This window comes from Cricetulus griseus, assembly GCF_003668045.3.
Source record: "Cricetulus griseus strain 17A/GY chromosome 1 unlocalized genomic scaffold, alternate assembly CriGri-PICRH-1.0 chr1_0, whole genome shotgun sequence".
NCBI lineage: Eukaryota > Metazoa > Chordata > Mammalia > Rodentia > Cricetidae > Cricetulus > Cricetulus griseus.
Genome location: NW_023276806.1, coordinates 63,969,469 through 64,083,468, shown reverse-complemented (window position 1 = coordinate 64,083,468; position 114,000 = coordinate 63,969,469). Strand labels below are relative to the sequence as shown.

Here is a 114,000-nt window from a genome sequence, read left to right as displayed (position 1 = left end):
GAGCGGAGGGCGCCTCGCAGCAGGTGGGAGCGAGCGCAGCACCCGAAGGGAGTCGGGGGAGAGCGAGCGAGCGAGCAGGAGGGCGAGCGGGGCGAGCGGGGCGAGCGGGAGCGCCAGCGAGGAAAGGGGAGTGTGCGCTCGCTCGCGCTTGCCCCAGGAGTGTGCCAGAAGGGGCGTCCGGCTGGCTCAAGTCTCCGGCCGTTCCGGAGGCGGGCGCGGTGGGGTGGGGGGGACGACACACGGGACCATAAGGTCCCGAGCCAGGCAGCGAATCCTCCCCTCCCAGATTCGGTGACAAGAAAGCACAGGGAGCCAATCCCGGCTCTCAACTCCTTCCTCCCAGCCTAGCCTACTGCTGGCCCCCACCCCGGAGTGCGCGCGGTGATTGCTGACCCTTCTTCCCGCCGCGTCGCCGCTATGCGAGGTTTCCCTCCCCTGGTAGCACCGGCGGGCGGGGCGCACAGGCCGCGGAGAGAGCAAGGCTGAGGAGGGGGGGTGTAAGGAAGCTGCTCCCCGCCCCTGGCGTCCCTCCTGGGCTCTCCTCTCCTACCTGACTCCTTCTGGGGAAGAGGGAAGCAGAGGCTTGTTTGGATCTTGGCCGGAAAAGGTGTGTGTGGCTTGTGGGAGTTTGGGAGGGTTTCTGGAAAAGGCAATCAAGTGGAGGCGAGCCAGAGTCCGGGTTGCCCAGTCCATCAATGAGTACCTCCCCTTTCTTCTTCGCTGCCTCCCAGATCGCGCAGATTAACAGGGCAAGATGACCAGGTGGGAGGGTGGAGTTAACTCTTTAGTTCCCAAGTAATGATGGAAAGTGGAGGCAGGAGGAAGTGAGTGGTTAGAGACGGGACCTCATGTGAGTTGTTTTGTGCGGAAGATTATTAAAATGGGATTTGTGCAGTTGTAGTTGGAAATGAACATGGGGATAATAAAGGAAGGATCGAGGAGTCTAGGGACACCAAACTGCTGGGCCGTTGGGCCGAAGCACCGTGGGATTAGTCTGCCCTCTAATGGCCATACGGATTCATTAACCGTATTGCGCCATCAACTTCGCCCCCTTCAGCCTAAGCAGGATCTAAGGTCGGCAAACATTTCCAGAGGACCGGCTGTGTCAAGTCCCAGTTAAATGCACAACAATTATATAGATGCTTTTGAGGGCAAATAACTATAACACAATATACTTTGAGCACCGCAAAGGAGGCAGGGATATGCTCAGAGACCGAGTTGAGGGCTATTAATTCTACCTGGACAGGAGCCAGGAAAACCTCCAAAGAGAAAAAGCTCAACAAGGACAAAGGATGAAAAAGGGTATTTGGGGTTGGAAATATGGCTTAACCATATCTCGATATGGTTAAGATCGTGTATTGCCTTTCCAGAGGACCCGAGTTCAAGTCCCAGCACCCACATTAAGTGGCCCACAAACAATTGTAATTCCAGCTCCCACTGGATCTTACACCTCTGGCCTACACACACATACACACACACAGACACACACATGCCATACAAACACATACACTTGATATTTAAAATAAATCTAGCCGGGCATTGGTGGCGCACGCCTTTAATCCCAGCACTCAGGAAGCAGAGGCAAGCAGATCTCTGTGGGTTTGAGGCCAGCCTGGTCTCCAGAGCAAGTGCCAGGATAGGCTCCAAAGCTACACAGAGAAACTCTGTCTCGAAAAAACCAAAAAAGTAAAAAAATAAAAAAAAAATCTAATTAAGAAAGAAAAGAAAAGGGTATATTATGTGGAGAGAGCAAAATGTTGAAGTTTATTTTCTATACAGGAAGTGTTAGGAGAATTTTTGTTTATTCCTTTTCGAGACAGGGTTTCTCTGTGCGCGCGTGTGTGTGTGTGTGTGTGTGTGTGTGTGTGTGTGTGCAAAAGCCCTGATGACCTGATGAGAGCTTTTGATCTCCTGGAGCTAGAGTTACAAGCAGTTGTGAGCCACCCCACACAGGTTCTGGGAACCTGACCTGGACCTGGATCCTCTGTAACAGCAGTAAGCACTCTTAACCACTGAGCCATTTCTCCAGCCCCCTACTTTTGAAATATTGGAAAAGCTAGTAATATAGATCCTGCAGCTCTTTATGCACAACCACTGAGAACATATTTCTACATACCTTATTTCACTCTAGTACATTTCCTGGCTGTCATAGGAGTTTGTGTTTTCACTTCTGATCTGGGAAGTGAGAATGACTGAGCAGGAAATAAGGCAGAGGAAATGAGACCGGGAAGGCTTTCCTGTGACAGGTATGAGGTGTTTGTCGTGTAGTGGGAAGGAGAGTCCACAAGTAGGGTATATGGGAGATGGAATCTGGTTTTTTAAGTAGGATCAGCTGGGCTCTGAAAAGAGAAGGATCTAAGGGACATTGACCTCTTTAGTTGAGAAACTAAAACAAGAGGTTTGGGTGGATGGCAACTAGTTTATTGAGTCTGCGGTGCCTGTAGATACCCAAGTAGCGGTTCCATGTGCTTCCAGTGAAATGAGCTCAGAGAAGATGACTGAAACAAACATTGTTAGGTCGTCTTGTCAGTGTGGTAAAATCTGGAGCTGCAAAACAACCAAAAATGTTGGTTTTTGTTTTTCTTTGTCTTTTCAAGATATGGTTTGTCTGTGTAGCCCTGGCTGTCCTGGAACTCACTCTATAGATCATGCTGACCTCTAACTCACAGAGATGCTCCTGCCTCTGCTTCCCAAGTGCTGGGACTAAAGGCATGTGCCACCACTGCCCAGTGGATGAATTATTTTTTAAGATGAATGAAGATAATCTAACCAGGAAGCTTTTAATAGCTGTCAGCTAAGGTTGAAGGTCAAGTTCCAGGAATAAGGCCTGCATTGCAGAGAAAGTAATGGATAGTTAGTATCCCCTTCATTCTTCCTCTCTTTCCCCTTAACAGCATTCACACTGACCTCCCTGTAATGTCTCTTTAAGGCTGAAGTGTCCTTATGGGCCTCAAAAGTCCCTCCTTCCTCCATCCCCTCATCCCCATGTCAGTGAACAAAGGTGTGTGTGCCTTGCACCTAGACTTGTGGTCTAGGCGATCCCAGGCCTCAGCAATGGCAGTGGTGGTGTTCATCTTGCACACAGCTCACTGTAGCTGGTTCGGTCTCTATCAGATAACACTGGGAGAGGTGTATGCCAGCTTTGAGGCCTTCCAAGTATGAGAACACAAACTCTAAGCTGTACATGGTCATAATGGTGGCAACAGTAGCATTGACCTCTGTAGGAACCACGTCACCATGGTACACCAGGCATCAAAGCCATGTGTTCACTGTGGTGAGGTCACATTTTACCATCTGGTTGACTAGCTACAAATAAGCACTGGTGACCTCTGCTAAAGATCCTTGCTCCTGATAAGCTTTCTGTCAGCAGAGAAGACAGGGGCTTATGCAGCTGCCGGGAACTGGAACTGGAAAGCTGTCGAAAGAGAGGGAAGACACAATCTGGCTAAGAAGGCCATAAGGTTGATATAGGTTGGGCGCCAATATCGAGGTTTCTAGGACATCTCATAGATGATCTCATTGTCTACCATGGAGACACAAAGAGTTGTGCAGGAATATGTAGCGACAGTGGAGTTGTAGGGTTCAAAGAGCTCCAGCTGTAATCAGCAGAGTCTCGTTCCATCAGCAGCAGCTTCCTATCAAAGGTATGGAAAAACACCAGCTAGTTAGCTCATAAATTGCATCCAAGTCAAGGTTACTGCTCTCATTGTCCATGGGCATAGTTACTGGCAGCATGTTCCTTGCCTGGGATGAACTGCTCAGAATGGGAAACCTGGAGGTGTACCAGTACAAACTTCACCAATGACTGTGGGCTCCAACTTTAATAACTGCCATCAGCACACACACCCGTCACATCCGTTTCTCTAAATGAGATGCTGAAGAAGTTATCTCCTCCTGAAGTGGTCTAGTCACTTGGCATCTGGCCCTCAGACTGGACAGAGATGCACTCTTGCAAGATGCTACAGATTAGGAGGCAAAGTGAACAGGGAGAGACGACACCAGGTCCTGGTCACTTTCCCACACAAGCTAAAAATCAGGTAAATAATGCACTGAGCAAAACAACAGATTTCTGGTGAAATAAGAAAAGCAAAGAATGCTGGGAATGGCCGGGCGTTGGTGGCGCACACCTTTAATCCCAGCACTTGGGAAGCAGAGGCAGGTGGATCTCTATGAGTTCTAGGCCAGCCTGGTCTACAGAGTAAGTTTCGGGACAGCCACGGTAACACAGAGAAAACTTATTTTGAAAAAACAAAAGAACCCCCCCAAAAACTGGCTTGAGAGATGGCTCATACATGAAGGCAAAACAGCAATGCACTTAAACAAAACAAAACAAAAACAACCAAAGGCAAACTGGGCGTTTGGTGGTGCACGCCTTTAATCCCAGCACTTGGGAGGCAGAGGCAGGCAGATCTCTGTGAGTTCGAGGCCAGCCTGGTCTCCAGAGCGAGTGCCAGGATAGGCTCCAAAGCTACACAGAGAAACCCTGTCTCGAAAAACAAAAAAACAAAACAAAAAACAAAAAAAAAAAAAAAAAGGAAAAAAAAAAAGGTATGAGCCACTACACCCGGCCTGAAGGTTTATTTTATTTTAAATTATGTGTATGTGTGTATATATGCTTGTGTGTGCAGTGCCCCAGAGGCCAAAAGAGATCTGTTGCTCTCTAGTCGTCGCTGCCAGAGCAGTGCATGCTCTTAACTGCTAAGCCATTTCTGAGATAGCTTTCCAGCCCTAATGAACAAAAAGAAGTCTAAATCCATGATAGCAGAAATCCAGAATGGTTACCTTTCTGAGGTCACAAACTTTTGTTTTTTTGAGACAGTATCTCACTATCTGGCATAGACCGGTTATGTAGACCAGGCTGACCTTGAACTCACAGAGATCCTCTTGCGGCTGCCTTCCAGGTGCTGGAATTAAAAGCGTGTTCCACCATGCTCCGCCAAAATATTTGTTTTGAAAAAATTTTCTGTTAAATTTATTTATGTTGTGTTTATGGGTGTCACCACAGCCACAGCACACATAGTGAGGTCAGAAGACAATATGTAGAAGTCGCTGCTCTCCTTCGCGTGGGTCTCAGCAGCTTACACCTGCTGAGCCACCTTGCGGACCCGATAAAATATTGTTTATTTTAATCTTGGTGGGGTTAGGTTACTTGGAAGAAATACACGCCTACAAAAGTACACAACACATCAGTACTTGTCAGAATCACACAACACAGGGAAGTGGGGAGGACGGGGTGGAATTCGGGGAGGGGAAAGACATGATCAAAATATATTGCATGAAAAGTATTTTCAATAAAAAGAACTGTATAACAGTAATAACATCGAGGGAATAATTGTGGTAAATAAGACTCAATTATCCCTGATATTTTCGTAGGGTAAAATTATGTTTTCAGGTGAGGTGGCACACCACTGACATGCAGGCACTTGCAAGGCTTGAGGACGTAGAGATTGCTGTGAGAGTGAGGTCAGCTCGCGTTCCATTAACGAGAACTTTGTAAGCCGGGGTGACCAAGCGAGATGCTGTCTGGAAAAAGCAAAACCAAAAACAGCTGGAGAAGAAAAGACAAGTTTGTTTTATCAAAGCGAAGGCAGGAGGCCGTAGGAAAAAAACAAAGTCTCCGATAGCAGAGGATGGTTTCGATCCATCGACCTCTGGGTTATGGGCCCAGCACGCTTCCGCTGCGCCACTCTGCTATCCACTGCTCAAACCCCTTACTGGGCCCATAGAAGACCTTTACTAGGTCACAGTCCGGATTCTGAGCGCCCCCTAACGTTAGTGTAGAAAATTGCCTTCATCCCCGCTATTGTCTTCCTATTGGTTGGCTCCTTATAGGGCATTTTTTTCATTGGTTGCTGAATTGACCAATAATCACAAGGGACGGAACGAGGCGGGAGCCTATCGCGCCGGCGTTTGTTGGGACGCCCTGGCAGACGCTTCTCTGCGGACCTGATTCTTCTAGGGAAAGGGCGGTTTAGTGTCCTCCATTGTTCAGGATTAAGCGAGCCATGAGGTAAGTGGACAGAGGTTCCTGAAGGCTCCTCCAGAAACCTCGGGAGGGCGGCCTGAAACGGAGGCGGAGGACCAAGGGCCTGATTGTGGGCGCCTGGCGGCGAACAGGCCGGCGAGAGTGGAGTTGGAGGAGGCGGGTGGGGGCGGGGAATCGGGCCTGGAGGGGGCTGGGCCCAGCCTGGGAGCTGGTTTAGCACCTAGGGCTCGGGATGGTGTGGAGAGCCCTCACGGACCAAAAAGAGCATCCTCGGTCTGCAGGGAGAAGGCTGGAGCGCTGCGCATTTTCTAGCGCCTAGTGTTTGACCAGTAGGACGTGCCTGGTAACTGTTAACGCTGTGCTGAAAAGAGAAGGCACTTTACTCTGTTAGGATTGGCGAGTCTCACGGTCGTGGGTCGCTTGGTAGGGGTATGTGTGTCAGTCAGGGTCTTCACCTCATATTTTCCTGATGTGAGCTTTGATAGAATCCAGAATTAGAAGTCGGGTGTAGTGTCGCGCGCCGCAATCACAGCACTTGGGAGGTAAGGCAACAGGAGTACATAGGACCCTGTCTCAAAAACAAAAGGGGAAAAAAAAATCCAGAATTAAGACGTCGTGGGGGTGGCGTTGGGCACCATTTGGAATTAGGGAAAAGTGACTTCAGTAGTTAGAAGCGGTTGAGGTAAGTCAAATTGAATTAATGTGGCTGGTATGATGGAGACGTTTTTCAGCTAGGTGAAAGTAAAATGTATGTATTTTTTAGGGGTGACAGAGGACGTGGTCGTGGTGGGCGCTTTGGTTCCAGAGGAGGCCCTGGAGGAGGGTGAGTGTGGCTGTTTGCATCTTTGCCCCGGTTTGTTCCAGTCATCTAAATAAAGGTTTGGAGTGGACTGCTGAACTTGATTTTTGTGAAGGTCATGTGAAGCATTTCTTTTCCTGATATTCTGCTAAGTAACTTTAGCCTTTTGCTAAGAATGATATGGCTCAAAAACTCTGGAATTCGCCGGGCATTGGTGGCGCACGCCTTTAATCTCAGCACTCCGGAGGCAGAGGCAGGCGGATCTCTGTGAGTTCGAGACCAGCCTGGTCTCCAGAGTGAGTGCCAGGATAGGCTCCAAAGCTACACAGAGAAACCCTGTCTCTGAAAACAACAACAACAAAAAACAAAACAAAAAAACCCCAACTCTTAAAAGACAAAGTTGGTGAATTGTGTACTCACTTGCTTTCTGTTTAAATAATTTTGGATTGTTTTTGTGTTTCAGGTTCAGGCCATTTGTGCCCCACATCCCTTTTGATTTCTATTTGGTGAGTACTTGGCTTTGTGGAGGACTTTTCTGCCCACTGTGCAAAAAAGGGAGCACAGAATCTCCTTGTTAATGAAGTCAAGTATTGTTTGGAGTAGATTTGTGAATGAATATGGTATTGTTCATATTATGGTACAGAAATATGGTTCATAATATGATACAGAGAAAGAGAGTCTTTCTCTGTATGCCTGGCTGGCCTGGAACTCAGTGTAGACCAAGCTGACTGCAAATTCACCATCCTCCTGCCTCAATCTCCTGAGTGCTGGGACTATAGGCATGCACTGTCACATGTGGCTTAAGTTTTTATTTATTTAGTTTGAGTGCTAGGGATTTGAACCTAGGTCCTTAGCATGCTAAACCTACAACTCCAACTCCTAGTTTTATTTTATTATTGCTATATTTATTCATTACATATCACTATATAGGTATATAATATGGCTGTATCAGTAGACACAGGTTTGGTTCCCAGCACTAATATCATAGTGTACATCTGTCTGTAATTCTAGTTCCAGAGGATCTTATGTTTCTGTTGACTTCCACAGGCTCCCAAACACAGGTGCACATACATACTCTGAAGTGTTCACACATATACAATAAATAAATAAATATTCAAAAACAAAGCAATTGGTCAGCCAGTTTTCAAAGTGGCTGTAATACTTTTGTAATCCCAGGAATGGATGCCTATGACAGGAGGACCATGTTCAAGGTTTAAGATCAGCCTGGGATACAATAGTAAACTGTCTCAACAAAAACAAAACCGAGAAAACAGTGTAAACTTGGTAGGGAAGATAATTTCTTTAGTTTGATATTTAATATTTCTTCTATTATATTTGGTTATAATATAAAATAATTTTAGGATTTAATTTTTTTGTTGTTTGTTTTTTTTTTTTTTCGAGACAGGATTTCTCTGTGTAGCTTTGGAGGCTGTCCTGGAACTAGCTCTTGTAGACCAGGCTGGTCTTGAACTCACAGAGATCCTCCTACCTCTGCCTCCCAAGTGTTGGGACTAAAGGTGTATTTAATTATCTTTGAGACAGTGCCTGTATATATAATTTTGTCTGGTTTGGAACTAATAGGGATCTGCCTGCTTCTGGTTCCTGAGTTGCTAAGGGTGTGCACTATCACACACACACACACACACACACACACACACACACACACACACACACACGGTGGATCATACCCCCCCCCCCCAGGATTGTTCTGTGTAGCCTTGGCTGTCCTAGAACTCACTATGTAGACCAGGCTGGCCTTGAAACTTACATAGATCTGCCTGTCTCTGCCTTGTCCTTCCCCACCATGCTGAGATTAAAGTTATGCACCAACATGGCCCAGCTACAGTGGATTCTTTTTATTTCATGTGTATGTATACCCCCTTGTATGCCTGGTCCACTTGGAGGCTAGGAGAGGTTGTCACATGTTGTGAGTTGTCATGTGTGTGCTAGGAACCAACCCAGGCCTCTTCAAGAGCACCTAGTATTCTTATCTGCTGAGTCATCTCTTCTGCCTCTGGGTTATGTCTTTTAATATAAGGGTAATGAGAATGTGGCCTGGTGGTGTAGCTCAGTTGGTAGAGTGCTTTCCTAGTATGTACAGATCCCTGACGACATATTAGGTATGGTGGTATATACCTGTAATCCAAGCACAACTGGAGACCCAGGCAGGAAGATAAGTTTAATGTTAGCATCAGCTACATAGCAAGTTCAGGCCAGCCTATGATACAATAGACCCAGTATCAAAAAAATAACACAACAGAACAACAAGGTAATGAGAACTTGAATTAGGTTCTTCCTATTTATATTTGGACTTGAACATCTGAAGGAGTTAAAAGCCAGTGTTGCAAGCTGGGTGTTAACGTCTGTGAAATGGAGTAGATGGAAAAACAGAATCAAATGCACAATTTTGGGTGGGGGATGAGGGATGCGTGAGTATATTTATGTGTGTACACCATGCACAGGTGTAGTACTGGTTCCAGTGGAGGCTGAAGAGGGAGTCGGATTCCTTGGAACTGAATTCATAGGTGGTTGTGACCCCTATGTGGGTATTCCAAATTGAACCTGGGCCCTCTATAAGTCCAACAAGTGCTTTTAACTGCTGAGCCATCTCTCAAGGCCCCCCTCCTTTTTGGGGGCGCCAAGGTTTCTCTATAGCCTGGGTTGTTCTGCCTGGAACTCTCTGGAGATCAGGCTGACCTTGAACTCATGGAGATCTGTGTCCTCTGGAGTGCTGGGATTAAAGGCGTGGACCACCACCACACCTGATTTCCAGTCCCTATTATTATTTTTTAAGTGATTTTATTTATGTGCATAGTGTTTTGCCTGCATTTGTGTCTGTGTGAGGGTTTCAGATCCTCTGGAACTGGAGTTACAGACTATTGTGAGCTGCCATGTAGATGCCGGAAATTGGACCTAGGTACTCTGGAAGAGCAGTCAGTGCTCTTAACCACTGAGCCATCTCCTCAGCCCTATTTTTTTTTTTTTAAATATTTTATTATGTATACGACATTCTGCTTCCATGTATATCTGCACATTAGAAGAGGGCACCAGATCTCATTACAGATGGTTGTGAGCCACCATGTGGTTGCTGGGAATTGAACTCAGCATCTCTGGAAGAGCCGTCAGTGCTCTTAACCTCTGAGCCATCTCTCCAGCCCATCTCAGCCCTATTTTTATTTATTTAGTTTTTTTTTTTTTTTTTTTTTTTTTTGGTTTTGTGAGACAGGGTTTCTCTGTGTAACAGCTCTGGCTGTCCTGGAACTAGCTTTGTAGACCAGGCTGGCCTTAAACTCACAAAGATCAGTCTGCCTCTGCCTCTGCCTCCCAAATGCCTGCATTAAAGATGTATGCCACTATCACTTGGCCTAATTTTAGCCGGGAGATGGCAGCACATGCCTTTAATTCCAGCACTCGGGAGGCAGAGGCAGGCGGATCTCTGAGTTCAAGGCCAACCTGGTCTACAGAGTGAGTGCCAAGACAATCAGGACTACACAGAGGAAAAATGGTGTCTCAAAAAAACAAGTAGTAGTAGTAAGTGTTTTTATTACATTTGTCATCACATGTACACCACAACAAATGTGTGGAGATCAGAGGACAACTTGCAGGATTTGGTTCTCTGTGTGGGTCCCAGAAACTGATAACCCAGGGCCTTTATTGTCAAACCATCTCACTGGGTCTTGTTTATATATTTTTGAGACCAGGTCTCAGGTAGCCCAGGCTGGTGCTGAACTGTTGATTCTCCTGCCTCTGTCTTCAACGTGCTGAGATTATAAGTATATAACAATTTTTTTTTTCTTTTGAGAATCAGAAAAAATCTGTATATTATTTTTGGTAAATAACAAGTTTAATTTCTGGTTTAGTGTGAAATGGCTTTTCCTCGGGTCAAGCCCGCACCTGATGAAACGTCCTTCAGTGAAGCCTTGCTGAAGAGGAATCAGGACCTTGCCCCCAATTCTGCAGAGCAGGTATGTTCTTTCCTGAGTCTGTGCTAAGGCCTAAAGCATTAAGAGCTGGGCTGGAGAGATGGCTTAGAGATTAAGAGCACTTGCTACTCTTCCAGAGGACCTGGGTTCAGTTGCCAGCACCCACACGACAGCTCACAGCTGTCTTGTAAGTCCAGTTCCAGAAGATCTGATATCATCACATAAACATACATGCAGGCAAAACACCAATGTGCCTGTGAAATACAATTACAAAAAAAAAAAAAAAAAGAGCTAATAAAATGTTGTGTTGCTAGGATTGTAAGCCAGTGGTAGACCGCTTACCTAGCACTCTTGAGGGCTAGGGTTTCATTCCTATCAAGAGTGTTTTCAGAGCTCAAATTCCTCCTGTGTTTAATTATTCATTCCCCCTTCTTACTGTAGGTGGAGAGTCTAGTGATGATACAGATTAAAAATGTTGTTTTGTGTACTTTTTGGCCTTAGGGTATTTTTGCTTTGTGATGTTTTCAGGCTTCTATCCTTTCTTTGGTGACAAAAATAAACAATGTGATTGACAACTTGATTGTGGCTCCAGGGACATTTGAAGTGGTGAGTTTTTGATGAATTAATCCTAAGTAAGGGCACCCTTGGTGGTATGGAAATTTTCTTGTCCTTTGCCTGTCAAATTTCCAGTTGTCTGTTATCCAAATCAAAGCCCCAAATGGAAAAGTACAGGGACATTCTGGAACTCTTCATCCTGAGGATGAGATTTGTATCACTGGTCTAGTCATATGTGGTTGTTTGGGGGATGGGATTTTGTCGTGGCTGCTTCTAAATCTGGGTAGTAAGAAGCTGCTGAAATAGTTCTACCTTTGTTTCTCTAAATGTCCCTAAAATCCCCTTTTCAACAGCAAATTGAAGAAGTCCGACAGGTTGGATCATATAAAAAGGGGACGATGACGACAGGACACAATGTAGCTGACTTGGTGGTGATACTAAAGATCCTGCCAACATGTGAGTGTGTGTGTGTGTGTGCGCGCGCGCGCGCGCGCATCTGGTCTTTCTCTGTCGGGGTGGATCGTGGTGTTGGGCATGTTAGCCTGTCATGGGACGCCTGAGAGCACAGGATCCCTCAGAAGGTTTGAGTTTTCTCTGAGTATCTATGCAGTGGCAAGAGCAGATGGGCTTATAAAAACAGTTAGGTCTGTGTAAGTCAGAATTTAGTAGAGTTCTCAGCCCACCCTTCTTGGTATAGATTTACTTTATCTTTTTTTTATAGATTTGTTATGTATATAGTACTCTGCCTTCATGTATGCCTGCAGGCCAGAAAAGGGCACCAGATCCCATTACAGATGGTTGTGAGCCACCATGTGGTTGCTGGGAATTGAACTCAGGACCTCTGGAAGAGCAGCCAGTGCTCCTAACCACTCAGCCATCTTTCCAGCCCTTTATTTTATTTCTATTAGTGTTATGCTTGTATGAGTGTTATACATTCCATGTACATGCCTGAAGAGGGCTTTGGATCCCTTGGAACTGGAATTATACATGGTATGACCCACCAAATGGCTGTTGGGAACTGAACCCAGGTCTTCTACAAGAGGAAAAAGTACTCTTAACCTCTAAGCCTCCAGCCTACTTTCCTAAACATTGAGGTTAGATTTGGGGCTAATAATAATTAAAGCTCAGATTTATTTATTTATTTGTTTATTTATTCACTCATTCATTCATGTGTGAGTGTGCATGTGTGGAAGGAAAATAGTAAATTTATTATTTATTTTACTTTATTTGAGATAGGGTTTCACTACATAACTCTGGCTATCCTGGAATTCACTATGTAGACTAGGCTGGCCTCCAACTCAGAGATCTGCTTGCCCCTGCCTCCAGAGTATTGGTATTAAAGGTGTTTACAATCACATCAGGCTCTTTGGTGTTTTCTTAATTTTTATTTATTTATATTTTCTTTTGGTTTTTCGAGACAGGCTTTCTCTGTGGCTTTGTAGGCTGTCCTGGAACTAGCTCTTGTAGACCAGACTGGTCTTGAACTCACAGAGATCCATCTGCCTCTGCCTCCCAAGTGCTGGGAATAAAGGCATGTGCCACCACCACCAGGCTTTTTTATTTTTTAATGCAATTGCAGTAATAAAGGACAAATTGCAGTGCATGTCTAGAAGTTATGGCCAGTACTGCAGTCCACATCCATCAGCTGGAATCAGTTTTGCTCCCTGTGAGACACTGGTTGTGTCTAGACACATCTTTGATTATCTCAGCCAGGGAGTGCTACTGGCATCAATAGGGAAAGAGACCAGGTGTGCTCATGAACAACTAGAACACCTAAGGCAGACCCTGTCCTCACTGAAGAGAATGACCCAGCCCACATGTTCTTTAAGTGCCACTGACCTGCAAATACTGCTGTAGAAAGAAGACATATAAGCTGAGTAGTGGTGGTGCACACCTTTAATCCCAGTACTTGGGAGGCAGAGGCAGGCAGATCTCTTGATTTTGGTCTACAAAGTAAGTTCCAGGACAGCCAAGGCTACACAAGGAAACCCTAAAGTAAAAATAAAGTAAAAAGATGTGTGTACCTGGGGATTGTTGCTTGAGACTTCTAAGCTTTCATTCTCCCTGGCAAGAGTCTTCATTCTAGTTGAATAATCTTCAGTCTGTGGGGTAGAAATGGAAATGCCAATTTGCTTATTGATAGAAGAAATTACACAAAATACATTACTGTAACAGTCACTCTGTTCTTTTTTTCCAATCTAGTGGAAGCTGTTGCTGCCCTGGGGAACAAAGTCGTGGAAAGCCTGAGAGCACAGGATCCCTCAGAAGGTTTGAGTTTTCTCTGAATATCTATGCTGTGGCAATAGCAGCTGGGCTTATAAACAGTCAGGTCCATGTAAGTCAGAGTTTAGCAGGAGTCTCAGGTATTTATTGTTTATTTTATTTTATTATGAAGGATGGGTTATGAGACAGAGACTTAACTCTATAGCCCAGGCTGGCCTCGAACTACATTCCTCCTGCCTCAGCCTCCCAAGTGCTAGGACCATAGATAGGTATGCAGAGATTTCTGTTTTAAAACTCCATAATTCAGAAATAACCCTTAGCTTGAATTTGAACACAGTGCCTCATACATGATAGGTGATCAGTCTTGTCTCTTCCCGTTGTTCTGTCCCTCCCCTACCTTTTGAGATGGGGTATTATGTCAGTTGGTCTTGACTCCTGATGATCTCCTTGCTGCCACCTTCCAGTTACTGGTATAGGCTCTTGATTGATTGATTGATTGATTGATTGATTTTTGGGTGCATGCTGTAATCCCAGTACTTGGGAGCACAAATAGAGTATTTGGAGTTTGCTATATATACATACATATACATCTTGTCCTCAAAAAAATTAAATAACCCACTGCCAGAAAACCCACCTGTTAAACCAGGTGTGGCACACCCTATAACCCCATATTTGAGAAGCTAGGGCAGGGGGATTGGTAATTTAAGGCAAGCCTGAACTATATACACACTAACATGTTTATAGTTGGTAGGGTACACATCTAACAAGTGTGAAGTTCTGAGATCAGTACTCAGCATTACATACACTATATTTGGTGGCACATGCTTATACATGCTTGTTAGACTAGTGAGGTAGAGGAAGGAGAATCATCAGTTGAAAGTCGTCCTTGGCTATACAGTAGTTGGAAGGCAGCCTGAGCCAAATGAGATCTTGTCTCAAAACCAAAACAGGTCAGGAAGATGGCATCAGGCAGAGCCTGATGACCTGAGTTCATTCCTGGGGCCTAATGGTGAAAGTAAAGAACTGATTGATTCCTAAAGGGTTATCCTTTGGCCTCTACAGGTGTGTGAATGTGCCCACTCACACATGCTCTAAATAAATATAATAAAAGCAAAACAGAACAAATATGTGTTACATATTTTGATTATTTTGTTCTTTTAGTTTTGACCATGCTGACTAATGAAACTGGCTTTGAAATTAGTTCTTCTGATGCTACGGTGAAAATTCTCATTACAACGGTGCCACCCAATCTCCGAAAACTGGATCCGGAACTGCATTGTAAGTCTTTTCTCTCCATTTGTGGCAGAGAGACAGCCAAAGCTTTGAAGATCTCTGGAAATTTTAGTATTTACTGTGAAAGAATTTTACTTTCTCCCTAATTTGTGAATAGTTTTACAGCTTCCTAGTGAGATTTTCAAAGCCTTAAAAAGGATTGCAGAGGAAAAATCTTGAAGAAAAAGATAAAAAGTAAAATCTTGTATAAATACTTGTGAAGAGAAATAGATTATTGGGAAAGATTTGGCTGGGGAGAAACAATAGTGTTTAGACAAGTGGCTTGCCACACTCGGACTGGTATTGGGATTGAATTTATTGCACACTTAGTAGGAAAGTTTCTTAGCCTTTTGTACTTGTCTTCAGTGGACATCAAAGTGTTGCAGAGTGCCTTAGCGGCCATCCGGCATGCGCGTTGGTTTGAAGAAAACGCTTCTCAGTCCACGTGAGTCTCCTTGGTTATTTGATTAAGATAACCCTTCCTGAGGAGTGTAGTGGTTCTGGCCTATGATCTAGCCATCAAGAATAACAGTACACACCCCTACTTCCTCTGACAGAAGTTTCAGAAGTGATGTCTGGGTTTTGATTTTCACCTAACAAGATTGAAGGAAGACGTACTGATTATTTTAGTGTATGTATGTGTGCATGTGCAAATGTGTGCATAGGCACATACATGGGTCATAGTCATGTGAGTCTCAGGGATTGAACTCAGGTTTGTCAGATTTAAGAACAAATGCCTTTCTCTGCTGAGCCAGCTGGTGGGCACTGTATATGTAGTTCCCTAAATAGCATAGTCATCTTTGACTAAGTGTGGAAATACCAGTATGGTGTTATTACCTCTAACCTATGGGTCTCTTACAGGGTTAAAGTTCTCATCAGATTGCTGAAGGACTTGAGGATTCGTTTTCCTGGCTTTGAGCCTCTCACACCCTGGATCCTTGACCTTCTTGTAAGTTAAAAAAAAAAAAAAATGCATCTGAGGATATAGCTGGGTAGAGTTGTTTAGTATGTGCAATTCCCAATTGCCAGTACTGCAAAAAAGGAACAAGGGTGCAATTGGAGTCACTCTTGGTCTATATATTTACTTAGTTTAATTTTCTTTTCCCTCTTTTTTTTTTTTTTTTTTGAGGCAGGGTTTCTGTGTAGCAGGGTTTCTTTGTGTAACAGTTCTGGCTGTCCTGTCCTGGAATTAGTTCTGTAGATCAGGCTGGTCTTGAACCCACAGAAATCGGCCTGCCTCTGCCTCCGGAGTGCTGGGATTAAAGGCATGCCCCACCACCGATCGTCTATTTATTTTTAAGACAGGGCTTGTTTGTGTAGCTCTGGCTGTCATGGAACTCACTCTGTAGACCAGGCTAGCTATGAACTCAGATCTGCCTGCCTCTGCCTCCAGAGTACTTGGATGAAAAGGATCCCAGCTTGATTTGCTCTTAAGCCTACCGATACCAGAAATCCAATGAGGCTTGACAGGCTGAGGTAGGAGCATTTGGAATTCGAGGCTAGTCTGTATGACGTAGAGAGATCTTTAAAAACACAACCAAAGTTTATTTAGGAACAGTCTAGGAAGATTGGAAGGGTTTTAGTACTCAGTGAAAGTGCTTTGTGTTTTCATTACTGCCGTCAGCTCGTCACTATAGCTAATTTTCCTTATTACCTTAAGTTTTAGTTTGTTTGAACACAGAATTGCCAGTTGATAGCATACCTACTAGACTTAATTCTTTTCCAGGGACACTATGCTGTGATGAATAACCCTACCAGACAGCCTTTGGCCCTGAATGTGGCATACAGGTAGGTATAGCATGCTTCTTTGGGTTTGGGTTGTAAGCTGTTTTGTGTGCTTTCTAAGTGTTCTTTGTGTTCTAGGCGTTGCTTACAGATTCTGGCTGCTGGACTGTTTCTGCCAGGGTCAGTGGGCATCACTGACCCCTGTGAGAGTGGCAACTTCAGGGTACACACAGTGATGACCCTAGAACAGCAGGTATTAAGACAACCATGAAATGAGTGGGATTCTGGCCAGAAGGCAAAGTGGGAATGGGGATTTCCAAAGATTGGATGACCTTGAGATTAAAAACTAATTTCATCTCTTTCACATGGTTCTAAGGCATGTATAGTACATTTTTATTTTGGCTAATTTTACCCTCCTTGTTCTTCAGGATATGGTCTGCTACACAGCTCAGACTCTGGTTCGAATTCTCTCTCATGGAGGCTTTAGGAAGATCCTTGGCCAGGAGGGAGATGCCAGCTGTGAGTTCTCCTATGATGTGGTCCTGTGGTGGTCCAGAGGTTTTGGTTTATAGAGAGGCTGTATCTTCAGGTGCCCTGATATTTCTGGATATATCTTTCTTTGTTTATTGGGGTATTTATATGAATTGGTTTTTATCTTTCTCTCCTAGATCTTGCTTCTGAAATATCTACCTGGGATGGAGTGATTGTGACTCCTTCAGAAAAGGCTTATGAGAAACCGCCTGAGAAGAAGGAAGGAGAAGAGGAGGAGGAGAATACAGAAGAGCCACCTCAAGGAGAAGAAGAAGAAAGTATGGAGACTCAGGAGTGAACTTCCTTTACTCTTTTCTGCCCAAGGAGAGATGAGCCTCAGCCAGCTGCCATGGGGCTTTATATGGTGGCATTTCTGTGGCATAGGGAGATGGAAGGAAGGAAAACAAACTGTAAAGAAAAGTGTGCCTGCCATTCCACTGTTGATAGCGGCTAAGCAGCTTAAAGTCTCCCATTTGTGACTGTATATGCCCTCCGTCCATGGAATGAACCAGAATGCCACACTTTCCCAATATTTAAACATAACCACTCCCAATCAGTACTCTCTGTTGAAATGTTGTAAACTGTCAAGTGTCTGGGAATTTTTTTTTTCTAAGAAAAATGATTAAAGTACTTCCTAGCAGGGCTTTTGGTTTTATTTTTCCAATATGTAGCAACCAGTTTTTCACTTTTTTTTAAATTTTCCAAGACAGAGTTTCTCAAGGCCTGTCCTGGAACTAGCTCTTGTAGACCAGGCTGGTCTCAAATTCACAGAGATCTGCCTGCCTCTGCCTCCCAAGTGCTAGGATTAAAAGCTTGTGCCACCACTGCCTTCTATACACTTCATTTAGAATTAAAGTTGAATCTTTTATTATAAACACTGACATTGCAATTTCAAACCATGTGAATTAAAAATAATGAACTCCTGGAAGGAACCTTTGTATGTTTGAGAGCAAACTGAAATACATTTAAGCATTGTGATGGTTAATTTTCATGTAAGCTTGGCCTAGGAGATTGATAAGACACACCTGGTTTTCTGCAGAGGATTAACTGAGCAACAAGACCACCCTAACCTACTAAGCTGGGTGCCTGGACAGAATAAAGGGATAAAAGAGAAAGCAGGCAGAATCCCAACAATCCTGTCTCTTGGCCAGCATGAGATGGAGAAGCTTGATTATCACATATTCATGTCAGAAAACAGCCCAGAAACATGGATGACTGTGACCATGACCTGAACCCTTTGAAACCATGAAGCAAGATAAATCTTTTGTTTGTTTAAATAAGCAATACAAGCATTTATTTAACAATGGTGAACAATACTATTAACATGTTCAAGCCAGGGTAGTCAAGATGATTATTACCTTGACTTTGCCTAAGTCCTCAATTGTAAACAAAGCAAGTAAAGTCACAGGTCAAGGAAACCTTGCTTGGATCCAAGTAAGAAGACAGTAATAGGAAGGTTAAAACTTGTTAACTAGGCCTGGAAAGGATGGAACTCAAAATATTTAGCTTATAATTTTTTATCTTATGCAAGCATGTTTTGTCTGCATCTTATGTGTGCACTGTGCCCAAAAAAGCCAGAAGAGGGCAGTGAATCCTCTGGAACTGGAGTTCTGGATGGCTCTGAATCACCATGTGGGTGCTGGGAACTAAGCTCCATCATCTGGAAGAGCAGCCAGTGCTCTTAAATTACTGAGCTGTCCCTCCAGCCCTTAAAATACACAGCTTAAAAAAAAAACAAACAAAGACAAGCCTGGTGGTGGTGGCACATGCCTTTAATCCCAGCACTCAAGAAGCAGAGGCAGGTGGATCTCTGTGAGAACCAGGCCAGCCTGGTTTACAAGAGCTAGTACCAGGACAGGCTCCAAAGCCACAACAGAGAAACCCTGTCTCGGAAAAACAAAAACAACCAAAAAAACCTCATGGACTCTCAGCTGTCAAGGCTCTGTGCCCTTGATCCTTGGATCCTCATGTCTTTTTGTTACGCTCTACTAGGGTAGTAATGATACTTGCTAAGAAAAGTTAACCCAAACATTAAAATATATAGGATATATGTAAAGATGGATCTGGAAAGGTCATAACCATGAATGGAACTGGTGAAGCACAGAGGGAGGAGTGGAAGTATACTTTCTGCACTAAATCTCTGGTGTGTTTTGAATTTTCTACACGATGTCAAACCTACTTAACCTCTGTGGGAAAATGTATAGAGTCTTGAGCCAGGAACCCTGGCACATACCTATAATCCCAGCATTCAGGAGGCCGAGGCAAGACAACCTGTTTGAGGCCAGCCTGGGCTACATATTGAGACCTTGTCTCAAGAAACAAAACCTATAAAGTAGAGGCTTATTGGAAGCACAAGCTGTAATGGAGATTCTATAGGCAATAGTCCTGCAGTATGAATGTTTCTTGAGGCTGCTATGTGAGTAAGTAAGTACACAGTTCAAACAAACCAAAGGTCTACAGAAACTGTTTCCTGGAATCTTCGCATGTCTACCAAAGCAAGGCAGCTGGAGAACAGTACTTGTACACTCAGGTCATGGGCCCAGCTTATTGTTTGCTTGGAGAACCAGGAGGGTAAACTCCTGAATCCAGCATTGCTCTCCTTCGAGCTGTTTCCTTGGCAACACTGTGGTTTAACCGCCTTAGCCGTTCCTACAAGACAGGAAGATAAGGAATCTAAGGACTGCTGTAAAAGGTTTTGAATCAAGTAGGCACTGAAAGATACCTTAGGGGTGGATTTTTTTTTGTTTGTTTAGAGACAGGGTTTCTCTGTAACAGCTCTGGCTGTCCTGGAACTAGCTCTGTAGACCAGGCTGGCCTTGAACTCACAGAGACCCACCTGCCTCTGCCTCCAGCAGGATAAAGAACTGTTAGAATTTTGTTTTGTTTTTTTGATCCCAGGTCTTGCTATGTAGCCCTAGCTGATCTGATAGTCCCTGTGTAGTCCAGGCCATGCTCCAAGACCCAGCCGTCCTTCTTGCCTTAGCCCACCAAATGCTGAAATTTCATTATGTGTCACCAAGCTCTGCTAGGAAATTTTATTTTATTTTTTATTACCTGGGCATTCTGTAAAATATTGTTGACCAAGACAACTCGTCGCCTGGCATTAAGCAGCTTCTTAACATAGGGGTCCAGATCCAGGGCCACCTTCTGATCCTCATTGATCCGGCAAAGTTCTAAGAAGAGGAAATGGGAAACCAACATCTAATGGCTCATTTTTTGTTCTTAGGGAATATAAAAGAGGAATGGGATGAAAAACACTCTGGCAGTCTTGTGTGACCACAGACACCTTCCCTTTCACTCTGTCCTAAGATACTCCCAGAAATTAGTGTGTGGGTAGTTCTGATATTGAGGAAACCTAACCTAAAGACGGAAACCAAAGCTCGTAAAAGTGAGTTCAAGGGTTCTAGGTATTCCGAGTGCTCACTCACCTGTAGCTAGGTTGTCAATTTGTTCCCGGAGCTCTACCTGGCTTTCTCTGCAAAGAGGTACAAAGGCCTGCACAGTCAGTGAATGGAACCCGGGAAACTAATTCTACTTATTCCTCCAGGACCGAGACAAGCCAACCTCAACTTAAAGGGCTCACCTACGCCCTTGCTCCTCTTTTACCCAGCCTCAACATCAGTTTCCCAGAAGAGTCTACGTCTCAAGAACTTCTCTGGTCTGGTCTCTTCCTTTCGTGGCCCCGCCCCTACAAAGCCAGTTCCAAAGGCCCCGCCCTCAGCCGTCCCGGTCCAGCACCTGACCGCGTGCACGTGAGAGTCGAGCTGCTGTACAGCGGGTCGTAGGAACTCCAGGAGCCCCTCGGCAAAGAGGTCGCGGCCTGTGGGCCCCGCCACTGGGGTCCCTGCCCCTGACACGGCAGCGGAACCGGCCGCGGCCATCACGAACTGCCCTGACGCCCGCAGCCCGCCGCGAGGGCCGCCGGGAACTACGGCGCGCCGCTGTGCGCCGCGAGGGGGCGCTTAGGTGTCCGCACGGCAGTGGATAGCTGGGAAATGGAGTCCTCGGAGAGCAGGGGGCGAGCATGGCCGGGTCTAGAGCCCCCTGGAAATTATAGTTCTTTCGTGGGCCTGAAGTGGGCGGGATCCAGACGTCAGGAGCTCGAAGGAACCATGTTTTTGGATCGGATATTTTTAAATTTTATTTTATTTTTAGAGACAGGGTCTCTCTACATTGCCCTGGCTGATTTGGTACTTATGTATACCAGGCTGGCCTCGAACTCACTGAGATTAACCTAGCCTTGAACTCAAGAGTTCTGCCTGCTTCTGCTTCCTGAGTGCTGGGATCAAAGACTTGCACCACCACCGTCTGGTGAATTTTGTATTTCTAAAAATTGTATTATTATGCCATGTAGCCCAGGCTAGCCTTGAGCTCACAATCTTTCTGTTTCTCTCTCTCTAGGGCTGGAGTTACAGGCTTGTGCCACCATAACAGGTTTTAAATTTTTTTAATGCTTTTTTTGGGGGGAGCAGGGCAGGATCCCTGGGTTTGAACCCAGGTCCTTGTGATTGCTAGACAAATGCTCTGCTGAGCTATATCCCCCTAATACCTTTCTCCCTACCTCTTCCTCCCCCCACTTTACTTTTGAGATGAGGTTTCACTAAAGAGTGGGCTTGAATTTGCTTGTAGTTCCATGCATGCCTTTAATATGTGATCCTCCTGGTTCAGGTACAGACTTGCACCAGTTCTGGATCCTAAGAAGTTTCCAATTTGTTTTTCAATTTTATTTCCTGTGTATTCATGTGTATGTATGTAGATACCTGTGCCATGGCATGTGTGTAGAGGTCAGAGGACAACTTGTGAGAGCTCAGTTCTCTCCTTCCAGCATGTGGGTTCCTGGCATTGAACTCGAAGCTTCAGATTTGGCACCTTAACTTTCGGAATCATTTTGTTGCCCTGCTTTGGGTGTGTTTATGTGTATACATGATTGCAATGAGATCAGAAGTGTTGGAGTTACAGGCAGTTGTAAGCTGTTTGACAAGGTCCATGGAAAAGCAGTATGTGCTTTTTTTTTTTTTTTTTTTTTTCCGAGACAGGGTTTCTCTGTGGCTTTGGAGCCTATCCTGGAACTAGCTCTTGTAGACCAGGCTGGTCTCGAACTCACAGAGATCTGCCTGCCTCTGCCTCCCGAGTGCTGGGATTAAAGGCATGTGCCACCAACGCCTGGCTGCATTATGTGCTCTTAACTACTGAGCCACCCCTTCAGCCCCTAAATGGTGTTTTTAAAATTATTACTTTAAAACTATGTGTATGTGTGTGTGCATGTGTGTCTGTGGGTGCACATGACTGCAGGTACACTTGGAGGTCAGAAGCATGCGATTCCCTGGAGCTAGAGGTGTTGGATCCCTTAGAGCTGGAGTTAACAGGTGGTTGTGAGTGTCCTGATGTGGGAACCCATCTGGGGACCTTATGAACTCTTAACCACTGAGCATCTCATCAACCTCCCCTATCAAGAATATTTTTAATGGCATCAAATATGCACATTTGCTGGTATGTGCCTTAAAAAGGAATGGATTTAAGAATCAAATCAAATCTGGATACAGGCTAGGTTTTTTTTTTTTTTTTTTGGAGACGGGTGTCTCTGTGTAGCTTTGGAGCCTGCACTGGAACTCACTTTGTAGACCAGGCTGGCCTCAGACTCACAGAGATTTGCCTGCCTCTGCCTCCTGAGTGCTGGGGTCAAAGGTGTGTGCCACCAACATCCAACTCCTTAGGAACACAAAATATTTGTGCTACACAAAATAACCTGGCCTCCAAAGGATAAATATCACATGGTTTCACTTATATGAGTGACCAAATTCATGGAGATAAAAATGTAGGATGGGGCTGAAGGTGTATCTCCGTGTGAAGGCACTCAGAGTATAGCATGCCAGAGGCTCCAGGTTAGATTGCCTGCATTGAGAATCAACAAAAGTACAACTGGATTGAGAGGAGTGAAGAATGGGATTGCTCGATGGGTAAAGTGTCCCATCTTGGGAAGATACATAGTTATGCACTGCTGCTACTGAACTGTGTATTTAAACATACTTAAAGTGGATCCAGTCATACACATTTCTTGTTTTGTTTTTGAGGCAGGTCTCACTGTGTAGCCTTGGTTGACCTGGAACTCATGGAGATCAAGCATACAGGGGAAAAGCAGATAAGCAGAGTAGCAGATAGAAGGTCCTGTGTCCCTGGTTTGAGGTATAGATATTGTTGAAGAGGGCATAGATCAAGCTCACTGTAATGCCATGTTGGTGGACTGTGCTGGATCCTGCCCTCTGGAGTTCCTGCTAGAGTGGTTTATGGGAGATGATCCTCTTAGCATGCTGCAGTAAAACACCTGGAGGACACTGGGTGTCATTGGCTCTTCTTCATTTCAGGACCTTGGATGTGGGAGAAGCCACCAAAGCCAGAAAGCAGCATTTCCTCCTGAATGTTTCGCCAGCCTTCTCTGCAGAGGGCAAAGGAAATGTTCAAGAGTCCTAGAACTATTTTTACTGAGTAGACAAAAAGAGTTAATACAGCATTGTGAGGGTATATTTTATTTGTTTGAGACAAGGTTTCACTGTGTACTCCTGGCTAGTCTGGAACTCCCTTTGTAGATCAGGTGGGCCTTGAACTCACATAGATCCACCTGCCTCTACCTTCCAAGTGCTGAGATGAAAGGCCTGCACCACCACACCTGAATTATTTAGTTTTCTTAGAGAGAACTGTATCAAAATGTTTACAAAGTATGAAAAGGGCAGAGGGTGCCTGAAGTCAGGAGAGAAGGAAGGAAGGAAAGGGCAGGATTAGTGGAGAGTTGTACAAGAAAATGCGGAGATCATGATCGTCTTACATCCTGATAACCCTGTGGTCTTCTGAAAACTCACTTTCCTGTGGGTCTTTGATTTAGTTTTCTCCATGGTGGTCCAGCACCGGGTATTTGTGGTTTATCAGCCTTTTTACTTCTGAAATCTTCGTGGTGGGTGTAGACTACAGGGTGCTGGCTGGTGGGGTGAGCTTGAGCAAGGTGTTCAACACCTGTGAAGCAGTAGTACCTGGTACAACAGTATGTGCTCAGACTGGATGTCAGTGATGATGGTCTACCATCAATGTGGCTGCTAAGCATTCACAAAACTTAGGCAGAGGGCTCTTAGGTACTGTCCATCAACTGTCACAATGCCAGCAGCTTCTTAAGAGTCCTAAGAGGTGGAGGAGCTAGATCCTGGGTGACTTTGACTTCTTAGCCTCCAACTTGGGCCTCAGTTCTTCAGTGTCACATTTCATTTTCTTCTTAACTTTTAACTCAAGAATCCCCTGTATCAGACCTACCTAAACAAGCCACCTTCAGCCTGGACAGATATCTCCCTACTCTTTCCAACATCTCCATCAGGAGGAATCACTTCCTTTTTGACTGCTAGGTAATCCCACTGCTCCCTAACAACCTCAACCCAGTGCCCCTCCCCAGTCACAGCAGGGATGCCTCCTGCAGTCAGGTCCAGAGGTATTGACCACCACCACAGGTCTTTGCCTCTTTGTATGTCATAGGTAAGCTGACACACAGAACCTCCTGTAAGCAGGCTGATACACAGTTTACCCTGCTGATCTAGCTGTGCTCTCATGGTCAACCCTCCCTTCTGCCTAGATTTCTAATCAGCTGGGTTGGTGCTGTTGGATTCCAGGGCTTCCAAGCTTTTGTGTACATCCTGGAGGCTCTGGCCCTGCATACTTTAAGCTCCTCTTCTTACTTCACTTCCTCACCCCTTCAACAGTGGCTAGGCTGATTAGCCTTCTGTCTTGGTTGCCTCAGTGTAGGTGTGTAAGGAAGCTTTGCAGAACACTTGTGTTGGCTCAGGTAACACAAAGTGTCCCTACCTGGAGGCCACCTACATCCTGTACTTTTCCTGGATGAGACATTGTGCATTTGTGGAAGGGGGAATGCTCAAGAATGATGCCTAACTTTACCTAAGGACTTCAGCATAAGACACCTTTGGTCTCTTGTCAAGTCCAAAGAACATGGAAGGGGATAGTCTGGGCTTGCCCTTCCAGGAGGCCAGAACTTTAAGGTGCCCTACATTTCAGTGGAGGAGCTGCAAGTGTTGTAGAATGTCTGCAGGAAAAGCTTAAGCATAACACCAGGCATTGGTGGTGCACGGCTTTAATCCCAGCACTCGGGAGGCAGAGGCAGGTGGATCTCTGTGAGTTCGAGACCAGCCTGGTCTATAAGGACAGTCTCCAAAGCCACAGAGAAACCCTGTCTCGGGGGGGGGGGGGCTTAAGCATAGCTAGTCAGGTAGCTTGTGGCTCTAGTTGCTTACTGAGTTATTCCTGGAGAGCTGCCATCTGCTTGGGTGAAATCTCAGGTGATGCCAGGATTCCTGCTAATCACACAGGATGAGAAATGAGGGTATGGTCCTGGCCTTGGTCTTCCCTCATCTGTTCTCAGCTTTTTTTTTTTTTTTTTTTTTTTCCCCATCCCTTTAGAGAATGTACTAGTGAATTTAAGACTGCAGGGCATTTTGGGAGAACCCTTCTCATTGCACTTCCAGGAAGCTTTTCCATTGTATCCCCTTCCCATGGATGTTGTTTTGAGCTGATGATAGGGTTAAAAAGGTAAACCCAAGTCAAAGCTAACAAGTGAATCTGTTTGCTGCCATCAGCACAGATCTCACAGTTGCCCTTGGCCTGCCTCCATTCCCTAGTGTCATTTTGGTCTGCTTTATGATATCCCTCTATCCTTACAATGCCCCTTAGCTATGTGGTCAGGCTGGATTGCCAGCATGCTTGATTCTAGCCAGACTGTGAAGGGGGTTGGAGTCTACCCAAGAAGTGGGGACTTCCATCCTTATCCCTTCCCACTCTGCTGTCTATAGTGAGCAGAAGGTACCAGGACCACTCCTCATTGGCATACCTAACTAAAGAACTGTAGAAACAAGACATGGTAGCACATGTCTGTAATCCCAACATTTAGGAGGGTAAGACAGGACCATGAGTTTGAGGTCAGTTTATGTTGTATCATTAAGAACTAATTTTATCACCAGATGGTGGTGGTGCCCCCCTTTAATCCTTTAATCCCAGGAGGTAGAGGCAGGCAGATTTCTGGGTTTGAGGCCAGTCTGGTCTACAGTGAGTTCCAGGACAGCCAGGGGTGCACAGTGAAACCTCGTTTTGAAAAACAAAACCATCAATCCCAAAACACAAAACAGGAAGCAGAACATCACACATCTAGATGTGGATTGCTAGTTAATAGAGTAGTGTTGGGTATGGGGAGGAGGTATGGGACCAGAGTTCTGAGAATAGTATTCTCATAATGACAATGTTTGCACACAAGGTTGAGGCAATGAAAATAAGGCTCAAGCACCCTTGGATAGTGGAAAAGCTGGGGCTTAAGTTGGGCAGAAGAGAGGAGACAAGAGCCCAGGTGTGGCCATCTCCAGGTCACAGGCATTTTAGAGCCCTTGCCTCCTTAGGCCTGCTTTATACTGAGCCAGTCTGAATGAGGCTTGGTTGCCAGGAAAACAGGCATTAGTGCTAAAAGTACCAAGACACTCAAGGGTAGGAGGTCCCTTAGGGTTCTTACCATAGCAACTGGGTAGCTAGGATTTTGTCCCTGTAGTCTCATCTCCCTCCAGGACTGTGAATATTTAAACGTGCGTGTGTGTGTGTAGTGCTTCAACAGTTAAATGTGGCTAACAACCACCTGTAACTCTACTGGGGGATTTGATGGCTTCCTTTTGATCTTCAGCAGGCATACATGGAACATACACATGCAGACAGAACACTTGTATACATGGAAATCTCACACATATGGCTCCAAGATACATAACATGTTTCTGTTTGCCGTAATGTATATATTGTCTTTTCTTCTAGATTTTTTTCTGACACTTAGCCCAGGCTAGCCTCAACTTATTTTTGTGGGGGGGGGCGATTTTCGAGGTAGGGTTTCTCTGTGGCTTTAGAGACTGTCCTGGAACTAGCTCTTATAGACCAGGCTGGTCTTGAACTTGGAGATCTGCCTGCCTCTGCCTCCCCAGTGCTGGGGCTAAAGGCATGCGCCACCAACATCTGACATTAGCTCAACTTGTATGTCTTCTTGCCTCAGTCTCCAGAGTGCTTGGATTACAAACAACCCTTTTGACCTTGTCTTGGCTCTTCCCACCTATCTTTAAACTTTCCTCAGCTTCAAATTTCAGTCAAGCCCCAGCAAGTCAAATCTCTTTAGGCACCTATGTACTTCTGTGACACAATGAGGCCTTGTTTGATTCTGGAAGGCAAGCCCTCAGTAGATGACAACTGAGTAGGTTTCAAAGGCTGATCAGGACTCGGGTTTGCTCTCAGGTTCACCTGGGGCATTACCATGAAAGGAGGACGGAAGTGGTGGAAACAGGTCATAGGAGAGACACTGAGAACTGTACACAGCAGGTGAGCTGAAGGGCCTAAGGCTGGTAGGGAATTGAACTTTTTCATGAGGTAGGTAGGTAGGAAGGAGTTGCAGGAGGTAGGAAGGGGATCTAGGGTCATTCTCCTTTGCTGAGATCTACCCGAGCACCAGTTTGTAACACCCCAAAGTTTATCTCTCCTGGGTCTTTCAGACTCTCCACCTCAAGCAAGTAAGGATTTCTGTTCAGATGATTGTGTTCAATTATTTCCTTCTTGACTCTTAATGCACACCAGTTAGCAGGCTGTGATCTTTTCTCTTAAACAGAAAAAAGAAACAATACCATGGGCCAATACACCAGTACCTTCTAGGTGGGTAATTCTTCCTAAGAGCTTAATCAAAAGTACAAGAGTTTTTTACTTTCTACAAAGCCATATACCCCTCCCCCCATTGTTTGTTTTTGAGACAGTGTTTGTATAGCCCTGGCTGTCCTAGAACTCAGAGAAATCCTCCTGCCTCTGCCTCAGGAGTGTTGGGATTAAAGGTGTGTGCCACCCCCAGAATTTTATCTTGACAACTTTCAACTATAAAAGGGACATAGTAACACACCACAAAAAAATGGTTATACAATATTTTAAGGAACCCAAAGAATAAACAGAAAGCCTGGGTTGAATTTGAGAGAACAATTTGTTATAATGACCAAAAATACAAGATTCCACTGAAACTGAACAGCTGACAAAATATGGTTGAACTTAAACCTTCAGGAGGGTCAAATAAAGCCAGTTATGTGGATTAGACCAAGATTGGTTGGGACACACACAAGTAACTGCATTTCAGCATGAGCAGCAAATGACCCCTTCCCAGCAGTTAGTTTGTAAACAGTCTCCCACCCTTGTTTCTTCTGCCACACCAAATGGCTTTTTCTGTACTGGATGAGCACAAGCCTCTTGGACATGACACAAAACCAAAAGGAAAGCTTAACAAACTCTTATTTTAGGGTGGGAATTGTACATATCTAACTCAGCATGTCAGCTACCATTTATGTAATATCAATGTAGGCAGCACCAACTTTGACCAAATCAAAGTCACTACCATGTACAAGCCATTCCTGGCCCAGAAGCAATACCAGCATTTCCAATTTACTACCTTCACCAACAACAGAGCAGACACACCTTTAGTTTTAGTTATTAACAGGAAGTCTTTAAAGAAGATGTAGAACTCTATCCCAGTGACCACACATTATTGACAACACAGGATCCTTCTGGGGACCTTTTTTGGGATCATAAAGATGAACAAAGGAAATATTAAAATGTCAGAGTATATGACAGGTGAGGCAGAGGCTGGAAAAATGTTCACTCACAAGGCCAATGCATTCCTGTTCAAACAGAAGTCTGGGTGACTGGATAAACAACAAAACAAACTCAACCAAATCAAAGGAAAATAGGGTTTCATATAACACAGTATCAAAAAGTAGACGGAACAGACTAAATGTGCCAACTGGTGGCAGGTAAGTCCACAGCCTATTGTGATAGGTCCTTCCAGCATCAATCAGGTTTCTTCTCATGTTTTCTCAAGATTATTTTTTTTTCTTTTTATAGATGTGGTGACTTTAACAAGAGTCTAACAGGCGGGCAGGCAGGCAGGCTTCAATCATTAGTTTCAGGATCTGTCTGTGCCATGTAGGCATCCAACTCAGCATCCAGGTGTCCTTTAGTTTTCGACATGTAGGCATCCAATTGGTTGTCCAGCTGCTCCTTGGTCAGTACAGGGCGAGTGAGGGCACCTCTCCCTCGGCCACGACCTCGGCCTCTGCCTCCAAAGCCCCCTCTTCCCCGACCTATCATACCCCGACCTGGTCAAATGAAAAAGAAAGAAAGAAAGAAGACAGTTAGACATAGGTTTGATGGGTCCTAGAAAAAGTACCCCATTTGGGAGCCTAGCTGAGACAAGCTCAAGGACAGGGCAAAGAGGAGAAATCTGGAAAAACAAGAAACACACTGGGTAGAAAGCAATACATGGAAAGCACACACAATGAGTCCCTCTTAAGTATTCATCTCTAAATGCTACTAAAAGAAAAAAAATCTTTGAGACAGGGTCTTGCCATGCAGACCGGCTAGCCTTAAACTTGCACTCCTGGGCAGGAGTGTAGCTCAGTCGGTAGGGTGCTTGTCTAGTATGGACGAAGCCCTGGGTTCAATCCTCAGCACCACATAATAAACACCTGTAATTCTAGCATCTGAGAGGCAAAAACAGGAGAATCAGAAGTTCAAGGCCAGCCAGGGCTACAGGAAACCCTGTCTCAAAAACAAAATAAGAGCCTCGCAGTTGCTGGGATTATAGGTGTATAATATTAGCTGAAAAATATTAAGCAATATTAACAAAGATTCCCAAGATAAAGAATTACCTAAAGTTTGGGACTTGCTGTAAGTTCATAATTAAAACACATTACATAGTGTTTTAACATAATCCTAGTTAGTAAGGAGGCAGTAAAAAGGGCACAGAGAATCAAGGGTATTTATATTAACCGTCTGGAGTATTATCTCATCTGTTCTAAATTTATTAAGTCTAATGAAGAGACTCCATGTATCCAAAGACTGAAAAATTATTCTAGAGAAAAAACTTAGCTGCTACTTCTCTGACTGGTTGGTCACCTTAGGACAACTATCATCTGAGAAATTATTTCAATTCACTAAACAAACATTCAGCTTTCTCAAAATCAACTTTATTTAGTCTTTCCAACCTTTGAACTCTCTCCCAGAAACCATGTCAAGACAACTTGGAAATTGTCTTGGAAATATGGAAATCCTGAAACCCACACAAGTTTGTACTTCATTCAATAAGCCAAGTGACATATAATGGCAGAGAAGAAAATAAACCTTTGTTATCACATGTTCTTTTCTAAGTTATTCTTCAGCACCATCAATGTTATGGATTATAAAGACCTGTCCCACACTTTAGAAAAAACAAGAACAATTATTCATAGAGCTTACTAGAATAAGATGCTTAACCTATCAACAGTTGTTGGGAGTTTCTTACTAAGCTCTAGGCCAGAAAAGCTCCCATGAAATTTGGTACGGACACCACCATCATTAAACTCTTTCCTAATCTGACCCATGAGATCACAAGACAAGAATCAAGGCAGCAAGGTAAGATTACTAACAACAGTCAGCTGGCTAATTGGTAGTAACACATCTTACTTTCAACCTTGATCTTGGTTCTTCATAAATCCTATGTTTAATTTACTTGGTTTCAGAGTCAATAACAGGTGCCAGGTCTCATCCCACTACCTCACAGTGCTGCTGGATTGGATCTAGAGTCTCATGTAAGCTAAGCATGTGCTATACCACTGAGCTCCATCCTTCACCTCTGTTTATCTCCCTCTTGTTTTGTTTCTATGGTGTAAGACTGAACCCAATGCCTCACATACGCTAGCTAAATGCTCTACACTGCATTTCATCTCAGTTCTACTTCTCTTATCTAAGTTAAACTGGCTTTAGGCTATGGAATGGGGGTGCAATGGTGATGGTGGTGACAACAGCAGGTAGATACAGAAAAAGGCAAAATTCCAAATTAATCATTGCATCATTTGAATAGAACAATTTAAATTTCTAAAAACCGGGAGAAGAATGCCTAAAACGTGGCTCTGGCAAATGTACCTGACCTCTAGTCCTAACAGACTTTGCATTATCAGCATGTAAATTTAGAAAACAAGCCAGGGTTTCTAAAAACAAACAAGACAAACAAACAAGCCTGTCTATGACTTGAAGCTGTGCAGAAAGGTGGCTCTGAGTTTTGAAGGGAGGAAAATAAGGGGAGCTACTCTCTGAAGTTGGTAGCTGACTAACCTCTACCACCGATTCCGCCACGACCCATAGCTCCACGCCCTAGGCCCCCTCTCCCAGGACCTCCACGACCTCGAACACCACCTCTTCTTAAGCCCATTCGGGGAGCTACGGCTCGTCCACCTCGGAGCAGGTTTTGACCTTGGAGAGGAGGCATACAATGTATATGCAGGTAAATCCAAGAGAGACAAAGTAGATTCTAACCAAAGGAAGGCGGTGAGGGTTAAATAAGATTAATTAGTTAATGCTTAGTCTGGGTGGGGCAAACTGCACAGTGTGTGTGAACAGATTAAACAGCTTATTCAATTCAGTAATTCTGACCACAGCCATCTTTGGAAAAAGCGGGGACTTAAGTAAGTTCATACATTAATAAGCTAACAATCAGATGCCTAACATTATGGTAGATTTAAAAATAAATGCTACAATTTCTGTTTTTAATACATTATTGAAGGGATAAGAACTTTATAAAGGGAACAGGTAACAGTGTCCAAAGAGTATGATACAGATAGGTAGGCACTACGGATCAAACTGTCCCCTCTCTTTCAGATTAATAGTTTTTCACTTCAGGAAGGAAGACGGTTGGTTAGTCACGACACAGGCCAAAAGACCCATAATTTTTTTTCACTTGGTATTGAGGATATTCAACCCAGGGCCTCGCACATGCTAACCACACATTTCTTAGACTTACTCCAGAACTTGAATGTGCTTTGACTCAAGCAGCAGCAGGTGTTTTCAAATGGAATGGAGATGACATGGATTACCTGTTGCTATGTAGGTCATAGCCTCTCACCATTGCATATTACCAGAAAAGGAATGATATCAATAAAACACATGCAACAGTACTAAAAATGTGACTTCAAAAGTTATTAATTAGATTAATACAAATTTAGGATTAAAGATGCCAAATAAATATGACCATAAGCAGCCCAAGTGAAAGGGGAAAAGGATAGAGCCCAACCACTATCAGTTACACGCAAACACTGACCTCGGAGCGATATCCCGCCCCTAAGCAGGGACCTGGTGGAACGTCCCCCACGTAGTCCTCCTCGGGGCAAGCCTCTCTGGATTATGGGTAGGCTTCTTCCTCCAATCGCTCCCCTGGCCAGGGTACCTATGGGTCGGCCTAAACGTGCCTGGATGTTACTCTTACCCAGGCGCTGCTTTAAGCTCTTCTGGAAGAAAAGGTGTTAGAGGATTGAGATCAAAAAAGCAATTCAGTGGGACCTGCCAATTTAAAGTGTAGGACAAAAGAGGCAAGTGAGACATTTGGTGTGGAGGGTGTAAGCCTGTTGTGGGTAACATAAGGATCCCAAACCAAAAGACTTTATTTACCTCAAAATATGCATAAAAGCAGAATTCTGATCCAGAACAAAAGCTCTAAGAAGCTTCAGTACGGTCTACAACATTGGCACTGGCACAGATAACTTTACTAATGTGGTTACTCAAGTCACAGTAGCAGCTGTAAACTTGCTGCTGCTTAGCTACAGTTTGACAATGACATGCCTTCATCCATACCTGCCCAAGAGACTACACTGTTTTCAAAGGCTTACTCACACACCATTGGAAGGGCATCACATTCTGGGTAAACTTAAATTACAAGTTCACTTGAATTCTTGAGACTTAAGACAAGATTGGCTTCTCAGTCAAAGAGGCCAGTGTGCTCCAGTTTCCCTTTGAGTATCTATCTCCAGACGGTCCTTTTTATTTTTATTTTTTTACCTTAAGATGCAAATAAAAAAAAAACATAAATCAACATTCCTTTTCTTACATTTCTTAAAAATCTGTAAATTCTACATTTCCCCTTGCAAACAGTTTCCTTAAGCCAGAAAAATGGCTTTAAACACACAATTCAAATGTTTCTTCATAGTCAGCCAAATTCATGTTAAAATGGAAACAAATAAACTATTAACCACAAAGGACCAGACAGAGAACAAGGACATACTAGAGATTTTCAATAATTAGTTTCTCCAAAAGACTCTGAAGATCACACCTCAGAGAGATTTCTTCAAAGGAAAAGAAGACAATATACCCTCGAACACAGCCAGGGCCCTAGCAATTCTGTTCTTCCATAAAGCCAGTCAATCTGAATGAAAATGGTGTTCTTGCACACAATCCACTTCCATCACACACTAATGGCACAGGCATATAAAAATGCTTATGCATATATGCTTTCCCTAAATTAAGAGCTCTGAAAAAGATGTTGAGACATTATCATTAACTTTTTGGCATAAAATCTTAAAATGATTCCAATTTGAGGAGAAAGGCTCTTAATATTAAGACACTTAACACAGGCAGGTGAAAGCAATCCCAAGGGCTTGTCTTGCCACTCCCCCAATTAGCACAGTAATTATTTTTTGTGGTGCTGGGCAAGCAACTCATGCTCATGGTAGGCAAATACTTTACCACTGAACTGTACCTCCAGACCCTAGGACACAATTATGAAGTCACGACTGCATTCTTATGCTCAATTATTGAGTATGAGTTTACTCATTCTCCTTAACTGCATAGTGTGAAGTCCATCTCCATCCTTAGTTGCCACCCATCCTGGACTGATAGTATTACTTAGCTTTTACTCTAAAACTGTGTTGTTTAAAAAAAGTAGCCACTAACCACACGTGTCTACTTAAATAAAAAACATTAGTTTTTGATCTGGGTGTGGTGGCATATACCTTAATCCCAACACTCTGGAGGCACAAGTAGGTACATTTCTATGAGCTTGAGGCCACTCTGAGCTACATATAGAGTTCCGTCCAGGCTAGCAGTAGCTACATAGTGAGACCCTGATCACAAAACCACACAATACCAAAAACCAAAAACTAAACAAAATTTGGGTTGGCCTTGAGCTATAATGCCTCTCCATGCTGAGATAACCCTCTGATGCCCTTCTTCTGGCCTTAGTTCTTCCATGGAATTAGACACACTGAAAGCCCTTAACAGGACATATGGCTACTGAACATATTTAGAACATCCCACCAATGCAGCTGGTGGATGCTGCTGCTGTAATGGTAGTTTGTTCAAAGGACCTGGCACAGTATATCAGAGATCATGATTTTTATTTACTCTTGGAAAATGGCTTATTGCTCTCCGGAGTCACAAATGAACCTAACTACTCCAAGGCTGAAAGGTAGACAAAGCAGAAAGCCTTGCTTATTTTCAGTCAGTGAGCCCAAAAGTTCAGAGTGGGGGTGGGTGTTATAAGTGCTGACTCTATGCACAGCCATGCAGTGCTACCAGTTAAAATCCTTACAGTTGCATGGCACCGCCCTCTGGACGCCCAGCCACAGCTTGGACATATCCTTCCACAGCCACTGTCCGGACTTGCATATAAAGTCTACGAATGATAAAGAGTAAGTTTTATTTCAGGCCTAAACAGGATTCTTCTTATTGGAAATGTGAAGGAGAACTACCATCTGATTATCCTATATGCCTGTTCTAGGTGCTGTTTTTAGCACTAAAATTCTTACACCAAGGCCATTCAGACTCTTCACTAGAAAGAGTAAGATTATTCAAGTTTGTAAATCATTTTTATAGAGAGCAAAGCAGCTGAAACAAATACTCTCTGCTTTTTGGGAAGAGGTGAGAACTGAACCTGGGGGTCTTGTGCTTGCCAGGCAAGTGCTCTAACAATACTCCTAGACTAAACAGCGGTTCTTTGTAGAAAAAGGTTTTAAAAAATTCTATTTTAAGAGCAAGGGTCAGAAAATAATCAATTAATCTTCACTGATAACACAAACAGGCTACAGAGGTATCAAACTCCTTAAAAGAGAAAGATATTTAACAGTTAAATGGGTTGGTTATGTCACAGACCTTTAATCCCTGCATTTGGGAAGCTGAGGCAGGCAGATCTCTGAGTTCCTGGCCAACCTGGTTTACAGAGTTGAGTACTAGGACAGCCAGGGATACAGGGAGAAACCCAGTCCGGAAAAAACAAACAAAAAACTTTTTAAAAACAAAAAAGTTACTTAACTGGTACCTGCCCAAACTGTAATTCTTTGAACATTTGTTCAGCTTTTGCCCTGAGCCATCTTGTAATCATTCATTATATCCTGACAGCCTTGGTGGATTGCCTGGCACAGACTGCCAAGACCTATTCTCTCACCTGCTTAAGTTTTAATGCTGCCTGGACAGAGGGTCTATTCTCCATCTGCTGGGCCAGTCTTCTGTTTCTGGCACTGGCTAGCTGCTGCTGCTGCTGCATCGAAGCCCGAATATTCACTGGCATCGGCTGTTTGTTCTTCAGCATATTAGTAAAGCTTCAAGGTCGAACAAAATGGGTGTTTAAATAAAAGCTTTATTATAAAACACTTATTGGCATTTTCATGGCTTGCTAGACCAGGAGCTCCAGATCCCACGAACTTTAAAGTGGTACATTTGAATCAAAATTGATGTGGGTTAAAGACTCCTCTGTTTCCACAAACTTGCAAGAACCAGAAACTCAGAAATGCAGCCAAGTGCAGCACAATAAAGTGATAACAAGGGCTCAGGTAACAGCTCTTAGAGAAGTGGAAAGCATGAAAAACACGCATTAAGCAAATATGATGACAAGAGACATAGATGCAGTTACAAAGACAGACAAAAATGCCTACATCTTTGGAAGAGTGAAGGTTCATTCTAAGGACAAACAGGAGGAAGGACCAGAACACCTTCAATGTCCACTGAAATAATACAGACAAATAAATTATGGAAATTTATTACATTCTAACATATTACTTAGTAACACATGAATACAGGTAATGTATCATATCTTAAGATATGAACAGAGAAGTATATCTGCTTTAGAAGCAAAAACAGACATTAAATACCTTAAGAATTCTAGCAGCAACATGTTAAAATGGTGAAAGACACCACACAAATGAAACTCTCAGAAACAAAACTGCCTTTAAATAACTTAATATTTCTGTCTCAAATAATCAGTTTTTCTAACTTAGTACTTCTGAGAAAGTTAAATTAGTTCAACCACTTAAGAGCCTATAAGGACATTCTAATTTAAGTTTAATGGAAGAAAACACACATAGCTGTCAAAAGAATTAAAAACAAAACAAACTAAAAAGCAGAATGGGAAGAAAGTGAAATGGAGCAAAGCAAGTGCCTCTTACAAGGCCCAAGAATGACATTCAGGGGCCTTTGGACATAGTCACGGCTTGCTACCTGCCTCTTACAGGCCAGACACAACACTGCTGGCCTTGGACTAGGCAGCAAGCCTATTGCAGCCAGGATATACCATACCATCATGCTGCACCACCCCTGTATCAATGTTTAAAAAAAAAGAGGGTGTGAGGAGTCTTTCAAAAAATATATCCCACCAGGCAAATATTTCAGATAGCTTAATATAAAAATCTACTGATAAGGGGTTTTGAAACAACCGCCCAATTTTTTTGTGTACCACATTAGATGCAATTAAGAACAGAGGTCTGTAGCCTTCTGTTATTTAGCTTACAACTGGTTTTTGTGTATTGGACCCCAGGGCCAACTTAAGTAATGTTTTCTTAGGAAGGAGCTGAAGTTGCTGTTGGCTGCCTCACCGCTCATTTAGAGACATCTTGGTGGTGCTTTTTAGCACAACTTTCGGCGCTGACTGTGCAGCCATCTTCAAATCCCGAGAATCTACAAAGAACAAAATGTATAATGAGTAAAGTAAATCAGAATCATCAAGATTGCATTTTCATTTCATTTCTTTCTTTTTTTTTAGACTGGATTCCTGTGTAGCCCTGGCTGGCCTGGAACTCATAGAAATCTGCCTGCTCTGCCTCAGGGTGCTGGGATTAAAGACTTGTACCACAATTACCAGCTAAAGATTGCATTTTCTTTCTTTCTTTCTTTCTTTTTTTTTTTTTTGGTTTTTCGGAGACAGGGTTTCTCTGTGTAGGTTTGAAGCCTATCCTGGCACTCTCTTTGGAGACCAGGCTGGCCTCGAACTCACAGAGATCTGCCTGCCTCTGCCTCCTGAGTGCTGGGATTAAAGGCGTGCACCACCAACGCCTGGCCAAGATTGCATTTTCACATGGAGCAAAGCATAAACCAACGAAAGGCCTATATTACAAACTGTTGACCATTAAAATTCATTTTAAGAATATGCTAATATCACAGTTATCCCAATTTATTAAAATGTAAAAGCCCTGGTATGGAGAATGTCTGCTAATGTCTCCAAAATGGTAGAATCAGATGCAGCCAAAGCCTAAGGGCCTGCCTGGCTTTCAATCTACAACAGTCCTTTCAACCTAGATTGATTTAGCCAAGGAACATTAAATTTTACCTTGATGCCTGGACCCAGACCAATTAAACTACAATCTGGCCACGAGGATTAGGGAACAGCAACTGGGGTTAGGGGTGCTACCTAGGTGTATTTTAGTTGTCTACAGAAAACTGAAAGCCATGGATCAGGAGAAATGCAGGAGCTGAGATTACAGCTCAGTGGTAGAGTGATTGTTTATAGCACTAATGAAGCCCTAGGTTCTTCTGCAACAGGAGAATGGTGTAACAGGCTGAGGCCATGGTGGGTTACACTGTGACATTGTGAGGTACGGTCGTGTCCCCCCCCCCCCCCCCCCCGCCCCATCAAATGAAAGAAACGCCTAGTTTAAAAACACATTCTCAAATCCAAGTGGAGTTCTAGTAAGATATGGCAGGGTAAAGACAGAAAAGGTTTTCCAAATAGGGTATTTTGCGAGCTCTCTCAAGAACACGCCATGAAATTTCACCGTAGCCAGACTTGATGGCACAAGATCAAGGCGAGCCTAGGTTACTTCAGAGGCCCAGTCTCAAGCTAAAGCAAAAAAAAACAAAAACAAAACAAAACAAAAAAGGGTCGGGGGCAGTAACTCGGAGCGCTTGTCTAACCAAATCAGGATTTTGGGTTCAATTTCGGTGCCGCAAAAAAAAAAAAAAAAAAAACCAAAAACCAAAACCAAAAAACCCACCTAAGAGCAGCCGCTACATTCTGTATATTTAGCCTTCCAGCCCATCCTCAAAGCCTTTCAGAAGACCCCCGCTTTGGTCAGTTGCTTATTTCCGTTGTTGTCCCCATCAAACGCTACTCTGCGGGGTAGCTGGGGCTCCGGTGCAGGGCGCCGCTTCAAGGCACCGGGTTCAAGGCCCGGTACCGCAAAGCTCGGACCAAACCACCACGACCATACGAGCCGCCCCGAAGCAGCACCAACAATCCCACCGCTCGCCCGCCCGCCCGCCCGCCGGCCGCGGTTCCGGCTCAGCCTCCGCCTCCCGGCTCCGCCCCCTCCCCGGCCTACGCGCACCTCAGCCCCATCCACACCTGCCACCCGCGCCCCCACGGCGCCCCGCCTCTGCTTTCACCACAGAAACTCACTCACCGAAGGAGACGGACGCCAGCGCTCCTCCCGGGGCTGCCACCACGGCTGCGGCGGGCGGGCGGGCCGGGGGGCCGGCCGAACCTGAGCTGACGGGGGGCCGCTGGGGCTAACTAGCTGGGCGGTTGGGTTAGATGCTTAAACGGTATGCTGCGAAGCTCACTCGTCGTGGGTTGCGTATCTGGCCGGCCGTCCTCCCGCTCGCCAGGCCTGCCCTTTCCTGCCTTTCGTCTGTGCCACCACAGCCGGCGCCGCCAACTCCCGCTTGGTGTCCAAAACAAAATGGCTGCCAGGCCCACCAGTGCAGCGTGACCGGCTAAAATGGCGCCGACGGGCCTGCGTCATTGCGCGCGCAGCTAGGGGCGTGGCGAATGGGTGCTTTGGCCGGCGCAGGAATCGCAGGCAGAGAGAGCGACAGGGACTTGGGCGAAGAAGGCGCCTTCGGTTAGGTTTAGTGCTCCGCATTGGGGCGCGGTCAGTGGCCTTAATAAACTGCCTTCTGGACGAGTTTATGCCCCACTTTGAGAGGGCTTTCTGGTTTTCCAAGAGCGGCTTGGGTTTGATTGGAAACAATGTTTGTATCCTGTTATTCCCCCATCACTAAGCTAAAGACAACTCTTAACATGTTTTTATTAGGACCCCAGAGCCTGGGTGATTTGCTCTGCTCATCTCATCCCTATTTGCCGTGTGTGGGTTTTTGTTTGTTTGTTTGTTTCTTTGTTTTTGTTTTTTCGAGACAGGGTTTCTCAGTGTTGACCAGGCTGTCTTAGTACTCACACAGAGCCTCTGCCTCCTGAGTAATAGGATTTTTTTGGTTTTGTTTTTTGTTTTCCAAGATAGGGTTTCTCTGTAGCTTTGGAGCTTGTCCTAGAACTCGTTCTGTAGACCAGGCTGGAACTCACAGAGATCCACCTGTCTGCCTCCCCAATGCCACCACCGCCCGGCAATTTTTTTTTTTTTTTTTTTTTTTTTAGACTTGTGGTTGCTACGTGTAGTTTTGGCTCTCCTGGAACTAGCTCTGTAAACAAGGCTGAGCTGGAATAAAGATCCTGGCTGTCCTGGAACTAGCTCTGTAAACAAGGCTGAGCTCAAACAAAGATCCTCCTACCTCTGCCTTTCAAGTGCTGGGATTATTGGTGTGCATCCACCACGCCCAGCTCTCCCATGCCTTTTTATGTGGGCTGCCACTAGAAGATGTGGCTAGAGTATTCCAATAAGCATATATGTCACAGGTGTTTCCAGCCCCTTGGGTTTTAGTTGATTCCAGATGTAGTCAGGTTGACAACTAGGATTAGCTGTTATACAGGATGTCTCACTATGGAGCCCTGGCTGGCCTTGAACTCTAGGAGATCCTTCTGCCTCTGCTGCTGCCTCTGCCTCTGTTATAGGGCTGGGATGAAAGGTGAACCTCACTATGCCTAGTTAGAACCGCGCCCCCCCTCCCCACACTATGCTGGGTGTTGAACCTATTGAGCTAAATCCCCCCACCCAGTTCCTGTGTTCAGAACTGTAAATGACTTTGATGTGTTTTCCTTTCTTTCATTTGTTTTTTGTTTTGTGTGCCCCTCCCCACTCCAGTAAGGATTTCTCTGTGTAGCCCTGGCTGTCTTGAAGTTCACTCTATGTACCAGGCTGGCCTTGAATTTACAGAGATCTGCCTGCCTCTGCCTCCTGAGTCCTGGGATTAAAAGAGTGTGCCACCACCCTTCTGACCATTCTTCAGTGTTTTGATGGCTTGTTTGTTTTTGTTTTTGGAGACAGAATCTGGCTATGTAGTATGGGCTGGCTTGGAACTCAAAATCACTTATACAAGTCCCCGAGAAGCCAGTGGCACTTCAATTTCAGTTAACTTTGGACACCTCCATTTTTGGGTCTTGAGTGTTCCTTAAATAAGATCTAATTACATAAACTCTCCAAGACAAGGAGTGTTGGGATTGAGCACCCCTTACTTCACACATATCCTGACCCAGAGGAGACAGACATTGACAGTTAGTGAGGGAAGACTTTATTAGAGTGAGTGACAGACCTGGGCCACCACTCTGGTACCCTTGGTAGGAGACTGAGCAAGGATGGGGACATGAGGTATAGGTGGGGTAAGGAGAAAGAAAGCAGGATAAAGGGGAAGTCTTATAAGGGCAAGTGGAAGGGCACTGCCAGTTAGCCCCAAGTGCTCAACTGTTCTCCCAGAAGAAGTTGTTACAAGCCACCGTGAGCGCAGCCACCAGCACGACATACTCCTGGAAGTCCACCTCCCCATCTCCATTTTCATCCAGTTCCTTCATTACCTTGTCCACAGCATCTGCATCCTTCTGGACCTGTGGAAGGAGGAGATGGAAATTTATCTCACTAAGTTAGAGCCTGCACAGTGGTTGAGGAGGCAGAAATGAGCAAGTGAGAGAATATTTATGGGAGTCTTCTATAGCACTACAGACTGTTGGGTGCAGAACCTAGCTGAGTTAATACTAATATCAGTTGTCATACATGATTGTCTACAATGTGACAAATGCTACACTAGGAACCTGACAGACTTTGTTTTAATAATAAACACACACATACACACACACAACCGGGAGGTGGTGGTGCACACCTTTAGTCCCAACGCTTGGGAGGTAGAGGCAGGCAGATGTCTCTCAGTTTGAGGCCAAGGCCAGCCTTGTCTACATAAAGAAACCCTGTCTCAACACCCCCCCCAAAAAAAAACAACAACAAAAAAACAAAACAAAAATCCCCAAAGCAAACACAAGATCACTTTAGGGCACAGTGGCAGATGTCTTTAATCCCAGCACTCAGTGGGCAAAGAAGCGGTGGATCAATTTGAGTTCAGGGTCAGCCTGGTCTAAAGAGCAAGTTCCATGCCAGCTGGGGCTACATAGTGAGATCCTGTCTCAAAAAAAACAACCCCAGTTTTTGCCACTTAACCCAGGCTGGCCTGGAACCTGAGGTCTTACTCGGTCTGCCTTGGTGCCAGTATTTTTTTTTTTTTTTTATTTGTTTGTTTTGTGTGCTACCCAGCCTATCTTTAACACTGAAGCAAATAATGTGGAGGCATTTCCACTGCTTTGGTTACAGAGAAGAAACAAATTGAGAGTTGGGGTATAAACAAAAGTCACACAGCAACAAAATAGCAGGGCCACAGCTTCAGGGAAGCCTAGCAAAGCTGGAGGTTTGTATGTGGTGACTGTCAGCATCTGTCTACTGCTTCTCTGCATCCTCCAGTCAAAGGAAGCTACTTTGAGCATACTTTCCACCCTTCCTCCATGATTTTTTTCATGTGGACACCTCCTACAATGTCTTAATTTACCTACAAACTTCCAGTGGAAACCAATGGCTCAAGTGCCACCTCCGTAGAGAAGCCATGTGACTCCAGTGTACTAATCTCCACAATTCTAAGGCTCTGTATTTCTTTGAGTTCATAGTTTTTACTTTTTGGGGTTTTTCGAGACAGGGTTCCTCTGTGTAGCTCTGGCTGTCCTGGAACTCACTTTGTAGACCAGGCTAGTTTCAAACTCACAGAGATCCACCTGCCTCTGCCCCCCGCTTTTTTTTTTCCTGGATTTTCTTTTATTTTTTTCTTTCTTTTTCTTTCTTTTTTTTTTTTTTTTTTTGGTTTTTTTCAAGACAGGGTTTCTCTGTGTAGCTTTGGAGCCTATCCTGGTACTCGCTCTGAAGACCAGGCTGGCCTTGAACTCCCAGAGATCCGCCTGCCTCTGCCTCCCGAGTGCTGGGACTAAAGGCGTGCCCCACTGAGAGCCCGCTCCTGGATTTTCTTTTATTAATTTACTTTTTACATTCTAATCCCAGTCCCTCTCCCTCCTTCCTTCCCACTCCCTACATTCCCCTCCTTCCATCTGCTCCACGGAGAGGGTAAGGCTACTAAGTTTGTTCCATCATCTAGTTGAGACAGGACCAACTGCCTCTGCCACTTGAATGCTGGGATTGAAGGCATACACTACCACTGCCTGGCCATGACTCCATTCTATGCTGTGGGTAGTGTTAGTGATAAATCTTCAGAGCCTAGTATTGACAGGTAGTCAGTAAACTGGGCCATTTTGACTTTCGAGGGAGGCATCAAGGAAGCCTGGAAAAACTTAGCTATGAGTAGCAGAGGGTCCAGGCCAGCTAGGGCTGTGACACAGAGGAACCCTGTGAACTGAAGAGGGAGATGGCTGGACTGAGCCCGGGGTGAGGGAGGGATAGATACAGCAGGGGCACCCATCCCCTTCCTCCACCCTGTACCTCAACCCTCTGCTCACATCCAGGAAGCCGGAGAGTTCGGTTTGTAGCAGGTCTTTCAGCTCCTTCTTGCTCAGCTTATATTTGTCCCCCTCCTTGCCAGAATGGGCATGGAACACGTTGATGAGGGTCTCCATGGCAGTCTCCAGCTCAGAGCCCATTTCAGCAGCACACCTACCCCCACAACGATGGAAGTAAGCTGTAAACCAGGTTTAGGATATCTGGGTCCTGGGTAAGGGAATCCTCAGATTTGACCCTGATTTCACAGCTCAAACAGCTACAAGATGCCCCCCCAACTTGTACTTTATCTTTCATTGAGATTTCGAAATGTGGGAGAAACCCTAGCACACCTAAATCCAATCCATCATTCTGGGTCTCTTCAGAGGGATGGGCAGGGAGACTGAGCAATAGGAACTGGGCTGTCTTAAGCCTGCAACAGACATTCAGTGGCTGGCTCCTGGCTGCCTGGGCAGAGACAGGGTGGGGTGGGGCAGGCATGGGTGGACACAGGACCAGGCAGCCTTCTAGCTCTATTTTTACCTTCCAGGCCTGTCACAGTCAAACTTTGCTCTTAGTAGTAAGTGAGCTGATGTCTCTACTGCCTACTCCAAGAAGAAGTCTGGTATCTTTGGTGAGCTGATGGGGGTAGGCAGTCTGAGTGGGAGACCCAAGAGTTGTTGGGGAGGGACGTCTCACTGTTTTGGCTCTTCCTGTCAGCAGCATGGGTCTTCCTCTTTAGGCATTGAGGATCAAGCCCAGGCCAATTGGCTCTATCTCCATCTTTTTGTGCTTGGGGATTTATTTATTTATAGCAGGGTCACATTCTATAGCCTATGCTGTCCTGGAACTAGCTCAGGCTGGCCCTCAACTTGTGGGTAATCCTGTCTCCATGTGCTGGGATTACTGGTCTGAGCTACCATGCCTAGCTCCCCTCTCTCCTCAGTATGTCATTTTGGCTTCTCTGGGGTATACTTCCCATTACCTCCTATTCTACTCATCTCTTCTGCAAAACTACCCGTGTTCATCAGGTAGGAAGAAGGAAGGGAGAGGGAAATGTCTGAGGTTTTTCCTTGGAGACAGCTTCTAACGAGGGAGCTAACCTGAAGGCATTGTCCCTGATGCTGTCCATTCCTGCCTCAGGCCAGCTCTGTTTGTGTAGCTACAGTGGGAGCAGAATAGGGCTGGTTTGGGTTAAATAAAGGACTGAGTGCATTGGGTCATTTGAGCTCAAGGGGCTGGGCAAGTGCAGAAGAATGGGGTGGTCTATTGAGAAGGGACTGCATGCAAGGGGGCCTCCGTCCTGTGGCTCCAGGAGGGTCATGCTTTCCATAGTCTCAGGGGCAGCAGCTCAGGTGTCTCAGCTCAGGTGTCCTCATCCTTCCTCACCACTGGGTATACTGGACAATAGGTCCTGATTAGATGACATCCCAGCGCTTCAATGGAGCCCTTGTGACTGTCACCTGAACTCCAGTCACAAGAAGCAGTTGTCACAGAGACAGGGGGAGATAGAACCCAAGCCCTGCTGATGAAAGGGATAAGAGGGTACTCAAGGGAGGAATTTGGATGGCTCAGTTACCATCCTCATCTATGAGGGGCACCTGGAGGTTTGCCTGGAGCCCTCCAGCAGCTTGGAATTTTATGAAGGGGAGGCCCTAGGGGTGCAAAAGTGGAAAAACAAAGAGGAAAAAAATTGGGGAGAGAGAAGCAGGGGTCAGGACTGGAAAAAGGGATAAGGAGGAGTTCTTGAGAAGGCAGAGATGGGACAGGGCACAGTGCCACAGACCCCCTGCTCCTAGACTAACCTGGGATCTGGTTCTTGGCAAGGCTGGTTAGGGGTAGCAGGGACAAGGCTGGAGAGGGGGGCAGGAGCAGCCTTCTAGTTCTTACGCTAAAGGAGCAGGGCTGCCTCTCCTCCCTCTGGACACCTAGAGACTGGGGTACCTGTCAGGAGACACAGGGTTCTGTGTAGGAAGGTCTGGTGACTTGGAAGCTGGGTGGCATCCTTATTCTCCAAGTTCCTAGCTCTCCGACCTTCACTTCACCTCCTCTCACTACTTTGCAAACTTTATCTCCCCTAGATCCCAAACTTCCCTTGACTGATTCCTTCCAGTCCCTCGCCAGACCCTCGCGGCACACTGTATCCTTTTCCAGGGCTCTTGGGGTCTTTTTGAGAACCCCTTTCCTCCAGGCTGGCTAAGCCAGGGATCTATGCTAGTCAGGGTAGGATACTCACGGTTGGCCTGGGCCTGAAGTGGGAGAAGGTTCTCGACAGACAGACAGGCAAGCTGCAAATGTGGCACCTGGAGCGGTGTGGGGAGACCTGTCTTTAGCTGTCCTTCCCGGCCGACCCTCCTCCCCACCGGCTCCACCCCTTCACAAATGACACCGCGAAGGGCAAGGGGCCAGAAGTGGACAGAGGCGCCCTCTGTCTCCCAGGCGAGAACGGGCTGCCCTATGTTTCTTTCCGTTCTTGGTTGCACCCACTCCCCGAGCCCAGCAGGAAGGAGGTGGAAGAGAAGTCCTGGGAAGGATGCCGTGGTGCGGGCTGAGCAGGGGAAGGGGAGAATTCTGACGAGGGGTGCTTAGCTTGTGCGCCTGCCTCCGAGAGGGGTTTCTGTCTCGGAACTCAGCGAAGAATTTTAATTGGGGTTCTATTATAGGAGCCTCAGCCTGGGGCTTTCCGAGTGCCCTTGGACTGAAGGATCTTTTGCAGGGTCTCTGGTTTCTCAGACGGGGCTTTCCAGCGCTGAATTTCCCAAGTGTTTTTATTTTATTTTTTTCCAAATAGTAGTAGCAGCCCCCCCCGACTCCTGATTAGCCCCCATAATTGGGAGGAATGGCACCCTAAGGTCCCTCCTGAGCAGGCTCTGTCTTGGACGTGTGGCGCAGCGTTGGGATGGCTAGTGACAGCAGGGGCGGTCCCCTCTTTTCCGAATCAGCGGAGGCGGAAACTTGACACTTCGGACTTGGGAGTGGCTCTCTCCCGTCCCTGGTGCTTAAAAACTTCAGCCTTGAGGCTCTAGCTCGGCTTGCTTGCGCATCTCATCCCAACTCCTTTCCTGGGTGAGTTACTCTCTCCCTGACTCTGCAGAGAGCCTGGAGACCTTCTTTTCTTTATCAGCTCCCAGGTTCCTCCTTCCAAGCGGATTCAGGCAGAGATTCAGGAAGTGGCTTTAGGAAAGCAGGCAAAGATCCTTGCGGGAGTATGTGGGTGGGTGGACAGAAATGAGGGGGATGAGTAGGCATGTTTCTTCCCTTCCTGGAGCCCTGATGGCACTGGGTGTCCATGCCAAACGCCTTGTGGGCTGTGGGCTTGAGGAGTTTGAAGAGTCCCTTTCTGGACCTTGTCAACCATGGACAGGAGTGGGGAAGGTCGGTGGGGTCTGGTGCTGAGCACCCTGAGACCCCCTTAGAAGAGGTAGAGATTGGGGCAGAGAAGATGGGTCTGGCCCGATTGAGCCAGACCTGAGTTCAGTTGGTTCTTCGCCAACCTTAGGCTTCTCTACGAGGAGAGACTCTGGTCTCAACATAAATAAGCATTGGAGACAAACGACTTCCTGACCCTAAGACAGGGAGTGACAGCAAGAAAGAGCCATTAGAACAGAGACCCCACCCTGGATGTTACCACACTCAGAAGACTCTAAAGAAAAACCCTCGAAGGTAGAGTGGTTGCCACATGGAGAGACCAATGCAGAGGCATTCCCTAAGACAGACACTTACCCTCGAAGGTAGAGTGGTTGCCACATGGAGAGACCAATGCAGAGGCATTCCCTAAGACAGACACTTAAGAAGGACACACAGACATAAGAGTCAAGAGAAAAATAATTTCTGAAAGTGAACCTCAACTGAAGTAGTTGTCCATTCTGGACCCTTTCATCTTTCCCACACGGACCCTTTTTAGGCAGCCACCTTACCTATATTGGGATCCCTAACTCTCTTGGTCTCTTTCTGCTCCATGAGGTCAGTCTGTGAGGACATCAGCTCCTACTTTGTGGTACTAATGGCAGCGGAGCCGCTGACGGAACTGGAGGCAGCCATTGAGACTGTGGTCACCACTTTCTTCACATTTGCAGGGCGGGAAGGACGAAAAGGTAGCCTGAGCATCAATGAGTTTAAGGAACTGGTCACCGAGCAGTTGCCTCATTTGCTAAAGGTTGGTAGAGGTCTCTGGGACAGAGACTGTCTATGTATACCAGGTGATGACACCGAATAGATAATGTGGCAGAAAAAAAATGTGAGTGACTGAGTGTGTAGGTGGTTCTGTATTTCCCTTGTGTGTAAAAACTAGATGAGCAAAGATGCTGTGTTGTTGAAAATGGGAATGTGTTATTGGGCTCTGTTCTCCTGTCAAACAATATTGTTGAGTACCTGAGTTGGCCTGTGTCTCTCTAGTCTCATTTTCTCAACATACTACTGGACCCAGAGGTGCATTCCCAGAGATTTACAGATGGTAAGAACTAGAAGGAGGCTTAACAAAAATAAAACTACACCAGGAATGGTGCTGTCTGCCTGTATGTGTGTAATCCCAGCACTCAGGAGGCTGAGGCAGAAGGATCAGGAATTTGAAACCAGTTTAGGGAGACCCTTTCTCAACAAATGCCACATAAAGTCATAGTAAGCCATATTCTCAGTGTACCCAGGTCTATGAAGAGCATCTGTGATTACTTCCCATTACCTGTGTGAATCTCATCAATACAGGGGCTCATTCTACAGATGTGATTGGGGGGTTCTAACTTATTGACTCTAAGTTTGTGTGCTATTTTAGTCTTTTAACAGTTTATTTTAATCCTTTATGAAAATTAACAGCCACATAAGAATGTGTGAATATGGCGTTAGTCCCAGCTCATGCCTTTAGTCCCAGCACTTGTGAGGAAGAGGTAGTCGGATCTCTGAGTTTGAGACCAGCCTGGTCTACAGAACAAGTTCTAGAACAGCCAGGGCTACACAGAGAAACCCTGTCTCAAACAAAACAAAACAAAACAAAACAAAAACAAAAAAACAGCAACAAAAAAGAGTGTGTGAATATGGATTTTTTTTTTTTTTTTTTTGAGATAGGGTCTCACTGTGTAGTCTTGGCTGACCTGGAACTTGCTATGTAGTCCAGGCGGGCCTAGCCTGCCTCAGTTTTTCAAGTTCTGGGATTGTGCTACTATGCCCAGCTCTTGGATTATTATTATCATTATTTTTTAGACAGTCTCATGTAACTAAGGTTGTCCTCAAAGCTCTGATTCTTCTGCCTCTACTTCACAAGTGCTGGAATTATAGGTGTGTCCCACCAGTCCCAACTTGAATATGAACTGACATTTTTCCCATTTTCACCTTATATGTATGCGTGTTTTGTCTGCATGTGTGTCTGTGTGCATCATTTGTGTGCTTGGTGCCCACAGAAACCAGAAGAGGGCATCACCAGGTCGTCTGAAAATGGAGTTACAGGTGGTCGTGAACTGCCATGTGGGTTCTGGGAACTGAAATAGAGGCCTGCTGGGCATAGTGGCACACACCTTTAATCCTGGCACTCAGAGGCAGGCAGATCTCTGAGTTCAAGGCCAGTCTGGTCTATAGCACAAGTTCCACAAATGACTGGGATATGCAAAGAAACACCAACCAAAACAAAACAAAATCAATTCCTTATATCTGTCTTCTAAAGATCTATCATGTTACACCTCCGTTTTCTGTTCAACAGTTCATATTTCAATAGCCATCACAGTGCTTGATTCAACTGTATGCGCTTCGTTAGCCAAAAATGTGCTAACTGTCCAGCTCCTGGAGGCTTTCAAAACTTCTTCAAGCCTCCCTTTGTCTGATCATCATCTGTTATTCCACTTCTTGTTTTTGTGTTATTTTTTAAAAGATTTATTATTTTGTGTGCACATGCAGCACATTCATTCTGGTGCCTGCAGAGGTCAGAAAAGGGCATCAGATCCCCTGGGACTGGAGTTACAGTGAGTGGTAGGATTAAAGGAATACACCACCATTTGAAGCCACACATTTGTGTGGTTTTGTTTTTTTGTTTTGTTTTGTTTTTTTCTTTTTGGTTTTTCGAGACAGGGTTTCTTTGTGTAGCCCTGGCTGTCTTAGAGCTTGCTCTGTAGACCAGGCTGGCCTTGAACTCACAGAGATCGGCCTGTTTCTGCCTCCTGAGTGCTGGCATTAAAGGTGTGCACCACCGTCACCAGGAGACTGCTCCGTTTTCATTTTCACCCATCAGCTTCATCTCCTCATGGCTCTTCTTGTCTAGTTCATGTTCTAAGAGGCATCATTATAACCATGCTTGCAAACCCCTTGATTCTGTCTCTCTATTGTCAGTCAGGACCCCCACAGACCTACATTTCTGCCTAAATCCACCACCTGTGTCTGCACTTGGAGAGCTAATCTACCTAGAGGCACTGGTAGTTGACTAGTTGACTAGTCTCACAAACTCCAGAGGAACCCTTGGCAATGCTAAGCAAGTCTGTATTTCCCTTTGAATAGTTGGGACACAACTTTCCCTTCCTCAGATTCCAGTACCTCTTTCCACATTCTCCTTGTCACTGAGACATTAATTCACTTCAAAAATAAGCAATCAAGAGGGTTTTATGTGCTTCCCTATCCGCAGATCTCCTGGGTCAGCATCCACCACGCCTTCCTTCCGTGCCTCAGATGATCTGTCTATGCCTCCAAGGCAGCTCTCTGCTGGTGTTCTGGATTCCATTCCCTCTCACCTACTTAGAACTCTTGCTCCTGCAGCGATTCCCCTTTCCCTCTGCAAGTCACATTTTCTTTTTCTGGATCACTTATATTAGTTTACAATGTGCTGGAATTCATAACAAGATCAGCTTAAAGCTCGATTACGTGGCCCTTTCTCTTCTTTTCACTTCCCAGTTCAAAATGCTTTTATCTCTTAAGAGATAAAATAAAACAAAATCCTGTCAGATCCACAGTAGGCTCAACACTCAAGCCTTAGTGAAATCTTCTTGGCAGTTTTAACCTTTTTGAGGGAAGTAAGCTTACTCTGCCCACTGTAGTCTGTCATAGGGCCACTTTCCCCGGGCACACAGAGAATCCTTGCTCTTCTGTATTGTGTCACTTTGTGATATATAATGAGTCTTTTTCTGTCTTGGCAGCCAGCTCCCAAATAATGACATGGAGGCTTCTTAATTATAAAAGTCTGTCCATTAGCTTAGGCTGGTCCCACTAGCTTTTATAACTTAAATAAACCCATATATATTAATCTATGTTCTGCTACTTGGCATTACCTGTTTTCCATTTTGTACCTCCTGTCTCCTCTTCATGTCTGGCTTCTCTTAGACAATCCTGGTCAGCTAGTCACTGGCTCTGCCCCCTGATTCAAGGTATAACTTTATTGGGAAGTCTTGGGAGTGTCAGAGGGCAATCAAAATATCCCACAATAGTAGGGTTCATGCTTGCCAGATTTCTTGCAGAAAGTCAGGCAAGTCTTAGAAAGTTCAAGATGTTCTTGGGAGTGCCATCGACACAGAAATCTTTTGCTTATTTATTTATTTATTTATTTTGATACAGGGTTTCTCTATATTGCTTTGGAGCCTGTCCTAGAACTTGCTCTGTAGACCAGGCTGGCCTCGAACTCACAGAGATCCTCCTGCCTCTGCCTCTCTAGTGATGGGATTAAAGGTGTGGGCCACCAGTGCCCAGCCTTATTTTTAATAGTTATTTTTTTATTTGATGTGGATGTGTGTTTTGCCTGCGTGCATATCTGTGTACCATGTGTGTACAGTGTTGGTGGGGGCTGGAAGAGGGCATCAGACCCCCTGGAACTAGAGTTACAGACTGTTGTTAGCAGTCACGTGGGTGCGAAGGATCAAACCCAGATCCCCTGGAAGAGCAGCCCATGCTCTTAACCACCAAGCCATCTCTTCAGCCCTGTTGTTTTCTTTATTTTATTTTTTTTTTGAGACAGAATCCCTCTGTATATCCCAGGCTGGTCTTGAACTTGAGATCCTTCTGCTTCTTCCTCCCAAGTGTTAAAGGTGGACACCACCACACCTATATCTCTTCTTCCCTTCTCCACCCCCACCCAAACAGGGCTTCTCAGTATAGCCCTGCCTATCCTGGAACTCACTCTGTAGACCAAGCTGGCCTTGAACTCAGAGATCCACCTGCCTCCCAAGTACCGAGATTAAAGGCCTGTGTCACCCCTTCTAGCTTCTTTTTCTCGTTCCTTTTCTTTTTTTCCTTTTTATTTTTGATACAGGGTCTCTCTATGTAACCCTAGCTGTCTTGGAACATTTCACCAGCCCCCTTAAAAAAATGTTGAGACACATTTCTTTTTTTCTTACTGTGTATTCTCAAACCGATTTCACCTCACACTCTTTTTTTTTTTCTTTTTTTCTTGGTTTTCTGAGGCAGGGTTTCTCTGTAGCTTTGGAGCCTATCCTGGCACTTGCTCTGGAGACCAGGCTGGCCTCAAACTCACAGAGATCCGCCTGCCTCTGCCTCCCGAGTGCTGGGATTAAAGGCGTGCGCCACAACGCCCGGCTCACCTCACACTCTTAAAACAGGCTGATATCAGACTCCCAGCAATCTTCTTGCCTCGGCTTCCTAAATGCTGGGATTATAAGAGCACTACAACCTATTTGGATTTACTTAAACTCTTTTCTCTTTAATCCCTGAGACAGGGTTTCTCTATGTCTGTGTAGCCCTGCCTGTCCGGAAATTTGATCTGTAAAACAGGTTGGCTTCAAACTCACAGAGATCCACCTGCTTCTGCCTCCCCACTGCTAGGATTAAAGGTGTGAGCCACCACTGGCTGGCTTAAATTCTTATTTTTCAGAATTTTGCTGGTGAGTCTCACAGGTTTATTTTTTAAGAAGAAGTTTCAAGGCATTTTATTAATTTATTTGATTCTAATTATGTAGCTTTGGCTGATCTGGAACTCACTATACCAAGCTGGCCTTGAATTTACAGTGGTCCTCTTGTCTGGCTCTCCCACCTGATGGGGATTACAGGCATTTGACACTATACCCAGCTCATACTATTTCTTTTTTTTATGTTAAAAAGAGTCCAATAACAGGAGGTGCTGTGTCTGCCTCCTGAGTGCTAGGATTGCAGCCTGTGCTGTCACACCTGGTTTATGTGGTGCTGTGGACAGAACCCAGGGCTTTGTGCATGCTAGGCCAACACTCTGCCAACTGGGCTGTCTTCCCAGGCTGCAGGTGGGCTTTTCTTTCCCGCCATCTGGTTCCCAAATAACCACACGGAGACTTATTAATTGTAAATGTTTGGCCAATAGCTAGACTTGTTACTATTACAATTTAAATTAACCTATTTCCATTAATCTATGTGCTGTCCTGAGGCTTGTTTACCTCATGTATGTATTTCCCTTCCTGCTTGCTCATGGCATCTCCTTAGCCTCTGCCCTCCTTCCCAGCGTCCTCCTAGTCTGGCTGTCCTGCCCAGCAATAAGGTCAGTCAGCTCTTTTATTAACCCATGAGAATAATACATATTTACAGTGTACAAAGATTGTCCCACAGCAGCCCCATGAAGTTTTTAGAGTCCCAGAACAGAGGAAAGTACTAATTCAAGGCATTTATTGATTATATTTGTGAGGTTATCAGGCCAGGCAGATTTTACAGCAAAGCAAAGCTGGGAGGTCACTGCTATAGATATTTTTTTGTTTTTGTTTTTTGAGGCAGGGCTTCACTGTAGCTTTGGAGCCTGTCCTGGAGCTTGCTCTGTAGATCAGGCTGCTGCTATAAGCTATCTGATGACATGCTTAGCTTTACGTTGGTGAAAGCTAGCAGCAAGTTAATACTTTCCAAAGGTTTTACCTGAGGTTAAATGGGATACAGAAGGTGAGTGCTAAGTGGCTAAAAGACTAAGGGGCTAAAAATAGCCCAAAATGATCTTAGCCCTGTATCTGCAACATTCCAACTCTTTGAAATCACAGCATTCTAATCTGTTAGCCCTGTACACTCCCACGTGGGATAAAGAGCTAGAATTCAAGGCTAGCTTGGGCTATACAGTGAGAATTTGTCTCAAAACAAACCAAAAACAGGTAGAACCCAAATTAACTTTCTATGCTTAGTGTGAAGAGGGAGAAATTTGGCTTTTATTTTCCAATTCCTTAATTCAGTTTTCTTAGAGGAGGCCTAATTGTGACATTTATGCATACGTGCTACTTCACTTAAAAAATATTAAATAGGATTTCTCTTTATATTTTCTTTCTTTCTTCCTTCCTTCTTTTCTTCTTCCTTCCTTCCTTCCTTCCTTCCTTCCTTCCTTCCTTCCTTCCTCCTCCTCCTCTTCCTCCTGTTTTGTTTTTTGAGACAGGGCTTCTCTGTGTAGCCCTGGCTGTCCTGGAACTCTCTCTGCAGACCAAGCTGGCCTTGAACTCAGAGAGATCCACCTGCCTCTGCCTCTCAAGTGCTAGAGATTTGTTTGGCAGATCTTTGCCTTTGTCTAGATGTTTACCCAAATGTTAAACATGGAGGCTGGAGAGATTGCTCAGTGGTTAGGTAAACTGCACTTGCAAAGGACTGAGACTCAGTTCCCAGCACCCACATGGCAGCTCAGATCCATCTGTAACTTCTGTTCAGAGAGTAGCCTTGGTTGGTTTGAAAGAAAATGGCCCCCAAAGGGAATGGTGTAAGGATTTGAATCTCTTTATTCAAGAAGACACCAGGGCAAAACACAGGCCAGAGCTAGGTTATAGAACCCAGCAAGCACGGCCAGAACAAAAGGGGCCAAGGTCCCCACGTGCAGCTCCTTAAGAAGCTCCCTTACGTCACCCCGGCTTTCCTTCACCACGCCCTTATGGGCGAGTCCCGGGTCCACCTGGTACCTGTCCCAGGACTATTGGGCAGGGCTAGGGTGTCTCCCTACAGAATGGCACTATTAGGAGGTGTGGCCTTGTTAGAGTAGGAATGGTCTTGTTGGAGGAAGTGTTTCACTGCAGAGGCAGGCTTTGAGGGTTCATATATGCTCAAGTCATGCCCAGGGAGACAGTCCACTTCCTGTTGCCTTCTGATCATGATATAGCCAGCACCATGTCTGTCTGTATGCCACCATGCTTCCTGCCATGATGATAATGGAATAAACTTCTGAACTGTAAGCCACCACCTCAATTAAATGTTTTCCTTTATAAGAAATTGCCGAGGTCATGGTGTCCCCCTCCCCCCTTTTGGTTTTTCTAGGCAGGGTTTCTCTGTGGCTTTGGAGGCTGCCCTGGAAATACCTGTTGTAGATCAGGCTGGTCTCGAACTCACAGAGATCCACCTGCCACTGCCTCCCAAGTGCTGGAATTAAAGGCATGGGCCACCTACGCCCAGCCATAGTGTCTCTTAACAGCAATAGAGATCCTTTTGTGATCTTTTTGTGATCTTTTTGTGATCTCTGTGGGCACCAGGCATGCATGTGATACATATGCATATCACATGTTGGCAAAATACACATAAAATAAAATGAATGAATCTAACCCCCTCCCAAGAAACCCCTCAATGTTGAGAATCAAGCTCCATGTGAGACATTCTTCAATCTGACACCCACCAGTGATTCAACAATGACACTTATGGTTGAAATTGTTTATCTGGCAACAAATCCTTTCATCAGGGCTTACAGAATCCATTGGTTTTATAGCCATGAGATACTTTGTCAAGAGCACCCTAGAAAACACCCTCAGTGTTTTTGCTATTCCTCTGACCTACTCGGTGGTGACTAAGTTGAGATGTTAGGATGATGCAAATGAGCAGTATTGGCAGTAATGCAAGGAAGAAGACAGCTTATGCTCAGCCACAGGGTCTGCTGGTGTCCCTTGGATGTGGGACCTCAGGCAGTGCAGTCCTGGGTCTACAGCCTCATCCTTGGGCAGGCATCGATGTCTGAGAGAAGCACCTGATGGTTCTTCCCACTCTCTCTGCCTCAAGAGCCCTAGTTTCTAACCCTTTTATGTCTTTGTAGGACGTGGGCTCTCTTGACGAGAAGATGAAGAGCTTGGATGTGAACCAGGACTCGGAGCTGAAGTTCAATGAGTACTGGAGACTGATTGGGGAACTGGCGAAGGAAATCAGGAAGGAGAAAGCCTTGGAAATCCGGAAGAAGTAAAGCCTGCTTGCTGGGATGGGGGCCCAGCACGGCCTGCTGGGCAGGGCCAGGCAGAACTCCACTCCCCCAAATAAAAACTTCCTTCTTGAAACACAGATTTCTATCTGAATTTCTTTTCTTGAGACCAGGGAAAGGGTCTTTATCTGCGGTGAAAAAAATGAAAATTGTAGGCACTTTGAAGGCAAGGACTGTGATTCATCTTCAAATATCCTACAACATCTAGCATTCTACCTACAATGAGGTTTTTTTTTTTTTTGTCCCTCTGGTGTTGAGGACAGAACTCAGGCCCTTGAGCAAATGTGTCATAGCAATAGGTCTTGCGTTAAGTAGGTGCTTAGTTGATCAGTGAAAAATACGGATATTTGAGGCAGGCCGTTCCTGGGGCTCAGCTCCATGGCTCTAGCTCCCAGTTTCCCCCATATAACTCCTGGAGTTTGTTCTTTGGCTGGTAATGATAATAATGAACGCCTGCTAAACATTTTACTCATATACCTCTAATTAACTGTCACAGCAGTTAAGGTTAATTCATTCAATTAGTTTTTGCAGTGTTGAAGATTAACCTAAGATCTTGCACATGTTAGGCAATTGGAAGGAGTCACACCCCCAGCCCTCTTTTAGCTTTTTTCTTTCTTTTTGTGTTGTGCTGTTACTGTTTTAATAATTTGTTTATTTTTATTTTATGTGCATTGGTGTTTTGCCTGCATTTATGTTTGTGTGAGGGTGTCAGATCTTAGAGTTATAGACAATTGTGAACTGTGGGTCCTCTGGAAGAGCAGCCAGTGCTCCTAACTGCTGAGCCATCTCTCCAGTCCCCTTGTTATTGTTTGAAGATAGAGTCTTGCTATCTTCAGCAATCTTCCTTCCCCAGCTTCACAGGTAACAGGCGCACTATCACTCCTGGCTTTGAGGAAACATTTTTAGGGAGGTTAGGTTACAAAGGCAAGAATTGCTAGAATTGGCCTGGAGAAGTGCTGCTCGAATATGACAGGGAGAGGGGGCTGTGGAAATATGGGGAGTTTAGGGACAGAGTTGTCTCCACCCTGCATTCTCTGACTTGAGGGGCAAGTGGTTTGTGTAACTCACCACTAGAGAGAGTAGGGGTGTGGCAATGATGTAAGCCTCTTGGGCTGTCACTGCTGTAACTGTGGGTGTCCACTTGGGGCAGCTAGTCAACCAGAGGAAAATTAGCAGAGACAAATTCCCCATCTCAGGCTAGGAAAGAGGCCCCAGAGGGACCTCAGAGCTCTGGGCTCTCTGAGGGGAAGTTGGCAGAGGCATTTGAGAGGCTTCCAGACTCCTCATTGGAAACTCAGGCTAAGGGACTCTGAGAAGCCCTCTGATGGCAAGACCCTTGTAGGGTCTCCAAACGGAAGCCCTTCAGATGAGTTCTCCAAATGAGACTGTTGTGGAAGAATCCCCAGTTGAAACCAGAAGAACAGGGCACCTCTAATGGGTGACACAAGGAAGACTGTTTGGATAGATGCTCTGATTTCATAGTTAGGAAGGGGATTTTGACTCCAGGCCCATGCCATCCTTCTACTGACCTTCCTCCATGGTCTGTCCTTGTCCATGAGTTTAGGTCCTAGCTCCTGGGCAGGTGAGGAGGGTTAGTTGGGTTGGCCACAGTCCCAGGAAGTACAATTTAGGGTCCCCCTCACCAACCCCCGGGGTTCCTGGGTAGTAGATTGGAGGGCTGGTGTTGATATGCTATTCAGGGAAGGGGTAGGATTTGGAGGGAGGGAGGAGGTGGCAGCCCAACCAGTTTGGAGAGGTTGTTACTTGTCAGGCAACTTCTTTGAGCCTTGCACACGGGTGCCCTGGGTTGCTGCAAGGAGCTGGCAGGGTATCAGGGAAGGCTCAGTGTGCTCCCAGCGTCAGGGTGCACGGCTCTGACCCTTTCTTTCTACCTTTTCATCTCCGTGCTGTCAGGACTTGGAAAGTCTTGGCTCTGGGTTTCAGCAGGCCTGAGCGTTACTAGCCAAATTAACTCTGGTTAGGAGGGAGAGGAGAGAAGAGAGTCAAGGCACAGAGACCTGGGACCTCTTTCAAGCCCCTCATCCCACAAACCCACCTTGATCAGCCCTTGCTTCTCCTTTCCATGCAGACTCCCTCTGCTTCCCTGCCCCATAGCCACTTCAGGTTCCTACTCTCCCACGTAAGGTTCCTTCTGCACCCCCTTGCCTTCCTTCTCTTCTCTCCCTGTGACCCTGGGAGGTGATCTTCCCAGGTGATCTTGTGCCAGGGGTATCCCATATCCAGCCCTCCATGGCTTCCTCCTCATGGTCGGGGTGGGGACTGACTCTAGAACTGTAGAGGGTGGGGCTCACAAAGCTGGCTCCCAGCCCAGGAGGCTGCAATAGCTGGGGTGGCTGAGGGATAAGGCCCTGGCCCTGCCCCTGGCTTCCCCTCCCTTCCCCCAGGTATAAGAGCTGAGCTCAGGTGAGCTGGCTCCTCCATCTCGTCTCTGCAGCCGCCAGCAGGTAAGAAAGTCCATCGTCTGCCACCTAGATGGGAGTACCCTATGCCTCTCTTGCCCAGGTCTCACAGGGGTGGCTGGAGGAGGCAGGAAGAATGAAGCTGAGGTGGGGCCCAGGGGGATTCCCTCTGAGTGGGTTGGCCTAGGAGCTGTGACTTTAGCTCCTGGAGTTTGGGCAGGAACGGGATCTGTGTGAAGTAGACTCCAACTGCTTAGGTGAAGGTATATGTTGGGTACAGCCAAAAGAGGCCATGAAAAAAAGAATGACGAGTTCTCCCCTCACCTAAGGCCTCCCCTTCCTCTAGGCAGATCATGAGCCATCAGCTCCTGTGGGGCAGGCTATAGGACAGACGACAAAACTAACTCACGGAAGGACCAGTGTACCAGGCACCATGGGACAGTGTCGGTCAGCCAATGCCGAGGTGGGCCCATTCATCTGGCTGGTCTTTCTGTTCTTACACTCTTCTCTTCTTGGTATGAGGGTTCATGCCCCCCATGACTTCAGCTTCTTTCCTAGGCCTTGCCCTGTAGTTACTGCCAGAAAGCCCCCAATCCCCTCCCTTATGCCTACACGGAGTGATGAAAATGGAGTTCTTCTGGAAATAGGATGTTTGGGCACATGCTGGGGCCTGCCCTGCCTGGGATTTGGGGTGGTGAGACTTACCTAATCTGTGGCTTAGGGCAGAGGCCACTGTGGCCTGGAGGCTGGGCTGAGGTAAAGGGAGTGGGGCAGGATTCTGGGCTCTAGAGTGTCTTCTAGCTGCTTTCTATCCTGTTGATTTTCCAAGGCTCCTGAGAAGGGTTTTGTAGGTGTATGGACACTCATGACGTGGGTTGTGTCTGCTATCTTCAGGATGCCCAAGAATTCAGTGATGTAGAGAGGGCCATTGAGACCCTCATCAAGAACTTCCATCAGTACTCTGTGGAGGGTGGAAAGGAAACACTGACCCCCGCTGAACTACGAGACCTGGTTACCCAGCAGCTGCCACACCTCATGCCGGTACTGAGGGAGTGGATCCCACCCCGTCCAGACCCTTGACTTCCCAAGCTAGCGCTCCAGAGTTCACTGGAGCTGGCGCTGGTAACCCCTGCCTTTCCCTCTTGCCAACTCTGCGTAGGCTCCTGTCCTCCTACTCGCCCCAGGCCAGGGTGGGGCAGGAAGATCTAGAGGTACTGTCTTGCTGAGTTGTGGTGTCTTTCCTGTCCTCAGAGCAACTGTGGGCTAGAAGAGAAAATTGCCAACCTGGGCAACTGTAATGACTCGAAACTGGAGTTTGGAAGCTTTTGGGAGCTGATTGGAGAGGCAGCAAGGAGTGTGAAGATGGAGAGCCCTATTGCTCGGAGCTGAGGACCTCTTCTTGGAACTTGTTGGGGGTTTTGGGGGCAGGGGATTTCCAGGGGCCTGGAAATAAAACTCTCTATTCCCCCCCACCCCATTCCCCAGCCTGCACCTCTCCTCATCTCTGTAAGGTCCAGGCTCAGGACAGTCTTCCCTGTGGGCTCTGGGCACTTATCTGGAATGCTCTGTGGAGCTCCTGGGTCCAGAAGTCCTCATCCCAGGGGAGCTCAGGGGGTGGGTTGGGGCTGGAGAAGATATGCAGGGATCCTGGTGGGGTAAGGGCTAAGCCCTTGGTAGTAGGGGAAGGGCAGAAAGGAACTGGGCTATGGGAAGTGATCTGAAGAGTGGGGCTGGGAAGCTGGCTGGATACTTGGTCCTGAAAAGGGTGTCTGAGAACCTACCCCTTCTAATCTTGTCCAACTTAAACTGTACTGTCTGCCTTGTGCCATCCTTGCTGCTTTCAGCTCTGCCCCACCCTCCTTCCAGGGTCGGTCTCTGGGTTGGAGCAGGGGGAAAGCAGGAGCAGAGTTGCAAAAGAGGCTGAGCAGGATGATACTTCAGGACCAGCTAGGTGCTTGGGCATTTATGGATGATAGTTATTTTATAATATTTGATTAATAAAAATGTTGGAAAAAGTAAAGAATGTTGTCTTGACTGTTTGTTCCTCTCTTCTGCCCAGTATTCAGGATCCAGGGATGAGGGGTTCTTTGGGGGCAAATGGCAGAGCCATTTGTGGGTAGGAGATATGAAGATGGAATGGTTGGCAGTGGAAGAGATTAGGGGCTCACTTCTCTCCATGGACTTGGGTTGAGGGTGGCCCCAGTCCTAAAAGCTAGAGAAGGAATTCCTCTCAGAGAGACAGGCTCCTCCTTCCCTGGACTGGTCCTCTGATAGGAGATGAAGGCATGTGGGCACACCTGGGGAAAGGGATGAAACATGTGTCCTGGGGCACAGATGACCAATGTCAAGGGAAATAGGCACCAAGAAACAGGTTGCCTGGCTGGAGTTGGATCCCAACACTGCCACTTATGACTGAACTCTGGGCACTCGCTTATAGTGTGTTTCCTCATGGGGATGTGAATAGTCCTCTCATAGGAGGAGGACGGGACACACGAAGTTCTTACTGGAAAGCCTGACACCGTGTGTACCTAGTAAGTGGAAGTTGAATGAAAATGAGGACATTGATATGGTGGAAGAGAAGGTTTTTATTGTAGATATGAGGGAGAGAGCAGCCAGAGGCATCTGGAAGAGTCCAGACTGAACAGGGCCAGCAGAATAGACCCAGCCATGAGAGAAGAGAGAGGGACAAGAGAGGGGACCAGGAAAGGCGAGGACCAAGAGGACAAAGAAGAACCAAGAGAGCATGTGGCAAAAATGGCGGGTTATATAGGAACCATAGCTGGGGAAAGGGAAGCAAAGCTCAAGGGCTGGAGAGGTTTAGGGTGGGAGTGGGGGTAAGAAGTGCTGAGAGGAGCCAGGACTTTGTATCAGGTACTTGCAATGGAGAGAGCCTGGCTTTGGTAGGCTAAATAGGCACCACAGTTAGCCATGTGTCTGGGGGTTTCTTTGGGATCTGACATTCCAGTCTTTTTGTTGATGATAACGAGTGATGTAATCTCTTCTGTAACTGCTTCTTAGTTAAAATTGGGGCATTGTTGTTGGGGGCCTAAGAAGGCTGGAAGTTTGGTCAAAGGCTGGGAAGAGAAGAGTGCAGGCTGGAGGACATCTGTTTTGCTTACTGCCCAGGTTCTGAGGGACCACCTGGGGCTAGTGAAGTGCAGGCTGCTTTGGAGTAGTCTAGGATTTCCAAGAAACACCTGGAGCTGGAGCGTTGCAGGCAGTTTTGGAGCGGTCTCCACTCCAGCTGATAAGAAATCTGCTGGGGCAGGTGTAGACTAGGGACAGAAGGTAAAGTTAAGGAGCTTAGGGGAAATTTTTATCTTGGGTGTACATTTGAAACTTCCAGGCCCATGGTCCTGGTAGTTGCAGTGACAGTACAGGGAGAGGTGGGGAGTTGGGGGCGGGGGAGTAGGTATCAAGACCAGGGGAGAGAGAGAAATCTTACCCTTAGGAATAGGCAGGTAGGGAAACTTTGTTTGACCTGTGAGAAGTGGACCCAAGTCTCACAACTCCCTGAAGCTTACAAGAACATTTTAAGTTTATAGATAAAAATTTTATATATATTAGCATTATCAGTCTTTGTAATCTGTACTGAAATCCACATTGTAGAAAAAGCAGCTGGCTCACACCTTCAAGTCACAATAAAAGCTTGGAAACCGCCCGCCCCCCCGCCCCCCAACGATGATGAGTTAAAAGCACGAACATGCTTTCCTCTATCCAGAAGACTGGGTGTATAAAAACACTTTTAAGGCCATACTTAGAAAACAACCAGACAGGTGGTAGTGGTACATGCCTTTAATTCCAGCACTTGGGAGGTAGAGGCAGGCAGAATTCTGTGAGTCTGAGGCCAGCCTGGTCTACAAAGGGAGTTCCAGGACAGCCAGGACTGTTATCTAGAGAAACCTCCCTGTCTTGAAAAACCAAAACCCAAGCCAAACAGAATCAAAACAAAACACCTTTTTAGACCCTCACAACTAACTTAAGCTTTCACATCCTTTACATCTTGCACGCATATAAACTTCACTTTTTCAGACCCTTAGAACTTATACAAGCTTCAAACCTTTCTTTCTACCCAAACATTTACTATGAGACACACGTGGTTGGTTCCTGAGAGCAGTCATTGCAAAGCAAGTTCCTTTAAATAAAGGAATAGTAAAAAGTTACACTGAAACCTGTTTTGGGAGTTTATCTTTTTCAGTGTGAAGTCTTCCAGGAAGATAAAGTCTGTCTACCTTTCTCAGCGGGATACCTAGTAGCTCATATCATATGAAATGGACTGACCAAGCAGCTGCAGCCTTGGAGAAGGAACTGATTTGCTTGCTGCTGTTAACATAAAGCTACAGTTAGTCATCAACAGTATCGGAGACTCGAGAGGGATAAATTATAGCAGAAAGTTAATCCAAATGGCCCCTGTACCAGTTAAAGTGACAGATTTATTGGCTACCTAGATGGTTAGCCTAAGTGTTCCATGGTGGTCTTGATGGCTTTGTTGGGGGCAGAAGTATTTGGTCTTTGGCTGTCACACAGGATAGCATTAAATCTTCAGCTACCACACAGGACAACATTGGTCTTTGGCTGCTAGACCCAGAGATATGAGAGATTTTCCTGTGGAGGAAGACCTTGGAAAACTGGCATACCTTGATGAGGAAGAGTAGGATAGTCAACCCAACAATGTCCACAGCTTGGGCAGAAACATTGTGGTTGAGGCATGGGTCAGTTCTTTGCCCAGTGGTTAGTGTTACCACAATCTAGGTGGAGTAGTCTGTGCCCCATTATCTTCTTTGGAGACTTTAGGGTCATTGCTAGGGGTGGCAGTTCTGTTTATCACAGGAAGTTTTTTTTCTATTAAACATTTAAAGTGCCATATTCAGCAGATCTCTGAGGAGTTTGAGGACCATCATCTATTAAGTATACTTGAGTTAAGGAAGCTTTACCTGGTTTCAGTTACTTGCTTTAGGCTTAACCTTGAAAAACATATAGAGAGCCCAGTGGTGGCGCATGTTGGGAGGCAGAGGCAGGTGGATCTCTGAGAGTTCGAGACCAGCCTGGTCTACAATAACTAGTTCCAGGACAGCCTCTAAAGCCACGGAGAAACCCAGTCTCAAAAAACCAAAACAACAACAACAACAAAACAAAAACCCAAAAACCCAAACCAAAAAAAACCATATGCAGAAGGCTAAATAAAACTTGTCCCTGTAAACAAATTGCATTTGTACTTAGTATGGCTTATGAGCATAGTTTTGAGTAAAGAATTTGATCATTTATAAGGTGTCTGGCTGTTGACTTGCATGTCTTAATTATCTTTAACAGTATACAACAAGTTAGTACTTATTTTTAAAAAATAAGATCAGGATTTTATGATTTTAGCCCTGTTAAGTTTGAGCATTAAAAATTGAAGTTTAAGAAACTTTAGCATCAAAATGAAACTTTAAACCATAAATAAATTCTGCAGAGAGACCGGGGACTTAACAAAACCATAAATACAGTCCAAGGGGGATTGGCAACCTTATTTCTTGATCCTTTTTTTTTTTTTTCTTTTTGAGATGGGGTTTCTCTGTATAGTTTTGGCTGGAACTCACTCTATAGACAAGGCTGTCCTTGAACTCACAGAGATCTGCCACCTGCCTGCCTCTGCCTCCTGAGAGCTTTAAACCTGACATCTTGATCCTTTTATAGTAAAAGACTACAGAATCAGTTTCTTGCATGATTCAGTTTATTCCAGAAGACAGAGCTTAGAAAAGTTAGCAAAGAAGAAGAGGTGAGACTTACATCTGCAAGTCAGCTACTGTTAACCTGAGTGGATCTTAGGAATTTATAAACCTTATTTATCAAATACACATTATTTATCAAACTTGTTGTTTAGTATTTAAAATGTTCCAGAAGCCTGGTATTGAACAGTTAGTAAAGACAAAAGCAGTTAGACTTATGTCTCAATGAAGGGGCCAGCTCCCCTTTCGGCAGTCATAACGGCCGAACACGTGCTCTATGACCTTGTCCTAGACACTAGAAAGTCAGATGCCTGCCTCTTGACAAGGAACCAATCAGAAGTTAGCTGGTGGCGCTATGCTTTACGACCCTGGGTGTACTTTCGGACAAGCACACAGCAATGATGCAGAGCATAGCAACCACCCTATGGGCCATAACAACCAGTTGGCCAATCAACACAGGGCAAGCCCTCCAAGCCTGGAGGGTACACCAATAGTGACCCTGTGCGTACCCCTAGACACTCCCCTTACGCTGCCCTATAAGATCTCGGTCCTGTGGCTTCTCAGAGTCTTTTGCGAGCCATCCGCCATGGAGGGTGGGTGAAAGACCCAAGCTAACATGGGGTTAGCTCGTTAAATTACAATAAAGCCTCATGCAGTTTGCAGCCAGCTCTCAAATCTGCCTGGTGATTTGGGTGACTGTGGTCGTGGCCTGGGACCCCGGATACCTGAGTTTTCCGGGGGGGTCTAACAAATCCAAGTTACATATATAGTATTGTCTAAACAAGAATAGAATCATTGCTGGTCTGTGGTGGTCCATGCTTTTAATCTCAGCATTTGGGAGGCAGAGGCAGTCTGATTTCTGTGAGTTCAAGGCTAGTCTGGTCTACAGAACGAGTTCCAGGACAGGCTCCAAAGCTACACAGAGAAACCCTGTCTTGAAAAACAAACAGACAAACAAAAAACCCAAATACACACACACACACACACACACATACACACACTTATATATGTTGCAGCAAATTAAAATTACCTATGTATAGATTTGTAAATATAAACCTTTTGTTATAAGTTTTAAGTTAAATTTTGTTACAGATTTTAAAAACATACCCAATGAATTTACAAATTTTGAGGTTAACAACATAGTCTTAAGATATTTTTTGAGAACAGAAAGCAAAGAAACAGTAAAGATAATTTTTTTCCAGACAGGGTTTCTCTATGTAGCCCTGAAACTCACTCTGCAGACCAGGCTGGCCTCAAACTCAGAGATTCTCCTGTTTCTGCTGGCCTAGTGCTGGGATTAAAGGCATGTGTCCTCACTGGCTGAGATAAAAGATTTTTAAGAGTGGAAAATAGAAAAACCTTAAGAGTTGAGACTTTTTTGGAAGTGTAGGGGAGAGAAAGTTTAGATATGAGATTTGGGGAATCATTTGTTTGTGCAGTGGCAGAGGTTGTTACCATATGAGAGTATTTGAAACCCCGTAATATTGTCAAGTTTTGGCTGTTGATTGAGCTGTACTGAGACCAAGCCGTTTGCAGTAAGACACGAGGCTTTAATGAAGTCTCTAAGTCTGAGGAAGAAGAGAGAAAAGGGTCATATAAGGCCCAGGAGAATGTAAGGAAGCAGTGGGGCTTCCAGGTGGAAGCTGAGAGACAGAAGGAACAAGGGTCACAGACAGGGACTCCGCCTGAGGGAGGATTCCAATATTGTAGAGGCCCAGAAGGATGAAAGGAAGCCATGGGACTGCAATTCCTAGGGAGAGGGGAAGAAGTTCCAGGAACAGTGGAGAACAAAGGAAGCAGAGGAGGTGTCATGATGATAAGGATTTCAACCTGGGGCATCCCCAATGGAACTGAGAGACTTGTCAGAGAGAAATGTCCTAGATCATAGAGGAGAGGCATCATTTTCCATGTGATAGGGGCTCGGTAGGATGAGAGGAGCTTTCTGGCATACCAGTGTGGCTTTTGTAGTAATAATAGACAAATTAGGCAACTCCAGGGTGACACTTACTCAGTAGAGGAGAAGAGACAAGTGGTTAGATCAGCTAGAGGAGAAAACAGCTGGAGTGGACTAGGAGAGGCTTTTGTGAGAAGGGAAGGTTCCAGTAGAACAGTGGTTCCCAAACTTCCCAATGCTGCAACCCTTTAATACAGTTCCTCATGTTGTGGTGACCCTCAATCATAAAATTATTTTCATTGATACTTCATAACTGTAATTTTGCTATTGTTATGAATCATAATGTAAATGTCTGTGTTTTCTGATGGTCTTAGGCAACCCTGTGAAAGGGTTATTTGACCCCCAGAGGGGTTGTGACCCACAGGTTGAGAACCACTGCAATAGAGGGAGAGGAGTAAGTAGCAGAGAGATGCCCAAGTGGTTGTTGCCCTCAAGGGCACAGCAGGCACCAGGAGCCACACAGACGCTTTCTGAGTAGATGAGAAGAGATGGATAGTTAGAACAGGTGGAGGGGAGAAAAGAATGAAGAGGCAGGCTGTAGAATTTGTAGTCAAATTTGATGGGTGGCAGAAGCCAACAGAAACAAATGATCTGTACATACTTCAGTAGAGTCAAATCAGCAGGTTGGTTCTGTTAAGAGAGAGGCTGATCCAATAAAAAAATGGAGTACAGATCTAAACAGAGAATTCTCAACAGAAAATCTCATATGGTGGAAAGACACTTAAGGAAATGCTCAATATCCTTAGTCATTAGGGAAATGCAAATTGAAACAACTCTGAGATACCATCTTACACTGATCAGAATGGCTAAGATCAAAAACACCAAAGACAGCTTATGCTGGAGAGGATGTGGAGTAAGGGGAACACTCTTGCATTGCTGGTGGGAGTGCAAACTTGTCAATTTCTCAGAAAATTAGCAATCAACCTACCTCAAGACCCTGCGATACATACTTTTGGGCATATACCCATGTACTCATATTACAAGGATATTTGCTCAACTATGTTCACAGCAACATTATTCATAATAGCCAGATCTTAGAAACAACCTAGATGCCCCTCAACCAAAGAATGGATAAAGAAAATGTGGCACATTTACACAATGGACTACTACTCAGCAGTAAACAACAATGACATCCTAAAATTTGCAGGCAAATGGACAGAACTAGAAAAAAAAAAAACACAAATGAGTGAGGTAACCCAGAAAGACAAATATAGTATGTACTCACTTATAAGTGGATGCCAGACATAAAGCAAAAGATACCCAGCCTATAATCCACAACCCTAGAGAAGCTAGAACTCTCTTCCAGAAACAGATAGAAGCAGATGCAGAAATCCACAACTAACCATTGGGCTGAGTTCCTGGAGTACAATCAAAGTGAAGGAGGAGTGAAAATATGAACAAAGGAGTCAAGACCATGGTGAGGAAACCCACAGAATCAGTGGACCGGAGCTAGTGAGAGATCACTGACTCAGGTCTGACAAATGGGGAACCTGCATAAGACTGACCTGACTCCCTTAATATAGATGACAGTGGTGTGGTTGGGGTAATATATGAGGCCACTGACAATGGGTCCAAGTTCTAACTCTAATGCGCAAACTGACTTAGTGGAGCCCATTCTATACCTTGCTCAGTCTAGACACAGGGGTGGGGTGGGGTGGAGAGGTACCTTGGTCCTGCCTCAAGGAGATGATGGGACAGACTTAGACTTCCTAGGGAAGGCCTTCCCTTCTCTGAGGAGCAGATGGGAGGTGGGGGGGGCAGTGGGGGGAGCAGAAGGAGAGGAGGAGGAAGGGGGAACTGGGATTGGAATGCAAAAAATTAATTAAATTGAGAAAGAGAGAGAGAGAGAGAGAGGCTGAGCCCTTTGGAAGGAAGGAGGATCATATGTGCCCTCCTGGGTTTCGAACATCAGATGAATGAAAACGAAGGTGAGGACATTGACTGCTCCTAGGTCAGGCTGAGGAGAGGGTTTTATTGTAGATAGGAGGCAAAGAACAGCCAGAAGCAACTGGAAGAGTTCAGACTGAACATGGCAGCACAGTAGACCAGGCCATGAGAGGAGGGATATCGAGAGGAGACCAGGAGCCAAGAGTAGAGGATCAAGAGAGAAGCCAAAAGGACAAAGAGAACCAAGAGTGCATGTGACCAAAATGGATGGCCTATATAGGAATCAGAAGCTGGGGGTTGGAAAGGAAGGGAAGGGAAGGGAAGGGAAGGGAAAAGAAGGGAACAAAAGGAGCTGGAGAGGTTTAGGGTAGGGGTGGGGTGAGAAGTGCTGAGAGGAGCCAGGTGCTGTAACAGGTGCTGAGAGAACCTGCCATGAGCTTTGATATGCCAATAGGCACCTCAGTTAGCCACCTTTTTTGGAGGGGGGTCTCTTTGGGACCTGACAGAAGTCATCATGGGAGTGGGCCAAAGAAAGGGTCCTCTCTGTTTTGGCTGCCACCCTCTGAAAGGAGGTCAAGGCGGCCGGTTTCCTCAGGTACCTGCAGGAAAGGTGTGTACAGGGTTAGGTGTGTGCAGAGGAGGTGGAGGAGGGTCTTAGAAATGGATTTCTGAGCTCAGGGTGGCTGAACTGGAGATGCCAGACCAGAAAGAGCTGCTGTGTCTGCCCTCTTCCTCTAGCCAACAGAAATCAGGTATTAGATTCCTTGAATTCCAACAGCAAAGAAGTTCCTGTGGCCAGGTAGGCTGCCTGGGAATCTAACTGAACTCGTCTTTGGTGGAGGCTGCCCTGAAACCTGGCTTTCAGTGACCGGGGTGAGAAGGGCAGATGATGAGCCTTCCCTTTCTTTGCTCTACCTTGTTGGGCTCTGCTCCCGAGCCTGTGGGGTTAGGAGGGTGGGGTTGGGGGAGTGCCAGCTTCTACCACTCCCTCTAGGGTGAGGGTAGAGGGGTGTTTAAAAAAAAAGGTGTGTACCCCTTTAACAAGGGCCCAACCCCAGGGCCAAGTCAAGAGTTCAGTCACTACCTTCCCACAGCCAGCTCAGCCAGGCAAAGCCGAGGGAGTGGGACAGATTCTGGGAGTGCAGTGGGGAGGAGCCCTGGCTCTGCTGAGCAGGAGCTGCCTGGCTGTCAGTACCAGAGCCCAGGCCTCAGAGCCCTGCTGGAGGAGGTGGACAACGTGGAGGCAGGTGAGCACTCCAGGCTAGCTGGGAAGGTCTGGGGTTGCTGGGGGACCCTGAAGCCGTGGCAGGTCAGAAGAAGGGTCAAGTAAGGGAACTCCGGGGAGAGGTGCCTGCCAGACAGGGCAGAAGGTTTTGGTAATTAACTCTCCCCAAAGGCTAGTTAGGGAATGAGGAGCCCTAGTGGCTTTGTGAAATCTTTAGAGACAGGGTAGTAAGCCCCTCTTCCTGGCCAAGCAGCTGACCTGGCTCGTCTCCAGGGGCTGGGACACTGGGCAGAACATTCCAGGGCCTTGCCCACAGCTGTTGCGTCCTCTCTAACCGGGAACAGAGCGAGTGTTTCTTGGTGGTAGTTGGGGGCCCCCAACTCTAGACACAGGCCTCACTGGGCTGTGGTAGCTGTGACCTGGGAATAATAATGGGGACCAGCAGGGACTGGAGAGGACGCAGAGCTCCTAAGAAGCCAGGAAAGGGAGGTAGGGGCTGAGGTGGCTTCTCCTCCACCTGAGGCACAGGCAGGGTCGGGATGCAGGCCTCATTTGCTCTGGGTGGTGTTCCTTGGGAGGGGCCTGGGGAAGCCTGGGAGGTCCCCTGGATGGGGAGAGGGAAAGAGAAAGGAAGGAGTGGAGCTTCAAACTGGCAGCTCTTCCATTCCAGGACCTAGGCAGGTCCCAGCTTGACTGACTTTGCCTGGCAGAGCTACTTGCACTGTAGGAGTGTTTGCCTGCCCAGCCCAGCTGAGGTGGGGGCAAGGGTAGGGGGGATGGTAAGGTGGGCTCAGTCTCTTTCCAGGAGAGAAGCCCTATGAATGTTCCGGAGGCCTGGGGTAGAGGTGTGTGTGTGCGCGTGAGTGCATGAGCGCATGCCACCCACTTACAACTTTACGAGCTGGGAAAAAAATTCAAAGGACTTCTTGCTTCAGCAGAAGTTGGCTGAGGACAAATGGGGTACCCAAGCAGATCAGGACTGGTAGAGTTCTCGGCTCTGTTCATGGATGTTTATATATGGGTGTGATGGCAAGAGTCCCGTGAGGGTGCAGAGGTAGGAGCGCCTCTGTGAACCATTAGCCTCCAACACTGGGAAAAGCACAAGGGAACAGAGACTGGGCCTGGGAGGCTGGAGAGAGTTACCGAAGAGCCTTGAAAATAGAAATTCCTAGCCCAGTTCAGTTATTTTACTGTCCCTGCATATTGACAGCTGTTGGGAGGAAATTAAGAAGGGAATGACTGAATGAATGACAGCACAATGTGTAAGTGAATGAATGAAAGTGAGTAAATGAGGCCATTGGTGAATGAGAAAACCGACAAATGGTGAAATAATGAGGGGAATGGTAGACTGTTGAGAGGGACACAGAGTCTGCCAGAGGTAAAACTGAAAATCTTGCAGGCTTTGGAGAGGATACTGAGTAGGGGAGATAAGAGTAGGGACATATTCAGCAATTGGAACTAAGTTGCAATGCAAGTGTATATGAGGTGAACCTTGGAGGGTATGGTGGACATTCAGAGCTCCAGACCCAGGTGGACCAAGGGATTTGTGAGCAGGCTCTTCCAAAGAGGTGGGGACCAGAACTTAGGGGTGGGAGGGTGGGGCTAGAGTGGCTGAGATCCAGGGGCATGGTGTCAGGGCAATTTGGGCTTTTAGAAAAGTCAGCAAGCTGGACTCAGGTGGGCGGGGGGTGGGGGGTGGGAGCAACCTCTTGGTTGCTCAATGATGAATCAGTCCAGGAGACTAAGAGAACTTTGGGGGAAGGGTGGGGCCCAAGGTGAATGGCCTCTTTGCGGAGGGCTCTTTGGAGGGCAACTGATTATTCTACTTTTTTGGGGGGGGAAGCTTCAGTACACACTGGCATACTCCCATGCCCTCATGACCCCCAACTCTCTTTCCAAGACTGTGAAGAAATTACCTCCTGGATAGGTCTGCCTAGGAAGGGAACAGTACCATTTCCCTCTCCCCATGCCTGGAGGTCCTCAGGCCTGACTGGTTGACGGATGGGGCAGCTGCAGGAGCAGGTGGCTGTGAAGTGGGTGGGGCAGCTGAGCCTGTCTTCTGTGCCCCAGGGGAGGGTGGAGAAGGAGAGTAATGACACCTGACTGCCTGACTCTGATACTGTCTTCAGAAAAAGCTCCAGAAAATCACTTGTCCTGATGGTTATCTCAGAGCTGTCCATTTTATAAGAACTTGGGAGGAGGCAGATCCCTGGGAAGGAGGCCTGGGAAGGAGTCAGGACCCAGAAGCTGCATCTCTGGTCTGCCCGGTGCTCCTGGGACAGGTGTCTGCATCATCTGTTGGGTGTTTCTCTCTGTCAGTTCTTTGCTTGGCTGCTGCAAGAGGCCAGGTAGGGATTGGGCACAGCACTAAGGGGCAGGAGGAAGCTACCCTGGTGGAAGAACAAGACTTCAGGCAGATAGAGGGAGACCTGGACTGTCCTTCCTTTGGGGAGAGCAACAGAGGGACAGCACCCCAATTATCTGCTCCTTCCTGTTTTCCCTTTGACTGTTTCCTGAAGAGCTCCTCCCTTGGAACAGCTATGGGACAGTGAGGGGTGGGGGTTGGTGGGGGTTCTCCAATTCTTTTCTTGCTCTCAAGGCTAGGGTGGGGGAAACCTGAGTGCCACCCTTCCTGATCCTGGTGCAAGTTCCAGAATCTCCAGGAACACTGGCCACAGGCCATCCTCACCCCACCCGAGGGCATCAGGGCAGACAGACCATGGGTGAAAAATCTTTTTTCTTCCTTATTTGTGTATGCTAGAGAATTTGTCTGAATGTCTTTCAAACATTAAACCACACTGTTACACCCTTAACAAACAGAATATGGGGAAGAATATAGTTTCCTGTGGGTCTGGCACTGTGTGTCATCATCCTTCCAACCTCAGGCCACAGTGGTCAGGAGGGTAAGGAGGGAAGGATTTCCCACCACAGATGCCCCAGCCTGACCCTGCTCCCTCTCAACTCTCCTTCCTTCCTGCAACCCGGCCTCCTTCCTCCTGTTCTGATCAATCCTTAAGAAAAAGATGCATAAAAGTGTAGAGGTGTGGGAGGGGCCTTGGCTGCTGGGCATTAGGGCTGGAAGGAGTTGGAATATTGGAACATCTTCCTTGAGCAGGGCACTTGGCCAGGCAATGCAGGCCAGGCAAGTTACAGAGACTAAAAAGAAGGTAGTGGTATATTCAGGTTTAAAAAACCTCAAATCCACACATTCTGCCATTTGGATCAGAAAACAGTGACTGAATGTAAGAAGCCCTATGCTGGCTCCATAGATGGAGAGATAAGAGCTGGGGACTTACCAAACCAGCTAATAGTCCCAGCTGGTGTTGACGTGGTGAAGACAGACATGGCTGTGGGAGTCCTGGAAGAGTGTAGAGATGACAGAGGTCAAGACAAGTTTTCCTGCAGGCACAGTTTGGGAAAGGCCAGAGTGACAGGCCCTCAGCTGAAAGGAGTGTGCAAGCTGATTGCACAGGCAAGGGAGAAAGAGACTAAGCAGAGGCCTGGTGGGGCCTGGTGAAGGAACACCATCTTTTTTAATCCAACTGTGGGTGCATAGGCCTGCCCAAGTGGCTGTGTCCCTTTGTGTCCACCTCCCCTTCCTAGGACCAGCTGGGTGAGGGCAGCAGGACTTCATTCTTATGTTTGAGGGTGGGCGGGGAGTCCGATTTGCCCGGCTGGTATGGAGGGGCTCTGGGCATGGGCGGCGACACACAGAGTAGACCCGCCTGCTCCTCTCATATCCTGTTATTCAGAAGGCTGTATCCGCTTGGAGTGTGAGTGCCTTTTGTTCTGGGGTGAGGGGATGATGCCTCTGGCTTCTGCCAGAGGCCAGAGTCTGTCTCCAGCTGGGGCAGAACTGGGCCTGCATCTTCTTAGGTAATGGGGTGAAGGGTGTCGTTGGGCCATGCTGTATACTTAGGAACGGTTATCTGGAGAGGCTGACAGGGTGTGGCCAGGAGGGGAGCCACACAAAATCTAATCTGTTGGAGCTGGACCTTGCTCTTTCTTAGAGAGGGGCAGTGGTGGGTGGCCTGAGTCCCTGAACTCACTGCCTTAGAGCCCTTGCAAGGGGTTGAGGTGAGCAAGGGCTCCTTTTCCTGGTTTGTGGCCTAGGGCTGGGATCTCAGCCAGTCCTTGGAGTGGAAGATAAAAGCCCCTAGCCTTCTCTGTCTCTATTCTTTTCCACTATGGTTTCCTAGAATAGGGGACCTGGGTATGTGTAGGGGGACAGTTACCTGCCTGCTCTTCCACAGGAGCCTCCTGCTCTCAGAGGGCTCTGACAGGCAGCATGGCTGCCTATGGCACAGGAAGGACCTGGAGAACCTGTTTTGGCAGTTGGCAGTCTGTCTGGGGAACACCTGGATTAGAGGAGCCACATAGTTCTCCTTGCAGGGCCACCCCCACACTCACTTTGCTGTTCCGGCCTGCTCCCCTCCCTGTGGAAGACAAGCCGTTTGTGGGGTTCTGGGGCCTGTGTGTGCGGATGTCTCTTTCATCGCCTCTCTTTCTGGTTCCTAGGCCCAGAGAGGAGTGAGGCAGGGAGATGGCTGACTGCTATACAGAGCTGGAGAAGGCCGTTGTCGTCCTGGTGGAAAACTTCTATAAATATGTTTCCAAGCACAGCCTGGTCAAGAACAAGATCAGCAAGAGCAGCTTCCGCAAGATGCTGCAGAGAGAGCTGAACCACATGCTGACGGTACCCCCACTTCTGCTCTCCCTGCCTGCTCTGCTCCTCACAGTGACACCCCCTCCTGTGTGCCCCACCCCACCCCTGGGGCCCTGCTCAGTGACTCCTCCCTGTGCCCTGCTGGTTTGGCCAAGGCGGCAGCTGTCAGGGCTGATTCTGAGATTCTCTCTGTCTAGGGTCCTGTCTGGGTCATCCCAAGCTTTACTGACTCCAGTTTCTTCTACAGGACACAGGGAACCGGAAGGCAGCTGACAAGCTCATCCAGAACCTGGATGCCAACCACGATGGGCGCATCAGCTTTGATGAATACTGGACCATGATAGGCGGTATCACCAGTCCTATGGCCAACCTCATCCGCCAGCAAGAGTGCCAGCAGGAGCAGCAGGGCAGCAGCTAGAGGCCCCTCTTAGGCCCTTTTCATTGTCCTGACCCATGCATGTCCTGCCAGTGTTCTTCCCATGCTTTTTTTTTTCATTGACCTTTTCCTCTCTTCTCCCTCCAGACCTGCTCCTACCCTTGCTGAATAGCACAAGAGGGTGGGGGATGGGGTGGGGGCCATCAAGACCTCTTTGTGAGTGTCTCACTGTGGTTGTGCTTCCGGAGCATTCAGTCTGCAGGCCCTATGGGGCTCGATGCTGTCTGGGGGCCCTCAAGAGTTTCCTCATTTGTTGAGTCTGTATACTCTCAAAATGGCTGCTGTTCCTGTCTGAACCTTGTCTGATTCTGGGTCTGTCCTGACCTCTGGAGGTCAGCTTGCTGCTTGAGGTCTCCCAGCTCCTGGCTGTGGCAGCTGGGGAAGTGGCAGCACCAGTATTATCTTCTTCTCTTCCTACCAATTTCTTAGCTGGGTGGAGAGGCATTCCCAGGGTGCCTGTCCAGCTGTCTCTGTCTGGGAATGACCTAACCTGGGTTGAGCCTCCTCTCTGCTCTGCCACTAAAATAAAGGCTGGATTTGGAGTTTGTAACTTCTGGCTGGTTCTTTTGTGGTGTTCTTTAAACCTGCCACACTCCCTGGGCATTTATCCCATGTTGTTGGTCTTTGTTCTGGACTCAGAGGCTAGGGAATCTCACAAGCAAACCTCATATGCAAACAAAGCAAGGGGGAAAAAAAGCCAGAAGTTAAATTGGGCTTGATGGCATACATGTGTAAGCCTAGAATCCAGGCTGAAACACAAGGATCTGGAGTTTGAGGACAGCCTGGGATGCTCAGCATGGTGTTGTTTGCCTGCAATCCCCGAAAGCCCTCATAACCTATTCTCAAACACAAATTCAACTTCTAGGTGCATAGTAGGTGTCATTTAGTACCCACTACAGCTAAATAAAAGGGTCTATGACCCTCAGTCTGGAGCCATGAGTAGCACTGAGGGCTTAGATCCTCCTCAGAGGATAATTTTAATGTGCAGTGATGATGTGGGGTGGGAACACAGGGTGTAAAGGGAGAGAGTGTGGGAAGCCAGAGACAGAAAGGGAACCACAGTTTTCAGATGCTGGGAACAATGCCAGCTTTACCATCTCCCTGTACTACTGCACCAAGGAGCCCTCAATGAAGGCACATGGCAGGAAACCCAGCCTGTCTCCACAGTTTATGATTACCCCAGAGAAGCACGGGTGCAGACAGTGTTTTCTTTTTCTTTTTTAAGACAGGGTTTCAGTCTATAGCCTGGGCTGGCCTGGATCTCACTATGTAGCCCAGGCTGGCCTTGAACTCACAGAGATCTGAGTGCCTTTGCCTCCCAAGTGCTGGGATTAAGGGCATGGGCCAGCACCAGGCCTAGGTGCAGAGACTTTTATTGGAGTCCATTTAAGGATTTTCAACTTTGTGAAGCTGGTGTGCCTCAGACAGGCTAGAGTCAAGGCCCTGCTGGCCCTCTTTCCTCACTGCAGCATCACAATAATACTCTATTTTTTTAAACGTATTTTTAATTTTTATTTATGTATCTATTTATTTTTATTGAAAATAGGTTCTTCTCATACAATACATCCTGACTACAGTTTCCCCACCTTCCATTCTTCCCAGCTCCTCCCACCTCTCCTCTCCCCTAGATCCACTCTGCCTCAGTTTCCCTTAGAAAAGAGCAGGCCTCTAAGAATCAACAATCAAACACAACAAAACAAAATACAATAAGACAAGACAAAAGCCTTATACCTGGGCTGGACAGGGCAGCCTGATAGGTGAAAAGAGTCCCAAGAGCACACAAAAGAGTCAGAGCTCCCTGACTGCTCCCACAGTTAGAAAGTCACCAAGCTAACAGCCACAACAAACACAGAGGACCTGGTGCAGAACCATACCAAGCTTGCCATTTCAGTCTCTGTGAGCCCATGTGAGTCCTGCTTAGGCCATGTTCTCTTGGTGTCCTCCATCCCCTCTGACTCCTACAATCTTTCCTCTTAGTGATTCCCTGAGCTCTGAGGGGATAGACCAGATGGAGACTGCAAATATAGACGCCACATAATGTCTGCCCATGGGTCTCTGCATCCTATCTTTTGCCAGAGGAAACCTTTCTTATGGCCTCTGGAGAAAACATCAATGAGTATAGCAGGATATCATTATGAATTATTTAATTGATTTTTTTTAAAAAAAGGCCAGTCCTGTTTAGTTCTATTCTAGGTCTCTGGGCTAACAAGTCTCTGGTTCCTGCCTAGCCAACCCATGTCTGGTATGGGCTCCCTCTCACTGGGTGGGCCTCAAGTTAAATCAGACATCGGCTGGCCACTTCCACAAATTCTGCAGCATTATTTCTCCAGGAAGCGGGCAGGATGTAGGACAAAGTTTTCGTGGTTGGATTGGTGTCCATGCTTCTCTTTTGGTGAGAAGGTACTCTGGCACCTGTAGAGTACCTCCCTACACCAGAGAGACTAGGATGTGGCATGAAGGCTCCATGCAAGCACCAGCTCTCTACGTTCAATGACCTGTGGATGTTGTCGTCAGCAATAGAGTCCCGCCAGCAGTTTGCAGACAGCATCTCTCTGTCCTGGCATCAGCCTCAGCTGTGTGGGGATCGCCATTGGACTCCCTCGGCCAACAATTCAACCGAATGCAACCTAGTTCCACCACTGGGAGCCTTGGCTGCCTACAAGAGATGGCCAGTTCAGACTCTGTATTCCCCATTAATAGTGCTTACAAGCGCCATCTTCATAGTTACCAGGAAGTTTCCACTGCACTAGGTTCTACACCATGCCCCAAATGTGGCCCAATTCCAGCTATCTTTCCCTGCCAACCCTACCAATGAACATGGAAGATCTTGCCAACGTCTTCAATTTCTTTCTTCAAAGATTTGAAGTTTTTGCCTTTCATTTGCTTGGTGAGAGTTACCCCAAAATATTTTACATAATTTGTGGCTATTGTGAAAAGAGTTGTTTCTCTGATTTCTTTCTCAGTCCATTTGTCATTTGTATACAGAAGGGCTACTGACTTTTTTTGAGTTAATTGTGTATCTAGCCACTTCCCTGAGTTTATCAGCTGTAGGAGTTACTAGTGGGTTTTTTAGGATTGCTTATGTACACTATGATATCATCTGCAAATAATGATACTTGGACTTCTTCCTTTCTAATTTGTATCCCCTCAATTTCCTTTAGTTGTCTTACTTCTGTAGCTAAAACTTCAAATACTAAATGGGATAGATAGGGAGAGAGAGAGAGAGAGAGAGAGAGAGAGAGAGAGAGAGAGAGAGAGGACAACCTTATCCCGTTCCTGATTTTAATGGAATTGCTTTGAGTTTCTCTCCATTTAATTTGATGTTGACTGTAGGCTTGCTGTAAATTGGCTTTATTATGTTTAGGTATATCCCTTGTGTCCCTGATCTCTCCAGAACTTTCATCATAAAGGGTTGTTAAATTTTGTCAAAGGGCTTTTCTGCATCTAATGAGATGATCATGAAGTTTTTCTTTCAGTTTGTTTATACGGTGGATTACATTTACTGATTTTTGATGTTGAACCATCTCTGAATATCTGGTCATGGTGGATGATCTTTTTGATGTGTTTTTGGATTCAGTTTGCAAGTATTTTATTGAGTATTTTTGTTGGACAGTGGTGGCTCATGTCTTTAATCCCAGCAGTTGGAAGGCAAAAGTAGGTGGATCTCTGTGAGTTCAAGGCCAGCCTGGTCTACAAAGCTAGTAAAACAAAACAAACAAACAAACAAACAAACAAACAAAAAAACAAAACCCGTAGACCAGATATTCATCCCTAAGCTAGGCTGTGGTGGCTTATTCCTTTAGTCCCAGATCTCAGGAGGTAGAGGCAGGCATTTCTCTGTGAGCTTGAGGCTAGTGTGGTCTACAAAGTGAGTTCCAGGACAGCCAGGGCTACATAGAGAAACACTATCATGAAAAACTAATAAGAGAAAGAGAGTATTTTTATGTCTATGTTCATAAGGGGAATTGGTGTGTAATTCTTGTTTTTGAGTCTTTATGTGGTTTGGATATCAGGGTAACTGTGCCTCATAAAATGAACTGGGCAATGCTCTTTCGGTTCCTATTTTGTGGAAAATTTGAGGAGTACTGACATTACTTTTCTTTGAAACTCTGGGACACAGAATTCTGCACTAAAACTGACTGGTCCTGGGCTTTTTTTTTTTTTTTTTTTTTTTTTTTTTTGAGTGGGAGACTTTTAATGACTACCTCTATTTCACTAGGGTTTATATGTCTATTTAAATTGTTTATCTGATCTTGATTTAACTTGTAAAGTGGTACCTATCAAGAGAACTATCCATTTCTTTTAGATTTTCCAATTTGGTGGAGTACAGGTTTTTAAAGTATGTCTTTATGTGGTGGTTTGAAGAAAATGGTCCCCAAAGGGAGTAGCACTATTACGAAGTGTGACCTTGTTGGAGTAGGTGTGGTCTCATTGGAGGAAGTGAAGTGTGGCACTGTGAAGGGAGGCTTTGAGGTCTCATGTGTGCTCAAGATACCACCCAGTGTCTCAGACTACTTCCTGTTGCCTGCAAGATGTAGAACTCTAAGTTGCTTCTCCAGCACCATGTCTGCCTGCACGCTGTCATGTCCCTCCCTGATGATAATGACTAAACCTTTGAACTGTGAGCTATCCACCACAATGAAATGTTTTCCTTTTTAAGAGCTGCCATGGTCATGGTGCCTTTTCACAGCAATAGAAACCCTAACTAAGACATTTTATGGTTCTTTGAATTTCTTAAGTGTCTGTTGTTATATGCCCTTTTAAATTTCTGATTTGTTAATTTGGATATTCTCTCTCTGCCTTTCTGGTAGTTTGGATAAGGGTTTGTTTATTTTGCTGATTTTTCTCAAAGAACAAACTATCTGTTTCATTGATGTTTTTTGTATTGTTTTCTTTGTTTCTATTTTATTGATTTCATCCCCTAGTTTGATTATTTCTTGCCATCTACTCCTCTTTGTGTGCTTGTTTCTTTTTGTTCAAAAGCTTTCAGGTGTGCTGTCAAGTTGCTAGTATGAGATCACTCCAGTTTTTTTATGTAGGCACTTAGTGTTATGAACTTTCATCTTAGCATTGCTCTCATTGTGTCCTTTATTTTGGGTATGCTGTGTACTAATTTTCATCAAATTCTAAAAAGTCTTTAATTTCTTTATTTTTGTTTTGACTCATTTTTCATTCAGTAGAGAATCATTCAGTTTCCATGAGTTTATAAGCTTTCTATTGTTTCTGTTAGATATTAAAATGGCTACACCAGCTTGCTACTTAGGTATATTTGCTTGGAATATCTTTTTCTAATAACCCTTTATTCTGAGGTAACGTCTATCTTTGATGTTGAGTTGTGTTTCTTGCATGCAACAGAAGGATGGATTCTATTTTCACATCTATTCTGTTGGTCTGTATCTTTTTATTGGGGATTTGAGACCATTGATATTGAGAGATATCAATGACCAATGATTGTTGATTCCTGTTATTTTTTTTTTATTCCTGTTATTTTATTGTTGCTGTTGTTGGTGTGTGTGTGTCAGCAGTGTGTGCTCTCCTTCATTTGGTTTTGCTGGTGTGAGATTTTATTTCCTGTGTTTTCACGGGGGGGGCGGCTAGGTGGGTGGGGGGTGGTTAACCTCCTTAGGTTGGAGTTTTCCTTCTATCACCTTCTGTAGGGCTAGATTTGTAGATAGATATTGTTTAAATTTGACTTTATCATGGGATATCCTATTTTCTCCATTTATGGTGATTGAAAATTTTGCTGCATATAATAGTCAGTGCTGGCATCTGTGGTCTCTTAGAGTCTGCAGCACATCTGTCCAGGCCCTTCTGGCTTTTAGAGTCTCTTTTGAGAATTTGTGTAATTCTAATAGGTGTATATAATTTTATTTGTTACTTGGTCTTTTTACCTTGCAGCTTTTAATATTTGTTATTCTGTATGTTTAGTGTTTTGACTGTTATATGTCGAGGGGAAGTTTCTGGTCTACTCTATTTGATGTTCTCTATGCTTATTGTACTTTTATAGGCATCTTCTTCTTTAGGTTAGGAAAATTTTCTTCCATGATTTTGTTGAAAATATATTTTGTGCCTTTGAACTGTGATTCTTCTCTTTCCTCTATTCCCATTATTCTTAGGTTTGGTCTTTTCACAGTGTCCCAGATTTCCTGGATGTTTGTGTAAGGAATTTTTTAGGTGTAACATTTTCTTTGACCTATGCATCCATTTGTTCTATCCTACCTTCAGTGACTGAGATTCTCTTTTTCATCTTTTGTATTTTGTTGGTGAAGCTTGCCTCTGTAGTTCCTGTTTAATTCCTAAATTTTTCATTTCCAGATTCCCCCCAATTTGTGTTTTCTTTATTGTTTCTATTTCCATTTTCAGGTCTTGAACAGTTTTATTCATTTCCTTCAACTGTTTGTTTTTTCTTGGCTTTTTTTTTTTTTTTTTTGAGGCAGGTTTTCTCTGTGTAGCTTTGTAGACCAGGCTGTCCTCAAATTCATAGAGATCCTCTTGCCTCTGCCTCCCGAGTACTGAAATTAAAGGTGCGCTCCACCATCGCCCTGCTTCTTGGCTTTCTTTAAGGGATGTATTCATTTCCTTCAATTGTTTGTGTTTTCCCGGCTTTCCTTGAGGGGCTTATTTATTTTTCTCTTTTAAAAATAAATCTTCATCTTCATATACTTGGTTGGTTTTAAGGTTATTTTCTTACTTCAGCTATGTTGGAATATTCAGAGCCTGCTGTGATAGGATAGCTGGGCTCTGGTGGAGACATATTGCCCTGGATGTTATTGATTGTGTTCTTATGCTGGCATTTAGACGTCTGAGACTGGAGAACTATAGGTGTAGGTGCTGATTCCTGGATTTGTCTTTGTTGGGTGGGTGCTCTGTTCCTTGGTTTCTGTTTCCTCTCCAGATTTTCAGAGAGCGTATGGTTGTGTTTTGGCTGTGTCAATCTGGTCAACCTGGCTCTTAACCCAGTGAGCTATTGTGTTAACCTATTTTTACTTTATTGGGAAATCTCAAGACTGTTTTCCACAGTAGTGGCAACATTTTGCAACTTTACCAACACACAGAGGCTCCACCTATTTTTTTATTCACATCTTTTTGCTTGTTTCTTTGTTTGTTTTTTCAAGGCAGGGTTTCTCTGTGTAACAGCCCTGGCCGTCCTGGAGCCCCAGTGCTGGGACTAAAGGCGTGCACCGCTACCATCACCGGCTTCACATCTTTATCAACACTTCCTGTCTTCCTCCTCCTCTAGCACCGGGATTTGAACCTAGTGTCTCAGCTGTGCTAAGCACATGCTGTAAACAGAACCACGATCTCTGGTTTTGTGCCTTCTCTTTTTTTAACCTTGTGAGGCAGGTTCTCTGCTCTCCCCATGGCATGTCCCATCTATCTGGTTCCCTTTCCTCCCTTAGGAGCTCCCTCCTTCTGTTTACAGTTTTGTGTGTTGGGGGGTTGCTTGTTTTGTTTTGTTGTTTTGAGACAGGGTCTCATGTAGCTTTGGCTAATCTTGAACTGGCTACATGTAATAACTGAAGTTGACCTTGAACTCTGGATCCTCCTGCCTCTACCTTCCTAGAGTGACATGCATTTCCATGTCTGTTTTCCAACATTTTCTATATTTTGATTTTTTTTTTTTATTGTGAGCATCCTAACATGTGTTTCTCAGTGTGGTTATTTCTAACATATGACAACTGTGTGTATTTCATGAGGTGCAATGTCAACTTGACACACGTGTGCAATGTATAATAATGATCAAATCAAAGTAATTATCTTGTCTGCCCCTTCAAACATGTGTCTGTTTGATAAGAACAGGAGATACAATCTGGTTCTGTAGGGCAGGGACCTCAAACAGTAGTTCTGAGAACATCCTTGCTGGAAGCAGACATGACAGAAGAGAAGAGCAGGGCCCTTGTTTCTTTGTTATCCCCTGAAGGAGCTCCTTTGCCTAAAGGCTGTATGCGTAAGCTTGACTGGGAAGGGAAGGAGGCGCTTGGATTTCTGGACTGACCGTCTCCTTCTTTCCCTGCACCTCACCTTAGTTTTTGCCAGAAGCCTTTTCAAAAAGGCTGCTAGTCGCAGGGCTGGGGAGATAGCTCAGTGATTAAGAGCTTGTATTATAGCCAACAGTGGTGGCACCTTTAATCCCAGGACTGAGGAGACAGAGACAGGTGGATTTCATTGAATTTGAGGTCAGCCTGGTCTACATAACAAGCCAGTCACTACTACATATTGAGACCCTGTTTTTTTTTTCTTTTTCTTTTTAAAAGTACATACTGCTTGTGCTAGGATCAAGTTCAGTTCTCAGCACTCACATTGAGTGGCTGCAGCTTTCCAGAGGATCTGATACTCCTCTGGCTTCCACAGGCACTTGCACTCATGTGTACAAATGTACACAAACATATGAATGAATGAATGAACGAATGAATGAATAAATAAAGCCCCAGACTAGCATTTTGATGCTGTCCTGTTTCCTGAGACCCCTCCTGCCATATGCACCCACATCTCTGTCTGTCTGTCTCTATCTCTGTCTTGCTCTTTTCCTGTAAAAGGAGGAGGAATTTTTCTTTTATCCCAACTACCTGGTCTCAAATAAACATGCAGAGGCTTATATTAATTACAAAATGCTCGGCCTATAGCTCAGGCTTATTACTAAATAGCTCTTACAACTTAAATGAACCCATTTCTATTAGTCTATATTTTGCCACATGGTTGGTGGCTTTACCTGTCTTGTTCCTCTGGCAGCTGGCTTGCACCCTTCTTTGTATTTTCAGTTTGGTTTTCCCGCCTAGCCTTATTCTGCCTTGCTATAGGCCAAATCAGATATTTTTTATTAACCAATGAGAGTAAAACATATCACAGTGTACAGAAGGATTATCCTACAGCATCTTCCTCTTGAACTTGTACCTGTAAATATTTCTCTCTAAAATTTACCCTCTGTGGTCTGTCTGTGAACCCAAAAGCTAATGGTTGGGGTATCTTTAATAGCCCTGGTTCTCCAAGCAGAGAAAGGCTGCATTGTTCTCAAAGACACCCAATATTCCCTTATCACTTTTCTGTTGGAAATATTTTAAAAATCTCTATTATATATTTTGAAGCTAAGTTTAATGGCATATATAATCCCAGCATTTGGGTGATGGCTATGAGTTTGAACTCAGCCTGGAGTAATAATGAAATTCCATCTCAAAACAATGAAAAGAAGATGAAGAAGAAAGGTGAGGAGGAAGAGGAAGGAGGAACAGCAGTAGCTGTGTGTGGTGATGCTCATTGCTCATCCATAATCCCAGAATTCCTAAGGCCAAGGCAGGAAGGTTGGAGGATTGCTGTGAGTCTGAGAGATCATCTGGAACTATATATCAAGAGCCAGATCAGGTAAGGTTACATACAAGACTGTCTCAAAAATCAAAACAAGAGTAAGACATTAAAAACAATACTATTTCATAAATTTGCATGACATTCTTGTGCAGGGCCATGGTGATCTTCTCTGTATTATTCCAATTTTAGTATTGTGTTCCTGGAGCAAGCACAGCCCTAAGACATTTTGAAATATATAAGAATACTAGGACTTTATTCTCCTGTTTAAGTGCACCTTATGTCTGGCCATGCCCCTATCTTTCCTAATACATCCAATTCCATTTCCCTGATGAACAATGGGGTCGGGTGTCTTCCTATGTGTTTATTGACTAATAGTGTTCACTCTTTAGAGAAATGTCTATTCAGATTTGTCTTTTCATTAAAACAAAACAAAACAAAATGGTTTGCTGGGGCTAGAGATGGCTCAGCAGTTAAGAGCACTGGCCGACCTCAAAAAGGGCCTGGGTTCTGTTCCCAGCACCACATGGAGGCTTGTAACCATCTCTAACTCTAGTTCTGGGGATCCAGTGTTTTCTTCTGATCTCCACAGGCATCAGGATGTTCATGGCACACTTACATACAAGAAGGCTGAGAACCCTGTCTCCATCCAGGAGCCTCGCTTTCTCTAATGGGCTCCCCATTTCTGAATCACCAGGACCAGGTGGCTGTCAGAGTCCTCCTTGTTTCGCAGGAAGAAGCCATAGTTCTGTGTCTCCTGTTTGAACAGTTTACATTCCCTGGGCATTGGCTCCAGGGTGTCCCTCATGCTAGCCATTGCTCAACATCCTGATCCTCCACCTCAGCTCCCCAAGTGTTGGGATTGCAGGAGTGGGCCACCACCCTTGGCTAATTTTACTTTTTCCTTTTCAATTGAATGGACTTTCTTTTCTTTTCTTTTCTTTTCTTTTCTTTTCTTTTCTCCTCCTTCCTTCCTTCCTTCCTTCCTTCCTTCCTTCCTTCCTTCCTTCCCTTCTTATTTATTTATAAGTACTAAGACTTCCAGTACTATACCGAACAGAAATGATGAGAGTAACAGAGTGGTGGTGGTGCACGCCTTTAATCCCAGAACTTGGGAGGCAGAAGCAGGCAGATCTCTGTGAGTTCAAGGCCAGCCTGGTCTACAGAGTGAGTTCCAGGACAGCTAACGCTGTTACACAGAGAAACCCTGTCTCGAAAAAACAAAAACAAAAACAAATCCACAAACAAAAGACCAAAACAACAACAAAAAGGAATGGTGAGAGAAAGCTTTCCTGTCTTTTCCCAGGTCTTAGAGGAAAGTGATGGCTTTCATTGTAGAATGACAGTTGTGGGCTTTGCATTATGGGCCTATATTATGTGGAAGTTGTTTTCTTCTGTGATTTCTTTTTATCATGAAAGGTATTCAATTTATATTGAATGTTTTTCTGTGTCAACTGAGATGATAAGTGGTTTTTGTTCTTCGATCTGCTTATATGGTCCATTTCACTTATTAATTTTCATATGTTAAGTTCTTGCATTCCAGGGATGAGTCTACTTAGTTATGGTTTATAACTGTCTTGATGTCCTGTTGAATTTAATTTGTTAGAGTTTTGTTGATTATTTTTGCATTAGTGTTCATTAGGGATTTTAGTCTCTTGTTCTCTTGCAGTGTCTTTATCAGGCTATGGACCAGAGATGATGATGGCTTCATAAAACGGATCCAGAGCTCTTCCCTTTACTTTAGTTTTTAGAAAGCTTTTGAAAAACATTAGTTGTTTTATTTGTTTGTTCTTGAGGTAGGATCTTTCTTTGCAAGTCTGGCTTGAACGCCTGATCTTGCCTCTACCTCCCAAGGGCTGGGTGTCTAGGTGTATACCACAGCTCCCCCTCCTCTCCCTTCCCCTTCCCTCCTCTCTCTCTTTCCCTAGCTCTCTCCCTCCACTTCTCGGATTAGAGTTTCACATAGGTGAGAATAGCTTCAAACTTACTATGTAGCTGAGGATGACCCTCAACTCCTGAGTTTTCTGCCTCCACCTCTCAAGTGCATTGATTACAGGAGTGGGAACCACCCAGGTACAAATTTTTCTGTTTCTTTATGATTCAGTCTTCAATGTGATTTGTATATTCTTAGGAATTTATCTATTTCTTGAAGGTCATTCAGTATGTTAATGTTAGGTCTCAAACACGGGACAAATGGCTAACTGAGATGCCTATGAACATACCCCAGGAATTGGGCTACCCCTCTCCCCCGCCAGTTTTTCTGATTCCTATATAACCCAGCCATTTTGGCTGCACCAGCCCTTTTTGGGCATATAATTATTCATAGACGTCTCTTATAATCCTTTAAATTTTTGTGACATCATGCCCCTTCTCCACCCCGTCCTGATGTCTTGTTTTGACAAAGGATCTCATTCCAGCTCAGGCTGGCCTTAAACTCTCATCCTCTTGAGGGCTGGGACTATAAGTGTGAGTCACCGCGCTCACACTTGCCAAGCCTTTAGAAGCCAGTTGTTAGAGGGTCTAAGTTCAAACCTAGAGTTATGGGGAGGATGTTGACTTTTTGTAGAGATCAGAAACTTCAGTGGCAGTTTGGGTTTTGCCTTAGGGCCTGAACCAGAAACGTCCCAGAGGGGAAAATACAGCTAAGACAAGGTCAGACCACTTGGCAGGACTTAGGGCTCCTGGAAAATGTGGGGTGAGAAAAGGTTGACAGTGTAAACTGAGCAGGCCAGGGGACCAGCAGTGAGCCTTGGCAAGCTGGCTCTCCCGGCTCCCTCTGTAGGGGTGTCATGTTGCCTTGTCTCAGTGTCCATACAACCTAGGACTGAGGTTGGTGGTTGCCCAATGAATTACGTCGAAGTCATCAGTGGCTTGACTTGTCATTCTATAAAAGCTGGAATATTGTGTGGCATGAAGGCAAAATACCTAAAAACCTTATGCCAGCAATAAAAAAAAATTATTCATTTACCTTGGTGTATATAAGTGTTTTGCCTGCCTCTATGTATGTGCACCATATGTGTGTCCAGTGCTTTGGAAGCCAGAAGATGTTGGATCCCTTGGAACTGGAGGTACAGATGGTTGTGAGTTAGAACCTGGTGCTGACAACCTAACCTGAATCCTCTACAAGACAGCAAGTGAGTGTGCTTAACAGCCAAGCCATCTCCCCAGCCCCTTACATAACCTTTATTTTCCATTTAGATTCCTAGTAAAATCCCTTTTGAAAAAACTACAACCCTGTCTGTTGTCCAGCATTAAAAGTTTGTTTTTCAAGTCTAAGCTCATTTGTTCCTTCTGGCAGCCCCGTGAGGCAGGAATCAGTGTCTACACTTCACAGTAGAAGACACTGAGGCTCAGGACATGATGTGACTTATCCAAAGATGTGTTGCTCATGATCAAAAGATCTGCCTCTCAGGTCCCTTCTTTTGCTAACTCTATGGACTGAGCAGAGGCCAGGAACACTTGTCTATAGTTGATACCAATACAATGGAGAGCCACTACAGGCTCTGCACGGTGGTGAGAATTGGTAACCTTGAGGAGCTGAGAAGATAGCTCAATGTTTTCTGCATGAGCAGGAGGACAGGAATTCCATCCTCATTAACCAAGTATTTAAGAGCATGCAAGCAAGCAAGCAAGCAAACAAACAGGCACGGTGGTGTGTGCATGTAATCCCAGTGCTGGGGAAGCAGACAGCAAGATGCCTAGAACTTGCCATCCAGACTGTCCAGCTGGTTTGGCAGTATTTTCCTTTGGTGGAAAGGAGGGTATATGACTATTGGAAGTCTAGTTTGGACATGTGATGATGTCAAAAAGGAAGTTGTATATTTACACCTGGATTGGTAGTTTGGGAGTCAGAAATATTTAGATGGTGTGTTAGGGTTCTGCAGAGGAATGGAACTAATAGAATGAACATTTATTACAAAGAGCACTTATAAGATGTCTTATCTGATATGGGCTGGGTTGTCCCAGCAATGGTTGTCTGCATACTGGGGAAGCTTAGAACCCAGTGCTTAGTCCACAAAGCTGTTGTCTCTGTAGTCCCATTCTGGTGCAGAAGGGTCAGAGCATTACTAAGAGCTGATGGTCTTCAGTCCATACTGGAAGCCTGAAGAAGCTGGACTGTAGGCTGGAGACTGGACTATAGATTGGAGACTGGGCTGTGGGCTGGAGATTGGGCTGTGGGCTGGAGACTGGGCTGTGGGCTGGAGATTGGGCTGTGGGCTGGAGATTGGGCTGTGGGCTGGAGACTGGGCTGTGGGCTGGAGACTGGGCTGTGGGCTGGAGATTGGGCTGTGGGCTGGAGAGTGGCTCAGTGGTTGAGAGAGAGCACTATTTTCTCTTCCAGAGGACCTGACTTCAGTTCCTAGTTGCTCACATTGGGTGACTTACAATTGCTCATAATTTTAGCTCCAGGGGCCACAGTGCATCTAGTTTCTTCAGGCACCTGCATGCACATGCACTTAGCAAAATACAGACACTCATTTTTTTTTTTTTTTTTTTAGAAGCTGGAACATCGTAGGTCATGCCTTTAATTCCAGCCCTTGGGAAGCAAAGTAAGGTAGGGCTTTATGACTTCAAGGCCAGCATTGTTTACATAGCAAGCTCTAGAACATCCAACTATATAGCCTGTGTCAGCTACCCCCACCCCAAAGAAGCTGGAAGCTGAGTTCATTTTGCTTTGTAAACATTTTATGTGTATGGGTGTTTTGTCTACATGTATGTCTGTGCACTACCTGCGTGTAATGTCTGGGGAGGCAAGAAGATGGTGTCAGCCTTTGTCTTAGTTAGGGTTTCTATTGCTGTGAAGAGACACCTTGGCCATGGCAACTCTTATAAAGGAAGACATTTAATTGTGGTGGCAGCTTATAGTTCAGAGGTTCAGTCCATTATCATCATGGCAGGGAGCATGGCTGCGAGCAGGCAGACATGGTGCTACTGGCTACATCTTGATCAGATGGCAACAGGAAGTAGACTGAGGCACTGAATGAAACTTAAGCAAAGGAGACCTCAAATGCCTGCCCCATACTGACATACTTCCTTCACCAAGACCATAACTACTTCAACAAGGGCATACCTACCAATAATGCCACTCCCTATGAGCTTATGGGGGACAATTACACTCAAACTACCACAGCCCTCCTACTCCTGAAGTATGAGCCACCATGAGAGTGCTGGGAATCAATCAAACCTAGACCCTTTAGAAGAGCAGCCAGTGCTCTTAACCTCTGAGTGATTTCTCCAGACCCAGAAGCTGGGTTCTGATGTCAGATAAGGGTAGCAGTAAAGCAGCAGCAGATACAGAATAGATGTACTCACCAGCAAGGAGTGAAGGCCAGAAGGCAAAAGCAAGACCATTTCTCCTTTGAACCTCTTTGAATCTGGGTTACTACTGGAAGGTGCTGCTTACTCTGCTGAGGGCCTTCCCTTCTCAGTTAACACTAGGAATTACCCTCAGCCTCACCCAGAGGCCTGTGTGCAATCAAGTGGACAACCAAGAAAGATGGCAACCGAAGTGTTGAACATGGATGGGTTTGCCGAGGGAGGGACTAGAACACAGAGGAAGAAGCAAAGAGGTTCCTGTCTAAAAGCATTTCAAAGTGAACATGTGTAAATCCAAGCTCTGGATGGCCCCCCTGCCTCTGCACCAACTCCAGCCTCCCCTTTACTGAGCCTGGAGATCTGGAGCTGCCTCGGGCTCCTTTTCCTATCTCACATCCCCCGAGAGTCTGTTTTCAGGTCTCTCCAGTTAGTTGTCACATGCATCAGAGTCAGTCAGTGCCTTTTGTCTTCCATCTTGATCAATATCACACGAGTCAGAATCACGGTCAGTTCTCAGTAAAGCAAGCGTTGGCCCTTGTTCCTTTAGGGAGGTCAGATGCTACATACTCCCTGTGCATCCATACAGCAGCAAGAGTGAGTCTGACTTGTAGATAGGTAGATTTGCAGTCCTTACTGGCCCAGACCTTGGATCTGCAGCAGTCCTAAGCACAGGGATTACAGGTGTGCCCTACCACACCCAGATCCAAGCACTTTAGATCACATCCATCTTCTGCTTCCCAGTTTCCCTAGGGAGAAGCTGGGGCAGGAGAGAAAGACAGGAGATGATGGTGACATGGGGAAAAGGCTGGGAGAGGAAAGAGGGTCCTCATCTGCTTTTACTGCTGAGAAAGACAGGGGCATCAGACTCCACTGCAGGACCTAATGGCCGCAGACAATCTGCGTTTTCCAAAAGACACCTTGTCAGAGGCAATAAATAAGTTGCTCCCATTTAGGGCCAGATGATGTATTTGCAGAGATCCCGCCATGGAAGACATCAATGACAGTAACTAGGCAAGGCTTACTTAGGGCTAAAATGATGTATGACGTTATTGCCCCGGCACTGCGTCCTCCTAGACTTATTTGCTGCTGTTCATCGATCCGCCTGACCACTTTGTTTACTGAGAAAACCTCTTAACTTTTAACCTCCATACAAATTACACTCCTTAGGCAAAGTCAGAAAGAAAGGAAGTGGTTTCTTAGCAATCTTTAGAGATGTACCTCGAGGGCCACCAAGATCCCATAAAGACCATCTGTACAGGAACACAATGGTGACTCACCCCTGAGAAGCCCCCACTTGTCTTATCAGGTGTGCTTTACTCATTTGGAGCGTCACTTGGAGCATGTGCCATTAGGCCTGGCTATCTTTTTTCCTTATTTTTGTACTAAGGATTGAACTCAGGGTCTTACAAATGCTAAGCAAGTACCTTCCCACTGAGCTGCACTCTCACTCTTTGAGGCAGGCTCTTTGGAAGGTTCCCAGGTGGGCCTTAATAGCTGGGATTGCAGGCCCAGGCCACCATCCTGCTTTGTTTTTTGACGCAGCATTTATAAATCTCTAAAATGTTGTGCGTTTTACTTGTTTACTGCTTTTCTTTATTACAGCACAATTTCCACGAGGGAAGATTTTTCTCCTGTCTTGTTACTGTGTTGTTCCCAGTACCTGGCATATAATCAGTGCTCAATATTTGGAGGATAAATGGACTCCCACATGGAAGTATCTGAATTTTCCCACATCCCTAATCCATCCTTACTCTCCCTGTGTTCTTTACTGTCTCACTCAGGTGTCTAAATCTCTCTTAGGGTGTCTATTGCTGTGATGAAACACCGTAGACACAAGCAACGTGGGGAGGAAAGGGTTAATTTCTCTTACACTTCCACATCACAGTGCATCCCTGAAGGAACCTGGAGGCAGGAGCTGTTGCAGAGGCCATGGAGGGTGCTGTTTACTGGCTTGTTCCCCATGGATTGCTTAGCCTGCTTTCTTATAGAACCCAGGACCATCTGCCCAGAGTGGCACCGCCCACAATAAGCTGGACCTTGCCACAAGAACCATCAATCAAGAAAATGCACACAGGCCAGTCTTGTGGGGGAGCATTTTCTCAGTTGAGGCTCCCTCTCCCAACACAATTCCAGTTTGTGTCAAGCTGACATAAACCTAGCCAGCACAAGTCCCGGGAGTCTTCCTGAGTTCTTCCTTAGTCCTTACTTCTCATGTCCAGTTGATCAACAAGATCTACTGCTTTTATCTCAAAAGTGAAGAGCCCAGAAATATAAAAATTCTAAGCCTATACACATATTCTAGGGGAATTGGAGCTGACAGCTACTGTGGACAAAGGTTAATTTTTACCAATTTCTCCCTGTCTTACAGACAGCTACTACTGCCGACAAAGGTTAACCTTTAACAGTTACCTCTGTATGACCTTCCATATTACATTCCTTTAACCTTTAACCCTTCCCTCTATGTGACTCTCTGCCTTGCATTCTTTCCAGCTCTGGGGGAGGTGGGGAGTGGGGGGCGGAGAACGGGTGGGGGGGATGACACAGGAAGCATCTGTGACAACATAGTCACAGGCTTTTGAACTAATAGCCTGTAATCAAAAACTGTAAACATTAAAATGTAACGTGACTCTAGGCCTAAACTCAAGACTGTAAAAATTTATTTAATTCTCCGCAAAGTCTAACCTCAAGATTGTAAAATCTCTTTGGCCCACCATCTGGTGCTTGGTTTTCACTATAAGAGGCTTGAAACCTCCCATTTTCACAGTGTCAGAAGCCGGAAGCTCTGACTGTGATCTCAGCTAGCTAGAAGTCTTTTTGCTTCTCAGTGTCTGGAATAAAGTTTGCTTCTGGTTGATAACTTCGGTGACTTGTTACCCATCATTTACATGTCTCTGGGACCCAACAAAAAGTAAATCTCAGCCAGGTGTGCTTACAATTCCAGGACTTTCGAGGCAGGACAAGAGGATTGTTGTGAGTTGAGGTTAGCCTGGGCTACATATGTCTGCATTTTTCCATCTCTACTGCCCCTCCAACCCCATCTTAAAGTACTTTCTCCAAGACACCACAGTGGTAGGAGATAGCTTCTTCATTGCCAACATAATGTACTTTGATCTCTTAAGTTCTTCTTTAGATTTATTTTATATGTCTGAGTGTTTTGCTTGCATGTATGTCTGTGCACCACATACATGCCTGCTCCCTGTGGAGGTCAGAGGAGAGAGTTGAGTGCTCTGGAGCTGGAGTTACAGGTGGTTGTGAATCACCATGTGGGTGCTGGGAACTGAACCTTGGTCCTCTGCAAGAGCAACAAGCAACCACTGAGACATCTTTCAAGCCTTACTTCACTCTTGTAGAAGTAACTGACAGGCTGAGTATGGTGATGCATGCTGTTAACTCAGCACTTGGGAGGCCAAGGCAGGAGGATGGGAAATCTCACTGTGTAGCTCAGTCTGTCCTGAAACTCACATGTAGAATAGGCTGATCTTAGAGATGTGTGGCTGATTTTGCCTTTCCAGTATGCTGGGATTAAAGGCATGTGCCACTTTTCCTGCTTCTTTGGTGCAACACTCAGGACCATGCCTTTAGTAACAGCAGCAACAAATGGAGCAAAATGAAGAAACAAAAATAAAATTAAATTTAAAAAGAAAACAAACAAACAAACAAAAAAACCCATAACCAACCAACCAACCAAAACCCCAAAACAGCCAAACAAAAACCCTACTAAGGTGATTTAAATAAGAATGCCCCCCTCCAAAGGCTCATAGATTTGAATTGCTTGGTCACCATGGAGTGGCACTATTGGAGATATGGCCTTGCTGGAGGAAGCATGTTGTTTGGGGGAGGAGGGTTATGCCACTGTGCTCCCTGCTTTAAGGATAATGGACTAGACATCTGAACTACTGTAAGCCAGTCCCAATTAAATGCTTTCCTTTATAAGAGTTGTCATGGTTGTGGTGTCTCTTCACAGCAAAGTGACTAAGACAGAAGTTGGTAGCTGTGACAGGCCTGACCATGTTTCTTTTGTTGGAATGAGGACTTTTGGAACTTTGGATTAGGAAAGCAGTTGAACACTTTAACTGGGGTTTAATGGGCCATACTACTAGGAACGTGGAATGCAGTAGTGCAGAGAGTAATGTAGATTATGATGGCCTGGCTCAAGGGGTTTTAGAGTGGAGAAATGAAGTTAAGTGGCCTAGAGATTTTTATGTTATTTTGGTGAAGAATGTGATGGCTTTTGACCTAGTCAGAAAAATCTGCCTGAGGCAGAATTGAAGGATTTTTGGATTAATGGTGTTGGCAGAGAAGATTTCAAAACAGTCTAGTATTGAATGTGATGCATGGCCAGTTTTATGCAGATCTATAATGAAAAGGAGCAAGCTGAGAAAAGAAAAATACAAAATGTACAGTTTGAGGAGAAAAGAGGCACCAAGAAATATAATGGAGCTAAGTCCAGTGCTTAAAGAGATAAAAAGTTTAAAGAAAAGCTAAAGGAGCTGGGGAGGGCATGTCTTTAATCTCAGCACTTAGGAGGCAGTGGTAGGCAGATGTCTGCGTTCAAGGCCAGCCTGGTCTACAGAGCAAGTTCCAGGACAGTCAGAGCTACACAGAGAAACCCTGTCTAGGAAAAAAAAAGTGCAGGGCTGGGTGTGGTGCACACACCTTTATTTAGTTTTTATTTTATTGATAATAATTTAGTAAATCTTTCACATCGTGCATCCTGATCCCACCCAACTTTCTCTTCCTTGCATCTGCCCTCTGCTTCTGTAAATTCCCCCAATATAAAACAAAATAAAATTTAAGAAAAAAAAACTAAAAAGAAAGAAAGGGAAAATGTCACCACATTTCAATGTGACAATCATTCAGTAAATCCCTTTATCCATATATTTTTACATGCAGCATTCATTGAAAAGAACCATTGGTTTATTTCAAAGCCCCTGGTCTCTGCTACACTATTGACACTAGGCTCTCAATGGAACTTTTTCTGGACATCCCATTGAGCCCTGTGTCATGATGATCCTGTGGTCCTGGGTCTGCCAGAGGCTGATCACCCTGCAGTTGGAAAGGCTAAAAATCATTCTTAGCCTTTGTGTCTTCCTTCCATGGACTGGAGAGAACCCACACCTGATACAACATTTTTGGGGTCAGGAAGTGTAATGTGGTGGTTTGAAGAATACCCCCCATAGGCTCATAGATTTGAATTCTTGGTCACCAAGGAGTGGCACTACTATTAGATCCTTGTTGAGATAGGTGTGGACTTGTTGGAGGAAGTGTGTTACTGGAAGTGGGCTTTGAGGATTTAAAAGCCCAAGCCAGGCCCAGTGGCTTTCTCTTTCTTCCTGCTGCCTGCAGGTCAGGATGTAGAACTCTTGCTGCTTCTCCAGCATCATAACTGCCCATGTACCACCATGGTCTCTGTCTTGAGGATTGTTGTGGGAGACCCTGCTCTGATGCCCCTTGCTGGAGGGGGTGAGAAGGTAGGAGCAGTGTTTGTGTGTTGTGTGTGTGTGTGTGTGTGTGTGTGTGTGTGTGTGTGTGTGTGTGTGTGTGTGTGTGTGTGAAGGCTCAGACTCTATGACACAGACAACGGGAGTCTGGTGAGCACTAAAGCACATATCCACAGACTTGTTCATTGTGGAATTCAGGCTCACATATATACCCTCTGCCCTGCGTCCTATTGGCTTCAGTGAATGAATCATATTTCTGGTTTCCTTCTATTGGTTCTGTCAATCAGGCAACCACACACCAGTGTCTCCAAGCATGGTGAAATACTCCAGGTTGGCCTAAGGGGAAGTTATTAGTGTTCATGTTCATGCGGCCCAGTCTACAGAAGGGCGGCCATAGCCGGTCATGTCAGGCTGTTTTCCTCCTACAGAGGATAATGGACTAAATCTCTGAAACTAAGCCAGATGCAATTAATGCTTTCCTTTATAAGAGTTGCTGTGGTCATGTCTCTTCACAGCAATAGAACACTGGCTAAGACACCTGACTCACTGTTCCAGCCCCCAGAAGAAACAGTCATTTGATGGCCATCATTTGAGTTCTTCTCTGAGTAGACATTTGGGGCTCACAACAGAGGGCTCCACATTCTCAGATGCAACCAATTGTAGGTTGAAATGTTAAGCATTTTACTGGATTGAATATCAAATTTTTCCTTATTATTATTCCCTAAATAATATTGTATAATGGCTACTTATGTGGATTTATATGTACTAAGTATTATAAAGACTCTAGTGTTAACCTACAGCATATATGAACATGCATGTGGGTTGTATGCAAACACTACATCATTTCACATAAAGGACTGGAACAACTGTGTGTTTTGGTATTCTTCAAGGGTCTAAGAACCAGTTCCTTGAGGGTACCAAGAGAATACCAAGAGCACAATTAAATATACTATGAGAAGCATCGACACAACAGAAGGTACCAACGTGGGATTGTGGGACACACTGTTCATTTTTAAGAGTTCTGTTTAAATTTTATCTGCATTTTACCTGGAGAGAACAGTAAACAAATATCTGAACTTCAGATATTGAGAAACATCAATTCCTCAAAAATCGAGCAGAGAAAACAACTCTTTAGCATGTTTTGTTTTAGACAGTTACATATGGACTCTTCCAGGAAGCTGGGAAAAATAACAAACTTACTTTTACTCCTGTTCCCCCTGCCTCAATCTGCCACACTCTGATGATTGGGCTCATTAATATTAAAATGTTGTTGCATACACCATTCATGTCCTGTTTGCCACCATGATGTGCTATACGTTGAACCTCAGTTCTCTGAATTCAGCGTTCACAAGCAGACCTCTTAGCTTGGCTTCTTCATCCCCACATCCTTTATTTGATTCATTATGTAGTTGGTTGGATTTCAAAGGCTCTTGGCTCATGTATTCCAGTGTTCTTTCAGCTTGGGACTGTTGCTGCTTGGCAGAGAATCTACAGCCCTTGATCGTTCATTCTTCTCTCGGAGATGTAGACACTGCTGCTCTGTCTGTGGCCCTCAGGCATTTCCTGGGAAAGGCTCACACTAAACCAATTTTCTTTCCTATATGCAGCTGTCTTTCTTTCCACGGAACCTTTCTCTCTTCTTACCCCCTCCCCCTTTTTCTACTATTTTAGTGATCGAATATTTTAGTTGTATAGAAAAGTAAAACAATAATACAATATTCAAATAAGTTTTGTTGAATTTGAATGCTTTTCTGTATTTGCTTCAAATCACTTAACATAAATAACTAAAGCTCACAGATCCAGCTAAAAGCTTTTGTGTGTAAAACCACATATTGTATTCATGCTTCCCACCTCAGTAATCACTGTCCTGAATTAGAATGCATGTATGATTCCATTACTGAAAAAAAAATTGTTTGTAGTGCTGGGATTAGAACTCGGGGTCTTGAACATATAAAGCACAAGTGCTTTATCTCCAAAAAAAAAAAAAATGATTGGATCGTACACATACATATTTCTAAGCAACATATTATTTTACATTGCATACTTTTATACTTCACGTGAATGGTATCATTAAACTGAAGGGACCAGCTCCCCATTTCAGCAGCCATGACAGTCTAACACGTGCTTGCCTGACCTTGTCTTGGTCACTAGGTCAGATGCCAGCCTCGTGGCAAGGAACCAATCAGAAGTTAGCTGGTGGAGCTATGCTTTATGGCTCTGGGTGTGCTTTACGGACAAGTGCACAGCAATGACATGCAGAGCATAGCAGTCACCCTGGGAGGGCCTATGGGACATAACAACCAGTTGACCAATCAACACAGGGCAAGCCCTCCAAGCCTAGAGGCACACCAATCCTGAGCCTGTGCGTACCCCTAGACACTCCCCTTACGCTGCCCTGTAAGATTTCTATGCCATGGCTTCTTGGAGTCTATCCTAGCCATCCGCCATGGTGGATGGATGAAAGGCCCATGTTAGCTTGTTAAATAACTGCAATAAAACCTCTTGCTGTTTGCATCAAGTTTTCGCCTCCACCTGGTGATTGGGGTCGTCTCGGTCCTGGGCTGAGATCCTGGGGACCTGAGCCTCCGGGGGTCTTTCAAAACCAGTGTGGTGGTGCATGCTTGCAACTCCAGCACTTGGGAGGTGGAAATGTGGGATCAGAAGTTCAAGGCCATCCTAAGCTACATAGTGAGTTTGAGGATAGCCTGGGATGAGACTACTAAAAAACGAATGTTCTCCCAGGCCCAAATTTTACACAATCTCAGTGTACTCCTGTGTGGTGGCACTACCCTGTCCCATGGCTACTGGGAATCGAGAAAGCAATGGCTGACAGTAGCTAGCTCATTGGTGGCTTTAGAATTGGTACTTTCACTATTATGCTAATATCGTTGGATCATTTGCTACATCTTTAACTTGAACTTAATTAGATAAACGCATTTACAAGTCTGTCCGGTCTTAGCACTTCTTGGAGTGTAATGTGTCCTCACATAAGGTCACACTCCCAAATCTGTTTGATTTCACAGAGGCATGGACCACCAAACTGCAACAGCTGCGGCTGGTTTGGGTACAGCTCTCATCCAAGAGGCCCTGCTGGCAGGAGGCGCCATGCTGGAAGTGTGACTTTAGCTTCCTCATGCATTGTAAATGCCCTGTGGTGCAGTGCCTACAAGGGGGAAACTCTGTAAGTGCCTAGATGATGCGTAAGACCAAGGCTGGATACTTTCTGGGGTTTCTCAGCTGGAGTTACTCAACTCAGCGCAGTTTCCCTCTGTCCCCAGCAGCCTATGGAGCTGTGGGGAACAGGTTTACCATGAACCTCAGGCTTGGGCATCCGTGGTCTCTCTAATCCACCACTTACGCAGCCTGTGTTTGAGCGTTCCATCTCACTCAGACAAGCTGAAGCACAATGAACCTGCTTCAGAGTACCTTTTTAGGACATTTGCTGTTTTAGAGTTTGATTCGACTTTGTTCTTCAGTTTAAATACAATGAGTCTAGCCAGGTGTTGGTGGCGCATGCCTTTAATCCCAGCGCTTGGGAGGCAGAGGCAGGTGGATCTCTGTGAGTTCAAGGCCAGCCTGATCTACAGAGAGAGAGAGAGTTCCAGGGCAGTCAGGGCTACTAAGAGAGAAACCCTGTCTTGGAAAACAAAACAAGACAAAGAATCCAGTCTGGACAGGCATAGTATCCCATGTCTGTCTTCTCATCAATTGAGAGGCAGAGGCAGAAGAGCAGGAGTTCAGAGTCATTCTCTGCTTCGCAGAAAGTTCAAAGCCAGCCTGAGCAACATGAGACCCCCATCTTTTAGAAAAAACAATCAGCCTCCTTATAATTTCCTTCTGCGTTCTGGAGTATACCTAGTTACCCGTTTACTCGTCTGTTCTCTCTGTGTAACCCCTTCTGCTCTTCCCAGTTGCCAACTGTAATTTTATCTTATTTTGTCTGAGCAGTCATCTCTGGGGGAATACTCATAGCACTGGTGTGCATGTGTGTGTTCATGCACACGTGAGCATGCTGCAGTTGCACGTGGAGGGCAGAGGATAGCTTTCAGAAGCCACACCTCTCTTTCCTCAGTACTGAGCTCAGGTCCTCAGGCCCTGGTGGCATGGGTTTTTACACACTGAGTCCTCTCCCCTGTCCTCACTTCACTCTCTTTAATGTCACTGCTAGTCTCTCCTTTATCTCTTGAGGACACATTTCTGGGTTCATCTGTGTCTATAATTTTGCTCCATAGATTTATATGGAGTCTTAAACATACATATTTCAATGCTCGTGCCGCACCTCTCAGGCTGTTATTTTGAGTGGTGAGCATGTGTGTCAGGACCTGGCACTGAAGACATTTTCAGTGACTACATCTGGATGACCAAAGGCACCAAGAACCAGTGTCCTGACTGTTTGTTGCCGCTTTGCTGGGTGACATTCGAATGACTGGAAAAGTTGAAAAGAAGTTCCTTTCACCTCCATAATAAAAACAAAAAGGACCAGGCACAAATCTTCCTGGGGTAAGAAGCTGAGGACAGAGCAGCGGGCTGGCCTGGCAGCCAAGCATCCTTTCTGCAAATTCTCAGAGCCGGAGGGTGACACTGAGGCATCATTCTCCCTGAGCTGCTTTTGAAATGAAAGCTGAATAGACAATTCCAGGATGCCACCCAAGTGCTCAGATTAAAGCTCTGTGCCACCGTGCTTTGCTAATTTCAATGTTTGCCATTTATTTATTTATTTATTTATTTATTTATTATTTATGTGTATGAGTGTTTTGTCTGCATGAATGTCTGTGCACATTCATGCCTGGTGCCTCTGAAGATCAGAAGAGGCATCAGATCCATCCCCTGGAACTAGAATTACAGACAGTTGTCAACTGCCGTGTGGGTACTGGGAATCAGTTTGGCATCTCTTAACACAACTAACTTAATATTTAAAAATTTTTATTTTAAGATAGCGTCTTAGGTAGCTGGGAATGGCCTCAAACTTTCTATGTAGTTGAGGCTGGATTTGAACTCTTGATCCTTTGCCCTCATCTCCCTAGTACTGGGTACAGGAATTACATGTGCATATAACTATACTAAGCTCAAAATTCCCATATCCCCCCTGCCTCAGATAAACCTAGGGCATGCCAGGTAAGTACCTCATCACTGAGTCATATCCCCAGCCACTTCTATACTGGGTCCTTGGCTTGTCTGTACCACATCATCTATGCAAGCAAAACCTCAGATACCTCAGAAGGTGGGTCAAGGCCTAACTCTCTAGGAAAACTATTTTTCTTCCAGCTAGAATGTAGACTGATGTGCTGACTTCCTTGCTGTTGATTTCTTTTTAGCTCAGTCTCTCGCACAGGGACAGTTCTTCGAGGATTCTTTTTTTAAAAATTAATTTATTTATCTTTGTTGTATGTTAAAATTGGCATTTTGCCGGCACATAAGTCTGTGTAAGGATGCCAAATTCCCTGGAACAGGAGTCACAGACAATTGTGAGCTGCCATGTGGGGGCTGGGAATTGAACTCAGGTCCTCTGGAAGAGCAGCCAGTGCTCTTAACTGTTGAGCCATTTCTCCAGCCCTTCTTTGAGGGTTCCTGTATCATGCAGGGAGCTCTCCATTTCCCAACTGCTTGCAGACATAACTGAAGTCCTCTGTCTCCCAAAGCTAAAGCCACGCCTGCTCAAGTACAGCTGTAGTGTTTGTTCATACACTCACACTATTGTGCTTTATAACTCCCCCTTGACTTTCATCTGAATTTAGCTACAGACTGAAAAAAGGCATCACTGTTATATTTTAACCAGACGGTAATGGGAACTTATCTTTTCCCTTTTATTGCAGGGGAGAGTGAGACCGATGTCCCCCACTACACAATTGTGCAGGGAAAGTTGCAGTGTAGTTGGTTTTTTTCACTCTTCACTCTTTGGGGGTCTGCTACCCAGCTCCCAAAATAATACTCAGCAGCTTGTTCTTACTTATGATTGCCTGGCCATGAATGCCTGGCCTTAGCTTGGCTTTAAATAATTTCTAGCTTTTCTTAACTTAAATTATCCCATCTACCATTTGCCTCTGGGCTTTTATCTTTATTCTATATTCCTTTCTTTCCTTTTTACTCTGTGGCCGGTAGTGTGGCTGAGTGGCTGGTCCCTGGCATCCTCTCTTCTTTTCTCACTCCTCCCTCTTCACTATTCTTCCGCATATCCCTCTCTCCTGCCTAGCTATTGGCTACTCAGGTCTTTATTAGACTAATCAGGTGTTTTAGACAGGCAAAGTAACACATCTTTACAGAGTTAAACAAATGCAACATAAGAGAATGTAACACATCTTTGCATCATTAAACAAATGTCCCACAGCATAAGTGAATGTAAACACACCTTTAATAGTTCACAGCATTGCAGGGGTAAGCACAGGATGAGCCTCATCCTGGGTAAACTACCTTCCTGATAATGGTTTTTCCCCTGCCGGGTAAGTTTTTATTCTCCCTTTTCTTTATTTTAAAGGGTGTGTGTGTGTGTGTGTGTGTGTGTGTGTGTGTGTGTGTGTGTGTGTGTCTGTGTGTTGGTATGTGCATGGGAGTGTGGGAGCCCTTGGAGGCCAGAATAGGGCATTGAGTCTCCCAGGAACTGGAGTTACAGGTGGTTGTGATCTGCCTGCTATGGGTGCTGGGAACTGAACTCAGGTCCTCTGCAAGAGCAGTACCTATTCTTAACTATGGCGTTACTGCTCTAGCCCTTAACTTTTTTTCTTGTCATAATAATCTGGATAATTTTCTTTTTCTGGAATATGGTGTACTCATTAACTCTGATGAATGAAGTATTTATTTTAGATGATTATTTTTATGATTTGTGCTCAGGAATATCAATTATATGGTTTTTCTTTTCTTTTCTTTTTCTTTTTCTTTTTTTTTTTTTTTTTTTTGAAACAGGATCTAGAGAACTAGGAAGTCCAGGCTGCCCTCAAACTATCACTCCTTTTGCCTCAGTCTTCTGAGTGCCAGGATCACAGATGTGAGCTACCATCTGTGCTAGAGATTGCTAATTTCTTCCTTTCCTTCTTCTCTCCCTCCTGTCTCCCTCCCCCCTCCCTCCCTTCTTTCCTTTCTTCCTTCTCTCTGTTTTCCTTCCTTCCTTCCTTTCTTTGCGATAGCACTTTCTCTGTATTTCAGATTGACCTCAAACTCTTTCTATAGCCCAGGTTGGCCCAGAAATCTCCTTTGTCTTCCGAATGCAGGAATTACAGGCATGCACCACTTTACCTGGATATTTATTTATTTATTTATTTATTTATTTATTTATTTATTTTGGTGGTGATGGATGTCAAACCCAGGGCCTTGAGTATCTAAGAGCCTTACCACTGAGCTGCATTATAACTCTGTATTTCCCCTCATTTAATTTTTATGATATTTTAGCTTGCTACATTCTTGGAGTTTTTTTTTCCCCCCTTTGGTCTTGTGCAGCTTAGGCTGGCTTTGAATTGGCTGTGTAGCCAAGAATGGCCTTTCACATCTGATCCCCCTGCGTCTACTGCCCAAATGCTGGGATTACAGGTGTGCACACTCAGCTCTGCCATTTTGTGTAGAGTTCCCAAAGTAATTTTTAAGATCTAAATCAGATTACATCACTCCCTTATTTGAAACCCTCCAGTCCCTTCCTACTGGATTTAGAATAAAATCCTTACTCTGTGCTCCATCTGTATTGTATCAAAGGCTCTGTTTAGGTCATGCTGACCTTCAGCCCCACACCTGCCATTCCTTCCATTACCATCCATGGCCCACACTGACCCTCCCACTTTATACCTGCAACTCTCATCTCATCCTGGTCACTGCCAGGAATATTCATGAGCTCCACTTCCAATGCAAGTAACTCCACAAACCTAAGCTCTTTTCCAGACCTAAGTCTTTTCCTGACCATGCGCCTGGTGGTAGCCATCATTCATAGCAGCTGTTCTGCAGTGCTGGGGACTGAACCCAGCCCTGGAGTGAGCCAGGGAAGCAGCTCTGAAGGAAACCTCAGTTTACAGCACTTGTTATAGTTTGTTATTGTATGTTTATTTCTTGTCTTTTTTTGTGAGTCAATGTTTCACTAACAAAAGGAATGTATGTTTTTTAATCATCAGTTTATGTATAGTATCAGTACTTACAAACATCTGTTGAGTACATAAGAGTGAATTAGGTCTAGGAATAATGGTGCATACTTATAGTCTCAGAAGGTGAATTGGGCCCAGAAGTTCAAGACTAGTCTGGGCCAAAGTAAGTGTCCAACCTCAATATTAGAGAGTTATATCCTTGAGAGACACGCTTCAGGGCTTAAATCATGCTGAGGTTGATAGGAAGACCCAGAAGGCTCCTAAGCAAGTGAATGACAGAATGGACTACTCTGATTGGAATGGCTGCAGAATGGAGAGGCTGGAATGCCAGAGAAGATCCAGCTACTAGGAGGATTCTCTCCTAGCACAGTCTGGTGTGACCATAGATAGCATAGAGGTCAGCTGGCCGAGGTTCCAAGGAAAGCCCAACAGCATGCCACGTGTGTTCAGTGGAGGTTGTGGATGTCATGGTGTTTGGCTAGATTGGAGTTACGCACAGCAAGGCAGACATGGTGCCGGCATTGTGGTTTACAGTGTGGAAACAGAACAGTGAAGTCTCTAGGAGAAACTGGGACGGCGAGCTGGCTAAGTGTAGGTTCTGGCCTTCTGACTTTTAGGAGCCATCTAAACTGAAGGGTGATAAGAAGGAGGGAGAGAAAAAGAGATCACAGAGAAACAAGCAAGAGAGAGATGAGGAGGGGACCGATGTTAGCTTTACCAGTTGGTCTGGTAAGAAGAGAAACCAGGAAGTGGCTGGTGAAGGAACTTTGGGCAAAGCTGCAGAGCCAGTGTGACTGAAGAGTGGTGCTCTGCAGCCTGGCCAACCTGAGTTCAAATCCAGCTCTACTCTTAATCTACCCGGCCTCTGTTTCCAGATCCACTCATCACAGGAATGGCCCACATTGTTAGAGGGTGTGAGAGGTCAGGGCTTCTTACGCTTTCTCCTCTCTTAGCCACTTTTTGCCTGAGAAAGTTATGAAAGGCCCTGTACAGGTAGATATTAAAATAGATATATGTTAAATGTTCACTTATAATAAAGATTAATTTTAAAATGATATTTTTTGTTAAAAATGAAACAATTTGAATACTAATGAGCTGGATGTGCTTGTTTAGTTTTTATTCAATATCTTGTTTATTTATGAGACTGTAATTTAGTTACAATGTTTCTTCCTTCCCTTTTCTCCCTTCAAACTCTCCCTTGTACCCTTCCCCACTGCTTCAAATCCTTGGCCTCTTTTTTGTTAATTGTTATTGCACACACATATGTATTTGTATATACACATATATTCCTAAGCATAACTTGCTGGGGCTGTATAATGTTATTTGTATATATGTTTTCAGGGCTGACCATTTGGCACTGAACAACCAGTTGGTGTACTCTTCCCCAGGAAGGGCCACTTCTCTGCTCCCAGCTTTACTCAGTTGCCTGTCATTCTTTGTGTAGGGTTGAGGCCTCATGGGATTAACCCCATCCAGTTTGGCATGTCAATTGGTGTCAAACTTGTTCAGCGCTTGTTTGGGCAGTCATGTTGGTGAGACGTTACAGGTGTAGCTTCTGATGTTACTAGGAGACACAGTCTCACAACAAACTCTCTGATTCTCTGGCTCTTACAATTTCCAGTTCCCTCTTCTGCAATATTCTCTAGCTTTAGATGCAGAAGTGTTTTGTAGATTTATCCATTGGGACTGGATTCCACAGCTCTGCATTTTGACTGGTTGTGGTTTTCTGTAGTGGTCTCTGTTGCAAAGAGAAATTTCCTTGATGAAAGGTGAAGAATATATCTGTGGTTATATGAACAAATATTTATAGATTGTTGTTAGGGATTATGCTGGTTTAATAAATTAGTGGTTATAGATTTCTCTTCCAATAACCACAGTTTTCCTAGCATTGAGTAGTTAGGTAGGATTCCAGTATCAAGCATGTTTCCCCTCTTGTTGAATGGGTCTTAAGTCCAATTACAGAGCTGTTGGTTACCACCAAGGTATGTGTGCTGCTACTGCACCGTGGGGTTATCATGGCATGCTGGTTGTTGCCGTGGTTCATAGGTGGCATAGCTGGATAGGATTGTTGGTTGCCTCCCTCTTTTGGAAGCTTTCATGGTGCCTTCTGGTACCATTAAAGCTAGTTCTCAGGGAGGGAGCATTTAGGATATTTCCAGATCAAGGGTCTCTGGGACCTGTGTCTGAAATGTTTGGTGTCTTAAGCAATAGGGATTTACCTTTTATATCTTGAGGATAGCCAAGGGCAATATGCTTACATAAATGATTGAATCTTGTCTAATATTTTTTCTTTTTGAGACAGGGTCTCACTGCATGTTCCTGGTTGGCCTGGAACACACTACTTTTAGATCAGGCTGGCCTCGAACTAGCAGAGATTCACTTGTCTCTGCATCTCAAGTTGACTGGGATTAATGGTGTGTGCTATCATGCCCAGCCAATCTTGGCTGAGTATTTGATACTTTCAGGATCAAGTCAGCAATGCAAACAGCAATATTACATTTTTAAGTGTTTTATTTATCTTTATCCAATCTTCATTTAATTAGTTCATATATTCATATATTGTATTTTGATCATCTCCAACCCAAATCACCTATCCCATTCCCTTTAGACCCTCCCATATTTTCCCCTCCTCTCTCATATCCTCTTTATTTTTAATAACCCACTGAGTCCACTTAGTGCTGCTTGTGTGCTCATGGGTGAGGGGTGCTCTGTGATAGCATGGGCAGCCTACCAGCAACCACCCGCCCTCAAGAGAAAAGACTCTCCCTCTTCCAGCAGCCATCAACTGCCAAAAGATCGCCTGCTGGGTTGAAGCCTCTGAGTTCCTCTTGCATCCACGCTGGGATGTTGACGGGCTTGATCTCCTGCAGATAATCATAGCTGTGAGTTCAGGAGTGCAACAGCTGTGTGGTGTCCAGAAGATAGCATTTCAAGCATTTCCTGTTGTCTTCCTGCTCTTACAGTCTACATCCCTCTCCTTTATGCTTTCTGAGCCTTGGTGAGGAGAAGGGAAGGAAGTAGTGACTTGACAGAAATGTCACATTCATGGCTGAACACTGAAAAGTCATTTATTATCAGCTCTTACACAAGTTATGAGTCTGCTGCCCAGTGAAAAACGAGGTTTCTCTGAGCAAGGCTGAGAGCAGCACTAATATATAGGGTTGTGAATATAAATATTTTGAAGGCAGTTTGACACGTCAGTTTAGCAAAAACAGTAATAGTTCCCTCCACCTCTACCCCAGGGCCTATAAGTTTCCTAGACATAGGCTTTTGATGAGGTACACAGTACCAGACATAAATTACCTGCTGTGGACCGGGCTTCAAACCCAATCAAGTGACTGGTTACTCCCATAACTGTCATGCCACTATTGTATCAGGAGTTACTTCTTGCTAGGCAGTTAATTGTCATAGCATGCATGATCCACAGGTGGGTAAGACCATTGATAGCTTTTCTTCTCTAGTAGCCTGAATAGTACCTTCTGTCACTCTGAAAACTAGCTAGTAGGGAGGAAACTTCTAGATCAGTTCCATTTCAATTTCTCCATGTTTGAACCAAGTGTGTGATGTCTTTAGAAATAGCATCTTACCATCTAGTTGAGGTGGGCAAACAAGAGCAATGACAATAGTCTGTGTTGTTTTAGGGGGCTCTAAAGCTTCCCAGACCAATAACGATAGGGACATAGCCTATACTTTACATTGGGATTTTCAGTTAGTAACTTATGTCTTCTAGGAACGCACTAGCCACCTACGTAAGGTACCTGTGTTCAAACTCCTTTTAAAGTTAAAAAAAAGTAGCTTACAAAGTTGCGTAGTCCATAGGCTTGTGTGTGTGTGTGTGTGTGTGTGTGTGTGTGTGTGTATGTGTGTGTTTGATATAGGGTTTTACTATGTATCCCTGACTAACCTGGAACTCACTATGTAGACCTTGAAGTCACAGAGATCCAACTGCCTTACAGGTATGTGCCACCACTTCCATAGTTGCCATAAGTTTTTTTAAAAAATATTTTTTTTTCATACAACTGCAAGAACCTTAACATGGTGAGCCGGCTCCTTTACCTCTCCCTGACCTCCACTATTTTGTGACAGGTTCTCATATATACCAGGCTGGCCTTGAACTTACAGTGTAGCTGAGGGTGACCTTGAACTGAGTCTCCTGCGTGTGCTGCCACACCAGTTTATACAGTGCCAGGAACTAAAACCAAGACTGTGCACGGGAAGCAAGCACTTTGTCAACTAAACTACATTTCCAAGGCCCTCAAACCATGATTCTTTTTATTGAATTTTATTTATTATTATTTTTTTATTTGAGACAGGATTCCTCTATGTAGCCCTGACTGTCCTGGTACTCAATCTGTAGACCAGGCTGGCCTTGAACTCAGAGATTAGCCTGCCTCTGCCTTCTGAGTAATGGTATTAAAGGGGCACACCATCACACCTGGCCTCAAGCAGCGATTCTTAAAATTAAATATCCAAACATAACACATTCCAAAAATGTACTAATTTGTTACTAATTTGCCAAAGAATGATGACAGGAAAATATTAATAGTCTTTGTTTTCTAGGCTGGAGAGATGGCTTGGTAATTAAAAGAGCATTAGCTGCTCTTCTAGAGGAATGAGGTCCGGTTCTCAGTACCCATATGGCAGCCCATGCCCACCTGTAAATCCAGTTCCAGGGAATCCAATTTTCCTCTGGTTTCTGAGGGCCCTTGCACACACCCTTCCCCATATATATATAATTAAAAATAAAAACAAATCTTAAAAAAATTATGTTTCTACTAGAGCAGAAAACTTTGTGTATACAGTGAAAACGTTGCAGTTCTTAACACAAAACAGCCTTGGGCCTGAGGAGGGTTTTAGCCAGCATTCATTGGCGCTTGGAGGGATAATGGCTCGGATAGTGCAAAGAGCTTGTCTGTGCCCAGAACCCCCAAGGCTGCAGGGAAGTTGTGTGACCCCACACCCTGACTCATTGTGTGTTAGCCTTTGAATTAATCTTTGGTTGTTTGTTCTGAAATCTCTTACTATTGCCAAAGTTTTGTGACACTACCCTCCCCGCCAATCCAGTTACAACCCCACATAGGGTTGTAACACAGTTTGAAAAACCAGGAATTAGGTACCATGTGAACAATATTCAATACATTTAATTTCTTCTTGCCTGCTTGCTGGCTGCCTTTTTTCCTTCTCAGAAGGAATTATGTGTCTGTTTTAAAGCTGGGCAGGTCCAGATCATTCTTCATCACTTCATTCAGGGGTGGTCCTGTCCTGAGAGACTGATTGGCTCCCTGATCCAGCATTCCAGGAATCGATTTCATGTCTTCCCCAAAGGAAAGTCCCTCTGTGAGTCTAGAGCTGGTGACAAATAACTGGATGTGAATGATGGTTCCCCCCTTATTTCTGAGACAGGACCTCATTCCCATATTACCCAGGCCTCGAATTGACCCTCTGATCCTCCTACCTCATGTCCTGGGATTACAGGTCTGCACCAATAGACTCAGAGACATGAGTGATCTTAAAGGGCCATATGAGTAAGCCTGACAAAGGCGTGTGTCTCTCCTGGTAAGGAATAGAATTGGTATATTTTTCTTCTTTCTTTCTTTCTTTCTTTCTTTCTTTCTTTCTTTCTTTCTTTCTTTCTTCCTTTCTCTCTCTTTTTTTTTTGTAAAGATCTATTTATTTTTTTTAAACCTTTATGTGCAGGAGTGCTTTTCGTTCCCTGTATGTATCCGTGTGCCTGGTGCAGTACAGCCCTTAGATCTAGAGACAGCCAATTGTGAGCCACCATGTGGGTGCTGGAAATTAACACAGGCCCTTTGCAAGAACAGCCAGTGCTCTTAACCACAGAGCCATCTCTGCAGCCCTGGTTTCTTCTTTCCAGTGCTGCTTCTAATAACATGTATTGGATTCTTGTGTATGTGGCATGTGTTGTCTCATTTGATCTGTGGGTTGGGATAGTATTCTGCTACAGATGAGTAGAGTGGTGATTACCCTGGTGTAAGAGCACATAGTGAATGTGGCTACTGTGACGCTTGCTTTCTTTCTTTGGTAAGGGACCCAGAGTCTGGCCTTACCACGCTGGGCCAATCAGAGTACTTTGTCTCTCTGGCTACGGGGAGGGGCGGGATGTTGGCCAATAGCAGAATAGCTGAACCAAGCAGGGCCAACCAGAGTTTTCCCCTGCATTAGTAAGCAGATCCTAGGTTTATATGGCTGGATGAACACATTTCCTATGTATGTATGTATGTATGTATGTATGTATGTATGTATGTATGTGCGTATGTATGCTTAATTCCTTGTGGCCTCTGAAGCTAGATCACTGATTGTGTGAATTACTGCAACACTTTGTAAAGACAAGTTTGTTCATTTATTTTGAGAAATGTGCTTATGTACCCCAGACTGGCAGAGGCTTATCTCCATGTCTGGATCCTGCCTCCATTTCCCCTGGGTAAGGAGTATACCACTGCATTTATGGGATGCTGGAGATTAAACCCAGGATTTCTTTTCTTTTCTTTCTTTCTTTTCTTTTTTTAGCAGATTTTTTAAATTTGAATTAGAAACAAGATTGTTTTACATAACAATCCCAGTTCCCTTCTCCCTCCCGTCCTCCCTTAACCCCCTTACCCCCCTCCCCGTCCTCCAACTAAAACCCTATCTATCACATATCCTTAAACCCTGGATTTCTTGAATGCTGGGCAAGCAGGCTAGCAAACTAGCTTTGTTGACACACCTTTCTGTGATCCTGTGAGTTTGTCTCTTAGCTGAAGTGCTGAATATAACCAGCAGCGGTAAAAAGCCTGAAAGATGGATTCTTTTGGATTTGCAACTTGATGATTGGTTTCCCAGCCAATCATCCTGGGAGAGCGGGAGGCAGCAGCACTAGGTCAGCAGACTACTTATACTCTGTCAGTAAGCCCAGAAGCAGACAGGAGAATGAATGGGTGCTGCACCCGGCTCTCATCCTCCAGGCCTGCCTACTTCCCCCAGCTGGGCCCCACATCCTAAAAGTTATATAGTTTCCCCAAACAGGGCAACCAGATAGGGTCAATGGGGACATTTCCTACCATCACACTGAGGATTAAACCAGGGCTTGTGCTCACTGGGCATGTACTCAACCATAGCGCAAGATCCTTAGACTTTTTTTTTTTTCTTTTTCTTTTCTCTTTCTTTCTTTCTTTCTTTCTTTCTTTCTTTTTTAGGATTCATTTATTTATTATATATACAGTATTCTGCTTGCATGTATACCTGCAGGTCAGAGAGGGCACCAGATCACATTATAGATAGTTGTGAGCTACCATGTGGTTGCTGGGAATTGAATTCAGGACTTCTGGAAGACCTCTGAACCATCTCTCCAGTTCTCTTAGCTTTTTTTTTTTTTTTAAACTTTCTTTATTTTGAAGCAGGGTCTTGTTAAATAGATTTATTTATTTATTTATTTATTTATTTATTTATTTATTTATTTATTTATGAGGGTTTCTCTGTAGCTTTGGAAGCTGTCCAGGAACTAGCTCTGTAGACCTAGTTAAAGAGCGTACTCCACCACCCGCCTGTTGCTAAATTGTTCTTGAATCTGTGGCCTTCCCACCTCAGCCTCCTGAGTTGCTAGATCAGATTTTAAAAAAGATTAGTTGTAGCCGGGCATTGGTGTCGCACGCCTTTAATCCCAGCACACGGGAGGCAGAGGCAGGCGGATCTCTGTGAGTTCGAGACCAGCCTGGTCTACAAGAGCTAGTTCCAGGACAGCCTCCAAAGCCACAGAGAAACCCTGTCTCGAAAAACAAAAACAAAACAAAACAAAACAAAAACAAAACAAAAAAAAGATTAGTTGTATTTTGAATTATGTATGTGTGTGTATTTGAGTGGTTATATGCAGGTGTATGTATGTATGTGTGTATATGCAGGAGTGTTTGTGTATGCAGGTGATGCCGGTGTGTGTGTGTGTGTGTGAATGTAGATATGTAGGTGTGTGTGTGTGTGTGTGTGTGTGTGTGTGTGTGTGTGTATGTGTAAATACACATGCACACTTGTGGTGGTCAGAATCAGGAAGCATGGAATCCCCCTGGAACTGGTGGTTGTAAGATGTCTAGCATGGGGGCTGGGAACGGAACTCTGGTTTTCTCCAAGTATGGGTTCTTAATTGGCTATCTCTGCAGCCCCTGAAAGATTAAAAACATTATGGCTGGGTTTGTAGTGTGCACCTTTAACCAGCACTTATGAGGCAGAGGCAGATAGACAGATTTCTGTGTTTAAAGCCAGGTTGGCAACTGGTCAGCCAAGGCTACACGGTGAGACTTTGTCTCAATAAACAAACAAACAAACAAGAATGAGAATAATAAGATAAAGTAAGAATATAATAAATGTTTTTATTTCTGTGTGTTTGAGTGTGCACATGCATGTGAGCACCTGCCAGAAGAGGCTTCTGATGTCCAGGAGCTGGAGTTTTAAGCAATGGTGAGCTACCTGGTGCAGGTGCTGGGACCTGAACTCCAGTCCTCTGCAAGAGCACCACAAGCTCTCAACCATTGAGCCATCTCTTCAGCCCCTGAAAGGTCTTAATTAATAAAATTAATGCTAATTATTGGGTCAAGAGTTAAGTCCAGATCCAAGTCTTGGCTCTTTCACTGTAACTGATCTTTGAAACCACTTCCTTATGAGTAACGTCTTAGGTTTTAAGAACACTGCTCCCACTGAGTCACCTGTGTCACTCCTGAAACTGGCTGAGGTCCCTTTCTGGAATGAGGAACTTCCTGGGTTCATGGAACACACCAGGACATGGCTCTCAGGTGACCGCTTCTGAGAGGACTGCTAATCACTCATTTATGTGGATTCCTCTCAGTGCCAGTGTCACCAAGTAACAGTGTCCTGAGTTCCACTGTTGTTGGCCCTCTCTTTTGGCAACTTGGGGAGCCTGGCTTCAGCCTCAAGCCTACCTAACACTGAGGCTTTCGTACTTGCTAGGACAGCAGCCAGCCTCTGGCTAGGGGAGGCCATGAGGAATTGACAGCCAGGGCACAGATACTCTGAGCTCTTGATTCAGACAGCAGGGGTCGGAGCTCTGAACATGAGTGAGGAGCTGTGGGATGTGGGAGCCTGCCTCTAGTCCTGACATCTATGATGTGGAGGGACGGTGGGCCAGATAGTAGCTCTGCTCCTTTCCTGTTCTCAGGCAGGGAGTTTAAAAGGACAGAGGATAAAGAAGTCTGACTGGTTTCGGTTTAAAGTATAAAATGTTCCCCTTTGTGACACCAGAATGTAATAAACCATCGTCCTTTTGTGTGTACACAGGCTGACTCTGATATATGACATGGAAAACCACGTTTTATGGGCACATTGAAAGAACATTCATTAGCTCATGATGCGGCACCATGATCCTAGCTGAAAGGAAGTATATTTTAGATGCTCCACCCAGATTAATACTGGAGTCTGTCCTGCCATTGCAAACTGAAAAATGAGAACACTCCGAGGTTTTCGCATAGCTATGGATCATGTGTGGTGACAAGTGGATGAGTAATCACAAATATTACTCAAGAACAAAAAGATTCTAAGAGAAAATAAAGCAGGAAGGAGACAAACTAGCATTCTTGGAGAAAGAATTGAAAAATATGCATAGTTGTAGAATCCCATAGATGTGAGTAGGGAGACTAATGCAGCTAATATACTAAGACAGCAATTTAATTCTTAAATGGAAATACAGGCTGGTGTGTAGCTCAGTGGTAGAGCGCTTATCCAGCATGTGTGAGACTCTGGCTTCCATGCCCCAAACCACAAAAGCAAACATATACAGGAAGAAAGCAGGCACATCTTAGATGTTCCACCCAGATTAACATTGCAGTCTCTCTTGCCATTACACATGGAACTGAGGACGAGCAGAGGTTTAGGCATAGTTGTGGAGGAAGCAGCCTCTTCTAGCATTTTAATGGTAACTGCTATAAAATTATCATGTAGATTATTTGATTTGCTATGTATAATTAAAATGCATTGTAATTTTAAGACTCTGACATTTAAACACATTTATACTACTTGGCAATGATGTAGATCAGTTGTTATTGGACTTTGGATCTCCAGCCCCCAAATAATGATACAGAGACTTATTACTAATTATGAAAGCTTGGCCTTAGCTTAGCCTTGTCCCCAAAGAGCTCTTATAGTTGAAATTAACCTGTTTATATTAATCTACATTCTGCCATGTAGCTCATTACCTCTGCTCAGTACCGTATGTCTGACTCCATGGTTAATGCCACCTCTCTTATTCCCAGAGTTCCTCTCTCCCTGGAATCCCCACCTATTCTCTCCTGCCTACCTATTGACCACTCAGCTCTTTGTTAAATCAACTAGAAAGTGCCCTGACAGAGACACATCGTGTCCAAAAAGATTATCCCACAGTAGTCAGCGGTGTTTGTAGGTAAGTTGTAGGTCAGTGGTAGAGTGCTTGCCTAGAATGTACAAGGTCCTGGGTTCAAGTTCTAGCACTGGAGGGAAAGAGAGGACAATGTTTGAATAATGTCTCATGCTATGAAAGCATTTGCTAATTTGTATTATTTGAAGATTCTAATGAGACAGCTATTTAATATATATATTGTATTGATTCATTAGTATTAGAAAATAAGTCTGCTTTTCTTTATGGGGCACCTTTTAGAGAAAGTGCATTGAATATGCTATTTCCCAATTAGTATTAGGAAGTTCACTTAAAAATCTTCTCACTGGGAGAGATCGATTAGTATTTCAAGCAAGAGCGCAGTGACTCTGACATCCCCTCTCCCTAATCTGGTTTGTATACTGACATCACTCACAATCACCATTTCTCTGCAAATTTCCAGTTAGCCCATAAAAAAATCCAGTGCTTCGAAAGTTCTTTGGATGGTTCAGCAGGAGTTTGAATCCCTCAAATGTCACAGCGGTCTTTAAGCCTATTTCCTTACAGGCTGTCTTCCTTAGCAATTTAAGGAAACAAAGAGCTGTTGCCAAGGAAAAGTGAGTTGGTTTTGTTTGTTTTGTTTTGTGTTAGATATGTGGTGTTTTCTGATGAAGTCTCTGACACGGATGACAGTGACATTGGAATATGGAAGTCCTGTACTCTGAGAAAGATCACATTTCTAGATGATGCTTTTGCCACTGATTAACTGGATCTGCATGTGAGTGATGGTTTCTAAGCTGTTTAGTGACAGCTGCATGTGGTGACACAGCCGGCAATCCTGTCACTTGGGAGTCTGAGGCAGAAGGATCTTGTGTTGGAAGCTGCTTTAGGTTGCATGGTGAGGTCCTGTTCACAAGGGAGGGGGCGGGAACAAAAATCCAGAACAGAACAAAACAATCAACCAAATTGTATAGTAAGACAGCAACATTTCTCAACTTCAGAAACAGTTTTCTGAGTGGCATTGTGACCCTGACTAGGAAAGGCTGCATCCCTGGAGCTTCCTTCTCCCCTTACTGTTACTCTGTAACCTCGTGGCTAAGGCAGTCTTTCTTCATTTTATTTGTTCACACTTACCTATCAATATGTACACACACACACACACACACACACACACACACACACACACACACACCATGGTACACATGGGGTGTCAGAGGACAATTGTGGGAATCGCTTCTCTCCTCCCCCACGTGGGGCCCTCAGGTTGGCAGCAAGCTCTTTGACCTGCTGAGCCTTCTCACTAGCCCCACTTTCCCATCATTTTATGTCTTTAATCTGCCTGATTCTGCTGTACAGTGAAAGGCAAGCATTTGACACCAGCCTTCTGAGCTTCTTCAAAAAAGTGTTTGTTCATTAAGTATTCAGAATTTGTTTACTGATTACCAAGAGGGTGTTGGTTATGGGAGCCCATTTCACAATGCCTTTCTCTCCTTTTGGGAATGGAACCTAGGTCTTTTTCTCTCCAGGAAAATGCTCTACCACTCAACTACAGCTACCTTATTCTTTTATATTTTCAAGGCTATTTGCGTCTTTAGTTATCTTTGTCTTAGTTTGTTGCAAAGGTTGCTGAGGAAGAGATGCATAGGGTTAAATGCAGGGAAAGGGGGTCAGAGTCCCATACTCTAGGGACTTCCACGTGGTCATTTCATTGTGTTCTTTCTAATCAGTTTTCACTAGGATGCAATGGTGGTTTTGGTGGTTAGAGGTTGGGGAAACAAGGAGTGTTTTTCTTTTCCTTACCTCATCCCCCTGAAGAATGACTCAAGTGAATGGTTATAAATGGCAACAGAGAGACAGAGAAGGCAAAGATCTGAGTTTTGGGGTTTGGAGGGTGCTAATTATTCTCACCTTCTTCCCTTTGAAGTTCTGAGAAGAACTCAAGCAGGACTCCCAATCACAGCCATGGACTAGATGATGTAATTTGGAGCTGAGGCTATGTTGTGGTTTGAATGTTAATTCTCTCCTACAGGCTCATTTGTTTGAAGAGTTGGTTCCCAGATGGTGGCACTATCTTGGGAGACTGAGAGACCTTTTGGACTTGGGGCCTATTTACAGACTTGAGGATACAGAAGTTGGCCTCATAGCCCATCCTCAGGTACATCATGAACTCTCTGCTTCCTGGATGGTACCCTATACCTCATGCTCCCACTGCCAGGAAACCACCCACAGTCACACCTTCCTCTATGATGGATTAAATCCACCCCAATCGTGAAACCAAATAGATCCTTCCTCCTTGAAGTTGTCAAGGGTTGGTTAGAGTGATGAGGACATAAAGAATAGAGTAATCTGTTTCTGTTATAGAACTGACCACAGCACTCAGGAGGCAGAGACAGCTTGGTCTACAGAGCCAGTTCCAGGA

General features: G+C 45.1%; 7 protein-coding genes and 2 non-coding genes across 17 annotated transcripts; 4 read left to right on the top strand and 5 right to left on the bottom strand.

The window, feature by feature from the left end:
- Positions 1-5,621: 5,621 nt before the first annotated feature.
- Trnam-cau lies at positions 5,622-5,693 on the bottom strand. Its single transcript has one exon. It is a non-coding gene; the product is annotated as a tRNA-Met (tRNA).
- A 185-nt stretch (positions 5,694-5,878) lies between these two features.
- Positions 5,879-17,657, top strand: Ilf2 (interleukin enhancer binding factor 2). Its single transcript, XM_027393351.2, has 14 exons — positions 5,879-6,010; positions 6,750-6,809; positions 7,249-7,291; positions 10,646-10,750; positions 11,237-11,314; positions 11,617-11,719; positions 13,466-13,531; positions 14,648-14,764; positions 15,125-15,203; positions 15,620-15,707; positions 16,485-16,546; positions 16,622-16,736; positions 16,912-17,002; positions 17,152-17,657. The coding sequence occupies exons 1-14, from the start codon at positions 6,006-6,008 to the stop codon at positions 17,310-17,312; spliced, it is 1,173 nt and encodes a 390-aa protein (XP_027249152.1). The 5' UTR covers positions 5,879-6,005; the 3' UTR covers positions 17,313-17,657.
- Positions 17,658-19,357: 1,700 nt separating this feature from the next.
- Positions 19,358-20,944, bottom strand: Snapin (SNAP associated protein). Its single transcript, XM_027393352.2, has 4 exons — positions 20,753-20,944; positions 20,443-20,489; positions 20,069-20,187; positions 19,358-19,663 (listed from the first exon to the last, which is right to left on the bottom strand). Exons 1-4 carry the CDS (start codon positions 20,893-20,895, stop codon positions 19,559-19,561), a joined length of 414 nt encoding a protein of 137 aa, XP_027249153.1. The 5' UTR covers positions 20,896-20,944; the 3' UTR covers positions 19,358-19,558.
- A 7,031-nt stretch (positions 20,945-27,975) lies between these two features.
- Chtop (chromatin target of PRMT1) lies at positions 27,976-38,810 on the bottom strand. 7 transcript variants are annotated; one of them, XM_027393353.2, is made up of 7 exons: positions 38,524-38,803; positions 36,721-36,802; positions 35,298-35,451; positions 34,446-34,529; positions 32,184-32,370; positions 31,202-31,339; positions 27,976-29,208 (listed from the first exon to the last, which is right to left on the bottom strand). In XM_027393353.2, exons 2-7 carry the CDS (start codon positions 36,783-36,785, stop codon positions 29,003-29,005), a joined length of 834 nt encoding a protein of 277 aa, XP_027249154.1. In that variant the 5' UTR covers positions 36,786-36,802; positions 38,524-38,803; the 3' UTR covers positions 27,976-29,002. The 7 variants fall into 7 exon arrangements, with proteins under 7 accessions (XP_027249154.1, XP_027249155.1, XP_027249158.1 ...); XM_027393354.2 differs by lacking the exon at positions 38,524-38,803 and adding an exon at positions 38,116-38,362; XM_027393357.2 differs by lacking the exon at positions 31,202-31,339 and having other exon boundaries at positions 38,524-38,810.
- A 1,692-nt stretch (positions 38,811-40,502) lies between these two features.
- On the bottom strand, positions 40,503-45,563 carry S100a1 (S100 calcium binding protein A1). The gene is made up of 3 exons (XM_027393363.2): positions 44,987-45,563; positions 42,774-42,927; positions 40,503-40,835 (listed from the first exon to the last, which is right to left on the bottom strand). The coding sequence occupies exons 2-3, from the start codon at positions 42,912-42,914 to the stop codon at positions 40,692-40,694; spliced, it is 285 nt and encodes a 94-aa protein (XP_027249164.1). The 5' UTR covers positions 42,915-42,927; positions 44,987-45,563; the 3' UTR covers positions 40,503-40,691.
- A 104-nt stretch (positions 45,564-45,667) lies between these two features.
- S100a13 (S100 calcium binding protein A13) lies at positions 45,668-54,906 on the top strand. 2 transcript variants are annotated; one of them, XM_035451207.1, is made up of 3 exons: positions 45,668-45,816; positions 46,719-46,906; positions 54,668-54,906. In XM_035451207.1, the coding sequence occupies exons 2-3, from the start codon at positions 46,754-46,756 to the stop codon at positions 54,809-54,811; spliced, it is 297 nt and encodes a 98-aa protein (XP_035307098.1). In that variant the 5' UTR covers positions 45,668-45,816; positions 46,719-46,753; the 3' UTR covers positions 54,812-54,906. The 2 variants fall into 2 exon arrangements, with proteins under 2 accessions (XP_035307098.1, XP_027249161.2); XM_027393360.2 differs by having other exon boundaries at positions 45,693-45,816; positions 46,714-46,906.
- Positions 54,907-57,775: 2,869 nt separating this feature from the next.
- On the top strand, positions 57,776-58,718 carry S100a14 (S100 calcium binding protein A14). The gene is made up of 2 exons (XM_035451206.1): positions 57,776-58,287; positions 58,498-58,718. The coding sequence occupies exons 1-2, from the start codon at positions 58,102-58,104 to the stop codon at positions 58,633-58,635; spliced, it is 324 nt and encodes a 107-aa protein (XP_035307097.1). The 5' UTR covers positions 57,776-58,101; the 3' UTR covers positions 58,636-58,718.
- Positions 58,719-67,847: 9,129 nt separating this feature from the next.
- Positions 67,848-73,676, top strand: S100a16 (S100 calcium binding protein A16). 2 transcript variants are annotated; one of them, XM_027393364.2, is made up of 3 exons: positions 67,848-68,042; positions 72,539-72,716; positions 72,934-73,676. In XM_027393364.2, the coding sequence occupies exons 2-3, from the start codon at positions 72,564-72,566 to the stop codon at positions 73,102-73,104; spliced, it is 324 nt and encodes a 107-aa protein (XP_027249165.1). In that variant the 5' UTR covers positions 67,848-68,042; positions 72,539-72,563; the 3' UTR covers positions 73,105-73,676. The 2 variants fall into 2 exon arrangements, with proteins under 2 accessions (XP_027249165.1, XP_035307504.1); XM_035451613.1 differs by lacking the exon at positions 67,848-68,042 and adding an exon at positions 68,656-68,775.
- Positions 73,677-82,529: 8,853 nt separating this feature from the next.
- Positions 82,530-82,635, bottom strand: LOC113833135. The gene has a single exon (XR_003480689.1). It is a non-coding gene; the product is annotated as a U6 spliceosomal RNA (small nuclear RNA).
- Positions 82,636-114,000: the final 31,365 nt, after the last annotated feature.

Bases quoted from the DNA above. Each gene is read 5' to 3' on its own strand.
- Ilf2 (XM_027393351.2), top strand. The intron at 13,532-14,647 runs GTTTGAGTTTTC...TTGTTCTTTTAG, and splicing joins AGCACAGGATCCCTCAGAAG to TTTTGACCATGCTGACTAAT. The intron at 16,737-16,911 runs GTATTAAGACAA...CTTGTTCTTCAG, and splicing joins TGATGACCCTAGAACAGCAG to GATATGGTCTGCTACACAGC.
- Snapin (XM_027393352.2), bottom strand. From the start codon at position 20,895: ATGGCCGCGGCCGGTTCCGCTGCCGTGTCAGGGGCAGGGACCCCAGTG. The intron at 20,490-20,752 runs GTGCTGGACCGG...ACCTCTTTGCAG, and splicing joins TCTCACGTGCACGCGGTCAG to AGAAAGCCAGGTAGAGCTCC. The intron at 20,188-20,442 runs GTGAGTGAGCAC...TCCTCTTCTTAG, and splicing joins AATTGACAACCTAGCTACAG to AACTTTGCCGGATCAATGAG.
- Chtop (XM_027393353.2), bottom strand. From the start codon at position 36,785: ATGGCTGCACAGTCAGCGCCGAAAGTTGTGCTAAAAAGCACCACCAAG. The intron at 32,371-34,445 runs GTAAGGATTTTA...CTTTTCTTCCAG, and splicing joins GAGGGCGGTGCCATGCAACT to AAGAGCTTAAAGCAGCGCCT. The intron at 29,209-31,201 runs GTTAGTCAGCTA...TCATTTGACCAG, and splicing joins TGGCGGAATCGGTGGTAGAG to GTCGGGGTATGATAGGTCGG.
- S100a1 (XM_027393363.2), bottom strand. From the start codon at position 42,914: ATGGGCTCTGAGCTGGAGACTGCCATGGAGACCCTCATCAACGTGTTC. The intron at 40,836-42,773 runs GTGAGCAGAGGG...CTCCTTCCACAG, and splicing joins AACTCTCCGGCTTCCTGGAT to GTCCAGAAGGATGCAGATGC.
- S100a13 (XM_035451207.1), top strand. From the start codon at position 46,754: ATGGCAGCGGAGCCGCTGACGGAACTGGAGGCAGCCATTGAGACTGTG. The intron at 46,907-54,667 runs GTTGGTAGAGGT...ATGTCTTTGTAG, and splicing joins AGTTGCCTCATTTGCTAAAG to GACGTGGGCTCTCTTGACGA.
- S100a14 (XM_035451206.1), top strand. From the start codon at position 58,102: ATGGACACTCATGACGTGGGTTGTGTCTGCTATCTTCAGGATGCCCAA. The intron at 58,288-58,497 runs GTACTGAGGGAG...TCCTGTCCTCAG, and splicing joins AGCTGCCACACCTCATGCCG to AGCAACTGTGGGCTAGAAGA.
- S100a16 (XM_027393364.2), top strand. From the start codon at position 72,564: ATGGCTGACTGCTATACAGAGCTGGAGAAGGCCGTTGTCGTCCTGGTG. The intron at 72,717-72,933 runs GTACCCCCACTT...TTTCTTCTACAG, and splicing joins AGCTGAACCACATGCTGACG to GACACAGGGAACCGGAAGGC.